This window comes from Triplophysa dalaica, chromosome 14, assembly GCF_015846415.1.
Source record: "Triplophysa dalaica isolate WHDGS20190420 chromosome 14, ASM1584641v1, whole genome shotgun sequence".
Lineage (NCBI taxonomy): Eukaryota > Metazoa > Chordata > Actinopteri > Cypriniformes > Nemacheilidae > Triplophysa > Triplophysa dalaica.
This window is the reverse complement of record NC_079555.1, coordinates 6,528,300-6,652,240: the sequence shown is the minus strand read 5'-3', so window position 1 is coordinate 6,652,240 and position 123,941 is coordinate 6,528,300. Positions and strand designations below refer to the sequence as shown.

General features: G+C 38.3%; 1 protein-coding gene across 5 annotated transcripts; it reads left to right on the top strand.

Moving 5' to 3' along the window:
- The first annotated feature begins 39,583 nt into the window (after window positions 1-39,583).
- mgat4c (mgat4 family member C) lies at window positions 39,584-122,850 on the top strand. Of its 5 annotated transcripts, XM_056765526.1 has the most exons (7): window positions 39,884-39,897; window positions 59,327-59,403; window positions 77,921-78,011; window positions 101,643-101,792; window positions 119,172-119,323; window positions 120,104-120,251; window positions 120,326-122,850. In XM_056765526.1, exons 5-7 carry the CDS (start codon window positions 119,195-119,197, stop codon window positions 121,477-121,479), a joined length of 1,431 nt encoding a protein of 476 aa, XP_056621504.1. In that variant the 5' UTR covers window positions 39,884-39,897; window positions 59,327-59,403; window positions 77,921-78,011; window positions 101,643-101,792; window positions 119,172-119,194; the 3' UTR covers window positions 121,480-122,850. The 5 variants fall into 5 exon arrangements, with proteins under 5 accessions (XP_056621502.1, XP_056621501.1, XP_056621500.1 ...); XM_056765524.1 differs by lacking the exon at window positions 59,327-59,403 and having other exon boundaries at window positions 39,584-39,897; XM_056765523.1 differs by lacking the exon at window positions 101,643-101,792 and having other exon boundaries at window positions 39,584-39,897; window positions 59,327-59,408.
- The last annotated feature ends 1,091 nt before the right edge of the window (window positions 122,851-123,941 follow it).

The following is a 123,941-nucleotide window of genomic DNA, read 5'->3' as shown; positions in this document are numbered from 1 at the left end:
ATGTAGTATTCCATTAACGAGTAAAAAATATTCCAACATAACCCATATATTGTAAAATGATAAGGAGGTGCATTTCTGATTTGGTCCACTAAATGGCAGTAGAGACTTTAGATTTTCGAATGATGTAGGTACAAATACTGTTGCCCCCAAAAGCTGCATGAGCAACTGGTTAGCTTTAGTAATACTTTATACATTTTCAGACTAATGTCTTATTGCAGGCTATATTGATACAAACTGCACAAACTTTTCTTTTCACTTTTTCCTCTAATACTGCAGTTTCTGAACTTTACATTATCTATCGTAAACCTTAAATAATAAGAAGAACTGTTCACTGTAGAATTACTTTGGCCTGATATGTGAACGCAGTGTTCTAAATGTATCCATGCCCTGATTTGTATGCAAAATTCGAGTATGCTCTTTGCTGCACATACATTTTTATCTTGTAATTTAAATATCTTCAAGACCTAATGTTGCAAGTCATTTCATCTTTCTCTGACCCCAGGGTGTGACTGTTGCAATCCAATTCATTAAAATATTGTATTTCAAAACACAGTCTTGCAGAGAGTTGGTGGCGCTTTTTAATTTATCTGATGTAATTCTGCTCCTGGACATTCATTCATGTGTCACATGTTTTTAGCCTAGTGTTTGAAATTAAACGCAGCCCTTGTATTTCCAGTCTATGAATCTCATCAGACAAAAGACTGCATCTCAAGATACAGCCTGTCGAGGATCAGATAAATATCCTCGCCAGTTTTACAGGTTAACCAATAATGCAAAGCAATGTCATCTATTTATTCCTTCTACTGGATGATAAAATTTTCCATTAGCATTATAAGCATTGAAATGACATATATCTAGGAAGCAGGCTCAGGGAACTGTCTTTATCTCGGTTTTTAACGGCACATCTATGACCCCCCTAAAGAGATAAAGGGCAATGCAGTGCCATCAAATCCATAATATAAAAAAAGGCTTGTAGCATACAGATCAGCTTAGCCTCTTCCGGTTGCCTGTAAACTACAATACAGTTACTATTGTACATGATGTCTTGAACCAACTGTGCAAGCGTGAACTTTAATACAGTGCGGAAATGTTAAGCTGCCCTGTAGATTATACTTAACTAACTCTCACGGTGCGGCTTATTTACTTGTTGTTCTTTTGTATTGTGCACTGTTCTGTTTCTGGAAAGTGCAAATTCTTTAATCAGTATTTCAAAAGCCTAGAGCATAAGCCAGGACTTCCAAGTATAAAACAAGTTGAAGGAAATTGGGAGTAGGCATCCTCTGAAGAGACTGTTTCTGTACAATCAAAGAACGCATCCTCGTCATGGGAACATGGAGATAGTAATATTTGCACACATTCAAGCATATTACCTCTAGTTTAAAACAATATGTTTATAAGGTCCCTAATGTAATAACATTCAAAGTCACACTCTGTCTCTTGGGTGTCCCTCACAGCATGACTTGTGTAGTGTTTGCACTGTAGGCTCATTGAACTAAAAAAGGATATGCACGTGGAAAAGAAAATAAATTTGTTTTGCTTTCAGTCACTTGATTGTTTGTTTGCTCCACTGCTTTGTTTTGTCCTTCAGCTGTACCAAGTGTTTAAGGAGAAGTATAAAGATTCATTTAATTAGTTTTTAGATGTGATAACTCAAGCTCTTGTTCTATACAGAAATGTGCTTTGGGCTTAAAGGGACAGTTCACCCAAAAATAAAAACTCTTGTCAACATTTACTCACCCTTGAGTTGTTCCAAATCTGTATACATTTCTTTGTTACGATGAACACAGAAAAAGATATTTAGAATGACGCTTGTAAGCAAACAGTTCTTGGCCAACATTGACTACCATAGTAGGAAAAATTACAACGGTAGTCAAAACTGTCCCAGAACTGTTGGCTTTCCTACATTCTTCCAAATATCTTCTTTTGTGTTAAACCGAACTAGTACATTTATAAAGCAATTTACATGGCAGTCAATGGTGGCCAAAAACTGTTACAAGCATTTTTCCAAATATATTTCTCTGTGTTCCTCAGATCAAATACTTTTATACAGATTTGGAAGAGCTTAAGGGTGAGTAAATGAAGACAGAATTTTCATTTTTGGGTGATCTATTCTTGTAATACAACTAGTCTCTGTATTTTTATTTTACGTGTGGTTAAATTAATCTGAAACAAAAAGGGCAAAAAGTTTTCTCATTGTGGATTTTTCAGATATAATTGAATAATTATTTAATATATATAATGAGTAATTTTAATTAATTAAAATTTCTTGCATGCTTCATAAATGTAAAAGAATATAACATTTATATATTTATGTGGTTGTTGTAATGCCTGGAGGATGAAACTCGAGTTTCTACTGTTGTGGTTTAAGGATTAGACAAAGAGTCATGTTAAAGTCAATTTGTGTGTGTGAACCTTCAAGTCAGAAGCCTTGTTGAAAACAGACCTTTACAGAGCATGCATTTCTTTGTTGATATCCACATATGTTTGCACAAATCTTTATTCTCCTGTCTTCATTGACTGTCATAAAGAATGAATGAAACATTGCTGGCTAGGGCTGTATATTATGCACTTTTGACCCCAAATCCAATTTCATTTTTCAAAATCACAGGCACAGAATAAAAGGCTAAACCTCAGAGTATTTCTCCAGGTCTGCCCATAGCAGTTCCAAAAACCTCAGCAAGATTTGATGCATCCAATCATGTCGACTTCTGAAGATGAGCGAAGTGGTTCTTGTGATAATTAAAAAGCCATCGCTAACGGGAATCTTCTGCCTCATTAAAACCCTTCAAGCTCATAGATTTTATCTGCTGGAGGGATCGAGCACCAGCGATGGCAACTAGAGGGCCGTTTTTCAAAGATGTGTTTCAGACGATAGCATCATCTCTAAAACAGGAGATGAATGTTGCTTCAAGGTTTCTGAAAGTGTAGGTCGGAATTTAGACTGTTTATATCACGGTCATACATTTATTATGCGATCTTATGCGATTTATTTCTGCTAAATTAACTTTTTTTTAGCTGGCAATGTTTAGCTAACAGTATAGAACTACAAAAATCATAAGTTGAGATAATGTGTCAGGGGGCGATGTATAAATATAATATAGAAATATAAGCCTGTATTAGCAAGATATTTATGAGTCTGAATTTATGCGAAAAGGCCCGCTTGCTAATGATCTCTGTTTTAGAAACAGACAGACCATGTTAACATTACATCTAGATTTTTGTAAGGGTAACAGCTGAGCTTGTCAAGTACAAATGCTTATTAGAAGTGATAGTTACCTTGAAAAAACATCTTTACAGTATTGTTGCCACACAACATAATTTCATTAAGCCCTATTAAACATTTACATTGTAAGCTGAAAATTATGGTAGATGGCGCATTTGTTGTCTGTTTATGGTGCACTCATTTTTATGTAAGGCAAGGGCATTGTTTTGATGTGATTTGTTAAATACTGATCTCATGGTGGAAATCTGTCAAAAGTACAACAATATATTACCCACTAATTTGTGTTGAAATAAAGGGCACACAAGGAAATGGAATTGAATTTGATCTCCCCTCAGTATTTTTATGCGATTGGCATTTATTGGTACACTGCAGTGTTAATATGTGGTTCAAGGGAGATGATGTATTTTATTGCACAGGAACACCATACATGAAAGATGGGATAAAACACAAAATCAGTTTTATCAATGAAGAGGTTTTTTTGCTTTTTATTGTATTGGAAGAATACTTCTTTCAGATTTGCACATCAAAGACCCGGACTTTCTTTTTAACAAAAAGGGGACATGTTTTAACTTCAAAGAAGCACAAATAATGAAGCAAACTTTGTGATAGCACATGAAAAACACTGTTGGTGCATTGTGATTCACACTCAGAGTAATATCATTTAGATTATGCAGACGTCTGATGTTAAAGGACAAGTTTAAGATTTCACACTGCATTGCATTTCAAGATGAAACCTTTGCACATGTGACTGTCTTTCACACCTTAATCTTAATCCTTCAAACCTTTACATTTAAGATGTTATACATTACACACATTTTAACACCACCTATCACTTCATCCTAATTCATGATTTATGAATCCATTTATCAATGCATCTGCAATCACGCCACCAGTGTCATGTTCATAAAGGTTTGTACTTTTCAGGAGCACACATAGGTATAATTTTAATCAACCAAATGTATAATATGCAATGAAAACTGATATGCTGCACTCATGTGGGGTCATTTTGTCTTGACCTTTATTATTTCCTAATAAATGCTTCGTTTGAAGTAAAAACTTGTTGCGAAAACTCTAGAACGTGTTGTATGTAACCAGCTATCATCCTTTCTCGCCCAGAACAACCTCCTAGGCAGCGACCAGTCTGGTTTCAAGAGCGGTCATTCCACTGAAACTGCGCTGCTCTCTGTCATTGAAGCCCTGAGACGGGAAAGAGCTTCCTCTAACTCATCTGTTCTCATCCTACTGGACCTATCTTCCGCCTTTGACACCGTTAACCATCACATCCTCCTGTCCACCCTCAAGACTATGGGGGTCTCCGGAATGGTGCTACAATGGTTCAGGTCTTACCTCTCGGGTAGGTCCTTTAGAGTATCTTGGAGAGGTGAGGTGTCTGAGTCCCAACATCTCGACACAGGTGTCCCTCAGGGCTCAGTGCTTGGTCCGTTGCTATTCTCTGTATACATGTCATCCTTAGGCTCTGTCATCCGGACACATGGCTTTTCCTATCACTGCTATGCGGATGATACACAACTCTACCTTTCTTATCGCCCAGACGATCCGACGGTTTCTGCACGCATCTAAGCTTGCCTAGCCGACATCTCGCTCTGGATGAATGACCATCACCTGCAGCTGAACCTTTCAAAAACAGAACTGCTTGCAATCCCGGCCGATACAAAGACTCATCACAGCCTCTCCATTCAACTGGGCTCATCAACCATCACATCTTCCAGAATGGCAAGAAACCTGGGAGTGGTGATCGATGATCAGCTCAACTTCACAGATCAAGTTGCCAGCACCGCCCGGTCCTGTAGATTCATTCTCTACAATATTAGGAAAATTAGACCCTTCCTATCAGAGCATGCTACGCAAGTCCTAGTACAGGCTCTGGTCCTGTCCAGACTGGACTACTGCAATGCGCTACTGGGTGGACTTCCAGCTTGCACAACCAAACCTCTACAGATGATCCAGAATGCTGCGGCAAGAGTTATCTTTAATGAACCGAAGAGAGCACATGTCACTCCTCTATTCATTAAGCTACATTGGCTCCCTATAGTTGCTCGCATCAAATTCAAGACTCTGCTCCTGGCCTACAAGACCACCACTGGTTCGGCACCACCTTATCTTCACTCGCTACTCCAGACATATGTACCCGCAAGATGCCTACGCTCTGCAAACGAACGGCGTCTTGTGGTGCCATCCCAAAAAGGTAAAAAATCTCTCTCGCGCACCTTCTCCGGATCTGTTCTGTCTATGTGGAATGATCTACCTGCTGCTACAAGATCTGCAGATTCTGTAGCCATCTTTAAGAAACACCTGAAAACACATCTCTTCCGCCAACATCTTACTGATCTGTTCTGACTCTATTTTCATCTATACTCTTTAAAAGAAAAAAAAAATGAAAGAATGAATGAATGGTTCTGTATACTGTGTTAGGTTATATGAGGCCAGTCTTCTTTTTTTGATTGCACTTATGCTTTTGTTGTACTTATGCTGCCCCAATTGCTTCCGTTGCCTACCCCACATGTAAGTCGCTTTGGATAAAAGCGTCTTCTAAATGTAAATGTAAGTTACTTGTATTGCTTTTTGAGATCGAGAAGATGGAGACATTTAACAGGGATTTGATTTCCTTTTAGCCAAAATGTCACATAAACTCAATTTGCAAACCCCCAATACAGCGGCAAATACTTAATATCTACTGTGAAATCTAGTTCCTTTACTTCTCTTCTGCCGTTTATGAATCAGGTGCACCTAACCAGCAGAAAGTGAAATACAAACAGTTGCTAAATTTAACAGTAAGCTGGGGTTGAAAAGTCGTTTCAACTCGACACCCACAACCTTGACAGAAGAAAGTAAGCAGAAATAATGGATTCCAGGGGGAAATGATTGGAGGTTTTTCCATAAATCTACAGCAGGAGAGCCACTGAGGGCCAGCCATGCACTTCATTCTGATATTGTGCTACTTGAGTATTGCATATTACTGAAATGTTTGTGGGTGCAGGGGTGTTGAGGGAGTTTTCAACTGCTACCCTTGATTTCAATCACCTGAACATGCTCATCTACTCCGTCAATTCTTTTCTGATGTACTTGTAAAGTTTCATTTTAGCGTATTGCAACTAAATAAATTCTTTACATCCACACAATAAAATAGTGACTAAAATAGGTATTAAAAAGCATTTGTTTTATACAGTCTTCCTAAAGCTAATGTGTTTTTATTTATAAGGTCATCCAGCAAATTAGTATATCCTTAAAGGGATAACATGGATAATCCCATTCCCAACCATAAAAATCAGTGATTAGTTATTTTGCGTATACCTGCTTCCTGGCACAAGTTTGTCTTTTCAATATTTATTACAGTGAACTCATTGTCATGTTCAAGAAAACAATTTGAAATGATTCGAGCTTTGTGACATGGTGCATTATCCTGCTGGAAGTAGCCATCAGAGGATGGGTACATGGTGGTCATAAAGGGATGGACATGGTCAGAAACAATGCTCAGGTAGGCCGTGGCATTTAAACGATGCCCAATTGGCACTAAGGGGCCTAAAGTGTGCCAAGAAAACATCCCCCACACCATTACACCACCACCATAATTGCGTTAATGAGAAATTCAACAGGTGTTCCTAATAATCCTTTAGGTGAGTGTAAAGAGTGACATCAAAAACCTAAGCGAGAGGAAATGAACAAAAAGGCTGAAGTGACAAAAGTTTGCACTCATGTTGGAACAATCTATGGCAATATGAGGGCAGTAAATCGCTTTCCCACTCATTCTCATTCACAACTCCTTCATGGTGGAACATTCTTTCTAACACGGTCCGTTCAACCACATCTCTCACAACATTCAAAAAACTTCTTAAAACCCATTTCTTCTGTGAATACTTGTCAAAAAAAAAACACTAACCCTTTCTCTCAACAGGTAGTGGTCTAGCTTTTGTTGAAACCAGTAACTTTGTATTGGCACCTACTGTATTATTGCTCCCTAAACTCTTTTTACGTAAGTCGCTTTGGATAGAGTCTAAATATATAGATATAGTCTGCTAAATGACTATATGTAAATGACTAAATGTAAATATTGTTGATGCATAAAACTAGGCAGAGAGTCAACACAAACTATGAGTCTTACTTTCTTTACACACATTGCTTATTCTCATCGGGATTGACTCATCAGTCCACATTATTCCAATGGTAAGGTTTTTTTTGTAATCTTTTATCATTATGTAATACCTCTGAAACAATTGTAAATCCCTCTTATTTTTACCCCTCCTCCTCAACCACCTGGCTACATTCTAGTATGCAACACTCACTTTTAAAACAGTCCAATAAATTCTCGACAGAATAAAATCCCTACATGCCATTCTCATTGAAAGTAAAGCGGGTTGTGACGCCGTTTCTTGTTGATTTTAAATTAGAACATGGAAACATCATCCTCTTAACATCAGCTTGTCCTGTAATGAGTGTATAAAGGGAACATAACACGTGAGCCACGTGCCGTTTTGTCCAATTAGGTGAATCAGGTGAATCATAATCCCGTATTTTTGTTAAATCTCGCTCCGCTTCTCTTCTGCATAACAATCATTACAGCATTTCTCTCTGAAGATTGGACATTGTTATTCATTTATCCCACTGTATTGAAATAAAGTCATCTGCTTGATAAAGCTTGGAGGGCATTATGAAAGGGAATGATGGGTTTGTAAATGAGAATGTATGTATGCGAGGAGAAGGGGCCCTGAGGGATCTCACGGAAGGCTCTAGTCTGGCAGTTCATGGATACTAAAAGAAATCCATCTACTCTAGTTTGCTGAGAAGACATAGTGGCAAAATTCTGAAGCAGACCACTTTTTTAGTACAGAAAATTTAAGAACATATGCACTAAGGGTGAAAATATGAAGACAAAAATGCTATAAAATATGCATGTGGGAAAAGATTGTGAGTTTGATAGTTAGACATTGACTTCCAAGGGTCACTTCCAAACAGTTTTCTCTGTGAAATTCTCCATATTACAAACACAAAGTATTCAAATCAATAAGGCTAGGTACAACTAATAAAGGAGCCGCTCGGTGCAAGAGGGCAAATCACATGACCCCAATCAATAGTCTTGAAATGCTAATTCACTAAACCACCCACCATGTTTTACAATGATGTGAGTGAAACCTGAAATGTTTAGAATCAATGGAACCAGAGGAAATGAGAGAAAATAAAACATTTTAATAATTAACATTCATTAATTGATACAAATTACAGCAGTTAGTGAAAAATGAATGCACACTGCAAACAGGCACATCTTCAAAAGCCCCAGTTTTACACCGGTACGCACTGAATCACAAAGATGTCAGACAGAGGCTGAATTCCTGTGAATTTAGGCTAAAATTTGCATTTCCACAAGGCCCTCTGTGAACCTGAAAAATAAAACTAAATTATTCGTGTGTTGATTTTCCAGATTCATTGTTTTTCTGTTGCATAATGAAAATACATTATATGAGACACATTACATTATGAGTAGAATTATGAGTAGGCCTAGCGTGCTTGTGTTTGTACAAGACTTTGAGGTAAACAAACAAACATACAAAAAAAGAGTACAATTCTGCTTAAATATTTATTCATTTTAGTGAGTTAAATGCATTCAAAGTTTTCCACTCCAGAACTAAAAACTGGTTTGTACATTAAATAACGCAGTCCACAAGTTCTCTAAAGCACCTTGACAAAAAACATGAATGATTTAAAGTTTCATAATGAATGTTTCGCACAAGTTTATGAATTACGCTGCAGTGTAACTTTAACCAGAAGAGTGTCAAACGACACTTCAAAAAGAAACAGTGTTATAAATGTCAAAACTTGTACTTACCCCTAAGGCTCAGCGGTGAAGAAAAATCTCATCAGTGACACTTCATGTGGTTCAATGTTGATGAGACTAACATCTGGAATGAAAGCAGAGGTAGCATCGCCCTATAGAACCAATAAAAATGTGGCTGGTTGTTTTTGTTGTTTTGAATAATTTATGAGTTTTATTTCAATCCCGTCTTTTGAAGGTAATCAGAGCAGTCCGTAATTATTTCCTAGAGAGGACCTTTCAACATAGATTCAGGGCTCATACTGGGAATTTGCATTTATAATACTTTTACTCATGCATTAGTTGGCCTGAAGATTGGTGATTAGGTCTTACCTGCCAGGTGTCCTGGAGCGTAAGAATACTGAAAGAAATTATAATCAACTCATCAACAAATCATCTAGACGATATCTTTACTGGAATTTGGTTGTGATCATCAATGAGCAAAATCAGATTTCATGCATAATCTCAAATGCAAAAGTAGAAACAGAAGGAAAGCTCAAGATAAAACAAAATGTACGGAAAATAAATTGGGACGCAACAGTATATCTGCCGATAATCGGTATCGGGCGATGGAAACAATTTTTCACCCATCGATAGTTTTAAAACACCCAATGATCAAGGCCGATGTATCCTGTAAATCTAAAGAGGACAGAAAAATGCAATGAATTTATGCTCTGTATATAATTTTTCTATAGAATCATCACCAGTTTGATGTTCAATATTAATAGCCATTGTATGAATTAATAATTTGTGTAATCTTCAGAATCTGTATTGGCATCAGCATTCGCTGATATCTCTCTGAATATTTGGCCCTATAGGTGGAGAAATGTAGTATCGTTGCATCTCTAGATAGAATTGTTTAAAATTTCTGTTTATTCAGTTCAATTTATTTTAACTTTATTTCTTGTAATGCTTTTAAATGTGCGAAGAAAACATTGCAAAAATTATTTGAAAAATTTGCAAAAATGTTATTCAAAATTATCACCCATTGAGCAATCAGAAGACGACTGTAGCAAAACGAAAAAACAAATCTCTGTAAGGTACTTGTAGAAAACCATGACTGCCACTTTGATGTTAATAATGCAACAATGTAAAAACTACTTGGATGTGCTAAGGGTGTGATTCAGAAACTTTTCCAAGAGATAAATAATACTCACAAGCACAAGAGTAATGTCTAATGTCTATTTCCCCCCACGAGAGCAGTCAACGGTCTTTCTGAGGGTGTTAAATAGAGATTGCACCTCATTGGTGCTAAACAACAAAACAAGGGTACAATGGGAAATAACATGATCGCGGAGAGACTTCTGGAGCCTCTGAGATAATCCACCTCCACAACAACAGATGCCATCCAATTGTCCTTAAGTTATTACACAGAGCCTTGGAGCTCATTACTGTAAAGCTCCAAACTGCCTGTCCCAAATGGCATTATATAGAATTCTGCCTTCCTTCACTCAGAAGTAAAATTATAGATTATTTTTTACATATAAGATACACTTATATGGTAAAGTACTTATTCACAAAAATGTGTCAAAACATAAAGCTGTATCCTCCTTTAAGTCTATGTGCTCTGTATTTTGATATCAGCAGTTTGAGTGCCAATTTAGGCTATATTTGTATTAGTTCCAGTACATAAAAACATCTAATTAGATTATCATTACCTAAACTTTTCTCTTTAACAAGGTTATCCATCAAATGCAGTTTAATTACCTCAAAAGTAAACACTAAGGGGGCTGACTTGCAGCAACGTGATCGGAATTGTTAGCGCGGGCTAGCTGTGTAAGAGATGTGAATGACACAACTGGCTTCAATGTTTTATGGATGAGTTCCTCGCAGCTCCTGGGGAATATCTGTCTAAGCATAGCTCCTCAAGGACTGAATCAGTCTTTTGATCTACTAATTGATTTGGAAAGCGAAGAAAACGAAACACAGGAGTTTCCAACCGGCATACATAAGAAATAAATCACTTTTGGCTGCCGGTTGTAAGGAGCCGGTGGGGAAAATGCAATTCCTTTCACCTGTTTTTCAAACCGGCTACTTTGCAACATTATTCATATTGATGAATATTCAGAGTTTGTCATAATGATGTATGAATGTAATTTTCAGCATTCACTTGGAAAACGTTGTATTGTTATGTACTGTTTGCATACAAAGTTTGGCATAACAAAAGTCATTTTGACTTGTTTGTGTGACCATACTTTTAAAATACTGTTTCACGGTCATAAAGCGTCTTCTCTCCATTCAGAAAGTTCTGAGCAATATTAGTCACATCACAGGGCAGACTTTAGCAATTTGCATGCAAGTAATGGCATATTGAAATGTGGATGGATGGAGCAGGTGAATGTGTAATGATGACACAAAGCCCTGAGAGGAGCAGAAGTGATTAATGAGGTTTGAACACAACTCGCACCAACCTCACACGCCACGCAGGCCAGGAAACTGGGTCAAACTCAAATGTTCATATAATGGGCTACTTGTTTGGAAAAAACAGCCTAGTTCAATATTTAAAGAAAGGAACTTGAACATTCAATTATACAGCTTTTCATGATATGCTTATATGTTTTCTTTAGGTCATAGTTATGTTTCTCTTTTTATCTCTGTACAGCGGCTTTCAGCCTTTAGGACATAATAAATATTAATATTCTAATATTGAAGAAATTTTCTACATGGACACCTTCAAGTAAATGACTCGGCTCTTTACCATGCAGAAAGTACACTTGACTACACTTAGCGCATCTGAAATTATGCCGGTGGTTCCGTTCCGTTCTATCTATTAATTATTATTTTATATATTAATGCTCACATAATTCAGTGAAAATACATCTCTAAAACAAAACTCCTGCCTTGAGTTGAATAAATTAGGCACACCTATCACATAACTATCTTAGAGCAACTCTGGACCACATAACCAGTCATAAGGGTACATTTTTTAAATTGAGATGTTTACAGCATCCAAATAAATATGCTTTCCATTGATGTATGGCTTGTTTGGATTGGATAATATTTGGCAGAGATGCAACTATTTGAAAATCTGAAGGTGAAAAAAATCTAAATGTTTAAAAAAAAGGCCTTTAATGTTGTCCATCATAGGCTCTGTAGCAGGATGTTGCTTAGAAGAAACAGGTTTGTTAAAACAATCTCTATTGGCTTACTGCTGTAATGACATTGTGGAGAGTAGATTAACCCCATAGCTGAAATTCTAATCTTAAAAAAGATACCAAATATGAGAGGGTAATTCACAAAGAGAGGGCAGAAGCGAATGATTTTTGTAGATGTGTTTTTGACCATTTCTGTTGGTGATTTTTCTGCATCGACTTAAATAAAGTTTTGATATATTTATGGTAGGAAATGTACAAAATATCTTTATGGAACATGATCTTTACTAAATATCTTAATGATTTTTTAAATAAAAGGATTAGGATAATTTTGACCCATTCAATGTATTTGGCTATTGCTACAAATATACCCGTGATCCTCATGACTGGTTTTGTGGTCGTATAGGGATGTAACAATATCAAAATCTCACTGTACGATTATATTTCGGTATAACGTCCACGGTGTGGTATTTATTGCGATATTTAAAATGACAAATGATGACTTGGAAACGTGCCATAAGCATCCTATTTTCTTTATCCTCTAATCATAACTGTTGCTGGTTATAGTATGAGATGGGTCAAATAACCTAAAAATCCCTTTTATAAAATAAAATAATTTGCATCAGATAGATCTTGACAAAGATAACATCTATTATTTTTTCTAACATTCTCTATGCTAGAGAATGCTCTTTTAATATCTTTTAATCTTTTAATACAGTCATGTGACAATAAGATTGAGACAATTTTGCTATTACGATCACACGATATCGATAATATTGTTACATCCCTACCATTTTATGTTAGTCAAAAGACGAAAGTCAACGCAACTGTTCAGTTAATATGCCCCATGCATCTGGAATTGAAAGGACGTCCTGTTAGAAAAAACAGAGCTGCGAGGAGGAGAGTGACCTGATGGGCCAGAAGCTGTTCCGCACGCTGCATATTTTATGCATTAAGCACAAATTGCTAATTTTGGATGTCTCAGCTGAGTGAGTTCATGGTTTTGAAACTGTATTTAAATTCTTATCACATCAGAGATGCAATTAATCACTGCATGGTTTTAGGGTCAAACTGATGAATATTTAGTTATCTATATAAAATTGCCTTGACCTCTCTTGCCATAACTTTCATTTCATTAATCTAACCAGAGCAGAGGCTTACCTGATATCCCAGTCCGTCATGTTAAAAGGCGTCTGGGTCTTCACGGATTTGAACATTATTCACTGCGCATAAAACTTTATCAAGGTTCTGCCAGATCACTCGAAATTAATTTAATTTATTCTGCTTCTATTCTAAACCTTAAACGGGTATTTTTTCTATTTTTTGGACACAGTGGAATAAAAATGGATTCTGTTGAAACGTGAAATAAATGACAAGGTTTTATTCATGTGAAGCAAAAGGGTTCACCATAAACAAACAGACAAACAAAACGATTACGGCATTACCCACGAGAAAAGGTGTTTATACATTTTTTATACATTCTAACAAAATCTATTAACATTACAGTATGTTACTTACAACTCTTAAATGTTCCTAAGCTGTTTAGATTGCAAATTTATAGTGACTTGTCATAGAAACCAACTGTGTACATGCATTCTGTTATCCCATAATATCATGCAAACAAGTAAGATATGTTTTCAGAGATACCCATGCTGAGATACTAATAGACAATAATGTTATGTCTTTAACAATGCACTTATTTCTAAACTCTAAACCAAGGTCCATAACAAGGAAAATTTATAATATTTCATTAGTAATAGTTTACTAATTCAGCCGTTTACTAAAACAACTTTTACAAATATTCAAGTTATATGTATAACATGTTCTTAAAATATGCAAAAGGAATGTATCATTTAGATTTAACCACAGTTAAACATTTAAGTGAGCGTTCTAAATCCCTGTGGAATTTTGTTTATCTTTCATCTCATTTTCTGATAACCTGATAAAGCATTTTGCCTATTTTTTGCTTTTCCATAATTGATGCCTGCATGCATCTTTCTGTTTCACGTTCATATCAAAGATAGATGAAGCTCAAACCGTCTTCCTTGGCACTCGGCAAACCTATTTAAGTGTCTGAAGCCTTATTGTTCTGCAATGTTAAGAGTGCAACTTTTTGCACAACAGTGAAGCACCATAGCCACCAACATGTGACTGAGCACATACCTGTAAATGAATATATATATATATATATATGCATAGTAAGAGGGATTTGGCTTATAGCTGGTTATTGATTGAAGACTGGCAATGTAGAGCAATTACTTGCCACTGGACAAGCTGAAGCTTGATCTATAGCTCTGGTTTAACAGTGCCCGATCAATGCCTGTGCACAGCAGACACATACATCATAATATTCTGACATTCAAAAGGCACAGGGCAAGAATGGGGTGCCAATCTCAAAGACTGATGATAAAGCAAATATTCACAGCCAAATATGTTGTGACTGCAGTTTGACAAGCACTTTTCAAGAATTGATCTTGCACATCTGTCTGTTTCTCCGGGGGTATACATTACATGTGACAAGAAATGAGACCTGAATATATGATATGTAGTCACCGTGTGGTTTATTACACTAAGAAAATATAAACATGGCCAGTTTTTACATGTTTTTGACATATCTTATTCGCAGCAGAAATTAATCAGTAATGTCACAAATCAGCAATCTGACAAACGTGCTTAACATATTTGAATGCAGGGAAGTTCTCCAAATCCCTTTTTTGCTCTCCAAATCCCTTTTTTGTTTTCAACTTCACGAAATTAGCCAAATGTTTAATATTTACTTTTGGCCTCTGGGAACTTTCGTTAGTTTGAGGAGATAGAAGCTCCTCCAAACCCCCACAGCTTGTTATTTAGATGCTCAAACACTGAAAACCCACTGATATGGAACGGTGAGACATTGAGCTTCCTCCAGCAAACAGCTATCCTGCTGTCTCTATACCCCTCTCTTTGTCTTAATTGACAAACTCTTCCCCAAACATCATTATTCAGCCCATCAGCAGAAGAGAAGACACAGACAACAACACACGTTCTCTCACTCACACTGTCAGCCGCCATTCTACGTCATCACTTCCTGTGTACGCCCTGTTCTCATTAGAGCGTGAGCTTGTCTCCTGCTGTTGATTCACCACATTGCTCATCAGCTTCACACAGTCAAATCAATAAAATTCCTGGAAGAGCTTGATGTTTTCATTCTATATCCAACCCTTATTAGTACAGCTACTGGTCATGACATTTACCATATAAGACCTGTGTTCATGTCAACGACCCTCCAACCCTTTCTCCGCCCTCCCACAGTACAGCTCCAGTACTGTCACTGTTGCCATGGAAATGCCAGTTTCAAGATAATTGTGTTGTGGAAACCAAAAACACCCAAACAGTGTACATAGCAAATGATACAACACTTGAGTGCAGAGGCCACATGGGCTTGAAAACATGAGCTGATTAAATTTCAGGTTGTGTTTTGGTTTTATAATTACTTTTCAAACTAAAATTCCAACTATAACGGTATAACAAAAATGACGATTCACACAAAATATTAGCCAAAAACATCTTTAAAAAAGTGTGTGAATTTTGCACGCATAAAAACATTCGATCAAATGTTGACAGGTATTAAAAAGAAAAATTCTGATTATTAAAAATAAAAGCCAAGAACGATATAGCCCATCAAATTGTAAGAAACTGACTAAAACACAGCCTCATTTGTAACTACGAAAAGCTGAAAAAACTATTTGAAAAAATATTTTTGGAAGAATTAAACTCTGTTATAAATGGATTCGACAAGCCATTGGGATTCAAGCCCTGCGTCAGCATGATCTAATCACATTGCAGTTTCAGGTCCTGAAAACTGAGATTATTCTTCGAATCCTGGATAGCCTCTATGGTCTCTGATTATCTGAAAGGCAGGACATGGCACCCTTATGGTTTTGACCTTTCCAATTTTTGATTGCTGTGATATTTTTGAATCGGTGCCCATGTCACTTTGTTAGATGCAATTTAAAAAAGAATCTGCACCACATTCACTAGGGTCACTTCTGTTATGATGTCTGAGTGTACTTTAAAAATGTTTCCCTTTATTTACAGTGGTATTAAATAGAAAATCACACATTAATAAAACTATTCATTTTTTTACATTTTTTTTATCTTAAATCATACTATATAATCCTATGAGAGTACGTCGATCGCGGGCTTACCTCCCTAGGGATACTTTACCCAAAAATGTACTCACCTACAAGGTTAAGAGGTTCAATTCTATCACATAAACTATACTTATGTGGACAAATAAATGATAATATAGTCAATATAGGCATGGGTTGTTTTGAAAAGAAATGAACATATTAAATCATTTTTGGTTAACGCCCATGCTCTTTATAATCTGTCGCACAATATAAATAATTGAAAATATTGTTTTTTTCAACCAAATAACTGTCTTATTTCATAAAAAGGCTATATATTATACTGTACATTTTTTGCGGCTCAGAGGGCAGATATTTTATAATTTATTTTTCTCTATCAATTCAGTGTTTTATTTGGGATAAGGTTAAGAATAATTGTGTGGATATTGTAAATAAATGTAATGGTTATCAACCATTTTTTAACAAAAAAATATTAAATGAATCCTCAAGGGCTGTGTCTAATAGAATCGTTAGATTTAAAATTTGCATAAAAATAATCAAACATTGAAAATAGTCGATTGTATTGGGGGAACTTCCGGTTAGTATAAACTGTTTAGTATTCCATTTGGAACGACATTACTCTTCTAATATTCATATACTAGATGGTTGAGTGCATATGGTATGTCATTTTGAAACTTTTACATAAAATATTTTTTATGGCCAGACTAGCTGAACATTTATTTATCTTGTAGAATCGAATGTTTTACAGTTTACGAATACCACAAACTTTTTTTTCTAAATGATTAAATACATTGTTGTTTAGCATGTTGTTTTCAGGAAAAACAATGGCACTTTATGAAGGATAATGTGATTGGGAACTGCCTTTTGCCTTTCTACTTATTGTGAATATAAAAAATATATAAACTTAACATTTTTACTAAGGTAAGCCAACTTTTTCTCATTCTTATGAAAACTTCATGACACAGACTTGATGTGAATTGTGGGACTGATAGGCTACCAGTGTATCAATGTGAAAACTAATGTGAGTTGAATATTTTATTGTATAGGCAAAATACATATATTTTTATTGACATATAGCTTATCTTAAGAAATATTGAAGAATATTGGCTCATGTTATATTTGAAGAGGACATTGCTGGTTAGATCTATCCTGCCATAGGGTCAGTAATCATGTTTTAAAATAAAGTTTTACTATAATTTCAAACTCATTGTGTTTATGTGTAAGCCTAATATCACAATGTATTAATGGATATGAACTTCATGTTTTGGGTTTCCCTCTAAGAACTTTGTTCTAGAGTATGCAATGAGGTCTCTCAACTTGCCAGAAGCAGTTGAATCTAGGTTTCAATTCAAGCATATCAGAATATCTGGGGCCCTGCCAATATCTGCCATTGTCTAACACACAAGGGAAGGACCGAGTCTAACCAATGCAGTGATATTAGATTGCAGACTGTCTCATCAAGACTGTTTAACACTGGCTGTTGAACTAGACAGGCTGCATTTAATAAAAGATTTAGTATGAGGAATCTGGGTTAGACATACACACCTGAAAAGCCCAGTTACATTATTATTAATGATTTCATTGCACTATCAAAGATTAAGTGCCATGATTTGTATGACATAGTGATTAAGCTGTTGTGTAGTGTGTCTGCCCAAGCGACTTTGAATTAGCTAAAGACGGTATCCGCTTCTTTGTGTGATGCGGCACATGCTGGCAAATCTTCCCCGTAAGATTCATAATCTTATTGTGTAGTCTCTGGATGGAGTTACTCGTATGTGCTGTGATAGTGAAATTGGGAGGGAAATAAAAGAGATGTAAACGCCAAGTTGTTCATTTCTGTCAGTTTTGTGGCTCTCTCATCTGTACACTGTTTGTGAGCAAAACCCATTGTGCAGAATTCATAAAACAACGGCTCTGTTTTTTTCCCAAGGTGTTGATGATCGATCTGCTCAAACGCATTGCAGTTTTTACCCTTAAATTGCTTTTTATTTGACTTGGTTCAGAACAGGTCCCCCGTTGCTAAAAAACAGTGGCTTAAAAAAATGCAACTTAATAGGTGAAGGTGTCGAGATGGCTCTGTGCATTTACATGAAAAGACATTTTTAATGGATTTATTTCCAAGTTCAAGACAGCATCCAAAAAGTCTGCTGACAGTTTTAAAACTTTAAAACCTTCATTTTAAGAGACACCTTTTATGAACCGCATAAACATTCTTTTCAAATGACATACTGTGTTAGAAGGAAAACATATTGGTGACTATAAAACATGGACTTTCAATGATAAAAGATCTACTCATCAAACCCCAAAAGCAGACGTGATTTTTAAACTCTGTCCTGCATGTTTTCAGGTCTTTGTGGAAGTTGGAATTGTCCCTCTGAAAGCTGTCCTTTGAAGACTGTTTAGAAGAAGAACATCATTGATTGACCGAAAGCTTTCAGAGTCTGTGAAGTAGAGCATGCAATGAGGCCTATAATGTTACGTTCATAGGGCATTCAAGCACATTTCAAAGCCAGATTTGGAATCTGTGGCCAGCTTTTATTGAGAGAGCTATCAGCTTTATGCAGGCGGTTGGATGTAAACACTCACATAATGTATCAAAATTCATAAATGCAATCATAGTATAAAATGTTTAGGCAACTGTTAGGAAGAAAAACATTTAAATATAAGCTTGTGTTGCACTAAGTTTTAGCCTCTGTTTTTTATTATTTATGCCTTCAAGTCTTTGTAAACAATCATAGAGCTTTAATTGCTTATTTGCAGCATTTCTAGACCGTTTTGGAATGTTTTATTGCAGAGCTTTGTGTGTTATTGTCGCCCTAGGATAAATGCCTTTGGTCTGGCCTTCCTTATTTGTAATGCAAGAGTTTAGAGTTATTTTTCCATATATTTCATTTTGCAAGAATCCATTTTAATATAATTGTAAATCATTGATTCAAGCGACGGCAGTGGGCTATTTCATGAGAACATACATTCCCCTGCCATAACTGACCTTAATTGCTCAATTTTCTTTATTGATCAAATCTACTGTATGCATAAAGGAAAGTAAACGATTGAAAATAATCAACCTTGTCTCACAATTACCAATGTCGCATTTTGTACGTAATGTTATAGCTGAGATGATTACAATAAAATAAAATGTTATCGGTTCCTCTTTGCTTTGCTATTTTTGGCTTGATTGCAGGTCCACTTTAAAACAACATTTTTAACAAAAATCTCTCTAGATTTGACTGTCTGAATCATCTGCTGTGTCGTTTGCAGTTGTAAAACCAACCTGCATCTTACTATGGCACAGTTTCACCTCCGAAGAGTTGTACTTGAAAATAAACAAAACTATTATTAAATAGACAGCCTGTTAATAACAGTCTACCATGGATGGGTTACCCACACGTGTTCTTACCGTAAACAAATGCAAAAGTGCAGGACTTGATTTATCACCCTAACGCTTGTCACTCTTTTTATCACTCAGAACATATTGAGTGGTTCCTTTTAAATGGTGTTTAGTTTATCCCACATCTGAGAAGAAGTTGATGTGCAAAATGATACAAATAATTTATCTGAATTCCGAATTGTCTGGAGAGAAATTTCAAATGCTTTATCTTTTTAATGCAGAGTGTGTCAATGTTTTATATAGCTATTTTTAAAGTCTCAAATTCAAGTTTTTTGGCTACTAATAAGAATAGTTGAGAAAGTAGAAACAAATAGGAAAATTAATAAGCAAAATTAAGAGAAACAAAGCTGTTATTTTAATGATGAAAACATTTGTGCAGCGCGGCTAAAATTTATGATCTGTATTGTGTTGAAACGTGTAAACGCACACACACCCTCGAGCCTGTTTGCTTGGGAAAAAATGAAATATGATGCCCCGCGTGAGTCATGCCGGTTCAGTTGGTGTGAGCTGTGGCTGTGAGGTATTTACAAGAGGGGCCACTGCGGTGACACAGAAAGCTGTGACCTTTCTGTTAAGACCAGCTACTAAATCATTGTCTCTACTGCAGAGTTTCTTAGCTGGATAATGCAGAGTGTGGGATGGCTATATCAAGGGATCTACCTCAATGCCCCTCGAAATATTTTCGATTAATTGCAGGGGTGGTTGATGTAAGGGCAGTCACCTTTGGTTAAATAATCCCGAGTAATGGAAATGCCCTGACAAAATCAGTAGCAGTTGATGATCCAGTGCCCAGACTCCAAGTTCACAGCTAGAAATGCATTAAAAGCAGGTTCAATTAAATTTTCTTTTAATTTATACTGTAGCCAATTCAATAGGGAATGAATACGCCTAAGTAGTACCATTTCTCTTCGTACATACAAAAAATGGCTCACTTATGCAAATTAGAAGTTGTCTCAGTTGAATGTATGTTTTAAGGACTACAAATGAAATCTGAAATGTGTACTTTTAGGCACTTTAGTGTGCAAACATGGTAGAGGAGTTGACCAACAGCGAACAACAGGAGACAGGTTGATCTGTTATCATAACCTGTTTGAAAACGTATTTTTTTATTAATAGTTCCTAATTTTATAAGACCACCTGTCAAGAAAATACAAATATTTAAGGATATTCTCAAAACTTGTTTTTTGTTTGTTTTTAACACTTATTGTACTTTTCAGGCAAATACAAAACTGAAACAACCATTTAGATTTTTCACACTTTCAAAAAATCCAGTAAGAAAACAGAAATTTTCCGGCAGGGGCGTCTTTTTCTGCAATTTAAAAATGTTTTGATCGTACAATTTAAAATACATGAATAATCTGTGAGAAAAAAATTGGTTAATTTTTTTTTGACATTATAAATGTAAAATCTGTTAATAAAAATAACAGAAAAAATCTCTAAAATTACAATCTAAATGCCTATTGCCTAGTGCATGTTTTTATACCCAAATTTGAGATGGCACATTTCTCCCAGAAGTCAGCAAATCATTCAACCATAAATGTTTTTATTCGCGCTGAAGTAAATTTAAAATAAAACATCTGACCAATCACAGGCCCCTTAACAGGTGGGGCCCCTAGGCTGCAGCCTGGGCAAGCCTGTCTGTTAATCCGCGCCTGTGACCATAAAAGAGTAACATAGCAAAATACATACTGTTAGTCTATTCTATTTTTGTAATTGTAGTCCTATGCCGTTTTATATTCGGTTATATTTAAGGGGAACCGAAAAGAAATGATGATAGAAAAAGCTAATTTCTCTGAAATCCGTGACCCTTGTAAATACCTGCTGCTTTATAGTAAGCTGTTTTGCTTTAAAAAAGGTGAAGCTTGCGTGCAAGGCTCCTTAGCGAGTATTTCTCATCAGACTTACATTCTCAGCTCACAGGGCTGTGGGAAAGTCTCTATGACACACCTTCTCCAGTCATGCCCTGTTAGTTCCTCTCTGAGGTGAAATAGAGGGAGACACATTGCGTCGTCCAGGGGCCCGGCATCCTCCCTGGCAGCTGTTTTTTCTTCTCCTGGAACTGTCAGGTTGGTTGAGCCGGAGAGCCATACCTGTCTCCCCCACACACGTGTCCCTCTCCAGGCTCATTGAGAATTCAGGTGCTCACCTGACAAGGCCTCAGCAGGGGCCTCCTGCCATCTGGCCTCATCTGCTTGCTAGCACACCGGCAGCCAATGAGACGCTGTGGAAGAGTTGCGCTTTAATGCTGGTGTCTCCAGCGACCGACTCCAGTTATATCGCAGACAGAGGGCTATAAGAGCTAAAGCGCTAAATTGCTGCCTGGAGAATCTCGACAGTTTTAAAAAAGCCAAGTTGCTCTGGTGAGACCTTCCGTCCTGCTAAAAATTAATTCCTGTCTAATCAAGCCAGTCAATAAACAATATAGGCAGCTTAGTCAGGCCCTTTTCCCCACTTTTTTCTTACTGACGTTCTTTTTTTTGTAGCATGCAAAGGCAAATTAAAAAAAAAAAACCTGGTTAGTTTCTGTACTTCAAGGTCTTTAGATGTTCTGTCTGATTGACAATCAGAGACCATTATGTACTTCTATTATGTACTTTTTAATGTAATTTAAAAAGTTTTATTCTAACTCAATGACTCAGAAAATCGATTCTGGATAATAACATATAAAGTATATAAATAGTTCCTCTTGACTTTGCAAATGACACATTCAGACCGCAGAAGTGTAGTGAACGGTGCAAAAACCAGACTTATGTAGTCTAAAACATTGTGCAGTCAATTTTTTCCCCTTTATCATAACCTTGATGATCTTACAGCTTTTTGATTTAGAAAGTTTGCCGGCTTACAAAGAAATGAAGGGTCTATAATGTTTATTGTGGATTTATTTTAACTGATAGAGACAGAATATTTCAATGTTATATAACTATCAATTGATTTGCATTTCAGTCAGTGAAATAAGTATTTGATCCTCTACCAACTAGCAAGAATTCTGGCTCCACAGATCGGTTACGTGCCTATATGGAGCACAGATTAGTCCTGTCACTTTAAGAAAGTACTCATAAATCAGTTGTTATGTATATAAAAGATGCCTGCCAACAGAATCTGTATCTTTCATTTCAACCTCTCCGACAGCATGGTCCAGACCAAATATGTTTAAAAGGATGTCAGGGACAAGATTGTAGACCTGCACAAACCTTTTATAGGCTACAGACAGAAGCTTGGTAAGAAGGAGACAACTGTTGGTGCGATTATTATTTTGAAATTGTTCTGGAGCTGCCTGCAAGATTTCCCCAATGGAGTAAAGATGATCATGAGAAAGGTTAAAGATCAGCCCTGAAGTACACGGAAGAAGCCTTTTAATGATTTCAAGATAGTTGGGAACACAGTTAGCAAGCAAATGCCACTATAGATTGAAATTCTGAAGCAGCCGCAAGGTCCTCCTGCCCACCAAGGCCCGCATGGCTCATCTGAAGTTTGAAAATGAACATCAAAATGATTTAGAAAAGGCTTTGGTGAAAGTGCTGGCACTGCTGTGAGACCAAAATTGACTCCTGTGTTTGAATGGAGAAAAATGTTGACTATGACCCCAAGAACACCATCCCTACAGAGAAGCACAGTATTGGAAACATTATGCTTTAGGGCTTCTTATCTCTGCTAAGGTCACAGGATGACTTCACCGCATTGAGGGGCTGAGGGACGGGCCAGTGTATCGCCAAATCTTGGACGAGAACCTCCTCCCCTTAGCTAGATCACTGAAGATGGGTCGTGGATGTTCCTTTAACATGACAAAGACCCAAAACTTATTGCCAAGAAAACCAAAGAGTGGCTTAAGGCGAAGCATACTAAATGTCCTAGCCAGTCTCTAGACCCTAGTCCTATAGAAAATCTAATAATGAATGAGAGTCAACCCCAAAATAAAAATCTCAAAATGTTCCAAATCTCTATTAAATTTATTTGTTCTGATGAACACAGATAAAGATATTTGGAAGGATGCTTGTAAACAAACAGATATGGGGCACCATTGACTACCATAGTAGGAACAAATGTGTTTTAAGGGTTAACTGATATTTTTACAGTGTAGTTTAGATGGTCCCTCTGAATTTGGCTCAAAGCAGAATTTCAAATAGAGAAATAGAGCATCTAACATCGTGCAAGAAAATAGGCTTCTCTGTTCCAGCACAGAAAATGGTTCTCTCTTGATCTTTGGCTGTCCATTATTTTTCTCTTCTCTTTATATATTTTTCTCTTTCTTGGTGCGCTCTGTAGACATCGATTGATGCCATTATCGTCGCTCACTTGTGAAACTCGAAGACGGCAGAAGTCTCTGCTCCGCTGTTCGACTGAGTGTTAACCTGTGAGTTTGACCCAGTTTCCTGGCCTGTGTGGTGTGTAAGGTTGGTGTGGGTTGTGTTCAAACCTCATTAATCACTTCTGTTCCTCTCAGGGCCTTGTGTCATCATTACACGCTCACCTGCCCCATCTACAAGTGCGCTGGCACATTTGAATATTCCATTACCTATATGCAAATGATCTTACTCTGCCCTGAGTTATGATTTATATGGGTTTGCAACAGATGTACGTACGTAAACACATATATCGAATTGTGAATAAATCGAGACATAATCTGCCATAATAAAATCTCCTGAAATTATTAATTATTAATCTTGTGATTTTATTTTGTTGCTTCAATCTAAAGCATAGATGTGCGTCAGATGAACTTTGAAGAAAATTAATGTTCTTGACATCCAGTTGGGCCTACAGCCAAAGTGATTTATTTCCCTATTATCAAAGTCAAATTCTGTTACTATTTCTGCACTTTCAAAATTGATCAAAAAGGATCAAAAAGACTAATTCAATCCTTGAGGAGCTGTACTTCTCATATTAGTCAAGGGAAACCCACACAAGACCTGCCTGACGTTGCATATGTGACGCTGACTGTTTTAAAAAATATTGTAAACCTTCTTGAATAATTTAGAACTTTAGAGAATGAAACTGAGCTTGATCAATAATTTGGATGGCAGGACACAATGAGGATAGTTTAGGCCATAGTTTTTAATCCAATTAAGTGATTTAAACCAAAGGAAGTAACAGGGAGGGGAAGTGGGCACAGTCCTTTGAACACAGTAAAACATTGCTCTCATTATACATTCCGGCCTTTTATCTTCTTAACAGAGAAAGTGGAGAAGTCAATATGGAATTAGAGTCTTGAATTTTTGAGGATTTTAAGCTCTGGTTGCTCAGATTAATAGTCTTCATTATTGCAAATTAACATTCACTTCTCACATCTTTTCACCTTGTCGCTGTTCTTGCTTCTGTATTTTAATAGAAAAGAACATTTTCTCAAAGAATTGTAATAGGAATCAAATGCAGATAAAAGCAAATACAGTAGATGCAGTGGAGGAATTAAACTTTTTTTGGATATCTAAGTGCTGGATGACACTAAACTGTTCAGTTACTTTGCAGTATTTTACATTGTAAAAAATGATACATAAGGGAGAGAAAGAATCATGTGTTTTTTCAATGTCAGGTCCATGTGCTATAGGTTAATTTCGCTGTATTTAGTTGGGTGATGCCCTTGTTTGTCTTGTCATAGTACGCTGAAAACAGATGCTTCAAATAAAGTCTTGTTTTACTGAAAATAGAACAATTAGAACATCTCCTGCCAAGAAGAAACTAAGAAGAAGGGGAAAAAATAATTTCTTGTCTAGTAAATGCTTTGATGACCCTGTTCTTTCCAGATAGCATTCTTTTGAATACATTACACAACATAACATACAAAACATTTCTAGAGAAAGGCTGATCTTGCTTGTGGTTGACACTTACATTTAGTATTTTTTTACCTTGCATATAAATCTTACAGAGAGCTGTGCCAGGAAATTCAAGATTTCCAGGCAAAGAAGAGTTTTTATTTATTCTACTTAATCTTTAATTAAAATGCTTTTATGCCTGTTTGAAATAATCGTCTGTGCAATACTCACATATGCGCAGCTTAAAAACAGATGTTTGCTAGAATCTTGGAGTGGTTCCAAAATTTCAATCAAAATATGTTGTAAATTGGTAGTTTCTGACGTTTTATAATTCAAAGGTTGTAGCTGAATTCACCAATGACTTTTTGCAACAATATCAGTCTTATGCTCAAACTAAACCAGCAATCATGTTTTTTTCTGTTTTATTGTCATTTTTTATTTAAGTCATCTCTTGTTCACTTCATGATATCAGGCTGTTAATATTGGCATACTGATTTTTCAGCAGCATAACCAAATTTTTGACAGGATAACCAGGAAAAGGTTTATCAGATTACTTTGAATCAACATTTGCACATTCATGCCTTTTATGCGCACACATTCTTCATGTAAGCTTTGCGATTGTTAAAATAGCAATGCCCCTATGGAAATATTTATGGTCGGTATCCTCATGCACTTATTTATATTTTAGTCTTAATAATAGAAATGGTGAAAAGTCCTTTCTGCCCTCAAGGGAATCCATTACTGCTACAAGCGAAAGGATGCTTTCAGCTGTCAGTAAAACGTAGACTAGGAGAGACAGAAAGAAAGCAAGAGATGCTTTTAATATGTTCACTTTTGTAGCCCTGCACAAAGGAAGTCACTATGGTTGACAACAAAGTAGAGAGATTATTCTCTACGATTGAGTGACCTACCAGAGTGGCGTGTCAGTCTGGTGAAATCTATCTGACCTTTGCATTATCATGGATGTTCAGATAATAATTCTCTCCGGGGGAATCTGAATTGTGCATTATGTGCGCCTCTTACTCAGTTAAGGAATATAATCAGGGCCTCGGCGCTCCAACATGTGATGGGTAACAGATGGATGAGGGGCTGAACTGTGAAGGACATTGGGACGGAGGTAAATGTCTTTGACAGACATTAACTGACACGACTGTGCGCATTCAGACAAAACCGCATGCACAATCTGCATCCTAATACGCAGTTTAAAGTTCTTTATTGCAATTTTGGGAAGAGCGGACTCCACTAATTGTTGAGTTTGCTTCATGGCTGGATGCTTGTGCCCTTTGGTGGGGCTTATCACAACCCTTTATGACGATGATGAAATGTAGAACAGCAGGCTGTTGACCCGGAGCCACGTGTAATGTGACACACTGGTGTCTCGCGCTTTGTGTCAGAGAAACGCCGTTCTTAGAATTTCAGCATCAGCGCCTGGTAACATATTTTGGCTTTTGTGGCTTTTGGCAGTGTGCAGACACCCAGAACAATATTCTTTATCGGCTACCTTGGCATTCTTAGACATTTATTAGCATTTGTCTCTTGCTTTTTTTGTTTTTCACTTTATTTATGTGCAAAGCATACAATGTCAGCCATCACAGAAATATGCAATGCTGTAATATTTTTTTTTGTACAGTATATCTTTGATGTCCCAGCACAAACTGCTACAGTTAAATTGGTTATATACCCAGTAATAAGTAAGTATTTTCTGGCAATGAGGAAGATTTCAATCTTTAGATTTGATTTAAGAAGCAAAGGAATATGAAAACGATAATAGAAAGAAGAAATTACGACAGAATGTTTGACATTTTTATTCTTCTGTAGATGACATGATGTTTTTAATCCACAATGCCACAATGACAAAAAACAACAGGAAAGCATCATAACAATGTTTTAGATGTGGGCTATATTTTAAATCTTCTGAAGTCAGAGCAGGCGCTGTGTGAGGGAGGAAGAAAGTAATGGAATGACATGAAGAAAAATAAATAATAATGGCAGATTTTCACTTTTGTGTGAATTATTCCTTTAAGTATTCCTTTGAGTATTTGTCTCAGTTAAACTATTCTGAATTAGTTCCCTAACCGTTTTATAAAATACCTGATTTAATGTGATTGATTCTAAACTACTGTATATTATGCGTAAGGATAATTTAAAGGGAAAGTGCACCCAAAAATAAAATTCTGTCATGATTTACCCACCCTCTTGTCATCTTTTTTTCACTCCTATTAAAGGCATTGATAGGCTCAACTTTCATTGCAAGTAACCCTTATACTACAAACAATATTTTATTATGGCATCCACAATTACATTACACTGATTACACTAACTGTTCTTTGATAAATGTACAGTAGTACATTATAATGCTGGTGCTGTAGGCCTCCGGTGAACAGAACTGACTCATACATTGCAGACCACTACCCGACATACTGCCAAGATTCCTTTCAGCAAATATTCATCCTGTCGTACCTCATACTGTAATGTCAGCCAATAGCGCGCTGAGAATCGTGCAGCGATTTGCATTCAACCATTTAACTACACACAAGCATTCGTCCTCTTTTAAATTGCTTTTCCTCATTATCATAGGAAGGAGAGAGATAATGTAAACACATTGGCTCCTTTAATTAAATGCCAGTTTAATTAAGATGCTGATTTGTAGATAATACTTTTTGAGTCCAAATCAGAGTACAGGGCAAAGCAAATTAACCGTCAGGAGGTTTAGACCTCGACATACTTCAAGTAGGAAAACATGGCCTGCATAGCAATGATACCGTATTATAGACTGTAGTTATTCATTAGTTAGCGTCTCATTGTACCAAAAAGACCCAACATTTAAAGGAATATCTCACCCAAAAATGAAAATTCTGTCATCGTTTACTCAGCCTCTTGTTATTTCAAACCTGAATGACTTTTACTTAGAACACAAAAAATATATTTTAAAGAATGTTGCAATGGCGATACCCATTGACTTCTGTTGTTTGGACACAAAACGGATGCATATGGTAACAATGCAAGTTGGTAACTGCCGTTTTTCGGTTACCAACATTCTTTAAAATGTATTCTTTTGTGTTCTAAATAAGAAAGTGAAACAGGTTTTAATTAACAAGACGTCAAGTAAATGATGACATAATTTTCCCTTTAAAGGGACAGTTTCACCCAGAAATTCCTTGCAATTAAAGTGAACTGTGATGATTTAGCCATGGATAAAGTAATGTGGGTTTAAAACAGGATAATGTTAAAAAACAATTAATTTGATATTGATTTTTACTGGCTCACAAATATCTTCACAAAGATTTTTTCCCTCATTTCATATACTTGCAGTAATTGCTACAATAACTGAAACCTTAACACAGCTTCAGATTATTAGTTAAAACTTTACAAATTTGTGATTCGACAGAGCCATTACAGTACTGGGCTACCATGACAACTCATCTCCTTTTATCTTTCATTGGCACACATATGGCCTCCACTTCTTTGATTAGGCCTGGTGGGCTTGTTTTGGCCTGGTGGCAGGGTGCAGCGTTGCTGATTCTGAGATAAGTCCAGTAAATGATAGATGATGGGTGCAATGGTGCCAGCGCCGGAAGTCAGCATGTAGCGCTCCGTGATTGGCTGTGTCATGCCTGGAACAGCGCCCTGCAGAGAGATGTGTTAACTGATGTGTCAGGTATTTGCGTCCTGTCTGCGAGCTCGCATTAGTTCAGACCCATCGCCCCCCCGGAGCCATCCTGAGTCCAGAAGACGGCCCCCTCTGCTGTGCTTTTATCACATTAGCTATTGTGCCAGCATCCTGTTGGACCTTTGTGGAGCTGCTGCTAGCATTTCGTGCGGAGACTTCAATAAATATAAAAATGAAAACTGTGACAGGATGCCGCCAGGAGCGAGCAAATAATGAGAGAGACTTTTTCTGCCGGGTTGATGGTGAAGTGTGTTTTTACTGGAAGATTAGACTGTCTGCTGTGATCTTCTGCCGTGTATCTTCACATCACACTTCATTGCTTGAAATGCTCTGAATGGCAACACACAGAACGAATACTAAGATTTATATACTATTATAGCACTTAGATTTGAAGTTACTTCATTTTTGGCTAAAACTTTTATTGAGAAAATACATTAAGAGAATTCGCCCTGCAAATTCCTCTACGGTTAAAACGCCTTGGTTATTTCACTCAATTTCGCTCTCAAGTGCAGTTTTCCATTGATGGAGACGTACTGCTAAATGAATCTGGAGGAAATGGCCCTAAGCCTTATCGCAATAAGGAGAGAGAGGTAATCACTGTGCAAAGCCAGGATAAAATAGGTATCTCGCAGAAAGCCCTAACATAAACACACACATACAAAGGGTTTTGTGTGCTTGTCGGTGTTCATAGACTGTCGAGCTGAAAGACTTACTTCCAGTGATTTTATGAGAACAACCCTAAACGGCACCTATATATTGCGACAATAGGTTTTTAGCTGGAAGCTAAAATGCTGTAGGTTTGGGGAAGAGCTTAAAGGGACAGTTCACCCAAAATGAAAAATTCTGAATTCAGTTACTCACCCTCGAGGTGTTCCAAATCTTTAGCATTTTTTTTGCTCTGATGAACAGAGAAAGATATTTAGAAGAATGCTTGAACCAAACAGTTCTTGGCCACTATTGACTACCATTGTTGGAAAAATTACAATGGTAGTTAAAAGTGCTCCAGAACTGTTTTCATTCAGCCTTCAAAATATCTTTTTTTGTGTCCAACAAAACAAAGAAAATGAGCAAACGTGTTTGATGGTGGGAAGGTGACTTAAAACTGTTTCACATCAATCTGAAACAATCCTGGCAGCTGACAATGCAGTAAAACTCCTACTCAAAAGTGCACAGGGTTTCGTAATCTAATCTTGTGCTTTGTTATTATATGGTCACAGACAGGGAAAATCATGTTAAACCAAATCAACCAAATATGTCATTTCTGATTTCTGATTTTGTCATCCTATCATCACCCATGGGGGGTCCTGAAGGTGAATCCACCTATTGAAGTGACACCAGTTGAGAGAACTATCTATGCGATCTGATATTGATCTTCCACACAAATGTGTTCCGCTTGTAAACAAACAGCTGGAGTGTTTGGTTATTATTCATTTAGCAGTAAAAGCAATTTACAGTAAATTAATTTCAGGCACAGTCCCCCTGGAGCAACCTGAGAATTTGCGACTCAAGGGCACATTGGTGACGGAGGATCTTTGAATTGCCCTTTCCTATGGTTTGAAGCTGTGCTGAAAACACATATCAGTTTCCGCCATAACCACACTATTTAATAGTGGTCAAGTGGTATGGTTTGTTGACCGAGTTTGAGGATAATACATGTCACCATAGGCCAGTCGAGCTCAATGCCAGAAAGCATTCCAAAATGAAAAGTGTTGTGCAAATCGGGCGTTAAAAAGCAAGAATAAGTGACAAAAAAGAGGGTTGCAAACCTACCAATACAATCGTTAGGAACCTGTATCTGTAGCAAACCAAATAAATATTTCTTCCTGGTGTTGTTCTGGCTCCCAGACAAGAATTATTTAAAGCAAAGCATGTTAGAACGACAACGATGGACAGACAGGGGCGAGGACATCTACTGACACCAAGCACACACCTTGCGGTGAGACCACAAGCGTCAGATGGGTAATGCACAACATGAGTAAAAGGGGTGAGGGGGAGGCCACTGAAAGTTAATAATAATCTGACAGATCGCCAGCCATTATCGTCACTCTTCCGTCCAGCAGAAATCATCCTCCCCTTTACACGCCAAATGCCGGCTGGTTTTCGTATGTTTACAGAAAACAATGATTTTGCATCTAAGGACCCCTTCTTCATACTGCAGATATGTTGCTCCTTTCTGAGAATCTATTCACAGTATCTCCCTGTTCAGAAAATGAGTCTGGGTAAACAAGTTAAGTTAAGGTTTGGAGAAGAAAAACACTCTTGCCTCCAGTAAAACAGCCCCCGTTACTTTGTAACCTAATATTTACAGCGGTGACAGAAAAACTACACACTGGGTGGGTAAGTGAAGGCCTTGATGCCTCCTATAAAGTGTTTAATATGGCTTCCTACCATAGCTAATGCTCATTTGACCGCCACAGGCATACCACAATGCAATACCACATTCATCATGTTGACATTTCATGCCAAGTTATACTGTTATAAAATACTAGACATACTTATCCTTTCTTATATAATCATTTAAGTATGGCGGCAGGTGGGAGGGGCTGTGGCACAGTGGGTAGTGTATGTGCTCACATGGATTCGGATTCAAATTTGGCTTGCATCTAAATGGATTCCTCTCTCTCCCTTCAGTCACATTACTCTTTATTTATTACTATTACAGTAATGAAGCCCCAGAACCCCATTATTAAGTTGTATAACTATAAAGCTGATGAGTTGGTGTCATATGGACCTTAAGGGACTCAAAAATAAAAATGCGTCATCATTTATTCAACCTCATGTCATTCAAACACAAAAAAGAAGATGTTTTAAGAAATGGGAGTAAATGATGAAAGAATTGTCATTTTGGGGTGAACTGTCATTTTAATTGTGACGTATTGTATCCACAAGTTTCCTACACCTCATGACACTTGGGAGAAACTTTCGGTTTAATGTTAACAAACGCATTTCTTCCGTTTTTCAACCTCAATCATTTATAGCAAAATGTAACTTACACACTGACAGCACTTATAAACTACATCAGCATTCTGTCCACTCCTTTATAGAGGAATGTGATGATGATTTTAATTCTTGACAGCGGATATTTAGCGACTTTATTGATTTAGTTGTTGTGACAGTAAACCGATGAGCAATTTGAAAATTATGGAGGGTTTTCAATTTCTTTACATGATGTCGATTGTGTGCTATTTAAAGATGTGGTATATATTTGTTGTATTTGAAAGCGAACTGCAAGTGTAAATGGGCTGCTTGCACATATCATAAATCTGTTGTATCGTCAACTGGCCATCAATCTGATAAACATTATACTTAAGATCATGTGCAAAAGCTGCCTTTATACATTTTCAAACATTCCTCTACGTTTTTTTGAGGTTAGACGATAAGTTAAAGAAATACTGTATATACTTTACATCAAGCATATCAGATGAGAAATCCCTTTTTAAAAAAAAACAGCATATGCTGGTTAGGTACATTTTGAAGCATGGTATCTGGTCTGTGCTGTTTTAAGCTGGTTTAGGACCAACCCGCTCAGGACCAGCTTAAACCAGCACATGACCACCAGGGCCAGCACATGACCAGCTTAAACCACCACAAACCAGCTACCATTCTTTTAAACCTACCTAACCAGCAAATGCTGTTGTTTTTACCAATTTATGGACCATACATTTAATGATTACATGAATTTGTTGAACTCCCTTCTAAAACTGAACTCTTTTTAAACTATGAGCACATTCAGTATAAGTTTTGTTTAATGTTTGTTATCTATTTGTTTGAGATAAGCGGTCCAAATTTGAAAGTTTGTCTTTTACAACTGTACAGTTATTTGAGGTGCAATAAACAACTTCTGTCGCTTCACTGGAAGTTGTACCCACGTTCATTTTTACAGTAAAACTTTCCTCCGGAAACTTGAGGATAGATCAGACATATCCCTAAAGTTTGGTGAAAGTGGTTTGTATAGCCACCAATTTTGTTTTTCATCAAATACATAAAGTAATGCAAAGATTCAATCAGGCTTTATACATTAAACAGCTTTGTGTGGGTCATGTTTCACAAAGCTCTCAAATCTGTCCACAGCTGATAGAGGGATTGAAATTGCTTTCCATGTGTTTAATTAGGTCTGTTTGTTTAGATTCAGCTTTGAAATGGCTAAACAAAAGATAGTGTTGGAATTCATCAGAAAAAAATGCCTTTTTGTGTGTGGGAGGGTTAAGAGTGTAATATAACAGGAAAGGAAATTTGTCAGATTCTGTCTACTGCCATCAACCTTTCAAGGGCAAAACTCCCATTGTCAGAACTCACATGGGCTTCTGTGTTTTCTTGCTATCCCACTCTGCATGGAGAGAAACAATTGAGTTCAAAGTCAGGCATCATTCTAGATGAGTCCCATCCATCATGCAAGAGTACATAGGACGTCTACTTTGCTCCACTTCCTCTTGACTGAGCCCTGCATCTCTACTGCCTCATATTACACCAACATCATACTGTAGCACACCACAATTCCAATGCAAAACTGTAAGATTTAAATAGTTCCTTAAGGTTGCACTTCAGTCGAGGGAAATATTGTTTGCAAAATTATTATAATTTACGATTAAGGGTTTGAGAGTCCCTTTGTAAAAGGGTGTCATTTTTATTTAATGATAGGAATGTAAAACGACAGAAACTCAACTGGAATGACACAATTATAATACAAATTTCTTCACCGACACCCTTGTCTTTCTGTTGAATGTGAGGGAAAAGTAATAATTTGCATGTGCAGAAACGATCTCATATTGTTCTGAAAGGGCATGTTCTATTGTTTTACAAAACTCTCATTGTCCCTTTTGTCAGCTATATACGCTGTGGGCAGATCCTACACTGCCGCTGCATCCAAAATTGCCTACTTCCATTCTATAGAGTCACGAAAATGGTCTTTTGCTTCTGCAAAGATTTGAGAGTGTGCATTGGATGGACACTCCTCTATCCCATGACGCCACAGGAACTGAGCAACGGTCAAATTGTATAATTTAATCAAATAAAAATATCGGAAACCTTCAAAGCGAGTGTCCGTTTTTTAAACGTGTTGATTTAGAATTTCTCATTAATAAATGATGTTTGCACAGACTCCTAGGAACAGGTTGATGTTAATACGTCATAAGTCAAAGATAATGACAATTTGACCGAAATCTATTCATCCTACCCCCACACATGCTATAGAGAAGGTTTGTTCATTTAAATCAGTACGTACTGTTTTGCTATGCGATTTCAGACACAGCGTACCCCTTTCTTCAAGTCCAAAACCTCCTTAAGAAAGAGAAATAGTGGGTAAAAAGAGAAATATTTCTCCAAAGATGCCGACACACATCTATCTTCTGAATCTGTCGTGTGAAAAATGAAAAGAAGCAGGAGAGGCTCTGCTTTGATATCTGTAACGTTAGAAATTCGAGGAAGTTCAGTGACAAACTGAACATTACAATGTCAACATCTCATATTTAAAATAAAAACATTACTTTTGAAACGACAAAACAGGGGTTGTATGTCAGGAAAGAAAGTTTAGTGCAAACGATTTGACAGATATAATAGAGCATCATTTATCCAAGAGAGTAGAAATTTAATGACAACAGAGAGTTCTGGCAATTAAAACAATTAGTTGCTTTGATTTACATTGCCGTAGATTGTGGATGACTGCAGTGCACAGATGGGCATGGTTGAATTGGCTGGAGCAACATAGAGTTGAGTCAAAGAATTCTGGCAAACAAATATCTGGCAAGAAACTCTCCCTATTGGCTACACAGAAATGAAGTGAGGCAAAATAATTTTTATAGTTAACTTGTTTTAAATGGGAAGGTCTCTTGTTATGTGAACTAACTCTAATGGATAACACCTTCTTGTTGGAGAATAGATTGTGTGAACTGAGAAGGTTTTTGTTTTGCGTAATATTAAATCATGAAGTAGAGAAGCTGTCAAAGCTTTTATTTCTCATTTTGAGCACATTTGTATGCAGCTCTCACTGTAGAGCATCCCTGTATAATTAATGCTAAAGATTAAAACCCATAGGGTGCTTCTTTTGCACCAGGCGCACATTTGAACTCAGAGGTTGAGATTGATCCATATAATGACAAGCAAATGATGGTTCTAACTCCTTCAACCACGATTCAATGCAAATGCATTCAGGGAGCACATCAACCTGAAAGGACAAGCGCGAACACTTTAAATGCGTATTGATCTCCATGTGTCGCTGAATTTAATGGGCTTAGTGTTTCTGACCAAATCCTGAAAATTTCTGCCTTCATCTTCGAAGCAGCTGAGAGCTGGGTCTGATGAACCCCTGAATCAATGTAACTTGGATTTTTGAATGTGAATAGCGGGAATGCCTGTTTTCGTAATGATTCTGCAAAGTCCATAGAGCGGGGTTGATAAACAGGAAAAAACTCTTTAAAGCAGTTAAGTGCCTATAAATGTAGTGCAGTTGTTCACAAGCTAAAACATCAAATAGGAGCTTGTTACAGCTCCCCCAATTAAATCCGGCCTGAGATCTGTTTCACACGTTGTGACGTTTTTTTACGAACACTGACCAGAAGTTTCCTCATTGAGGTTGGTTACTGTATAGATGTGATTAGACAACAAGATTTTTCTTGTAAAGTTGTTACCACTCTTTTTTCAAATGTAGAGTGTGTTGTTGCTCCAATCCTAATTTATACCTCATATCTGCTCTTTAAAAATAATTACGGTGAATTATATAATATAAAACTTTTCCTCTCTCCAGCTGTGGTTTTGGCTGTGAATCTGCATAAAAGCATAAAAACAAATAAAATTATACACTCTAATCGGACTTATTCTGCACTTTAATGATCGGGTAATCTCATATTCATCTTGAGTACCTACACAGTAGTATTGCATATGTTGTATCTTCGAAGAGTATTAAGTTTGATCAAATTTATAAAAGTGAGATTCAGCTGTATTATTTCCAGAAAAAACAAGCTGCTAGAGGTGGGACTGGTGGAGAGAGTGGGACAGAACTACAGCACGAGCAAGCAACACATCCCTTCGTGTTTTGTACATTATGCACGCACATGCCGATTGCCAACAAAACACAGACGTATGACTTAGTTTGACTTACTGCGCAGTTCATGTCTGGCATGTTTAGCACTGGGACCGTGCCATCTATTAGTTTCAATGGACCAAAAAAGGAATAGAATAAGAAAAAAAATTCTCCAGCAAATTTAACTTTTTAACAAGTTAACCATGTTAGGCATGAGAAGCCAGCACAATTTACAGTGTAAAGAAGTCAGAATGCATGAAATAGCATGATACGTTCTTCTGTTTAAGAGTTTACTTTATGAACCATGTAGTTCATTTGTATTATTTGGTATAAATATATAATTACACTGTAACACCGGCATTATAAATAAAGTCTTACCAAATTAATTTATTAGCTTTCTAAATATGGTGGAAAATTAGTCAGGTATAGTGTAGACTTGAACACACACACAGAAAAATATTATTGATCAGAGGCTGTTCTTTTATTAAAGTTGAAGTTATCAGTTACAGTTGTGTAAGTATCAGCTTTAACTCCTACAATGTTTCTCCTTCAATTCTTTAGAAGAAATAATAACGTGGTGTTGGCACGCAGGCACACACACACTTTTTGACAGCTGACTTTGGGATCTGACAAAACTCAGCACAGTTTGAAATATCGTTGACATGCGCTAAGAGTCTCAGACAAATGAAATATCTAAGGTTTTATCCTAAGAAAAAGCAGCATTTTTTTATTCATAGGCACACATACACACAAACACACGCACGCACACATCCTTGATGCTCATTGTGTTGAACTGGAGTGGACTACAGAGCTCCAATGACAAATTCACAGACAGTAGGGTGCTAAAACTTCTTGGATGTTACCATTATAAATTTATAACACTTATTCACACTCCTTTCAACGGTTTCCCTCTGGGATCAATTTTTCCTCTGTCAAGGTTTGCGGGTGTTGAAAGGACTTTTCAACCTCTGCGCCTTGTTAATTTTAGAAGTGGCTTGTATTTTCCTTGAAGCTGCAGAGTTTTTTACATGAACTTCACAGATACACCGTCTTACAGACGTTTCTGGAATGCTGGATACAAACTCGGTGTGTGGAGTTTTAAAATAATTTAGTTTCATGTGCTGACAAATGAAGCAATGTACACCCTTAAAGGAGAGACTTTATTTCTAGGTGTATTACAGAACAAAAGTACTGAAATTACATAGGCTATTTGATCTGAATATATTGACAGCAAGTAATGTCTACAACTTACTAAAGCATCTGTGACATTCGTCTGCGTCTTTACTGTCACAGTAAAGTTATTCTGGAAAAAATTAAGATAAACATATTGCATCTTCTAAACATAGCATCAAACTCAGCTAACAATATTCAACTTTATACTTTTTCAATATAACATCAGTCTCAAGTGAAATTTCTTGAGTTTTTTCCACAGGTTGGGCTGTGTTTCTGTTGACAGCAGCATGATTATGAGATGTCAAAGGCTTTGTCCTTTGCTTCCCACACACTCTGCAATTTGTAGGCTTTGCGCAAATAGACCAATTATCCTCATACCCATGATTCCAGCACAGCCTTTGACCCCAACTCTCCTAACACCCATTTCCTGCTGTGAATGATGCTCACGAGATTATGGCGTGGTGGGGCAGAATGTCCTGCAAGCACAGTGTTTATAATCATTAAAAATGCTATCTTCATCAACATTAGGCTAATTGGGAGTGCATACAATAATTAAGGGATATGTTGTAATATGGTCCATGTAAATAAGATGCTTTGTTTCTGTGGGCATGATGGATATGCTTTTCTACACTGAACTTAATGGAGATCTCTTAACTAATTGTGATGTGTTCGGTTTATATGCCCTTACGAACATAATAGTGCTATGCCATTCGGTAGTCAGAAGGGAATGTGCGTTTTTGAACCATGACATTCTATAGGAATTTCTTCTGGGTGTTAAGAATCGCATTTTTGGTCTGTGGTTAAAAAATATTGCAGTATTTGACAGCAAAAATTTCACAGTTACGCACTCAAATATGAACTTTGAAACCATTTTTAAAATGTATGTTGCTAACCAGTTGTTATATAAGGATTACACAGAAGCTTCAAATTTGACCGTATTGTACTATAGGTATGTGTCTATATTTTAAGTTTAACAAATGTGATTTTTTTTATTTTAGGTAATGTTAAGCACAGATCTCTCGTACTTTACAAAAATGCTTTTCTACAATCCAATGGGAAAGGAAAAGACAAGTAAGAAGAAACAATTACTGTACAGTATTGACAGCACAGTTCTATAAATCTGTTAACAACTACTTGCTTGTTAAAGCACCCTTTTTAATGTCCACTTTAATATGAATTGGGTTTATACTGTACACACAGAGACCCATGGGATGAAGATGCTTTGAACATGGCCCCATAGGAGATCACATACCCATTTTTACTTCACTCACTGTCTGATAAAGTAGACGTTCAAACAGTTTCCTCATTTAGCTTTCTGGACAAATATAACATAAAAAGGTTAAAAAACACATTATGCAGTAAAACATGGAGAAGATCAACTGTAACTGCTGCTTGTAAAAACCTAGCATAGGAATACATTAATTTCAGAGATTTTTTAGGCTATTTTTTACCAATATTAATCTGCTTTATGACCTCTGGATTGCTCAGAGGGCTGGCTACTATTGTCCAACGTCTTTTTAAAATCATAAGCCGTGTAAAGTATATAAGTGAGATTTTTACTGAAAGCATGTGTTTGATGCCGGGTGTACATTCATTTCAACCAAACTATTGTCTCCAAGGTATGTGTATGATTTTGATATTCAGACCAGTCTTTCATTCATGTTGATGATAATGTGATAGCCAAAAGCAATGAATAGCTCTGGACAAGAATAAAACTGTTGATTAGAAATTTTGTTGGATGCATTCCAAATGGGACTTTGGAAAAGAAGATGTGACAAGATTTTTGCCATACAGGCACTGGCAGCAATGCTCCTGCAAATATTGAGGACGCTTCATAATTCACTTTAACAATTTGGTCAAATATCTTGTCAGAGAATTACAATGACAGCTTTACAGTGTAAAATGACAAAAATAAATGTATTAAAATACATACAAGATGATAGGCTAAATGAAATATCCAGTCATAATGTCTCTTAGGAAAATTAACCATGATTTTATTAGGATTTAATACCATTTTCTTTAAAAAAAAAAATACAAATACCATGGTTAAATCATGGTTTATTTTTGCAAGGGGTAAAGGCAGAATTAAAATGCTGTATTTTTAAAGTAGTTTAAAGATATACGAAACCAAGTCATAAAAACTCTGATATGCCAACATGCTACCATGCTACAGCAACCCGTTCTCAGCATCTTCACCCCTTGGCATCATCTTTCCAGTGAGCTTGGCATAGTTGGTGACGGCTGAAAGCTGCCTCGGGTCGCAGCATCTTCTTCGGCTGCGCTCACACCCACAGTCGGCATGAGAGTAAGGACGCGAGAACACACTGCGCCTCGACCATCTTAACCCGTACCGATGAAGGCTACAACACCGATCCAAGCTGTTTGTTTCAATTAACGGAAGACTACGTGACTGCAAAGGGAGGCAGTGAGACGTCAGACCATCGCGGCGAGATATAGGCAGTGTCTTGACATCTAGTGAGCTGCCTACCTAGACAGCTTCATCGGGCATCATTCCGTCTTTGTGCGCGGTCCGGGCTGCCTTCAAAAACTGTCGCTGTCCGCACACACATGTACAGTATGCGGAGAAGTTAAGGATGTCGCTCTGAATCGCCCCTGACATCTCGAACGAGGTTTGACGGTAAGAACGTGCATTTGTTATGGGGGAATTTAAACACTGTGAGAGATTTTGCTATCTCAAGAAGGAGCGTAAAGAGGCGACGAGACTCGCACCTGTGTAACATCGTCTTATCAAAACAATTCACCAGATTTTACAGTAGTAGCTGTGCATGCGTTTGAGGTTTGTTTAATGCAAAGATACCTTAAAGTTGAGGGATTTGTGCTATGCATGCGCTTGTTTTCAGCGCAGGATATCTTGAGAAATAAGTGACATAACTCCGCGAGTGTAAGTTACACAAACTAAGGAGAATTATAACCTGAATGTGTCATATTGCTCTCAAAAGAGTAAAAGATTTGTGTAGCTCTTTGAATAACAAGGAAGATTTATTACAAAAACACGAAATCTATAGCACAGTCTCTTACGATGTATGGAGTCGATATCTCCTATAGCAGGTCGTAGTATCTTATCTTTTTTTTTTAAGAAGTCTTGCTGCAATCATTAATATTTCGTTATATTCAAGACAAAAAACGGCAGATGTGCAAGTTTAATATGTGTCTTAACAGGAATTCAACTTACACGTAAGTAGTTTGAGACTACATTAAATGAATCATCAGATAAGGTTAAAACTACTTTATGTATGAAGTTTTAACATCATTTTAAGCCGTAAACCCATTAGAAATGATGACAGCCGGAGTGTTTTACATGTAGCCTAGGCTAGGCAATGTCCTGTCACAAACTCAGAGCAGCATCTGCAATCATTTAAGCCCTTTGGACCAATAGTTCCTCCCCTAGTGGGGTAAATCATTCATTACAACAGATACAATCATGCTGAATGCACTCAATACTTAATGCCATTCAAGAGATTTCACACAAGGCAACAAAACATCCAGGTTTTATTTAACAACTTCACATTCAATACTTTTTTGTTAAATTGTTTTATTCAAGGAAATCTTTGTATAATATGTTTTCAGTACCTCATAGGTTACCTGTGATCTTTATCGTTGGAAAGATGAAATGCTTATTAAGATATTACGATAAGTCAGTGAACAGCGGCATCATGATGAATGGATATCATTACAGAAACAGATGGGTGGCTCGTGAGGTATTTCTTTTGCAGTCTTCCTATTGTGTCTTCAATACTTTTGACCTGTTGGCGGTGTTACCAATTCATACATAAAGCAGGACTTTACATTTGAAACCCATGTTTAATGCATCTCAGCCCTCCTAGACTGTTGAACGTGAAGAGGTAGCTCAGAGTGAACATCTCTAATGAGAATAGTATTTTACATGCAGTAAAGCCCTTTTGTGAGAGAAAAAGTCTCAGAGAGATTGAGATTAAATAAAAGAAGGGCTTACGACTTTACTTTCATTTCACACAGAACTATAGCTCCCTTTTGTCCAGGATTCGCAGAAGACTATAACATCTACTAAGCCTTCATTAGTAGTATAGGGATGTTCTGTACTCACACGTTATCTTGGCCTTTTTTTCCAGATGGGTAAAATTGAGAAATAATAGTACAGACAATAGCAATTTTGGCAAACGACTGCAAGAGTGGATGTGGAGCTGTAAATTAGTTGCATTTATCCGTCCTGTATACTTAAAAGGAAATGCAGTTATTTGTAGCACGGCACCAACAAAAAGCTTCTTGAGAGAAAATGTTCCATATATATTTTAAGTGCACTTAAGTGTTATATTCGACGCCTGTAAAGTGCTATTTAAACACAAACTTCAGTCAATCCGTATACTAATCCTATTTTTCCTCTAAGAAAAAATGTCCTGTCTTGAATGGCACATGATGTGTACTCGCAAGAGCTGTTGTGTGCATATGTCTTTGAAATTCACAAAACCACAGGGTGTCCGATTTGTCATTTTAGGTGTCAGCCTCTTTACGGCTGCTATGTGCCCTCGAAAAGAACATTGTCTCCACAGCAGACCAATACTAACAGTCAAAGCAACATTAGATCACGGACCCTCAGAGGGATTGTAAGGGTGGCGTTGAGACAGGACCAAACAATTGTCTGTGCACTAATGTATATGTTTACCATAGACAAAGTTCAACAGTTTAATTGTACCGGTGGGAGTTTAATAAACTGCCTTTCACCCAATAAAGGGGGACCCACATCAGCACTTAGCGTTCCTCGGAAGGCTTAAACCGCAGCATCCAGCGAGTGTCTTTTCATGACTGAGTGAGCCGAGTCAGACATAAAGAGCGTGGGCTGGCATTATTCAACAGACAATTACACGCATTACGTAAGCCAGAATCCCCACATCCAGCCGTGTTCCTGCAGAGGTAAATGGTAATTAGCTCTCCTATTTTAATCCACTAGATATGCTCTGACATGGGAATGTCAAGCTCTGACCACAGCCGAGTATTAAGGTCCCCGTGAATAAGTGTAGAGGGTTGGAACGGTGTGTCAACATTAGCTCGCCCCACAATCACGTGTATTCACCGCTCGAGTGTTTCCTCTGATTGGTCAGATCACAGACACAGGTTATTACTGTAACCTCATCTGGGATTTCTCCTGTTTTCTGTTTAAGGGTGTGATTTAACAAGGTTAAGGTGTTGCCTGGGTGTGCCAGGTTCAGCCGTAACGCTGCCGATTTGATGCATGTGCGGGCACTAATTGTGTCTGTCTTCAACACTGTGAAAGGTGAAATTACTCTCAGGACAGGTGAATTAAATTTTCTTTGCATGAGGAAGAAGAGGCAGGGTTTTGGCTCGGTGGTTTTGATGAATGCAGCCTGAGAGAGGCTGAGGAAGAGTCAGAATCACAGAAGAGTGTCGAGAGAGGAAAGTGGGCGGAATACGTGCCATCTGTCAGAGTTAGCAAGCGATATTTTGTGGGCAACAATGACGTCGTTTAACGGCACAAACAGGCTTTGTTGTGAAATTTGAAGCCAAAGCCTGATTTGTTAGTGTCTGTGAAATGTTTTGTTTTTTTGCTGGTTTTACAATCTGTCTCTGCTTTAGATTTAAAGCTGAAATATTTATTTTTAGTTGGGCGTAAATGCATTTTGAGGCATTTGTTACTTCCAGTTTGACGCTATTGAATTAACTTGAGTTTACGAGCTCATGACTGTTTTCGGTCCGTTGGCTGTAGATTTAAGGGGATAGTTCACCCCAAAATGAAAATTCTGTCACCATTTACTCGCCCTCAAGTTGTTCCAGACCTGTATACATTTCTTCGTTGCATTTTATTTACAGTAGATGTACCTATAGTGTACTTGCCTAAGAAAGTACTGGGTATTTAATGTAACTACATGGGATAGGGTTAGGTTTAGGGGTAGGGTCAGGTTTAGTTCCTAGTCATTACCCAGTTATAATAGATAGTATAACAACTACACAGTATGTACATGGGTAACAGGACTGTAAAATAAAGTGCTACCCATTTCTTTGTTCTGTTGAACACAAAGGAAGATATTTGGAAGAATGTTAGCAATTTTCATTTCGGGGACATCATTCACTACCATTGTAGAAAACATATTGTATATGTTTTTTTTCTCATTCAGTTGAACAGATGAACAAAGAATTTAGGAAAGCAAACAATTCTGGGACACGTAGAACTACTATTTTAAATGTTCCTAGTATGGTGGTCAGTGATTTATCAGAACTAAAAATTGCTATCATTCTTCCAAATATCTTTGTTTGTTGGTCAGCTGAACAAAGTAATACAGCAACTTGAGGGTGATTTTTTTGTTGAACTATCCCTTTAAGTTCATATTTAATTTAAGTAATTCACTTTCTAATGCTTGATTTAAAATAAAGTGATAAAGCCATGGTTCTATAATCTTCACTTGTGCTTTTTGGTCTAGATTAAATGTGCTGTTTCTTGCGATGTCATCCAGCACATTGTTCTTGCTTCTTGTGCATGGATAATAAAATAAGGCTGTGATAATTATGTTATTCATGATTGTGTTGTTTTCAGTGCTGAATGCCAACACGAAGGGCAACAATTAAATGATGATCATGTTTATTGTAATTGTGTAAAGGAAATTAATTGATTTGCGTATTAAGGACAATTATGATTATATAAAATGTGATTACGCCAGTTAGATTAGAAATCATAGATTCTCTTAGCTGCCTTGAAATTAGACAAGGAGTTAAGATGCTGAATGATAAGCTGTGTGTATTTTTCCCTTTTAAAGGTGGTTTGCATTCTGTGCGGCAGAGACAGACAGTTGTTTCGGTCAAACACAGTAGTGTTGTGATTTGGTGACTCATTGTATCTGACTCATCAGCGTGACTTATTTAGTGCTGGTCATTTGACTGACAGGTTGTGATGTCTCACTGTGATTATTTACTGGTTTAGCTGCAGTATCAAAATACAAACTTTCGGCTAGTTGGCTTATGTATACCTGGCTTACATGCAATTATTCCCTGGTATTTATTTCTGTTTTGTTTTACTCTTGTGCCAGTGTTTTTTTTTGGCTTTATTTTGCATAAGCAGTGCCAACATCGGCTTCATGCCGCAATCAGAATTTCTTAAAAATCTAACATTGCTCGGCTTGACAGGTTTAAAGTGTTGTTTTCATTTATCTTGTTCTGCAAACAGATCCCCCCCCTTACTTTCGAAGTAAACAATGTGCTTCAGAGGCATCAGCCATTTATCTCGCTGGAAGATGGACCGTTTTGTCATGAAATGTTACTGATTTTCATTTCACATCTATGTTTATTTATGCAGTTTCAGTTCCAAGGTTATATTGTTTTCAATGCAGCCTGCATCATGTGTTTGCATGAACAGTAAAATATATTCAGTCTATAAAAGATGGTCCATTACGGAGCACATTATTTCCATGCATTAGACTTTCCAGCCTTGAGGGGGTTTGAGTACTGGCACACATGAAAGGAGTATGGAGAGCATGCTCAGAGGAGCTCTTGCTTTTCAAACTTTCTTCATTCTGACATGTGTGCCTTTAGGTGATAGTCAACAGGAGAGATGGATCGCCAAAATGTCCTTGCTTTCTCAGTGAAGGGATTTTTAGATTGTAAGTTCACTTATATACTACTTTAGTGTCCGTATTATTATGGCTGAATGTAATAAAACGCCACTCTAACATTTCTCGCACAGAGACGTTTCATTACTTCTCTTTTCCGTTTCATTACCTCAACAAAAACAAGTAGATATTCAGGAGATCTGGGGGAGAGAGATGTTCAGACAGTGGAGATTGTAATGTCTGGTAATAGGCAGTCTGTCGGCACTGAGCAGTCATCTCGACTCAGAAAAAAAAAACTCTAAAGTTCTGTTTGAAACATGGCGCAAAAGAGAGAACAAAGGCAAAACAGTGTGTTTGTCATGGGGGTGGGATATCGAAATCTGTTATTTATTGAAGAGCCAGCTCCGGTGACAGTTCTTTAGATTGCGGAGCCCCACATGCCTGTTCAAAAATAAACTTGTTGTCGTTTGTGTGTCCCCGGGACAAATTAGCGTACCTGAAACGATACGAACGAGGACTGTGAGGGTTTGAAGACTGGCGGGTTGATTGGGTCAGCTTGAACCCACCTAACTGACCCCTGCCTCCCTGTGTCTGATCTTCTAGACACACATTTGCATTTGCCGGTGCTTAAATAGATTGAATTATTGATACCAATTATGCAACGGCAAGGTGTAATTCTCGGCTCCTGTCAGAGTTGATGCTAAAATCCACAGGGGCCAGATGAGCACTGTGTCTTTAAGCCCAAATCTGGTGGAATAGGAGGAAAGAGAATGAAGAACAGGGCATACAGACAGAGACACAAAAAGAGTGCATATTAGAGAGGAAGACTGTAGGAGACGGATTGAGAGTGTCTGCTCGCTACTATATGCCATTGCCATTATGATGAATGTTTGCTGCACTTTTTGTGAGCCAATTATCTGCTCCTGTGTGAGTCATGGAGATCATTTAGGCAGGTGGGGAGCTACGCACACACACACATACATGGAACTTTCACTATATTAGTGAGGACATCTCATATACTTCCATGCTTTTTATACCAGGCTAATGATATCTATCCCCTGCCCCTACCCGTAAGCCTGACCCTTACACAAACCATGGTTTGGCCAATTTAAGGCTCCCTTTCGCTAGTGAGGACCACCTACAGCTGACTGTTTTGAGAAATTGGGTTATATGTTGAACTGTCAAACCTATCCCTGCAGATCTTGAGTGAATATCCCGGTTGGTTAAGGCAGGTTTATAATGCTAGGGCGGGACTTGATTTTCACCCACAAACAACTGATTGCATCATTAAAATGTGAAAGATTTGCAATCTGTCATTGCAGCCCCGCCCTCACCCATACCTCATGACCAGAAGTGAAGAAAGGTCGTTGCGAGAGGGGGAGGAGGTTAACGTTTTTGATTGAAAGATTACAAGTGCAAATTCATTTTTTTAAATAATGATGCGCACGAATAAATTATTTCTAATAAAAACTGGACCGTTGTGTAAAACAATTAGAATTTTTAATTTCATGCTGACTTTAAAATGTATTTTCCCTCATTTTAAATAGAAAACATGTATATACTGATGCCTGGACTCTATCATTATTGTTTAGGAAAATATAAAGAGATGGTTCAATATGTTGGTAACAAATACATTCTTTAAGAGCTTATATGGTTTTGATTGTAATGTTGGAATTGCTTGGTGGAGAAGCTGGTGACTGCTCATGCTATAGTTAGTTATTGCACATGGGTAGTTGACAAATAAACCACGTCCTATGGTGTGACAGCAAAAATTGAGAAAACAATGGATTATTATTTTATATGATATAAAAGAGCATAAGAGAGATTTATAGCTTTATGGTTAGCTTTTTCCCTAGATTTTTCTCGTCACACCATATGACTGGCATTTGGCTAAGTATTTCTCACATCACTCCCTCCTCCCCTTTCTTTCTCATGAATACACCAAATCTATTGTAAGCACGTCTTTGTGTACACAAACCTTCAGTGTTTACACTGTTACACTGCTAAATTCTGAATAGGAAATCCCTCCTCTCTCAAGTTTACACTCTTTTCTCTCCTGCCCCGCCTTTGATGTTTGTTAAACCCCCAATGCATTGACAGAGTTCACATCTAGCAAATAAACAGATGTGAAATTCTCATGGTTCAAACCGGTTATGATGTTTTTCAGGGGGAAAAAAACATTAAACTAATGATAAAATAAAAAACAGAAGAAAAGAAAAAGTTCTAATTTCCTCTAATTTTCTTTTTTTTACTGTGACACCACCAAAGATTTAGATTTTTCAGGCCTTTACCTCCATCCAGATGTGCTGCCTGTTATTAAATGTCTACTTCTCATGATGCAGTCTTTAGCCAGTGGAAAAAGTCCTGCCCTACATTTTTTTCTTCATTAAGTATCCAGGTTCGCTTACTGTATGTCACATTACATGAGTTAATGGAAATGGAATCACAAGGTCATTGTGATTTGAAGCTTAGCTGAGGTTTGGGTGAATGTTCAAGAGTGTGCAGCGGTCTGGTGCTGGATCAGGGTGTAGCTGATTGCTCTTATCGGAGATCTGGAAAGATTGATGACGTCCAGGGCAAAGCAGCGTCTACAGGGCAGGCCACCACCATAAATCAGGGAGAAGTGGGTTACGCCAGGTCAGCTTTTCTCCACCTGCCACAAAATTTTACACATCTCTTTTTTAAAGCTTACATTCAGTTTCACCATTGAAAACAAATTGTTAGTATTGAAAAATGATTTTGCTGTTTCCCATAATATTTGATGTAGATCTTGACATTTATGAAACTTAAAGGGATAGTTCACCCTCATGTTGTATGACTGATTGACCTTCTTCTGGGGAACACAAAAGGAGATATTTTGAGAAATGTCTCATTGCTTTTGTATCGATTGTCATGATTCCACTATCATGTCATGGTTATTCTTGTCTTGCAATGGAGTCATGGCATAAGTCCTTGGGTTTTGTGTGAGTAGGACATGTCTTTGCTTACATATTGGCTGACATGCGCCTTCTCATGTCTTGTCTGTGTTTTCCCTCCATCTCGTTTCCTTGTTACCTTACCATTAGTGTTTCATTACCCACACCTGTCCCTTGCCAATTATCCTATGTTCGTTTCCCTTTAAAACACCCTCTTGTCTATTGTCTTGTGCTCTTGGATTGTTTGATGTTACGGTACTATACCTCGTTCCCTGTACTCTGTCCTTGTAAGCAAACTTCTGCCTTGTTGCTGGAATTCTGTCGTGTGAGTTACCCCCTGTCTTTTGTTCTGTAATATCTATATCCCTTGTTAATATTACCTCGCGTTCTATAAGTTTAGTTTAGTGTCATCCTAAGTGTTTGTAGTCTAGTGAGTCCTTGTCTTTGATTTCTGTTAAAGTTATCCTGTCCTGTTTTCCCCCTCGTGGGTTTTTGTTTTGCCTCTTCAGTCTTGTTTGTATAAATAAAGTCCCTGTTATTCCCCTAACCTCTGAGTCTGCCTGCACTTGGGTTCTACCTTTCCCAATCCCTGACAGAATCCAAGAGCCAAATTATGAACCCAGCAGGCAGCTTCTCAGCCTCTACCCAACGGGAGCTGGCCGATTGGTGGCAGACTACCACTACCAGGATCCAAGGGGGAAATGGCCCATTTCCTCCACAGGGCGATCGGACTGTCGCAGAGTACGCCCAGACGTCTATAAGAAGGAGGGGTTTTCTTCCAGAGGCCATCATGAACGCCTTCTTTCTAGCGGGTCTGGTCAACCCGCCATCACTGGAGGATCGAGAGAGGATGGTCCGAGGTTCCTTCAAGGAGCTGGTCGTTGACCTCACCTCCAAGGACCTTCCAGACCCGCCAAGCTCCACTTTAATCTCCATCCCAGAGGACCAGACCCTGCAAATAGGGGTCATGGGCCTCTCCCCACTGTCCGCATCCTCTCCACCACCCACTAGTCTCCGTGGACGACGTCAACGAAGGGAGTCGTGGGACTCCCCGTCCGACTCCTCCAGCACGGAGCAAACCATCTCTTCCACCACATCTCAGCCGTCGGCTGCACATCCTGTGGGCCGCTCAAGGAAGAAGAAGCCGAGGAGGGGAGGGCAGCCGAGTCCGGTGGTCCCGAGTCCGGTGGTCCCGAGTCCGGTGGTCCCGAGTCCGGTGGTCCCGAGTCCGGTGGTCCCGAGTCCGGTGGTCCCGAGTCCGGTGGTCCCGAGTCCGGTGGTCCCGAGTCCGGTGGTCCCGAGTCCGGTGGTCCCGAGTCCGGTGGTCCCGAGTCCGGTGGTCCCGAGTCCGGTGGTCCCGAGTCCGGTGGTCCCGAGTCCGGTGGTCCCGAGTCCGGTGGTCCCGAGTCCGGTGGTCCCGAGTCCGGTGGTCCCGAGTCCGGTGGTCCCGAGTCCGGTGGTCCCGAGTCCGGTGGTCCCGAGTCCGGTGGTCCCGAGTCCGGTGGTCCCGAGTCCGGTGGTCCCGAGTCCGGTGGTCCCGAGTCCGGTGGTCCCGAGTCCGGTGGTCCCGAGTCCGGTTGTGTCAAACCCCAAATATTTTTTGGGGGGGCACCGTGGGGAGGGGACGGTCCGAGCGTCCAGCCCGGCCGCAGATTCCTCCCAGGAGCCGGAACCAAGCCCGGTCCAGGAGCCGGAAACAAGTCCGGCTGCCCAGCCGCCGCCGTCAAGTCCGGCTGCCCAGCCGCCGCCGTCAAGTCCGGCTGCCCAGCCGCCGCCGTCAAGTCCGGCTGCCCAGCCGCCGCCGTCAAGTCCGGCTGCCCAGCCGCCGCCGTCAAGTCCGGCTGCCCAGCCGCCGCCGTCAAGTCCGGCTGCCCAGCCGCCGCCGTCAAGTCCGGCTGCCCAGCCGCCGCCGTCAAGTCCGGCTGCCCAGCCGCCGCCGTCAAGTCCGGCTGCCCAGCCGCCGCCGTCAAGTCCGGCTGCCCAGCCGCCGCCGTCAAGTCCGGCTGCCCAGCCGCCGCCGTCAAGTCCGGCTGCCCAGCCGCCGCCGTCAAGTCCGGCTGCCCAGCCGCCGCCGTCAAGTCCGGCTGCCCAGCCGCCGCCGTCAAGTCCGGCTGCCCAGCCGCCGCCGTCAAGTCCGGCTGCCCAGCCGCCGCCGTCAAGTCCGGCTGCCCAGCCGCCGCCGTCAAGTCCGGCTGCCCAGCCGCCGCCGTCAAGTCCGGCTGCCCAGCCGCCGCCGTCAAGTCCGGCTGCCCAGCCGCCGCCGTCAAGTCCGGCTGCCCAGCCGCCGCCGTCAAGTCCGGCTGCCCAGCCGCCGCCGTCAAGTCCGGCTGCCCAGCCGCCGCCGTCAAGTCCGGCTGCCCAGCCGCCGCCGTCAAGTCCGGCTGCCCAGCCGCCGCCGTCAAGTCCGGCTGCCCAGCCGCCGCCGTCAAGTCCGGCTGCCCAGCCGCCGCCGTCAAGTCCGGCTGCCCAGCCGCCGCCGTCAAGTCCGGCTGCCCAGCCGCCGCCGTCAAGTCCGGCTGCCCAGCCGCCGCCGTCAAGTCCGGCTGCCCAGCCGCCGCCGTCAAGTCCGGCTGCCCAGCCGCCGCCGTCAAGTCCGGCTGCCCAGCCGCCGCCGTCAAGTCCGGCTGCCCAGCCGCCGCCGTCAAGTCCGGCTGCCCAGCCGCCGCCGTCAAGTCCGGCTGCCCAGCCGCCGCCGTCAAGTCCGGCTGCCCAGCCGCCGCCGTCAAGTCCGGCTGCCCAGCCATGGTCCAGCCCAGCAGTCCTGCAGGGGACAAGAACAGTTCCCCCCAGGACTACCCCTGTCAAGCCCCCTGGGGCTCCGCGCCCTGGCGCGTCCCCAAGGGCTGGAACTTCCCCACCCAGCCCTCCCCCTTCTGGACTTCCTATGTTATCTTGTTTGCCCCCACCCCCCCTCCCATGTTTGTTATTTTTATTGGCCCACCCCAACCCGTGGGTCATTTTGTCTTGTATGCCTTTGATCTTGTTTACCATGTTTTGTCTGGTCTTGTCTGTATCCCAGTCTGTCTTGTCCTGTTAGTCTGCCCCTTGATGAACACCTGGTGGTGTCCATTTGGGGGGGGGCTTATGTCATGATTCCACTATCATGTCATGGTTATTCTTGTCTTGCAATGGAGTCATGGCATAAGTCCTTGGGTTTTGTGTGAGTAGGACATGTCTTTGCTTACATATTGGCTGACATGCGCCTTCTCATGTCTTGTCTGTGTTTTCCCTCCATCTCGTTTCCTTGTTACCTTACCATTAGTGTTTCATTACCCACACCTGTCCCTTGCCAATTATCCTATGTTCGTTTCCCTTTAAAACACCCTCTTGTCTATTGTCTTGTGCTCTTGGATTGTTTGATGTTACGGTACTATACCTCGTTCCCTGTACTCTGTCCTTGTAAGCAAACTTCTGCCTTGTTGCTGGAATTCTGTCGTGTGAGTTACCCCCTGTCTTTTGTTCTGTAATATCTATATCCCTTGTTAATATTACCTCGCGTTCTATAAGTTTAGTTTAGTGTCATCCTAAGTGTTTGTAGTCTAGTGAGTCCTTGTCTTTGATTTCTGTTAAAGTTATCCTGTCCTGTTTTCCCCCTCGTGGGTTTTTGTTTTGCCTCTTCAGTCTTGTTTGTATAAATAAAGTCCCTGTTATTCCCCTAACCTCTGAGTCTGCCTGCACTTGGGTTCTACCTTTCCCAATCCCTGACAATCGATACAATAGAAAACAATGGGTTTTGGTTAAAATGGTTTTATATATATACTGGCATGTATAACAAACAAACAAAAGTGGAAAAGTATTGTGGGATGTGAGTCGTTACTTAATTGCAATTTTTTTCATGTTTAAAATGTTTGATGACTAGAAGTTGCGATTGTTTTTTACTTCCAAGTGAATTTCAAATTCTAATGAAAAAACGATTGGGTGTGGCTTTCGTCTTTTTCTGCAATTTAATTGGATGTATTAAAACAGTTTAATGGAAGGAGCTAATGGATACTCCGCACAAGCCATCTAGGATGTACATTTTCAGATTTTAATTTAAGATTACACAAATTTTTAGAAGAGAATGACCCACATTGATAAACTATTTAAAATAAACGCTGCAATATTTCACGACAAAATATGCATTGTAATTTTTTATTTCACTGGGACTTTAAGGATTGTGTTTAGATTGCAAACCATTTTGTACGTGTGGACATGACTTGGTTCCAAAATAAAATAACTCAAAAGTCATGTTTTTTTATTGTGCATTCCAATTAATATCAATCAAACTCCAGTTTGTTTGTTTTGATTAAAGCCATAATAACAAGATACAGCTAACTAACACATAAAACACTATAAACATGATAACATAATAAAAACATGATTTTAGATTTTATTCTTAACGGAGTTATCTCATTTTGGAACCAAACTCTACATATATATTTTAAGCCTTCAACATTGAGTGCTTTCCGAACATCACCAGACTTTTTGCGAATAGCTTGCAATTTTCTCACATATTGCTATATACTGTTCAAAAACATGTTTGTGGAACTGTTTTCTCTTAATTGGACAGCAGGCAGAAAGTCTTCGTTGGATGTGTGAGGAATATTGCTGATCCCAGGGGTTTGTAAGGTTCAGCATATAGTTTATCTGGTGCTGCTAGTTAAGCAACACAGGACTTCACATTCATTATATGTAAAAGCCGCAGGAGCCCTCTGTTGGTCTGTTTTGCTGAAATTGCCTTAAAATAGCTGCTTTTGATGGTTGTCTGAGGAATTGTGTGTGTCATGACAGCTCTTAAAATATGCAGTATGAGATGGACAGCGTTATTCTTTATTAATGTGAATAATAATTCAAATAACTTGTTTGTTATTGAACTTTATAGATTGGGAAATCTTAATCCGAACAGTCTACTGCCTTGAGGAAAAGTACTAAACCGCTTTCACGCATCATTGACCATCCATCAAGTCTAATTTTAATGGACACACTTTTCTACATGGTCCTTGAAAATGGCATCTTTTCAGAGTTGAGCACTAACTAATGTGTATTGTCCAGGCTGTATCGATCTGCTGTAAAATACAAATGTTGCACATGTGCGTGCGCGTGTGGATGGCAATGGGGGGTTTAGGACGTCTCATAGACAGGTTGACATTTGTCTTTCTGTATAACTGAAAACAGCACAGTGAGAGAAAAGAGCAATGACCTTTCAGAGCAAAATGCAAATTTATCTGCCGTATAAAATGCTTGTACGGTTGCTGAATGCTGAACGTGTAAATGTTAGTGGTTCCCACTGACTGGGGCTGTTTACATGTGGATTAGACGCAGTTCAGTGGCCGCTAAGCGCATATTTGCCTCAGCCTCTGGTGTTATTTTTCATTTATTGGTGGGTACGGAATACAAATGGCACATAAACTCCTTGAGTCAAGATAGATGCTTTTAAAAATGTCTTGCACACATTTTCCATATACAATGTACGAGGACAGTGTTTGTTCGGTATACCTAATTCGATTGCATGTGTTGCTTTGTGTTCCCTTAGCATTGCATTATAACTCACAATTGTATTCCAAGGAAACCTTTTGTGTTCCAAGGCAAAATCATGAAATTGAATGACGTGAGAACGAGTAGACAGTGACAGAATGTTCATTTTCAGGTTTTAACTTTGATGACATTGTTTTGAATAGGTGTGCAGTTCTGCGCTTTTGGGGCTGTTTTCATTCTGTTTATTGTTAGAGATCAAACTGTTTTGCTTTATCCACTCATTTTAATTTAGGCATGTGGTAAATAACTAGATTGGAAACATGCACTGATTAAAATCAAAGGCAAACATGAATATATTGAAAGTCATCACAGTATGAATTTAATCATTGTATCAACAGCCGTTCTACAGATTTATTTTACGCATGAATAAGGCTTTGTTCCTTTCATCCAAGTCTTGTTAGGTAGTTCTTCTGGGGCAGGTACATGTTAGCTGTGTGACTCACTGCTGCATTAGCTCGGTTCACCCTAACTACACAAGCTGATAGAGACAATGTGTTTGTTTGTGTGTAAACGTCTATTGAATTGCGTATTTGAGTTTCTAAGTGGTAGGAAATTGTATATTGTGTTTTGAAAGTTTTTGCATTCTCAAAGCTTGCCGATCAATAGACCTAGATTTTCATCAGGTCGTACGATGCTCTTGCAGATGTGTAATTTATCAAGGAAAGCGACTGGCCGGTTTCGATCTCTGCAAACACAGTCTTCAGGACTGGAATATTATGTTTGTGAGAAATTGATCCTGGGTTCTTGGCAATTTGCAAAAAGAAAGTTTTTATCTATAGATCTGCTCGGTGGCTGGTGGACGTTCAATATTCGCACCTGGTGTCCAATCTAGTAACACAAAATCTTTGATGTGATTGTATTCTGTTCGTTCTTCAACTAACTTTTTGGAGTGTTTTGCGGGGAATGGGCACATACAACTTCACTAGCTGATACTATTGTGTATAATTCTGATCATATTCTGTGTACTATGGGGCTTTTTATTTACCCCGATTATAAAGAAGTATTCATAGGAATGTTTGTAACAAAGACGTGTTAGTAGATCAGAAATCACATTAACTTAGAGATGAGTATTGGAACGATAAGATTGTTTGAATGATATAATCAATACGTTTATGCATGATTCTTGATTTTATGAACTATTTTAATCATTTTCAGTAATACAAAATCCAGGGATGGTGTGAAGGCCAGACCCAAATAAATTATAACACAGCTCATTTTTGAAAAGCCAGATGGCACAACTTATTTTTTAAAAATTAAGTCAAGGTTGAGATTCCACTATTAGACATGAAACCTTGTTGCCTAAAGATAATGGTGGCAGACAAGGACAGTTAGGATGATAAAAAATAAGAGATAACGGGTAATTACCTGATTGGTTCACCTTTGAAAAGTTTCACTATAAGTAGAGGCTGGAAAACACCAAGTTTTCAGATGTTTTGGGGACTTGGAACATCTCACTTTGTTTGACTTGTACAAATAAAGTTGAAACTTTGACACCTGGACCTTCCTTGTCTGAGCAATTTTTTGAGCTTGAATATCAACATTTTCCACAACAATACCCAACAAACCTTTCACAGGTGTCTACAGAGAGAGCACAGACATCTCTCTCTCTCTTCTCTCCGCTATCTGGTGTACAAGGCTACAGAATTAATGGGCGGGGAAGGGGAGGGCCTAGGTGGACCAGAAAGATTAGCTGTAAAATTGACACTGACAAATCTCATACATTACAGCTTCATGGGAGGCAGCCATCGCCAGAGGAAGTGGAGGAGGGAAAGGCGAAAGGGAATGCACTCTATGAAAAGGCCTAAAGGGTTCTCTATTAACTGCCAACTTTGTGCTAAAGCGCTCCAAACACACGTATTCCGCAATTTCAAAAAGCCAATTTTCTCAATTACCCATGACACCATCATAACACAATAGAACACAATTAAAAGTAATTGAGAACATATTTGCAACATGCATACGCATCCTCATAAAAACAAGGAAAGAATCATTCAAAGCAAATACTAAAAAAGTGTTTTATTTCTCTGTGGATTTAGCTTCTGTTTCTCTTGTCTGTGCTTATTACTTTCAGCCTGTTTGGGATTTCAAATCTTATTGCTTTCTCCAAATTAATCTTTGGTGTTTGATGTTTAGAGAGTGTGTTTTAAAGCTCAAATTATACAATTATTGAAATTAATAGAGAAAATAGGGTGGATTACGAGACTGCGTGGCAGAAGGCTCATTTTATTATTCACGGTTCTTTCAAGCTCTTGAAATGAAAACACAGATGTCCTGGTAATTCTAGTCCTGGTTAAGTTTTGAAAGGTTATTTTTGGTCATTCATTGACTCAAAAGGTTATTCACACTAGTACAAGTCACCTTGAGGTTTATACTGTACGTACTGTTTTGTATCAAGTCAGGGATGTCAGCTGTAAGCGTTGCCCCGCAAGGTACATCTGAACTTTTTGCTGGTGGAACTCCAAGAGAAATCCATTCGTAATGAAAGGATATACAGTATATTGCATTCGCTATTGATTTTTGAAGTCCTTGCTTCAGGGTTTTTACAGTATCTCCCAGCATCTTCAGTGATGCTCGCTTAAAAATGCTTATAATTATCCGCTTATTGATTCGAACGCCATTGCCAATGCTTTGATAGATACGGCGCGCAGCCTATACGATACGTAATTGATGCGCCGCATAATTATTGCCATTTCATAAGCAGGAGATGGATTAGGTGCTGCAGGATCTTGAATTTACCCAATGAAAAAAACTCTATTAATGGGTGCTGCTCTCATCGCCGTGTGTGTTTTTGTGCCTGGAGCTCCTTATGCTCAGCTGATGAGAAAAAGATGTATGATTGTCCCATCTGATGAGAATTCTACATAATTGCGGTTCAGATGTGTTCCTGCCCAGCCCCCATATTCATCTACATTGCTAATTTGATTGAAAGCTTCTGTTTTCTTGTGATGCGCCCAATTACAAAGTGCTTGTGTATTCCGTTTTGTGTGGTGTGGTAAATGATGTCACATTCCTGTTCTGAAATCTTAATAACACCCTTTTTCCATGCACCATTAATAAGATAGAAGCCCTTGATGGTTCATCAACAACATGTGCTGTTAAATATTCTTGACAAATGTAATGTTCTTAAAATATAACTCATTATCACTTCTGGCATCTCCAGAGCTTTCTCGGCTCAGTTTCACCCCCTTAAGAAGTTCAAGAAAGTTGGAACTTTGCCATGTTAACTATTTGCAGTCACAGTGCACTGTATCGATGTTCCCTTGTTATTTCTTCATATCATTTCATATCAATGTTATTCCGCTTCATTGAATTTTATTTCATTGAGCTTTTCCAAGATTTCTCTGACTGTCAAACACATTACATGATATGCCGATAATCAATTTAACTACAGTGAATTGCACTGATCAATATTTGAAAAGCATCATGAACTGAATTTGTGCATTATGCACTTAGCAGACTTATTGAATTCATATTTTAAAAAGTGACAATCCATTATGCGATTGAGTTTGAATGTAGGCGTTTACACATGACACATTTACTGTTTTTTAATTGTCTGTCTATATGTGCATGAGTCGGATAGACCTTTTAGGCAGTTGTACGGAATATTAAGGTTTTTAGCTTTTAAAAATGCATCTGGATACTTAATGGCTTTTTCTTGAAAACTAATCTTTTTTGATTTAAATTTAATTTGGCACTTAAATAGAATTTTAGGTTTGTGTAGTACTTAATGTAACTAAATTAGGCACTAGATTAATGATGTGCTGTAATAGTCATTTGAGATACACCAAGTATCTTGTTTTTCACTTTATTGCATTTATTTTTGAAGTTGTTAGGGATCAGGTTCTAACAGGACATTAATTGGATTTCCAAGACACATTTAAACAATAAACGACTTCATATGCTGAGAGTGATTATTCTAAAACCCTTCACTTCAGAGTGGGTGGACATATTGAAGCCATCATTAAGTATTGATGATACAGATTATGAAGGATATTTTAAAGTGGATGTTAATGGTTTGGGGACAACAAATGACCAGGATTCTAAAATGAATGAAGCTTTAGACCCTGATAAAAATAAAAGACATAATGGGCGATGTGACACGTCTTAAAACTCATAATAATCCTTACAATGGAATAGAGAGGGATCATGTGTGTGAAGATGTGAGCACGAAGTGGCTCTGTTACAGTGTGGTGAATGTAGAGTCTGACAGTAGCCTGGCAGGCTGTATGAGGTCTGATATGAGGAGATGGCAGCCTGGAGTCTTGCTAAAAGTCTGGCAGTGGATAAAAAAAGAGAGAGAGAGACAGACAGAAAGAGAGTTCATTAGGGAGCCTCCTATCTTTGCTGAAATATCGCATTTAAAGGAGGTCTTATATAATAATACGTGTTACGGATAAATATAGCATACACGCCAATCCAAAACTCTGATTAAAAAAATTCCAATAAAACATTAGGTTTTAGGATTTTGAAATTCTAAATCTTAAAAAGATTATAAAGCACAGCCTGTCCCATATGCATGCATGTGCTTAATGCATTAGGACCCTAAATCTGAAACAAAACACTTTTATGCATAAATTGGGCAGAATACATGCAGAGAAAAGCGAATCCCCCGGGGAACTCTTAAGAATGGCTGTTAAATGATCTTGCCTCTTTTTAGACAAACGGCCGCTCAATCATCCAGGACAGTGGACCCGCTGGGGAATAAAGAAATGTGATGCATATTACAACAGCATGGGAATGCAGCGTCTACGCCGCTGCTGCCTGCTTATACACCTCACCCAGATCGGAGACCTCCGTTGATGGATATACCCTCAGCCCAGCCGGAGAGCGGCCCGGAGAATATGCACACGCTCTAAAGCACCAGGAGGGCTCACATGGCTCTCCGTCTCTCCGCACGCAAGACAGTCTGTTCAATCGTGGCGGCAACAGCAGTTCCTGACTGGTGACATAAAAACATTGTCCCCAGGCAATGCCTGAGACGGAATACATTAACAGGGTCTGTTATTGCCACAGTAATATGGCAGCTATCACAAACCTTCTGTAGCTCGCGCTGAATAAATTATCGCCGCAGCGCTTTTTGTCGTCAGTCAGTTTTCTTGACATAACAACCTTTTTCCTTTGTCTTCCTGACAGTCTTCCTGTGCTTCCGTGCTGTTGTTGTAATCTATCAGCCCACCGGGGCTTCCTGTAAATCATTTGCGGTGGTTATCAGCTCCCTTTCTAAAAGAGGTTTACTGAGTGCTTAGATGAGCAACGCAACAGCGCGATTGGTAATTACACACAGGGCTGCATTCAAATACTTTTTACGAGGAAGGTCAGGAACTGTTGGGCCATGTAAACTCCTCTTTAACTCAAATAGAAATGAAAATAGAGCCGCTGAATGACTTTCATATTTCCTTGCATTTTAAATCGGCTGTCTGCGCTTTTCAAAGGAAAGCACAGATGTCGAGGGTAGAAAGTGTATTTAATTTGATATGCAGGATTCTGGTATGTTGCTCCCGTCGCAAAGCTAAGCATGAATTGACCTGGCAAGATTAATTGAAACTGAGTATTTGCAATATTTAGAATGATACTGTCAAGAGACAAGATCTGAATGCTATAGGATAAATTTCAATTTCGACCCTTCCAGTCACAGTCATGTGATACGGATGGAGATGCAATTGGAAACGCCAGAAGAACAAACAAGAGTATAGATTGTTTCATTGGTTGCACGTGCCTGGCCCGAAGTTAACTTCCGATCTGTGTTTCTTGATCGCTATGGCAATTGGTTAATAATATAATTATTTATATTTTAATCAGTTGATATTTATTGTAATTTATTTTCATATTTTATTGTATAATAATTGTATTAGATAAACATTTTGTTGAAATTTGTAGTATGTTTATTTGATAAAATTTGATTTATTTTATTGTTGTATGTTTATTTGATTATTTTATTGTAAAATGGGTTGTGTAACTTATGTCGCATATAAGTTTAGCCGAGTAACGATTCTTCTTCTGGTTACCCAAAAAAAATACTGGCTGAACATACTTTTAACTTGCTAGATAATGTAATTTACTTGTTTTTTCTTTTGCTTGTTTTCAGAAATAATCTACAGGGACTCTATTCTTAGCGAATGTGTACCGGACGCTAAGTTTGGGCCACAAAAGGATGCATGCACTGTAAGGTTTGTTTATGTTGTTACTTTTAAACCGTCTATAAAGTTTAGAATGTTATGCAAACATAGTGCCCAGCACTCGGAACTTTGCGTTTCCTTTCCGAAGACACAAGGGCTGGAAATGAGAGGATGATGTTTATTTTTAACATTGTCCCTGGTCATTTCAGCCTGACAGTAACAGCCACATTTCTCTCTGGATTGTTTTGTCACAGTGTATTGCAGGCACTGCAGAGTGGCTGTTATTGTAGGACGGGGCAGTTAAATGCAATATTGGAGTTTACAGCAAACTCACAGCCCACAGCAAATCAATGTTACTCATTTCACATATCAAGAGTGTGTTATTAAAGGCACAGCAGTGTTAAAAAAATATTTTTAACTTGGGATGAAATATGAAATAATGAGAAGTGTATGATATGAACCTTTAAAAAATGTTTTAAAAGGATATACCAAACCTACCTATTCCTGTGTTGTTTACAAATTTCACAAACTTGTGGCACGCGTTATAATCGTAGTCATCTCCTCCTCCATCCGACAGACAACCGCTGTATCCTAGTTGTGGGCAGACAGTCGATCAGCTCCCTAACACACGCTGTAACTGTAACCTCATCCACAAATTGTGATTGTCGTGTAGTTGAGTTTCCATACAGCTCTCCCACACAAAAATCTAGTCATTTTTCAGTTTGGATTTAACATCACGCTTCACATACAAAATGTCTTTGTTTATTAAAATTACAGCTTCATCACGGTACATTTTTAAAATGTTTTGGTGTATTCTTTTTTTAGTGGGATGATAACGGTGGAACCAAATTTGACAAAATTTTGTTGCCTAAAAACAACTTTTAACATCCGCAAAACCTTTCTGTTGGTAAAAGGTTTTTATCATCAGACTAAAGGTTTAAAAAAGAAGATTATTAAAGGAAAGAAATGGTCTTTTTAAAGGAACAGTTCAAACAGAAATGAAAATTCTGTCTTCATTCACTACTCCAAATCTGATTCAATTTCCTTGTTCTGATGAACACAGAGAAAGATATTTGGAAGACTGTTTGTAACTAAACAATTCTTGGCCACCATTGACAGGAAAAATTGCTTTATAGTTCCTGTTTGTTCTATTGAACACAAAAGAAGATATTTTGAAGAACGTAGGAAAGCAAAACGTTCTGGCTGCGCTTTTGACTACCATTTAAATTTTTCCTACTATTGTAGTCAATAGTGACATTTGTGTATTTGGTTAATAGCATTCTTCCAAATATCTTTACGTGTTCATCCGAAGAAAGACATTCATCAGATTCGGAACAACTCAAGGGTGAGTAATGTTGACAGAATTTTCATTTTTGGTGAACTGTCCCTTTATGAACCTTGTGGTTTCTTTGACACAAACACAAACGGTTTTTCTATGGCATTGCTGCAAAGAATGTTTTAAGAATGCTTTCAGAACCTTTATATTTATTAGCACATTTCATTTTTTAAAAAACATTCTTTCCAAAAGCATACGATTCCTGGATAATAACCAATAAGTAAGAATTATCTCATTCCAGTGTCCCTGGGTCCAATCTCATCACTTGTGTCCCAAATTCTGGTACAAAGCAACAAGGATCAGTACCTCTACAGCCTGCGGTCCCAGTGGGCCTGTTGGTGTCAGTGCACGGCTCATTGGCTGTTCCCTGCACACGCACACACACATCGGTAACACAACATCCCCTGCACCTTTTTATACCCGACTTTGGGTGATTGAAATAGAAGCGGGCCGTGTCAAGGCCCCAGTCACCATGTAATTGAATTCTTCCGTGTTTCTGGAAGCTGACCAAAGTGGTAGAAGGAAGGTAAATAGACAAAGCTCGGTCTTTCGTGCACACAACAAATGGAGAACCAGGACTGTTTGTGCAAAGCTAAGCAAAGATTTGCGGAAAGCACTTGTCGGGACAGATGTGTCTGTGTTGAAGCGTTTCTCAGCACGGATTCTGCGGAGATTACAGAAGTTCTTTCTTCCTAAAGCTGCGAGACTACAGGGTGTGTACACAACTGTAACTGTGGGTGTGATTTCAGAGGGTGACGGAGCTTACCATTCACATAAGGAGAAAGAGAGGAACATAAGTGAAGGCTCCTTTTGGATGGAACTCTGGCTGTCTTCTTCTGACGGCACGCTGCGTTCCCACTTCCTCCCACCCATTGCATCTCTATGTGTTCAATTTGGCGACCGTTGCTTAGTGACAGTGTGCCACGGCCCCCTGCTATGTGGTTTTTGTCTCTCCGCTGAGGTGAGCCTACAGATCTTCAAACTGGAGATAGGGAACTGTAAAAAGTAGCCGCCTGTAATTTATCTAAAGTTATTTTGTGATTCAGATATACTGCTCTGGAAGCGGCAGAGCGTTAAATTGCTTTCCTCTGGGAGCAGGTCGCATTGAGGGGTCGACAAAGCAGAGAGATTTCTCTCTCTATCGCTTCTCCTTTCTCGATTAGCCTTTCTCTAGTTCTCTTCCTCTCTGTCTTTCCGTCGCACTCATTCTCCGCAGTCGGGAGTGAGAGAGCGCTTCTTTGAGAATTCTTTGCAATGGCAGCTATACTGTAATTAGGACTGATAATTGCAGGCGTGGTATAGTGGGTCACGGGGGACATGGTGTGCTCTCAAAGGTCATAAAAGGGGGGGTCATCACATGGAGATGGGAACTGATCAAAATGAGACTCGTGGAGGAGTAATAGCGTGCGAGCACGAGGAGAGAAATCATATATATTCAGACGGCTAGCCGCAGTCGGAAAAATAACATGCAAGATATCATCTTGTTAAGAGGTAATAGAAATGTGATGGAGCAGAAGTGATATTACATTGCCTCCGCTATCAGAGTGCGTCCCATCAGTAAAATATACACTTGTGTTTCTAATTTGGAGATATAAACAGAAAGAGAAATAAGATCGTTTCTTTTTAACTGCGTTGAGGACACAGTTTACCAAGATAAGGACTTCTCGTAATTTGAAGTGGTTAAGCTAAAATGGAACGGCTCTTTTAAAAATGTAGTTAGCTACACAACCAAATAACTTAATGTAGCTAAATACATCGAAGCTAAGGAGGGAATAGCCTTTTAATGTGTAATGCAAATACAATCAGCCACTGTGGCAACATCGAATAGAGCAATACACACTAAAAACAGCTACAAAAATGTAGTCTTTGGGGTGTTGTAAGTTGCCCATGCATGTTTTAGATACGTAAAATTGCAAAAATTAAAGTGTCGGAACAAAAGATACATTCTATCTAAAAGCGAATGCTCACCCAGAACTGCTTGAAACGCCTCGTGTTACCACACCCCCACAAATCTACGTCAGTTCGTGGTATGATTTGACTAAGACCTCCCAAAAGTAAGGTGTCGTACCTTTCAGTACATTTGCTTTTGAACCTGATGTTCCAAATATGGTAAGAGGCGTTACATTTCAGTCACACGCTTGCAGTATTCGACTAACCACTACGCACTGGTTAACCGGCCAATCATAGCACACCTCGATTTTAAGAGCGATGAGCTTTGTAAAGAATCCGCACGTTTATGAGAGGCGGGGCGAAGAGGAGATACAATCATGCATGGTATGTGGAAATACCTCGTTTTTTGACCTTAGAATCGTGTATACACAATGCATTACATCTAAAACGATATGTATTTACGATAATATTCGATTTAGCCGTGTCATATGACCCCTTTAAGATCTTTTCTAAAACTCTGAGACATTTGTGAGATGTCTGGATCATTTTCTCAGGAGAAATATCTGAGAAGCAGGATGCTTGAGCACGTTTCCATTTGCTCTCCAATAAATCTTATTGATGTCTTTGAGCAGTAATTGGGATATGAAAGAGATTTCATCTTTGGGTTTTGTTTCTTGTGGGATACATTTCTTTCTTTTGATGCTACAGAGATAATAAACAACAGTACACCCACATTCCAATTCAAGGTCATTGTTTATTCATAAAATATTAACGTAAATAATTGATATGCTTGTATAGTGATTAAAAACATCAACAGTGAGGAAGGGAATGTAAAGAGAAGCAAGGAAAGAAGAAAGTCTGCTATAAATGTCTCTCGACTATGGAGGCCGACTGTGGTTGGTGCCTCCGGGGTTTTTAGGCTAAGCTGCTCCCGCTCTCCCCTACATAGCCTGTAGTGTTTTCCCATGTGTTCTACCCTTCAAAACTCTCCAAACTCTCCAAGAAAAGCAGTTCCGAGTGCAGAGAACCGTAAATTTCGAGCTTACTAGGCATCAGAGTTCCCACTGTTTCACCATCAGTGTGCGGACGGAATATCAGAGACGCAGTAGGAGAAACAGAGAGAGTGAAGTTACTGTCTTTGCACTGCAGTTTCTCTCTTTCACAATGATACGATGAAATGAAAAAAGTCTTGTGTAATTGAATACTTTATTTAGGTCCGGAGAACGATCGACTGTATTTCAGACCGTGAGCTTAATGGAAAGTTTAATTGTCTTGGCATTAGGGTTAAAGCCAAACCATTAGAGTGTATCATATGTCGGCTTGTTAAAGAGCCAATGTTCATTCTCCAGTGACCTTCAACTGGCCTAAATGATGGCAGGCGGATAAAAGAATATTATACTGGTGATGTGAACAGCATCAAAGATAGTACATCTGTGTACTACAGCAAACTGTAGTAGGAAATGAAAAAGTGATAGAATTTATGTACTGAATGTAGAAAATAGAAAGAAAATATTAAGATTTGGTTTACCCCACTTTTGTTTGATGGACATTCCTAATAGTTCCTGTATATTTCAAGTTTCAGATAGATTTCGAATCACATTTTTTATTGCAGAGGTGGTCAGTAGTTTTTGTATCAATTATATTTTTTATGTCTGTATTTCATCAGTGTTTCTTTCATTTGACTTAATAAAGTAAAGCGTATTTCCTGATAAATACATGTCAATTGTTTTACATTTAATACTAAAATGTTATTGTAAAAAATGATGTACTGAAGTATTATAGGTAAAAAACCAAAACACATAAAAACTTATTTATGAAATGTAGTGGAGAAAAAAGTATAATATATGCATTGAAAAAAAGTGTAACTTATTTTCAAGTACTTTCCAGTTCCCACCCCTGTAAGTAGTTGGAATATTATTTTAAATATTTTGGAAATTTATTTTCAATTTATTTAGTGTATTTAGAACTTTAATAAATGAAGTTTTGCAACATCAATACATAGAATAGTAAACCTGCAAAGATTATTTTTGTACATTTGCATTGAGCCAAAAAAATAGTATATTTTGATTAATGGCTTAATAATTATATCCCATTGGAAATGTTCAATATAACCAGAACATTTTCTGTATAAGGTAACATCTGAACTAAAGGTGGAAAATCCCATGCCCTTATGATTTAAACATCTGATTCAGATCCTAACAGTATTTTTTTACTGCATTGCCAAATTATAAGAATTCCTCATCCTTTATTGTTTAAATATCAAATGTTTTGTTTCTCTAAATGCATAATTTTGAAGATTCTCTAAGATAATTGTGAATGTAAATTTTAACTTACATTACATCATAGTGCACATCAATGTCTGTTCTATAGTTCTGGCAGTCAGATAGCAGTGATATGAACATGCTTTATTTTGCTCTCTACTCAACACAATTTATCAGCTTCTCCTGCTGTGAATGAGCACCTGATGGATTAGGTACTGGAGTAAGGCCAGGCTGGACTCCCTTGGCTTTTCTCTTACCCAGCATGACCAGTCCGAAGCAGGTTCATCTGAAAAACAGTAAGACATTTTTATTTATCTCCTCCCTTTTAATGAGGAGCCCCTTAAGAAACAGATGGTGCATTAGTGGAGACAAACTCTAGCTGACATCGGTTGGATTTCAAATAAACAAAACATTGGCCGGATCAGTGCGGTGCATTCTCTTCAGATTATATATACTCCACATTGTTTCATGGGCAACACTGGAATTTCCCCCTTTTTTATTAAATGGAGACAGTCTTTTGTGGCCCCTAAGGAGGAGTGGAATGTGAATGTGAAGAGGAGAATTTACAGCTGGCTCTGACTCTTCGGTTTGTGGTGCCAGCAGTAAAATTGCTGACTGGTTTGCTTTGAGTTCCACTTTATGATAACCCTCAAAGGTGCCTCCAATATGTGTACATGCACTGTTGCTTTCACACAACAAATTTCAATTGCAGAAGTTCAGTTTTATGTTATTAATGGGGGGACAGTTAAAGGATCAAGTGGAGTTTGAGATTTTGTCATAAGCTCTTTTTAAAAAGAAAATATGTGCAAAACGCACATAAATATGTGAAGGGTGACAAATAGTAATGATTTATAAAAAAAAAATAGGTCAAATATGGAGATGACAGGCTTCTTCCCAATAGCTATGATTTTTTTCTCAAGCTTTGTGTTGTTGTTGAATCATTCATGAAAGACAATATCTGTTAGCAAATCAGTGGTACAGTTTGTTTGTATGTTACCTGCTTTATGAATTATTTTGTACTGCATTCACTGTGACAACACGCCCCACAAAGGGTCACCGAAGGTTTTCCAGGCGGTAACGGTAAAAATCTTAAAGCTTATTTTATAATGCTTTAAAGATTATGTCTTTAGAAATTGAATCTGTATGCATATGCACTTGCTCTTTTTCGTCTGTGTTAGCAAGTTTTCAATAGGATTCATAGTTTGAGCATTTTCCACTTCTTACACACAACTGTAACAGGATCTCCAAATTGTTTGCCTCTTTGTTACAAAATGCATGATAATACCCTTTGGGTTAGACCTGCATTGTTTTTTTCTCCACACACTGTAATGGAGGTTGACAGCTGTGTGCAGTTAGTCAGGCAGGAGCGCAGCACGTGTTGGTGTGTAATGACGGTAATTAGCAAGATGAGCAGTGACATGTTTAGGGGATGCTCTGTGGTAGGTGTGCGAACACTTAAATGTGGAGAACAGTGAGCTGCCCTTACCTGCGGCAGGGGAACGCAGTCGTCTGAATCGCTCTCGGACCTATCGTATGGTTTCATTTTCAACCAAGTCAGCCACATTTACTAATACCATCCTAAATATAAATCTACCACCTGCTTACACAAGGCCCACAATATGGCCTCATAATGTCAATCGAACGCAAGCGAGAGAACGTTACCCACCTGAAATTGAATTACTGTTCATACTTGACAGTTGGAGTCATGTAGTCATCAAGGACAGGATTGAAAATATCGATGTCGCTGACTTTGGTTGTACACGTGTGCTCACATAACAAATGGGCTGAAAGAATTGTGCTGAACTGTGACAAACCGAACCGTAATTGTTATTCTACGCAGCATCTGTTACGTGCTCTACTGATCGTAGTAATATGGGATGGAGTCACTGGGCGCTTCGGTCGTAAACGAACCGCGCGCAGGTGCACATCCCGCATCCGATTGACCGTGGGCCGGCACAGCTGTGACGGCGTCTATTTTCTGGTTTAGTCAAGAACAAGTTTGTTTGGGAGCAGCGTGAGAAAAACTTGTTCTGAGGAGAGGGATTCTGGGTTTTTTCATAACAAAGAAGTTGCTTCGGGGCTCAATGGCAAATTTAAGCGCATTAGGTCACTGGAAAAGCCACATAAAGCACCAAACTAAACTTTTGAGGTTATAGAGTGGCAGATTTTTTATGCTCTGCTGAGACCCTATTGATTTTCAAAAGGCATTTTATGCACCTCTCGCTGGCGGTCACGCTACAACCTGTGCGTATGCATAGAAACATTATTCAGAAGATTGACATTTGTTCATTTTAGATGCAAACAGCCAGAGATTAGACGATTGTGAGCATGAAGATTCATCTATGATTCATGACTTTGGTATTAAAAGATATTTACACATCAGCCATTATCTCATACCTTCGTACCAAAATCCGGGGGGGTTGTGCATAAATCATTTTAAATCTTTTAATTACTTTATTTATAACGGTTTAAAAAGGCACAAGCAGTTTGTCCCTTCACGCGTCCCGTAGTTCGTTGTTCTTAGCAGAATGTTTTTATGTTGTATTTTCTTGGATGGATGGATTTAACAATGTTTGCATATTGCAGTTATTATTTACAAGAACCGCTTCACAGTACCTCTCACAGTACGGGAAATATTAGAAATGAACTCTTTATTACTGGTTTTTATTCAGAGCTGTCTGCAGAACACAACACTCTTTTCGTAACACGTTTTTCTAAAAGCAAAGAAAGTGTAGCAACGACAGTGAGTGGATGTAACGGAGGACAGCGAATGAGAGCTGTGCAAGGTAAACCTCACTCCCGGACCAACAGAGACGCTCTTGCGAGTGACGTGAGGTTTACACACTGCATAGTGTGTAAACCTCACCTCACTATGCACACTGCATAGAGAGAGCTGTGCAAGGTAAACCTCGCTCACCGACCAACAGAGATGCTTTAGCGACAAACCCTAGAGGCTGCGGTCTTAAGCCTCCTTGTTAGAGTGCCCGCCTCCCATCCTGACCGACGTTGGTTGGAGGAGGTGAACCGGTTACACGGACACAGACTGTGAGGAGCGAGTGTCAAATGGAAAACCCAGAGTGGAATATGCAGACATTTACCAGTGTAATAAGAAAACATTTTTAGCGCTAATCCACTTCAGCTACCGTTCAATTTCGCCTTCCAAAGGGCGCCTCAGCCTGTAAGGGGATATGGACAGTGGCTCAAGCCACGGAGCCAACCCCCGTTCATGCGAATGCGGTTGAAAAAATGAAAATACGGGTGTTTTACGGGAGAAATAACAAAACGGGAGACTCCCGACCAAAACATTAGTGTAGACAGGTATGCATTATCTGGAGCTCCAATGCTCAAGGACCCACATACTAGTTGGCTTTAATGGGGTCTGCTCCTCTGTAGCCGCACGGTTTGCGTACAGATCCAACCCTCATGCCAGTAATGTTGTGTCCTGATATGAGAGGGACTTGGACGGTGGCTGATGATAAGGTAGAGACATAGGCACTCTCCTCATAGGACCTCTACCAGAGCACATGAGAGATGTGAGGGCGGGTTGGCTAGTACAGGATTAAAGATCACATCACCGTCAGAGGGAAAGCATGAGAAATCATTGGCCAGATAGCTGATGATTCGTTTTTCCACTAAAGATTCTGAGTCTGAGACAGTCTTTAATGGAGTGAAGAAAGACATGAGCATGGAAACAAGATGCTTAACTGATGTACCCTGCAATCGGATGTGCCATTCATGATGCACCTGCTGCTCCAAATGGATTTAGAAACACTGATCTTTATAAATTACTGGATTGCTCATGACGTCAGAACATATGCCAAATGTGCTTATTCTGAAATCTAAATACAGATAATTACAAACTGTATATGTTCTTTAAGTCATGAAGTGATTTTAGATCGTCATTTTGACTAAGTCAATGGCGCTCTCTGTCAGTTAGGCATACCAAGATGGCGGCGCAATCGCTTTGGTGGCTTCACCTCCTGCCGTTGGTTTAGCATTCTAGGCGCAATCCAGTTATTCATGTAGACCAGTGTTTAGAACACATCTTCTGCAAAAGAATTGAAAAGTATGATTACTATTTAAAGAAATTTTAAATCTGTTATTACATTTTAAAATTAACTCTTTCTCGTTGTGTGTTATTGTTGAAATATAGAACTGTAAGTTATACATATTTTATCATGGTTTGAAAGAGCATGAATTTCATGCCTGCATTCTAGAACACTAGCTTTTCTTTATTATTAAATGTCTACTTTAAATCATTTCTGCCTGAAATTATGCAGATTCATTCTAATGGAACCGATTTTGTGCCATTTCACATCCATGTGAAAGTACAGTACTAATTGATTTTGCCATCTCCTGTTTGACACAGTAAGAAAAGTTCATTATCACTCACTCTCACAAAAGGCACAGATGAGATGTGAGAGTGGAAATAAGGGTTGAAACAGCATGTCTGCGTGAAGACAGCCCGCCAGAACCTTTTAGCCTGGCTCTCGTCCCTCTTCCAGAAAGCTGATGTAGTTGTCACCAGACAAGAGTGTGTTGTGCATGTGTGTGTGTTTGCTTCGAGCAGTTTTGAGTGGGTGGCTGTGTGAATTGGTCGTTCAATGAAGTGTCATTTCCCTGTAGTTTCCTATATCCATTGTTATTGTCAATTAAGCATTGATCTGTCTTTCACTCCTCAAAAAAAATCTAAACTATTTCAGGAAAAGGCTCATCCGCTGTAATAGTTAGCTTTATGATTAGCCATTTTATCACCCTGCAATTTTCTGTCACATTCTCTTGCGCAATTTGAGTGGAAACTGGCCTTTAAAAGGAGTGGCAGTCATTACAGTTTGGGGATTTTAGGAATAACGCTGCACATTAATCCACAAGTCTCTCCAATCATGTAATCCACTCGCTGTGTTAATTACTGATTATTTTCCTTGGATAGGGGGGTTTATGGGAGAAATCATTAAACGCTTGAGAGCGATTGGACAATATTAGCTGGTGTGTTTGTGAGCCATTACTGACACTGGCAGGTTTCCTTTAGTGAGTTTATATCTATAATACAATTTTCCATATATGTTGTGTAAAGTTAGCCTCTTTTATTTTGTAGTAGCTGTATCAGCAGAAATGTTCAAATTAAGCTTTTTGTTTGTAGCACCTAATAATATATCTAATAATATATATATTACGCGCATATCTGCATAATTTTTCATATCGGGTCGATGCCGATATTTAATTTAAATGCCAATATCGGCTGATAATATCTGCATCATGCATTCCTAATTCCTATTCAATGTATTTACTCAATAAAGCTCTAAAACGCAGTAATTTACAGTATATTTTACACATGCGCTACATTACTTCTCACAAATAAAACGTTTTTTTTCACAATGCCAGTCTCTATGGAATCGTCTGTGTGTGCTGCTAATGTATTTCAAGGTCAAGCAGTTGGTAATATTACAGTCAGATGTCGCTTTCTACATACAGTAGGGGATTACCCAAGCTTTTCTGGGAAGGAATAAAACATGATGGATGTAAACATGTTTCTCTGTGCTTCACACTTCATACAATCTTTTTAAAACAAGCATTTGGGCTACACAGGCCCTCCAACAGGTGGTCTCTCGTGATTGGGGGATTTCATGCCCGTCTAGATGTTAGCAACACGCAGAGGGAATTGGGGAAGGCAGACGACGCGCACTTGGGCATGCAGGCATGAGTCCCGTCGGTAAATGGAGCTCATAATAGCCAGAGCATGTTTGGAATGGCATCTAATGAGGAAGCCCATTAGATATTAATAGTATTTTAAAGCCCTGTAGAGAGTGATTCAGAAGGGGTGGACAAGCGTTCCCTGTTGGATACCAGACAGGAACAGAGCCACATAAAGGTTGGTTTAAAATTATGAAAGGGTGAAAGTGTGCAGCAATTACTGTAAAGGTAAATAATAAATGATAACTTTGTGCATTTCGAAATAAGTGTTTTGACTTTGGACAAATTGATTTTTTGTTAATACCACAGTACACTGAAAATTCAATTTAATTCTGAGATAAAGCCTTTTTATGTAGGTTTATCTAAATCTAGATTATCAGACAGCGGTAGGCTTGTTTATCTCAGACATACTAACTATAACCGCCAACTGTCTGTCTTCTATACCTTCCACATCCTTTGAAGCTGCATTAGCTTTTACCCAAGATAACCGGAGGTTTTTTATAGCAGCGGTGGAGGTCATAGGTTCAGAGGGCTTGTGGATACATCCCCCACTTTTACTTTCCACCAGGCTTAAAGGATGCTGGAAAATGATTAAAGAGAAGATTCAGATGAAAGTGCCCACTGAATGTAATAAAATGTTCACTCTCTGCAGTTGGGATGTGCTTTGGAGCATGTATGTTCCTCAAGGTTTTTTGGCTCGCATGTTGTTAATACAACTTTGTGGTTTTAGTATGCTTCCTTTCATGCGGAAGCAAAACTATGCATTTTGGTTACAGAGTTCCAAAATTGAAAATTTGGGTAATGTTTAATCTCTGTTGTTGATCCAAGCATGTGTGCTTCTGTTCTTTTTCCCATTGAACACTACGATTATGATTATACACTATGATTGATTCAGTCTAGTGTGGAACAACTTGACAGGTCTGTATTGAGGCATCCCAATACCTTTGTCTATGAATATTCTGACATCCTAAATAATGACATTGTCTGCATATTTAGACGAAGCAGTCCTTCAGATGTGTTTAACAGCTCTGTCTGATTTGGACAGACCCGTTCCCCATCCATCCCTGTCCCTTAATGTGGACATTTCTCAACTTTTGAGATGTGTGGCAAGGGGTGGGATTTATCTCGACGACCAGCTTTGAAGTAACAATATCACAAACAAACGAATGAAAGGATCGATCGCAAGTGTCTCCCAGAATGATGAAATGGCACTTCTGTTTAAAAAAAATCAATGGAGTCTCTCTCCACAGGCCCAACATTGAGTGTGACTTAGTTCAAGTGTATTCTGGCCGTTATTTCAACTCCCCTGCCCGCGCATTCCCCCCCTTTATGATTTCTTTAAATTATTATTTTAACCACAGCTTTTCATTTTGTTTTTGTGTTTTTTTCTGTTGCAGACTTTAAAATGCATGCCAATTTGATTTGTGCCGAAAGCCCCAGCCAATGATAGCCCATAGGATCAGCTATATAAGTGAGTGCTGCTGGATGTATTTACAGTCTTATTGACTTTTGCCTGCCTTTATCTGTCTTGCTTTGTGTGGCACTTGCTTATTGGCTGCCTGTCTTAGAGTTCTATTGATCTGCTATATGTTGCGTCTCTGTGGGCTCGCCTTTATTAACAGATCTATAAAAAAGACACAAGGCATTCCCAGAGTGTGTGCATGCCTGAATGTTCAGGATGTCTTTTCATATCATTCATAATTCATGTGTGCCCTCTAAACCAAACCTCAATGAACAGAATTGGATTATTGCTTTTGGGTTGTCATAATAGATGAACATGTTTGCTAATTCAGTGTTCACACATTTTCAATTTCCCACACCTGAAATGAGAGTCACATGATGAAAATCCAAGTTATCTTTTCTCAAAGTAGTGCATGGCCGGTAGACAGTGTAAAACATCTTGTCAGCATGTGTTGAGTTTATTTTGGGGGTGTATTTTGAAGAGTTTTTTGTGAGAGCTGTTCAAAACGGTTTGAAACCGAAAAATAAATTGTGAGACGCTAGCAGTAAAACACTTTTTCATCCCACACTGCGTTTTTAGAAAGGTTCAGCGTTCAGCGAACGCATTCTTTTTCTTTCTTCCGATAGAGATCAGCCTTAGTCCCAATTTGACAGCAGACCCATCTCTGATTTTCTATTTTGTGTGTGCGCAAGAAGCAGAAAGAGCACGAGAGTCTGTAATGATGCTTTGCCTGTCGGTGATATGAGGTAGAAGGAAATCTTTGACGGCTTGAGAAAGTTCCTCTCAGTTTCATCAGGGTTGTGAGAGCCTCCTGTCATACGGGAATCTACAGGCTAAAACAGGTATCCATCAGAGAGAGAGAGAGAGAGAGAGCGAGAGAGAAAAACATATTGAAAAATCTAAAACAATAACAGAGGACGCAAGGAAGGATTCTCAACCATTCATTTGTAATCTTCCAGAACATTCTTCCATTACGATGTTCATAGTCTGAAAGAAGCAAAGTGGGAAACAAAGCTCTTGGAAGACATAATGTACTGTTTTGTCTTTGTGTTATATTAAAAAAATAATCCATGAGAGGCTTTATGTTACATTGAAAACATATTGGAGCACTTTTTGTAGAATTTATGTCAGACATGTTGGATTTTGAGATTTCAATAATATAGGCGTTATAAGAGATGTTTGAACTCACTGCAGCACTTGAACAAGCACAATTTAAATTCTCTGTCTTAGATCTACCGGAAATAAAAGAAATGATGTCAATAAAAGCCAGCAGTGCCTGAGGACACACTACCTATCTTTCATCTTGAACGACTGTCAAATTGCAATTATGTGCATTCGGAATTACACAATTATCAGAAGACCTACAAGGAATAAGTAGTAAATTTATTGGTTGTGGATAAAAGGAAGATGTTTTTTCCAAGGTTGCAGTCAGCTGAATATAATAAAACCATATCCCTCTAGGCCAATGTAAACAGAAAGCTCATAAAAAACTGCAAAATGATTTAAACTGTCCAGCACCTTAATAAGAATGGATATGAAGATATTGTCCTCTCTACACACTGGGCAAATATTAATATGGATGCACAAATCTTTCTGAAGCAAGGTCCAAAGCTAATTAAAGCCATACAGTATAAAAATAAATCAGGGACCGATGACTGTGCAAACAGAGGTCAATGCTGTTTTTTTACACAATGCGAGTTATTTGGGTTAGAACAATTCTATCCTGAAAAAGTTGCAGGACGTTTTGCTCCTCCTAAGCTCATTGTGTGATGTGACAGTACATCTTTAAAATGCTGTAGTGCGATTTAGAAATTGTCTACACTCTGCTTGAACCTGCTGTGGAAATATCCTGGGGCCATTGAGTTTCAAGAACAGCTTGTGTTCCGGTTGCAGGTTCTCTTTTTTGAGGTTAAGAATAAAATGAAAAGCTCTTCACATCCACTTGCATTCAAATTAGACCATATTTTGTTCACTTTGAGGTTTTTATGTCATTTATGCAAAAGAATAATTCAGAAAGCGAGATGTAAATTCAGTCATCAGCACCATGGACAGCTCCCAGATCAGCCCAAATCTCTGTTACTGTTTTAAACCATTTAAAAACAATTCTGATGTACAATATATAGGTATGTTTAGGTAAATTGATCATTTTAGTGTCAATCGGTTAATCACTAACAATATTTCTTCAAAATTTCAGATAAAAACATTGTTTCTATTTCCATTTATTTGCAGAAAATAAAATTTTGAGAAACAGGTCAAAATAACAGAATAGATGCTCTGTATTTTTTCAGTCTTTCATATTGTTGTTGGATGACTTTGTCACTCCTGAGGTTTGATTCTATTGAAATTCAACAGACACAGGACTGGAATTTTTCAAACTACATTATAGTAGCTTTTAGGTATGTAATATGTCATCTTTTAAATGTAATATTTTGCATTTATGTTGGTTTTACTGAAGCCTTTACATTATCCAACAACGTCTTTAAGGGAACAACTGAAGCAAGTTCAAAAGTATTTTTCTCAAGTGTTACTTTCCCCACATCATTAGCACATTCTCAGGTTCAGCTGTACCGTCAGGTTCATCCTTAGCTGGTGGGTGGTTGCCGTACATTTACCTGGACGAACTCTCATTGTTTAAAATACACAGCTCGTGCTCTTATTCACAGTTTGTCTTTTCTGCAGAGGCGACAGTAACAGCGCAGCACTTAAATGAGGAACTCTGACCGTGGAGCTCAGGGTTATCTGTGACTCTCAGGAGTCATCTTCGCGCCCTTATTTCCCACAACACTTGAAACACATTTACCTCGTCGTCACTATCGCATTGGCTTCCTATTATAATGCAATGTATGTTGTGCATTTATAATATTTTTGGCTGTGTTGAGCACGTTGATTTACAGATTGGCATGTATGAATCCATTGTATAAGTTTGCAACATGTTATATACTAGAAATATTATATTTTATACTGTATGTATAATTTTTTTGTTTTGTGTGTAAAAAATATATATAAACCAAGCACAGTTGCTACCGAACAACAGCTAATCGATCACTCCTCATTTTTGATGTGTGGAAAACACCAGATGTGTTTTTGCTCCTTGGATAAAAATATGTAATGACGTGTTATGACGTCTTTGGAGAATCATGAGATTGGATAGATGACAGAAATATTATTAGTTTGTGACACCTCAGTTTGAATGGTTATTTGGTTTTTATGTAGAGATCTGTATAGAGATCAAAAGGCCATAGGCTTCCTTTCTCCCCATAGAAATGAAGAACATATGGATGCTTAATTTGTGGAGAGACTGTCAGACAGACATACACATGCTGTGAGATTGCTTTTACTAACATGTGCCTAAAAACCCTGGTTTCTGTCGTGGCTGTCCTGCATTCATTCAAGGAAGATAGATGACTCGATTTGCAGCCATTCTGATTAAACCGATTGTGTCATGTATTTTTGCTGTGAGAAAGCACTTTGCTTATAATCTCTCCATATGGAAGCTATTATCTGTAATCCATTATAGATGTAATCCCACTGTGTTTTCTCCAATAAAGACGCATAATCCATGAATTCTCAGTAGAATTTGCCATTGCATGTTTTTCCATGCATGCAAATGGACAAGATCCTGTCACCAGTGAAATATGTGTGTTATATGGCCGGTCCACTCTCGGCTCATGGAACCCAACAGCGGAGTCACAGCTGCTCGTCTTATTAGCTCATTGAATTAGTCCAATCCGGAGCCAAATGGAGGATCGGACACAGTACCAAGCGACGGTTATAAGTCACTCTCGCTGTTTAATGGAAAGTGGCTATTTCAGCTCTGCTTATAGGCCAGCTGATCCTCGCAGCGACTACAATTAAGTGCCCAAGTCATATGAGCTATTTTTGTGTGTTTTACACAATTTCTTGAGAAATTGTCACTAGTGTGAGCTGTCATTGTAAATTGAAAACCTGCAGCATACAAGTTTTCAAATACATGATGGTGAGTAAATAATGGCACAATTTCATATTGGGTGAACCGTTCTTTTATGGTGTTTTATCTATGATGTAAGCTTTCATAAGCGGTGACAACCAACATAAAGGGTTGAAGTGCTTATCCTGACTATCTGCATGTGTTGTGCTGGCTAAAACCACCCCTTTGTCTCACCACTGACTGAGAACACACCATTAACAGAGCCACAGCTTGACAAGAAAAATGAAGAGAGCTATTTTCTGTGGCCTCGAGTGCCAGGCTGAATAATGAGCAGACATTCTTTCTCTCTTCCCTCTCCATGGATTCACTCCTCCCTGTGAAAATTCAGTCTCTCTCTTTCCTTCTTACGCTCTGTGCCCTGATCTGTGACTTCTTTTCCTACAAAACCAGGGCAGACTTTGTGTACATCTCAGTCAGGATTTCTGAGAGATGAATTAGATAAAATGTAGTCTAATTTTGTCTAACTTGTCTGATTGAAGGCTCTAAGTGTGTGGGTTTGAGGATCACATTTTGTGGATACAGAATATGTTAACGTAGGTGTCTTTAAAAGCTGACATTTGTTTTTAATGCCTTTACACAGTACTTTCCCCTGTATGAAAAACTAATCACAATAGTTATTTCTTCTAAAAAGCAAAGAAATTTTATTAAGGCCATTTATAGATGTTTGCCTAAGTCTATGCTTCACGGAGACTACACTCAAGTAAGCTTACGTGTGTTTCCTATTCAGAAGACATCTTAACAGTGTCAAAAGTTTTTTTTAATAGTGTAGGTATTTCAATACGAATATTTTTTATCAAATTCTGAAAAAAATATTTTAGACTATCCATATGCAGTAGGCCTACATTCATTTAAATATGTATACTCTTAAAGGGATAGTTCACACACAAAAACAAATTCTGTAATCATATATTCGCCCTCATGTCATTCATAACCTGTATATTTCTCTTTATTCAGTGGAACACAAAATAAAATATTTTGTGAAATGTTTGTTTTTTGTCCTTAAAATATAAGTCGATGGGGTTCAGTGTTGTTTAGTAACATTCTTCAAAATATCTTCCTTTGTGTTCTGCTGAGGAAAAAAAGTCTTTTGTAATAACATGAGAGGTTTGTAATAACATGAGAATGATACATTTCCTTTAATATACAGTTCATTTGCTATGAACTAAAAGTTCTGAGAGAACTACAACTAGAACCTATGAGCTAAAAGTTATATTTTCTCTTTCCTTTGAGTGTTTGTATGGAGTGTGCCGAGTGTATGACTAATACAAAGGTTACATCTCACAAACACACTCAAAAAGAAATGCTGACAGAATGAAGAGGGCATTAGTCATATCCTCTAGTCTCGAAGTGACTGTGTTCCCCGCAGACCCCAGTTCTCTTGCCCTCGAGTGCTAATAAAATGACGAGAGGAGCCGTCTGCTGTGCGGCCAGCGTGAATTCACAGCCGTAGCGCGACCGACGAGGCGCCCAGGGTGTTGTTTTTCACCCCGTTTTTATATTGACTCGTGTGGACAGATGTCTTGGTGCGTTCAAATGCGAATTCACTCGGTGTCTATGAACAGGACTGCAGCTGTTTATCTCTCTCCCCTGTATAAACATGTCATTCCTGTTAATATTTGTGTCCAGGTCTCTGAATGATTTGGGATACTAACGGCGACAGTAATACTCCGAGCTTAGGCACAGGGTATGTGATATATGGTTATGGCCCTTCATTGAGAGCCAATTAGGCCTCCTCTGTGTGTGAGCACTGTGGTATCCCATAATGCACTTCTGTGCAGGGTAGAGAGAGTTCTTTGACGTTTCATATGAACCATAGTCCCTAGAGCACCCACGGCTTCCCCTTGAATGTGGAAAAATTGGAAATGGTATTCTCAACAGGAAGATCTCCCTATCGCACGCTCCACACGCACACAACCTTGTCTCCAAATGAGCAACGTTCTCATCTTTGTTTTGCAGAGATAAAACGCTCCTCTTATGGATTCATTGATCGTCATTTTCTCAAACCACAAGGCGCCTCCCTGCGAATCCATCTGAATCTCACAAACAGGTAAGTGTCATTTAGCGTCTTTTATTTGTCCTTGCTATTTATGTCTGTAATTCCAAGCAGTGCACAGTCGTACGTCTATCATCATCAGAGTTATTTGCAAAAAGTGGGTTGAGGAAAGTCCAGAGGATCTGCTGCTTTGTACAACCAAAGGCAGGCTTTTATTCATACAATCTCTGGCAGCAACCGCAAGAAATGTTGACCCCTTTTCTGATGCTGATTATTGAGGTATTTAAGTTGACATTAAACATGCAGCTGTAATTATGATAAAGGGTAACAGACAGGTAATGCATTTTGAGATGCTCTCGTATACTCTATACTGGCTAAACTGGCAGGCTAAGTGTTCGACTTCTACAGATATACAGTTTGGAAATGTAGCATTAGAGGCAGGGTAGGTAGTATCTATTTGTGGAAGCCATTATCTTTTTTAAAGTACTTTTGTTCGCTCTTCCATTAGATATAATATTAGTGGTACAGTAGAAAGTCTGTATTTACTGTAGCCATTAACTTTAAAGAGAATTAGTTTTGTAAGCTCTTGCATTAGATAAAGTTTTATCAGCAAGCTAAAAAAATGTTGTCTACAGCATTATATCAGAATATTGGACTGTGCAATGCGCTACTGGCTGGAATCCCAGCTTGCACAACCAAACCTCTAAAGATGATCCAGAATGCTGCGCCAAGAGTGGTCTTCAATGAACCGAAGAGAGCACGTCAATCCTCTCTTCATTAAGTTAAATTTGCTCCCTATAGGCGCTCGCATCAAATTCAAACCTCTGCTTTTGGCCTACAAGACCACCACTAGTTCGGCAGCACCCCCATATCTTCGCTCGCTAATAAAGACTTATATACCCGCCAGATCCCTACGCTCTGAAAATGAACAATGTTTTGTAGTGCCATCCCAAAAATGGAAAATAATCACTCTCACGTACCTTCTCTGGATCTGTTCCACATTCTTGGAATGAACTGCCCGCTGCTACAAGATCGGCAGATTCTGTAGCCATCTTTCGAATCGGCTGAAATTTTTTTTTTTACTCTTTCTATAATAACTTAACTTTGTAGGCTACTTGGGACCAGTTTTACTGCACTTATGCTTTTTATTGTCCTTATGTTATTCCAATTGCTTCTATTGTTTACTTCATTTGTAAGTCGCTTTGGATAAAAGCATCTGCTTAATGACTAAATGTAAATGTAAATCTTACATATTTCAGAATATCAAGGACCATGATGCAGTACATTAGCAATAAAAGAAAACTTCTAGTTTGCCATTTTTAAGGAAGTTGCTAAATAAGTGTAGTTTATGCTTTGAATGGGTAACCTGTTAGTCTTGCTTGTAATTTGTAAGCTTATTTCTATAGCTACTGTTGGACATACGTGAAAGTCGTGCACATTTTTCATCATTCTTTTCCAAGGGGGTTCCAGCTCAGACCTGGACATGAAATGCATTTATAATAAATATAAACCAATCAATATTATCCATAAAGTCTTCTATTAAAATTATTCATACACGTATACGCAGTAAACAGATTCAGAAAAATTAAGAAGCCATTCAAAATTTCCATTTTATCAGCATTTCTAGGTGTATTGTGGCCATTCCAATCCAGTGTCTGTTGAATGTGAACAAAATATACAAACATAAAGTCACCGAACATCTTTAGATTAACAAAATATTTTTTCTTAATACTACATATTACTGTTGTATTACTTAAAAGTGAATATGAACTTGTTTTCTTTGCAGTATTGTGACATGTTTCTCTAGTTTTCATTTGCTGTAAATAAAAACAAACAGAAACAATATTTGTATTTAATATTTGGTAAAAATATTGTTAGTAGTATACAGAATGACACAAAAAGGATAATTTTACCTAAACGCAGACAGGTACCTCTCAATCGCAATTTTGGGGAAAAAAATATTTTAAACGATCCCTAAAAAAAATTAAGTTGCCCCTGAATGGGATAGCCGCTAACTGCCTATTGTCTTGACATGCAAAATTCCACTGTATTTTTACAAGAGACACATTTACAGTAAATTTGAACAGATGAACTGAACATATAGCAGGCCGACAGAAGAGTGAACGTCAAGGGCTAATGAGTCTAAGGCACTTAAAATTGTGAAGAATGCCAGTACAGATGTGCAGCTGGCACAGGAAAACACGGATGTGAGTGAACATTAAAGATTCATTCAAACAGCTGTTCCTGATCCAGGACAGCACGATCCTGTGCCATGTGCTCTGATTCTAAAGCAGAGAGAGTGCACAGCTCAGGGTTTTACACCTGCAGCGGAGTCAGCCAACATATCTGTCTGTCTACTGTCTGCAGTGATTGAAGGGTTTACCTCATACTGCAATGTTAAATCCATGGATTGAGAGTTAAAGACTAGGGCGGTGCAATTTTTTGAAATTTCAAGATTTTGTGCTGCAGTGGTATAAGATGCATTTCATACGGTAAAATACATGTATATTTTAAATATTTTAATAATTTGATCATTTTTTACTACATGTGCATACAGTAAACTGTATACTTTTTATTTGTATATATTGTGTTTATAGAGTTTAGATCATGACACGCTTTAAAGGGATAGTTCATCCCAAAAAATTATTTCTGCCATCATTCGTCATTTCATTTTTGCAGAACACAAAAGAAGATATGTTACTGAACAATGGCAGTACCCATTGACATTGGTTTTGTGTCTGTACAATAGAAGTGAAAGGTTATCTCCGTGGTTTGTTACCAACATATCTTCTTTTGTGTTCCGCAGAGGTCATACAGATTTGAAATGACAAGAGGATGAGTAAATGACAGAATTTACATTTTTGGGCAACCATTTCTTTAACATAAAGGTTTGTAAATAAATGTCACATACTCTGAAAATGTGTTTTATTTAGAAAGGAAGATCTTTTCGCTGTTTAGTTTATAATGTTTCAAATGGCAATAAAATGTTTACTTTGGCCTAGACATGTATATTTATTTTGCCATATGAGACAGTAATGTTTAGGCTAAAAGTTAATTGTGAGATGACCAGACAGAATACTTGTCTCTATTCTGTCTCTGTTTACATATATTTACCAGCAGATTCTATCCTCTCTACCTTAGTTGATGCTAATAGATTCAGTGCTTGCAGTAAAATACAACATCTTAATTATCGCTGTGTAATGCTGACAACTTCAGAGTTACTCTTAGGACGTATTCTCGCATGACTCTTGTTGTAAAAGCTGTATGTATTATTAGATTAGATATCTCCCAGGGCTGTTCTTTTATCCGTGATGCGTGAAGCCGTCTCCCCTAAATGTCACCTGCATTAGGTTAATGGTCTTGACCTCACTGATCTAAGTGGTAGTCTTGCAAAGAAACAAAATTACAAAATGTCAAATTGAGCAGATGCATTTCGGACCTGAAACCGTATGGCCATTCTTGGCTACATAAAATTCACTCATGGCTGTTTCCAGACTCTACAAATTCCAACAATTTCCCACCAAGGTGCAAAGTATTTTGTCCTTTGTCTTTAGACCTTGGACCTCTGTCAGAGACACAAAACACGTACCTCCCCTGCAGAAGCTCAGCCACGCAAAATAATCAGCCGAACAGGAGAGCTACTCCCGCTGGAAATCACAGTAATAAGCCCACCATCCCCTTTCCAAATAACAGCTGGTTATGTTTTTCTAATGGAGAAGTGCCATCACAAGCCGTCGCTTCTCGTTCATCAGCAGCTGTTAGCTGTGACTCGGAGTGTGGAGAGAAATCGGCATAATGTTTGTGTGCTCTGGGCAGAGGCAGATCTTTCAAAGATGACAGCTGTGTTGTTAAAAGACAAGTTCACCTAAAAATCAGAAATTTTGGAAAAAACTTCCATGACCACATCTTATTTCCTTATAAAAATCATGAAAATGGCCCATATGACAACATATTCACAGTCTAATATGATAACCGATATGTTAATAAAAGTTATTATTCGTCTATAATCTCTCCAGTTTTGCTTTGAAATGTTGTGGTATAGCAAGATACAGCATTTCGAAAAATGTCTTTCATACTAAATATAACGTTATACATGAGGATTATATATTCTATGAAAGGCAAAAGTTACACTTCTGTCCTTTCACACTCGCACCTGGAGATTGAGACAGGGGCGAGTAGTTCAGGTCTGCTTAATAGTGACAACTCTCATGCTGATAATTCTGAGGTGAGACATGTGATACGCACCATCTGCCAGGGGTCAGTCTGCCCTGACAGGGCCTGTTTCAAACATGAACGTGTGCCTGCATGTGTCAGATGGACCGTTTGCAATCCTTCGGGCTAATCTGGTGACGGAAGACAAACAGACAGATTTTTTTCTTGCCTTTTCTCCTCTGCGCAGCTTAGACAATATCACGTAATGTGATGTTGTTTCACTTCGGTCCTCAGGGGAGGATTTTTCAAGGTTAGAGCAAACATTTCACTGAATGTGTTAATATTGCAATTGACATTTCAGAAAATCATAGGTGAAATTTTCTTCACTATTCCCACGTATGACTTAACCATTATTTTGCTTGTTGAAAGCCAAGTTTTATATGTTTGGCTGAAAGTACAGATAACGGTTAACATTTACGTTTGGCCTTTTATATTTTTTATTATTTAGGAAACTTCAGCGAAAAGTCGAAATCAATCCGTGCTGCTAAAGTTTTCTAAGTTTTATGGAATAAAGTGCACAGATCAAAACAGAGATCGTTCACATTACTAAGAACTATGTAGGCCAGTGTCCCGTCCCACTATTGTCTATTTCCAGCTCAAACAAACTAACAAGAGCCTTGTCTGACCCTATTGCCCTGTTCTTTTTCAGCAACTTTGACTCAGCCTTGCTGATGTAATCCAGTTTTCCTAAAAACAATGCCATACAATGACAGAATAAGATCTCGAAATGAAAAGACACAAAGAAATCCCACGCACCGTCTTTCACTCTTCAAATTGATGAGCCTCGCTCGCTGCCCTATGCTCCGAAGGAGTCAGAGCTAGAGATGAAGAGAACGAGAGAGATTAATGCAGATCGTCTGTCATCACCTGGCAGCTGATCAAAAGATCTCATTGGCAGACAGAATTTACTCGAAAATCCACTAGAGCTGCTTTTCAGCGCAGCAAAAGAGGCAGTTTCTCAAAAACACACACACACTGGGTTTTGGCTTTAGGCATATATCTGTATGGAAAACGGTTTGGTCCATGATCGTCTCGAGGCAGTCAGCATCAGCATTCCTTAGAAAATTAAAAGAAAGGTGATATTGAAACAGACTTATGTTTTGAGACATATGAGATAGATGCTCAGATCCCAGAGCAGGGGTTTGGGCTGAATGTGAGTAGGGTACATGAGTAGGGATGGGAAGGAGAAAGAATTGCATTCTTCAGAAACTCTTGTTCTTTGTTGTGAGAGCTACGCCCCTGGGTTTGTTGGGGAGGGAGCAGGTCCCTGTTTTGTGCTGCAACACTCTCACTCATTTTTTTGGTTTTGTTATAAATTATTTTTAATTTCTTTCTTCTTCTTCTTCTTCTTGTGATGACATTTAAAACTGCCTAAGTGTTCTCCAGGTCACAATTAAAAGTGTGTTTCACAGTTCGGTGCGTCTATTCACACACAGGTATTTAACATAATTGCCAATTCAGAGATCAGCTCCGGTGTCAATGAATGGTTGAGATTTTAAAATAATGCTTTGGTGCAGATTTAAATTTAGTAGCAATATGTATGCAACAGCTATGCTTCCATTTGCATATGTCAAGTAAATCCCAAAACACATATAACTTTTTTAAATAAAGTGTGCATTTTATCTGCACATCCTCTGTGTTGTTTTAGAATTATGGAAACACGGAAGTCTTGGCTTAATGTAATTTATATGCCGCATTTTTCCATCCAGCCGGTCAGTTCTGAATGGTAGATGAATATGAATGAAGCAGACAACCGTAATCTCACATAGCCTATACTTAAAAAGATAGTTCACCCAAAAAATCTGTCATTATTTACTCACCCTTATGTAAGTTCATACCTGTATAATTACTTTGTTCCGATGAACACAAATAAATATTTTTGGAAGAATTTTAGTATTTATTAGTTATGGGACATCATTCACTACTATAGTTGGAAGAATTAAATGGAATTAAATAAACAATTTTTCCTAAATTCTCCAAAATTTCTTATTAGGTGTTCATTAGAACAACAAGATACAATTTTATTTCCTACTATGATAGTGGATGATGTCCCAGAACTGAAAATTGCTAACATTCTTCCAAATATCTTTCTCTGTGTTCTTTGGAATAAATACATTTATACAGGTTTAAAATGACCTTTTTGAATGAACTATCCATTTAAAAATGTTCTCTAACATGAAATAGACTGGCTGGCTATATTGCTTTTCTTTAATAAATAATTGCTGTGATTACCAATATAACATGCTCACAATCATCACTTCTGAATGAAATTTCTGCTCTAATAACCCAACATTATCGCAGCAGTTAAATAACCCCCGACTTTTGTTAAACAAAAAAGCTTCATCCTATCATAAGTGTAATTTACATAGAAAGTAGGCGTGTAAAAAATGACAGTGGTCACAGCCCTATTTTAAGACATTTTGCAAGGTAAATTGTATAGCCAGTGATTTATCTCAATTTGGCATGGTTAAAATACATTCCCTTCCATTGTTCATCCCTCAAATTCAAACCATTTGAAGTCACTTGTCTAACCTCATAGCAGCACTCCAATCTGTATGCTGGAAAATGCAGACAGCGTATGAGTGCCTCATATGATGCCAGCGCACTGCCTCACCTCTATCTGCAAAAGTAATTATGGCAAACCAGCGAGTGACTGCGCAGTGGATTGAAGCGAAAACAGCCAATAAAGGTCATGAAAATAAGAACATCTCTCTTGTTATTGAGAAGATGGCTTCGCAAGGAATTCTTCAGCAAAAACCTGAAATTCCCAAGAGATAAGACATGACAAGAAGAGAGAGACAGAGATTCAGAGTGGATCACGGGGTGAGAGGAAAGTTGTGGAAAGAGCATGGAAGAGTTAGAAGGACAGAGGTAAGAAATGGAGAGAAAAACATGTGTTTGAGAATGAGAGAGAGAGCAAAGATTTGGCAAAACAGTTACAGTTACGGGAATAGAATGCAGAGATAAAATAGGCTTTGTAATTGTAATCAAATTCATTCTTATTACAAGAGCCAATGTGTAAATGATGTAATGTATTAATTTTATCACTTTTGTGAAATACTCTAACGGTGTATGATGATTTGTTTGTAGCATACCGTATGGACAAATACTTGAGTAATTGTATTTTAAATATTATTTAAATATATTATTTTTCATAATGTTAAAAACTATAAAACAAAAATGAAAAAACAGTTTTTTTTGTAATTAAATATTATTATTTAAGGGTTTAATATTGAAACTGTAATATTAAATAGTTATACTTTAACGTAATTCCATTTCCAGAAGAAAAATATTATTTTTACTCCTTACAATTCCATTTAAAAACCTTGAACGTACAACACACTGTACATGCATAAATCTTCTAATAAAAATAAATACATAAATAATGAAAGTGCATTTTAAGATTACAAATCAGAGAGAATGTTAATGAATATTTTACTTTTACAATATAAAAATGTTAGATTTTTCTACTTAAAGCATTGTGTTTTTATAAGAAAATATACAATAACTATTGCTTAAGATAAATTTGATTTTAGTTACCGATCATTACAAACGACTGTACTTCAGTGTTACAAAAACTACCAAATAACATTCAGCTGGATTATCATTTAACAATTTCACCCATCATGATTTTTCACGTCTTTGAGAAGATTTACACATTTGCAACAGCTGCATACAATTTTGTAAACAAGAAAATCTTTACTGTTTCCTTGATTTTATCATTGGATTTCATAAGTTATGGGAACTTTTTACTTTTAAATACTTTAGGTCAAATAAATGTTAAATGAGTATGTTCTTGTAGTTATGTTTAGTTTAATTTCTCACTACTTTGTATACCCCAGACAAAAACTTTACATTTAATTTTGAACACCATGCAGAATCTCTCGTCTTGTTGAAAGCCTTCTCATCACAGTATTAAAACAGCGTTTACATAATTTGTTGTAGATTCAGGTATCACTGGGCTCAACCCATAGTTACAGTGAATCCCTCTCTGCTCTGACCTCTGGCATCAACTAGATGTTGACCTCCAGAGTGTGGGGATTGACCGGGCTGACTGCCCAAAACCATCTGGCGGCTGGCTGGCCCTTGCCCAAGGAGACTCGATCCAAAGGATTATCCCCCCAAGCTCCAATGCTGGCCACCCTTCAGACTCAGGCTGTAAAAACAGCATTTTCTTGCCGTGGGACAGTCTTTGGAGATTGCTTGTGTAAATGTGGTGGTCCCAAGGTTGAGCGTTAGATAAGTAGGGCCTGTGGCCCGGTAGAAGATATGAATTTAGCCATATGCTTAAGAGTGGTTATTAACAAGTGGAGTTTCCAGAATATGTCAATCAAACAGTATTCCACAAACTATTTAAGATTATTGTATTTGATAGTACATATTAAACATGACATTTCAATTTGATTATTTTGATTTATTTACAATAATTTTGCAAAGGGATAAAATATCTTTCTAGTTAGTATTAGCTTGAGACTTCTTTGGAGATTTCTAATGAGCAAACAATATCACACTTGTACACTAAAGTCTATCAATCTATAAATTATATCAATTAGAGCCTCAACATTTGCATTTCAAAATCTGTTTTCGATAGCACATTTACAATCATCCTTAGAAGTGCAAAACAGCTGAGGCTAATAGATTCTGAAGTATATCTAATTAAGATAATGAGAGCTTTGATGTCTCATGACAGAAAATACAACTCTGCAGCTAGGCAAATATGAAAAATAATGCAAAAAAACAACGTTGTGCTCATGTTCCTCAGTAAACCAAGCCCTCATGTTGCCTAGTATGTTCTTCATTTACAATAAAAAAGGTTTGTTTCTGTTCCAAAAAAAAGAGGTCACGACTACATCTCTCCATATTCATTTGACCTCTCTGTTTTAATATCCGACAGAGAGAGCACAGCTACTTGTAGTACTGTACGATGAATATGCAACAGCCCCCTCACTCCCTGCACTGTCCTTCATGGATGATAAACAGACAGCAGATATTTATTTAAATGCGTATTGACAAGTGATCTCTCCAATTTAATCACCTTATTTTCTAATTTGTAGCTCTCCTCAAAGTCAACCTACTCTCCACTGTTTTCTTTACTCCCGGACTGCTCCATTTCCATTTAAATTGAATAAGACACACGTCGTAATGGTGACAGATATTTTTTTAAATGACCGTGATGGCTTGAACAAATCTCGGCATCACAGGGAGCTCAGAGGAAATGTAGACGCCACACTTTCCATATTTGCTTTGTAATCCATGCGGGTTAATGTGCTTTCAATGAGCTTTATTGGAATTTCTTGCCCATGTAATGAGATATTTGCTTGACATTGTCTTAGAACTGAGGCGTGGAATTATTTTGGCTGTCCCCTGCCTTATTATAAACAGTTCAATCTGTCGAGCTTGTAGAGATGCTGTAGTTTTTGCCAGTGGGGAACTGGTCCCCATGGTTGGGCCTGGGTTCTCCTGGTGTTTTTTTTCCCATTGGAGTTATGTGTTCCTCGCCACCATTTGCTTACTGCTTTGCACTGTATGCCTGACCGGAGGGGCTACTGATATCAGTTTATGGAATTTGAAGTTTTCACATTCATTAATATCACTTTAAAATGTAACATTCTGCTCAATTTATTTATAATTACATATAGGAATTTATAGTCTGTATAATATTTGACCTGTCTTTCTCTCTTTTATCTTAAATGTGTGCTTCTCTGAGATAACCACGTTGTGTGTGTGTGTGTCTGCATTCTGTGTTTGTTCACTTTTTTTGATTTAACTTATAGTCAATATGTTTCATGTACAGCCTCTTTTTCTACAATGAAAATTGTAAAAAGCGCTATGTGACTTGACTTTTAACATCTATGACTACAGATCAAATACCTAGTTGTTTAAAGGTCCAGTGTGTAATATTTTGGAGGATCTACAGAAATGCAATATAATATACACAACTATGTCTTCAGAGGTGTATAAAGTCCTTACATAATGAACCGTTATCTTTTATTTTATTAGAATGAGCTATTCCATGTACATACACAGCAAGTCCCCTTACATGGAATGCCATGTTGTTTCTACAGTAGCTCTAAACGAAAAAAACTGCTCTAGAGCATTTCATAAAAACTTTATGTCCTTTAGCAAAGAAGTGAAAACATGATGACATCTTAGTGCTGTGTCAGCCACTGTAGTGCTTCCAAAGGGAGGGGTGAACGACCTCACCACTAGATGCTGCTAAATTTCATACACTGGACCTTTAAGGATTCCTATTAATATATTATTATGAAACTGACATGCACAAGCCATCAATCAAATAACGTTTTTAATAACATAAACAATATCGAGGAAGATATACAGTATTTCTGGACACAATACAAACCTCTAAACTGTAAATCTATAAATCTGATTTCACATCTGCTCCAGGTATAAATGCAGAAATGCACAGCATTCTGGAGTGGGCCTCCGAGCGTTCCGGCGTCCATCCGTGTGGGTTTTTGAGGGTGACAGTTTTCATTGTTCCTAAATGTGCCAAAATTAGTCAATAGGGAGAAAGGAAGGCTGCCGAGCTTTTGAAGAATTAATAAGGCCATCTCATTTAAATGTGCAGAGCGTCCGCGACATCTTCTGAAAGTCCCAGTTTTACATTTTCTTGACAGTGCTTTTGATGAGCGCTGATAACGTACAGCAGCTCCCAGGGAACCCACATCTTATAATAAAGAGTTTGGCGCTAGAGAAGAACTCGTCTGATTCGAGCAATGCATTATTATGTTTCTAACTAGCAGAAAAGCAGCTCCATTTTTGCCCCCCACTATTTTTTTACATTTCGTTAATGTGGCTTAACGTCATCCGATTGTTCAGATGCAAGGCTGTACACATGCTTGCTGTGAAAGATGGTATTTAATGTCTGTTAGTTATCTGATTAACAATAAATGTGAGATGAAATCCATTTCCTGCGTAGCCTTAAAAAACGCCTTTTACTTAAAAGTGCCCTGTGGTGTTCTTATTTTAATAGAGATGAGCGATAGCCACTGTTTAAGCCTTTCTGAGCAGGAAGTCGATAAAGATCGAGTTTTAAAGGGTTTCCGTGATTGGCTTATCCGGGAGTCTCCCCCTCAACTCTCCAATCCCAGACCTGTTTGCGTATCAGATACATGGACAAGGCAAGTGGAGATAACCTGTGACCTCTTTTTAAAACACAGCCTCAGGCCACCCTGCAAGCGGTGCATAGATAGCATGCATGTCCTCACCCGGGGCTATTACAGGGTTGACAGTGATGAGGAGGGAGCGAGAACTCCCCATGACCGGTCAGTCACAGCGTGTGCAAAAGAGGCTACGGTTGAGCCAGGAGGGCAGAGAAGCACTTCCAGATCAGTCAGCAAAAAGCAATCAAGTGTATCACAGAAAGCACCATTTTAATAGAAAGACATGCCCATAGAGATCTATGTTAAATGACCTTGCACATCTCTACAATTACCGATGACGTATTTTGCACGTCTGGATTACTGGGACAGGATGTTTGTCTTCAACAACACTGTCTGGGGTAAGTGGAGGTAGATGATAAAAGTATCTATATCAGGGTTGTACGGGTGTAAACTCAGTCTGAGAAATAGGTTTCAACAGTACTGGGGCTTGGAATGAATTCTCATTGAACGTTAATACGCTTCACAGGCAAAGAGCTAAAAATAAATTTGAGACTTTGTACAGAGGGGGAGTCAAAATGAATTTCAAATGCACCAGTGGTGGGAAAGTGTCTCTGTGTGTGTGTGTGTGTGTGTGTGTGTTACTGGATCTAACATATCTCTTTTTCACTAGACTCCGAGCTTTGGATCCATCCATGGAGTGTTCATCCACAAAGACATATAGCATTTCATCCAGTCTGCAATTTCTGTCTTGCTAAGGTTGCGTTTGGCAACCTGCATCTGAACATTCTGCTTATTTTTTACATTCCTTATCTTTAGTGTTCAGGGGTTTTGCTTTCATGTTGGGTTAAATTACACTAATGTTGTTTTCCTGAAGTCTTTGGCAAACATGGTTTATTTCCCAACGGATGCTGTAGACTGCAATTCATTTCCCATTCCTTGGCCAGAGTATTATGCATTTAGTTGAAATTAGGAGTTTCAGAGTCGTGATTTTGAAATGGCATGTTCAACTGGTAGCAAAAATTGTCAAATTGGCCAAATTATATTGATTTCTCTTCACTTATATTGACAAATGCTAGATCCTTTTTTATTTTTTTTTCATAATTCTTTAACTCACACGCTCCAAACTCTAAAGATATATATTTTTGAAAGCATTTAAATAAATCATTTCCTGGAATGCTCATTTTGTGCTGTACAGATGGCCGTTACCCCAGTTAGTCTGTTAAAAGCTTGCACAAACTTACAGCTTCTCTTAAGACTGCCCAGTGTGACATTCGATCTCCCAATGCAATCGTCACAACCGCTATTTAATGTAGCTCAAGGCATCAAACTTTTTCTTGTAGGTTATGAGGCTGTGGTGAAATCTAAACCATAGTGACACTAAGGCAGGGCCAAATGGAGAGATGGGGAAGAATAAAACTCTCCGAGGGAGTGAGAGAGGAACCTTTGAATAGGCAGATTGACAGGCAAGGCGCTCAGATGAGATGGAAAGTGCATGTAGTTCTTTTGTGGCAGTGAGGGTCAGAAGCGTCGCAGCGTCGGCAGAACGGCAGCGGATGGATGCGTCTGTCAAGCATTGCGTGGCACCTCTCTAGCGACAACAAACACAGCTGGCACATCGCACGAGATGCTAATTTCTGAAAGCTGAACCTTTGTTCCCAGTGTTTGTTTTTTATTTTCATGGCATGTTTGACTTAAACACTAAATGGCAGGGAGGAATTGCAACCACTTTTGTAAATACACTTTGCGGCAGCATTCACAAACATGCACGGCTTCCTAAATTGATTTTAGAGGGTGTGGTTTTGTTTTACATTAAGTCATTTGTGTTATGCAATACCTTTGAAAATGGAATATGAAGGCCTGTCATGTAGTGTGAGAAATCTATGAAAGGGATAGCAAACTTTCAGAAATATTCTCTGGTCGAGTGCAGAGACTCAAACTTTTAATTAAAACTGGATGACAATATGAGAAGCTTTAGCATTCAGTGCGGGACTGAAAGATTGCTTAACAAGATACTAATTGGAAAGTTACCAAATGAAATTATTTTTCAGTGCAGACAAGAAACAAAAAATAAAAATGAAGAACTCGATCATGTTAATGTTCATGTGTAGCACATTGGCAAACATGACCTGATGTTTGAATCAGTTTTATGTGATATATCTTTATCCATGGTTTATTTTACACATAAAATTAAATATGCTGCATAACGTAAATTAACCTCATAGATAACAATTTTGTCTAAGGAAATGACCACTTGCATATAAAAATATCATGCAGCTATTCATTTATCCAGAAAGCCTTACTTTCCTTGGACAGCAGCCAAAGCCATTAAGAATCAGCAAAGGGTTGTTTTTCACTTTTCCACTCATTTAACATTTGGTTATTGATGCCCACAGAGCAGTGTAATACAAACCCATTGCTTTATGCCACATAATCAGTTTTCCCGTGAGATTAATTACTGTGGATGTCCTAATTAATTAAGCGTGGAAGGGAAGAATGGTTGTTTGGAAGCGACGATTCAAGGTCAATTGTTTGAAATAAGTGTGCTGAGGATGACCCAGAGATCATTTAAAAAAGCACTCTTGGTACTACAATGAGTTTTGTAGGTTTGAAACTTCATTAGGACACACGATTCACAAGATATTAAACTAGAATTTGAGTTGGAATGTGAAAAATTGCAATTCAAGTCCTTAAAGACAGTTCACCCAAAATGTTTAATTCTGTCATTATTTACTCCAAATATTTCCAAATTTCTTTGTTCTGCGGAACACAAAGTTTGACATTTTGAAGAATGATAGCAATTTTCAGGTCAGGGACATCATACCATACCACAGTATGGTACTTTCCTACCATAGTAGGAAAAATGTAAATGGTAGTCAAAGGTGCCACAGAACTGTTTGCTTTCCTAAATTCTTCAAAATATCCCATTTGGCATTCAACAGAACAAAATGCAATATTTATTCTACTATGGTAGTGAATGATGTCCCAGAACTAAAAATCTTTACATTTTTCCAAATATCTTTCTTTGTGTTTAACAGAACAAAGAAATGTATACAGGTTCAGAACAACTTGAGGGGGGGTAAATGATGACAGATTTGTTTGTGTGATCTATCCCTTTATTGTTGTTAAATAGCTTGTGCTGTTCCTCATTTGCTGATTTTATAAAAACGTTAGATAAATGATTACATTGAAATGTAATCTACAATGAAATGGAAAAGTCAAAATATGTTATTTGCTAATGTTGTTCTAAGGTTTTTTTCATCTACGGACCAATAAAATAAAAGTTAATGCATTCAATTGAATTAACTTTGCTTGTGAATGACAAATACACATTTCTAAAAGTGACATTTAACTATTGTTCCAATTGCATAAAATCTAGCGGTTCTTTGTTTTCTAGTTAATGCTTTCTGTAACCGTAAAATGACATTCTAACTCATCTGTATGGTTCTGCACAGATAACCTTTTATTCTGGTTTTTATTTTTGGTCTTTTTACATCAGTGCTCATCCTACTTTCTCATGCCGTTGTTGATGCGTCACAGTCTCACAACAGAAACAGATGCAAAATGAGCATGCCACAATAAAGAGTGCGTCATGTAGATTTACAAGCCATAGCTTAATATGATCACTGTTTGAACAAGCATGTGTTCTCAAGTGCTTCTGTGTCAATGCTCAACGCTCTTATCAGTCCAGCCACCACCAAATAATATTTTCATTCAAATGACAAAATCCATTACCTGAACCCGGGGCTCTAGTGAGAGTATTTAATGGCACGATTAAACTCCAACAGCCTAGTATCTATCGAGCAATCAACCTTTGATAAACCAATTAATGTTTAGTGTTTGATGACAGAAGTTGTGCCCTGAAGCAGTCATATTTGAGTTTAATGGAACGCCTCTTACCCGTAGAGTAGCATAGAACTGCTATTAAATTGTCAGCATTCCTTGTTCTCTAGTATATTGATTCCTTTGTGCTGAGCCATCATCCAGTTTAAAAAAGGTGAAATTACTGTAAAACATGTGAGATTAGAGAAATTACTGGTTATTTCAACACACTTTGATGAATTATTAATAATAGCATGACTATATTTACAGTCTCAACTTGATTGTTTCATGACGTGCGAACGCCACTTCATTTTCTGTTGCAACTTCCTTTAAAGATCCTACCTTTCAGGTCGCTATGGCGACCGCCACTGCACAAATATAGCCCGGCTGAAATACAGGCTCTCCTGCTGTCATCCTTTAATGTGTTTGTTGTGGCTATAAAATAAGTATAAACATGTCAAGAGGATTTACCACCTGTCTGGAGGGGTGGTTAATGTGCGCTCCTGAAATCCCAGATCTCAACGCAGAAAATAGTTTGATATCTGTTCCAGATATCTGTATCCCACTATCATGCTATCGTCGAATGTTGTCACGTTGTCATCTGAAGCGACACGCGTTGCGCCGCCGGTCATTGTCGACCTGTCATTCATTATCAGTAGTGTCACTCATGTAGACTGGACAGTGTCTGGTACCGTTTGCTATTACCGAAAGCGCCACGCGTGAATTTATCTTCTCTTAGTCTCCGGCAATATCATTTTCCCCAGTCTGACAGCCCTCAAGCCTCCCGAATGCAATAATAAAGAATTGATTATATTCTTTATGGTGTGCAGAGGGCCCAAATGTGTTTTGTGTTCCTTCTCCTATCAGCTGTAATGAAAAAGAAAAAACTGTTGAGTTGATGAATGTGTGAAAGTGATTGTGCCCCCCCACGCCACACGAAAAATAGAATGGATGGCGGTTCATACCTTTAGATTATGTCTGAATAGCGTCAGTCTGCAGATGAAAATATCCTCACTGACAGACTCCGAGTCAATAGGCTGAACTCGAGCATGTTGTCTTTTGCAAGTTCATCAATAAAGAACAGAGAAAACATATGGCCATCCGCAGCTCGCATTGTAGCATAAAATGAATCGAGAGTGTGGCTGAAAATGTGACTTTTATTTTGCGGCTCACGTATCAATGTAGGTTTTAATTTCCTGTTCTCCCCATGTTCACCATTAGCATCCGAGACGATACAAGCGTTTGATGAAAAACACCCCCCTCCCTCCTCCAGACTAAACTGTCATGGCAGAATAATGAAGCACAAAGCACCAGGAAACTAATAAGCCCCATATTTCTTTAGACATCAACATGAAATCAGATTAAAAAAAATATGTGCCAAAAATGACTCTCGCCGCCTCCGTAACACATTTCAGATGCCAAAAATTTAAACGGCAGTATAGTGAGGCAATGATGGGCTTGTGTTATGCTTTAAATGTGGGCTATTTTTGTCAGACCTGCTGAGTCCCTGTCACGTGCGTCATCCACCTCAATAGTTTAAGATGTCGTGTCATCGCTTAAATCATTAGGAGTGAGACTCGAGTAGGTGGTGTGATCTATGATATTATGCCAGTTTGTCATAATCGTCACACACAGAAGAAACTAGAACATTTGTCATCAAAGCCCGACCCTTGAAAATCCACCATCCAACCGTTTTTATAATTTATGCCTGTTCAATTTTAATAATCCATCAGTCCTTGAGAACAAATTGAAGATGGTTTGGATTTAGTGAGGTGCGATAAATTCAAATAGAATGGAGTGTGATGTATGTTTAGAGATGAAATATTGGATATACAGGAGTACTTTATTTCTGCGCTGACTCCGTGTCGAATCAATAATCTGTGTATATCAACTTATTTTTGATCACTTCAATTATGGTGTGAAAATAGCTCAAATTAAAGATCCAGTGTATGAAATTAGCGCCATCTTGTTGTGAGGTTGGGAATTGCAACAAACTCCTCACTCCACCCCTCCTTTTTGACGTACTAGGGCGGCTGACACAGCACTAAGATGTCATCATGTTTTTCGTTCTTTGCTGAAGGAGAAAATGTATTTAAGAAACGTGCTCTTTAAGGCAAGTTTATCCATTTATAGTTACTATAGAAACAAGATGGCCAGTTCCATGTAAAGGGGACCCTTGGTGTATGTAGATAGAAATAGCTCATTCTAACATAACGCTTCATAATGTAAGGCCTTTAGGGTATGTTTGTATTTGTAGTTTGTTTCTTTTGGTTATTTTGGTCTAGACTAAAAAATTCACGAGACTCATCTCGGTCCGCTTGTTTGGTTTGGGTGGCAGTGTTCACACTTTCACATATAAACTGCACCAACAGAGCAATCGCACCAGAGCTGGTTTTAATCAAACCAAACATGGCATATGTGAACACACCTGTAATGAGGACGACAAACCAGGCTGAGAAGCAGATCCAAGTGCAGTGTGATTTAATTAAGACCAAACAAAGAAACCATGAATAAATAAAGAACCAGAGAAAAGCACTGACAAAGGACAACTGAAACACTGGGGTTTAAATACATTGGGAAAATGAAGTAACAAGAAACACCTGGAGAGATAATTAACAGGGAACCAATGACCAAAAGGACTACAAATGACCACAAACAAGACGGAAACAGGAACTCAAAAGAAACAAACTAAAAGTAACGCGGAAAACACAGACAGAATCGTGACAACATAAACCGGTATAAGTTGGCAATACTCAGTTGCTTCAAAATTTTTGAGTTTAGGAGGTCCTTGATTTAAGTAAGAATAACTCACAAATTTTGATTACTGTTAAGTTAAAGTTCTTAACATACTTAGCAAGTGCGACGTAAATGTTTAATTGATCCTTTCTATAAAATGAAGTAGACAGAACATAAATAACTACACCAAAATTGCATTTTTAAACTAAATTCTTTCACTGTTTTTTTACATATTTTTTAGTCTTAATATGCATAATTAAACACTTCGACTGATGTAACCCTAAATGAGCAAGAAGAGACTGATCTCAGACCTGGCATTAGCACAGTTTCTGCTCACTGCACATAACACATGTTACAGGTCAAATGTAGCTTTGCAGGCCCTTAGCACATGCACCACTCTTCTAAACAATGAAGTGAAGTGAAAGTAACCTATTTGTCAGATATGGTGAGACGTACCCGAAATGTGACCTCTGCATTTAACCCATCCAGAGAGTAGTGAACACGCGTACAGCAAGTCATGAACACACGTACACCCGGAGCAGTGGGCAGCTACTGCAGCGCCCGGGGAGCAAGTGGGGGTAAGAAACATTAAGCCACGACTGCCCCTAAACTGAAAAGTATGTCAAACTCTTCTAAATATCTAAGAGAAGTGAACATTAAACACTAACAAGTCTTTAACTTTACTAAAAACATGTAAATAAATTTACTCTCCTAATGCAGTCTGACGCAAATCATGCTAGGAATTGGAAATCCTTCTTGACCAATTGTTTAATTAAAAACTTCAAGTTAATCAAAAATAACCATTATACTTTACTCAAAGTAAAAAAGTGTTTCAGGAACTTAAAATAATTAAGTAAGTATAACGTTTTTTCATAAAATACAGTTTACATTACTTAATCAGTTTGATTATTTAGAACATTTGGGTTTACAGTGCACCCTTCACCGCTGAAGACAGATTATATTGCATTTCTGTCAAAAGATCCTTCAAAAAATGACACATTCGACCTTTAACGCCTGATCTTTCATAAGTTGTGTACATAAATACAGTGTCAGTTGCAAATTCAATGACTTATATGCATTAGAGGTGAAAATAAATCTAACAAAATAACATTAGCATAAGATAGATCTTGCTGTCAGCGATATCTGTCAGCGATATCTGATATTTACACAATTAGATTATGTTTTTGTGACAAAATGCAAGATCCTGTTATGCCAAGATGCAACAGCTAAGAGCTCCCACTCAACATCTTTGCAATCTGGCAGGCTGTCCTGCCCAGGGAACGTTTTTCGGAGACGTTTAAATCTACCATGTACTGTTTGGCCAGAAACTCATTATGGACCACCATCTGCAAGTGATGAACAAAATCCAGATCTCATCTCCTGGCACCCTCCACTAATCCTCTGAGACAGGAGACTTTAGTCTGACCAACGCTGACTGTATGCCTGTTTTTCTTGTCGCTGTGGTCTGAGATTGTTTGTGCCCAAGACATGGCATGTTTACATTTTGAAACCTGACATTTTCCTTACAAATTCTGTTTGTGCAAGGATTTTACAGAGCTCTTGTGATCCTTATGTTGGTCCTCATGCGTTATTTTATGACTTTTTGAATAAAAAGTCAAATTCAAAGGTAACTGTCAATGTAGAATCGGCCGAGATCCCAGACATGTATTTTTATTGGTGAGCTTTTCTGTGTTTACCTACTGTGTGACAGAATTCTCTGCTTTCTCTAGCCCTCGGTTGGTTGGGTTTAGCTGGTGGAACTCGTGGGATTGGAGGGCTGGATTCCCAGCTGCAGATAAGCAGGATTTGTGTCCGGGAAACTGGAGATTGCAGGCCTGTCTGTCTGAGAATTACAACAGCCACTCAATGCAGCTCTTTACTTCCACCTTTGTATGGCTCTGTAGGATTCTGAGCACTAACACACCCCAGTGCTGTTATCAAAGGAATTCGCTCTGGTCGACCAGGTTTCCCAAATTTTAGAAAGGAAACAACAACTATTTTGCTTTGAAATTCATAAAGTTGATTGTAGTGTTACTTTTAAAAAGAATACAATACAATATTACAATCTTGGTAAACATATAGTTGTTACTGTACGTTATCATTTTACTGTAGGCCTTACATGTTGTTACTTTTGCATCATCTTCAATTCACTGAGATTCCCTGGGAACATTGTTATTTGTAAGTTAAAAATACAGGTGAAAGAAGAAAGACACAGTAAAAGGACATTCCCAGAATCCCCAGATGTTATGTTTTATCCGTCCATTTATTCTCCAAACCTGCTTTTCTTTTGCGACTTATATGAAGGCTGGAACCCTTAATAACGTTTTTATATATCCTTGTGGTTTTGTTATCAGATATAAGGGTGTTTTGAAACATTTTATGTTGTTTAATGTGTCATATTGTACTTGTTTTGTATTTGTACTTGTCTTTAGTATTGGCATGGCTACAGTACATGTGATGTATCAGTATAATGATGGTTATCTGTATAATATAAGGAACAAAACAGATTTTAAAAATTCATTAGTAATTAAAAATGTATTAAATAAACAAGTATATCATTACTTGACCTGTTACATGAACAGGTATATAGTTACATACAGTACAGAACCTTGTGTACACTTTGTGTTACCCCGGGTCTGGTCAGAACTGATGCTTTTTATTTGAAAGCATGCTCAGATTGCCCACCGCTGCATTAGAGGTCAGACGGTCTTTTAATATCTTTTAAAGCAGTTGAACAGAGTTTGCTGGGGGCTTTTGTACGCTGAGTTTTCTGGAGGCAGAAAGGATGTGACAGGGTGCATTAACTTGATCTGTCTCTGTTCTGAAGGATTAAATGGCCATCCTTATACATTAGCCTTGAGCTAAATGGCCATCAAGTCCTCACATATTGTTTAGTCCTAACTGTCTGTGTGTCACGCAGGCATGGACTATATGCCCATTAACCACTCATGGTTTGTTTCTCTGCGGATTAAAAAAGGAACGGCTTTCAACACTGTAAATCGATTGTGCCATGTGAGCAGTAAGACCCTCTCGAATACAGAGGGGGCAGCTGGATCGATTCCTCTCCTCGTGTCTGATGAAAACAGCCAGACACAAATCTAAATTGAAGTTCGGGGGTGATTTACAAAAGGGGGAAAGAAAATGAATCGCCGCAGATGTCAGGCGGAACACAGAGATATAATTCAATTACCTAAGTGTGGAATGACATTTGATTTAATCTGAACTATAAATGCTAGTGAGGTCAGGCCAAAAGAAAGGGCACTTGTCTAGTTAGTCGCAATTAGAGTGTAAATCTCAGATGTCTGTACGCGGGAGGGAAATGTCATTTTAGGAATAAATAGCTAATAACGTGATTCCCCTCACCTTCGAGTCACCAGCACCGGGGAATGAATCTAAATCATGCAAGCCTAACAGTGGAGTCATTTCAGAAATTTGTTCGCTTTTTGTCATGGTTGGATGAGAATTAGAGCGAGCACTTGATCAGTTGGTGCCGAGCATGGAACATCCACTAATCCTCGCTAACAAACACAGGGAATTAGGAATCTTGGCACGGGCTTATAGAAAATGCCATACGCACATTGTCATGTCGTTCCCTTTTCCTTTAATCATCCCTGTCACTTCAGTCATCTTGAAGTGGCACATCGCTCATAACATCTCAGGTTGGATTATGATTTATGCTGCGGATGATGTGCTGCATTTCCATAGCACCAAGATGTTCAGATAGGAACACATTACATATGCGACTCAATATATTATTGATTACGCTGCCATATTTTAGTGGGTCTCATATGCTGTGAGAACCAGCACCCACATTAAAAGGCTGAGAAAGGAGTTTTTTTTCTGCAGGCATCAGATGCCATCAGACAAGATTTTACTGCCATCTCAAAAGGGCTCCCATGCATGTTATTGTCTTCTGTTTTAAGTGACTGCCCACCGGGTGGTGAAGCGAGCGAAACAAGATGAAGTTCAGAATCGTCGTCTCCCGCCGTGCAGACAGCGAGGGTGTGAGTGATACAGCGCATTTAGTCGTCTGTCCGGAAAAAAACTTTACTACCCCCTGCACAAACACACACGCATTATGCCAGATCCGTCACAAGTTATTCCAGTTCACTGCACTGGAGTGAAATGCCAGATTAATGACAATTTCTTTCATGTTTTCCAGTTACTTATTACCGGCTATAAACAAACAAACAAACAGATGTCAAAGTCAGGGCTGTTTTTTATGGGACAGTGACGAGATTTGTGGCAGCCAAGCATCTGGGTTAGTCTATGAAAATATATTGTTGTATAAAATATATGTTGTTAATATGGTTTCTTATCATAAAACATTAAGGTAGGTTTGAACCTTATGATCTGTGGTTTTGATGCCCATCAAAGCACAGTCGAATCCTCTAGTTTGTGTCTTTCCAGTATATTGCTTAATCTTTGATTTAAGATGCAAATGATTTGTTTTAGTTTCACATCTACCATATTTACGAATTGGTTTCTATTAAAATCTTCAATGACCCAATTTCTCTATAAACACAGATATAGTCAATTCTGTTCATGATAGAAAATCCTCTGGATAGGAAGGACAACTGCTCAACCTCACTGCGAATCTCCGGCATCTTTCCTTTGACGTTCCTCTCCGTAAATTCCATCATTAGGGATTGATTCATGCCATGAATCATAGTGACAGTACACAGCCTCATCCACTCTCTCTTAGGGCTGGAAGGCGTTCTGACAGCGCATACAAAAGGAGAGATGGGGGTCATTCCCACTCATCCTGAACGCAGCACAATACTCGCTGATGCGTTCACAATCTATTCCAGAAAAAGGAAACAAGACAAACTGAAAGCCCCCCTTATGTGCCCCCTGTGTGGGTAAGTAGCAAAGCTGTCAGTCAGCGAGCCAGTTAGAGATTCAGCCGTATGGCTTTCAGTGAGTTGAAAGGGGCTTTATGGGTTAAAAGGAGCTGAAGGAATCTTTAAAGCAATCGTTCGATGACGTCTGACTGCTGTGGCATTTTGAATCATCACAGTTAATGTTTAATATACAAATGCAATTTCAATAAGCACATTTTGACTCAGTTACACACTGTAAGTATAGACAATAACTCATAAACCCCAATATTTACACACACAAACACATTTTTTTATGATCTGCCTTGTAATCAGGAAAATATGAACAAGTTTCTTTGGAGAATCATAAATATTGATATGTTCTTAAAATCAAATGCTGATGCTTTTGTTTGGTCTTGCAGCTTTTCTATTTTTCACATTGTGGCAAAACAAAAAGCTTTCATAATATAACTGTTAGTGCCCATGTTACCATGTTCTATCACTTTATATATTCATTCATGATGAAGAGAGAAAAATGATCAACTGATCATGCATGTTCTGGTTTGCAATATTGAAGTGTGTCACAAATGAGACAGAATTTTTAAAATGAATATTAATGTAGATATTTAGCTGAATTATGTATTCGATAAACCATTACGCATAAGCACTATCCAGAATATTATAAAGTACCGTTATACAGAAAATCGCCACGTTTTTAAACAGTGACATATATAGTAACTTTAGTTATAAATGTTGAATATCAGGTTTTATCACAAGCCAAAGCACATTTTCTCAGTATAAATGGAGGTTAAAGACAGCAATCCCCATGCTTTCATGTTCATTATTTTAAAGCACTAGTGTTAAGCACTACATTGTACAGGTCATAAAGGAAATGGGCTGGACCCGACTACAGTAATGACTGGAGCTGTTTAGTCCATCTGTTCTGAATTCCTCTGGGTGCCTGTTGATTGCAGGGTGAACAAGAGTATTGAAGAAAATGCGATGAAATTATTGCCATGAGTGAAGCCTGATTGATTGTAATCAGTCCCAGTTCGAGCCCTCCATTTCCTGTTGCCGTCGTCTCATGATCTCCTGCAGCTCTGTGTCACCGTGACTCCTCTGAGGTAAAGAACAAAACCCCTTTTTTATAATTATGCATATACAGATGTACATTTAGCATAAGTGTTGTTTGACTGACCTCTATTTGGGCCTTCTGCACGCTGATCTGACTGAAGACACGTGACCCCTCGTCCCCACACACGGCCCTCATCTCATCCTTGCTGAGAGAAAAGAGCTGAGCCCCATTCAGAATACCCAGACAATCCACCACCCTGTAACATAAAAGAGCAGTCTATCAAATTCCTGATATCATAAGTGATATATATAGTTTTCATTGTGGTACAAAAACATTTGAAGACCTAATCGTACTGTTAGGGTTACGGTAAATCGTCTGGCTGCTTTGGAGAGTAATACTTCCTAAATTAATTCTAATATTCCTTTTTAACTCCCCCTGAGTTGCCGTTTTAGTCTAAATGAAGAGTTTATTCTGTTTTTTAATTTTTTGAAAAATTATGTTTTTATTGTGCTTTCCAAATAATTGTAATCAAACTGTACAGTAGTTGGGTTGTTTTGATGAAGTAACAACTGAAAAAAACCACTAACTAACACAATAAAACACAATTTAACCATGACATTTTAATCTTAGTTATCAGTTTTTGCAATTAAACTCTTCAAATTCAGTTAAATAACATAATTGTGGAATGTGTTGTGATCTCATAATTTTGATGAATGTGTTGCCTCAATGTAATGTTAATGACCTCTGAGCAATAGCCATTCCTGGAAGAGGTTGGAAAATAGTCCGGAAATACTGACAGATTTGGTGCCAAAAAAACTCAGGTAAAAAAGCAAACAATGCAAAATGTACGATATGTTTTAACCAGATTTAACTTTCTGAAAAATAAATAAAAACGCACATTGTTGCATTATTATTTCACGGCTCATTGGAATGCTTGATTCTGATTGGCCAGTAGCGACATTCCAAGGGTTGTTATTATCAAATACAACTAATGACACTCTGTAACCCGGATGCTGCGATTCATTTTGAGGGGGCAGTTTTATATTACACAAAAATGTATTATAAATATGTCTTTTAATAAAATATATGACATTATAGTTACAAATGATTAAAACAATTTGACTGTTCGTGACGTTTGAACGTCGTTTCTTCCTTTAAAACTGAAAGTAAATGGCTTTTCCTCGCGGAAGGTCTGCATTCGGTAAAAATGAGCTAATAAAATTTCAAACTCACAATTTATGTGGTAAGGAGCCTTGTAATAAGTGGGATAATGTACAAGCAGCCGGCAGTTATCCATGTCGGGTCCTGATCACACTGTCTGGGCTTATTTCTGCGATAACAACCGGCTGCCTGTACATTATCCCTTACTTAAAAATAGATTAAAAAACTGGGTATAAAATACATGGTATCATGGTATACCATGAGTCATTTGTCATTTGGACAGGCACAATGGAAGTATAGTACCACTGTACTTTTAAAAGTGCTTATGATTTCAACATGGCATCTTTTTGGTACTCTAAAGTACTACCAAAAATACCATGCTCCATGGCCAAATACTATGACAAAAAAGTACCATGGTTGTATACCATTTGGTACCATCATTAGTATTTTTGCTGACGGGTAAATGTTGGAAGTTACAGTATACAAAAGATGTTTTTGTGGGATTTACTGTTTTCTACATATAAAATGAACATTCTGTGAAAAATAACCTTTATATCTTGAATATCGACTGAGTAAGGCTATGTCAAAAAATTTAATCATTGTGTAATTAATGGTTGAACTCAAACTTTGATGCTTGATATCTCAGTAATAGCTTTGGAGACTTTAGCCTGGTTTTCTCTGGTCACATAACATCCCAGAAGAGGCTTGAACGCACAACCTCACATTTACCAGCTCAGATGTTTATCTAGTTAATACCTTATATGATATGAATCATCACATTACTTGTTGCAGTTCACACTACTCACAGCCTTGAGAAACCTTTGGCATTGAGCCAAGCGTGGACCTCAAAGGGTTGAGATGCTTGCGTGATGGGCACGGTCGTGCACGAGCGCTCTACCCGAAAGTTACGAGCCAGGGGCTGAGCCTTACTGTCCGTTATTCTCTTCAACAGCTCATCGTTTACCTCCTTCTGTTGGCTGCGGTCTATAGAGACAGAAAGAAAGAGAGAGAGATTGGAAAACAGCTAAAGGGACAGAGAGATAGCGAGTCCGATTGCCCAAGACAGAAGCAATGAGCTCTGGTTGAAATCTGCAATCTACGTACATAAGAGCACTCTCACACCAAATTCATTTCCCACTTCCCTGCATTTTTATCCGGCAGACTCCCCGCTCTCCTTCTCACAGCGAATACACAGAGCAGATAAAAGGTACATACTGTCTTTGTCCCTTGAGGATTTATTCATCTCCAAAACCTCGGCATGATTTACAGGGGCAGCTGAGGTACCTTTGTAAGGATTCACAGCCTATAGAGATAGAACAAAAGCCAAGGAAAGTGAGAGAGACAGAAAAATGAATCAGTTTATGTCAGTCACATAGGGATGGAAAATATTTGTTGAATGCAAATAATAAAGCTGACTGGTGCAGGGTGAACGGTGTGACGGCGGGGTGGTTTGCGGCTTACCGGGCTGTTAAATAGAGCTGCTCGGTTGTACTGCTGCTCTCCTGGTTTGACCTCTTCTAGCACATTACAAGGCACGTACCCTGAATGACCACTGCGGTTCCTCAGAAGCCACCACTGTTTATTGTTTTCCAAGACCTAGGCCATACACACATATGCGGTCTGTTGCAAAAGATAACTACATTTTGCGGCATTACATTTTGTAGGTGCTTAATGAAGATGGCAAATCTCACAATGAATTGCAAAAAGCTCATAAAGATGGCGGGCAAACTAAAATACTATTGATATGCACTTATAATGCATCCAATCCATAAATATACACATTTTATTTGTTTACTCGCCTGGCACGATGGTTCCATAAAGAACCCTTACAAAGGGTTCTTTGTGGTGAATAAAGGTTCTTCGGATTAATAAAAGGCAATAAATAGATTGACTGAATGGTTCTTTGTAGAACCAAAAATGGCTATTCTATGGCATCGCTGTTAAGAAACTTTTAAGCACTTTTATTTTTAGTAGTGTAATATTGGCTATAAATACAGTAAATTAATTATTTAAAAGGATCCATATAATGTACATAATTGTATATAAAATAATCTAATATTAAAGAAAACATTGAAATTTGTGGAATTTTGAGATTCATGTCTAACATTATTGAGTAAGGATTCACACTATGAACCTTTTGTCCTGTTAATCCTGACATGTTCATGTGACACTTCCTGATTCAACATCTTGTCTCATTTTAACTGATATTCTAACAGATTTTGCCGCTGTGTTTGTAAAATACTCCATCCTAATGATACTTCTTTCCATCGAGATACTAGAGTTAATTCCCAGTGATACCAGGCTCAGGCCAGGCATGTCTAGAAACACGATTATCCATGTTTCCAGATGGATTAGCCAATCGGGGGTAATCCCTCTTGATCACTTCAGTAGTTCTCATGTAAATGGAATGCCTGGGGGGTTGGAGTCTGTTCTGAGGGAAACGGCAGACTTCTGGAAGTGACAGGTTGAAAGAACAGCTTTCTAAACACTAGACTTAAACTTCCTGGATTCTTGAGGTTACTGTGCAATTGCAGTAGACTAGCATACTAATGTTTACGTAATATGTGGTTTGAAAAGAATAGAGAAAATGATTAGCAATGAAACAGCACTAATTTGTTTTGAATTCTGTATTGAGAAGTAGGAAGACTAGATGCGTGCAGTTCCAGAACCATACAACAGAAAAAAACATAGAACATTAAAACTTTATCTCTTAACAGCCTTAAACTGTTATTGCATTACGGATTAAAGAAGTGGATATTAGCACTTGTAAAAGGATAAGTCAAAAATGAAAATCCTGTCATCGTTTACTCACCCTCATGTTATTCCAAACCTGTATGACTTTCTTTCTTCTACAGAACACGAAAGAAGAATGCTGGTAAACGAATAACGGTGATACCTAATGACTTGCACTGGTTTGTATGCATTAAAAATGAATGGGTACCGCTATCTAAATATCTTCTATTGTGTTCTGCGGAGGTCATACAGTTTTGAAATGACAAGAGTAAATGATGACAGAATTTTCATCACTTTAAGCGTTAATTTATGGGGTTTTCTTGCTTCTATTGCTTCTGTGCAGCCTTTACAATAAAAATGACAAAAAGAATAAAAAGAATCTCTTGAAACTCATTTACACATCTAAAACCTTTAACCCAAGCTTACCTTAAAGGAAAAGTTCACCCAAAATTGAAAATTCTTTCTTTATTTACTTGTGCTCGATTTGTTCCAAAGCCTTATAAATGTATTTGTATAAAAAATATTTGGAAGAATATAAGCAATATTCAGTTCTGGGACATCATCTATTACCATAGTAGAAAAAAAATTGTGTTCTGTTTTACACCAAATAAGATATGTTGAAAAATTTGGGAACGCAAACAGTTCTGGGGCACCTCTGACTACCATTTGTTCTTCCTACTATGGTAGTCAATGATGTCCCCGGAAGTGAAAATTGCTAACATTCTTCTAAATATCTTTCTCTGTGTTCATCAGAACAAAGTAATTTATACAAGTATGAAATAACATGAGGGTGAGTTAAGGATGACAGAATTAAAATTTTTGGCTGAACTATCCCTTTAAACTAACACTCTATTCCTTTGCTGCTTTACAAGCACTGATATTTCAAACCCAATTATGCAATACTGTATGTTTTTTTCAGTAGTTTCTCTCAAAGTTTCTGCAAACTTTTGACCATTAGAATGTTTTTTGAACCTATTTATATTGCAAGCAGCAGCTCGAGTGTTCAAGACCGTGAGCTCTGCATGAGTGCGTGCAGTCTTGTTTTGTTCTCCTTCTACCTCCCACACTGTGAACCTCAGACCTGCTCTGCCCTTCGCTCCCCATCCTCCTCCACCTCCTCCCAGAGGGTCATCCTTACCTCTAGCATCTCTCCCTGCTGCACGGTGAGCTCATTGGCATTGCGCGCCACAAAGTGATAACGGATTCTGACATGTCTGAGGTCGCTGTTAGACCTGTGTGGCAGAAATAGCAACATGGCAAAACGCTTTGAAGGTCATTCAAATATTTGTGCCAAGTAATGAAAAAGTCTGTCTGTTTGCCTGAGAATTCGTGGTGGGGTACTGCTGACTGCAGTTACACAGTCAACACATGGCGGTATTTTTGGATGATTGCCTTGAGTTAAGTTGCCTTGAGATAAATTTGTTGAAGAGCTGGCTTGTACTATTTTTGTTGTTGTAGCAAAATTTTTAAGGAAAGCCAACAGACCAAACAACTCTGTCTAGAAGCCAGTCCGCAAATAAACAACTCATTATATCTAATAAGCCAGCATGAAAAACACTCTGGAAAGATGTTAGAAAAAGTCATTTTGTAAAGTCATTTTTATATTATTTTCTATTTAAGCAGCCGGGTGTGAAACCAAACTAATGAAAATGATTTAATGTATAAAATACTGATAAAACTTTTAAAAGTATGTGTTTTAAAACTTGTAAAAGTTTAAAAGTGTAAAATCACATTTATAAGACTAGACAAGGCTAATTTAGTTATATATCATAATTCAATGCAATTGTGTGTATTGCACCTTGCCTATTGATTTAACAACAAAAACAAGCCGTAAAACTCTATACGATGAACACACACATGCAGAGCTGGTTTATTATAACAAACAACTTACGACTCGAGCATGCTTTATCAGTAGAGCCTGCGGGTGCTCCGCTGCAAGCTCGCCGTCAAACGCTTCACCCTTCGGCCGTACGGAAAGTAACGCGGCAGGCTGCAGCCTGCACATGCAGCGTACCTCATGCATATTTCAGTGGGCCTGCACAGAGCATGGAGAACTTTAAACTGAACGTCCTGGTCCCCATGCATCATTAATGTGCTCGCCTACCTCCATCCTCCTCAGTCAGGGTGCGGTGAAGATAACCGCAGTGGCCTGGTGTCCAGCCCATGCCTACACCTTCTTTCTTGAAGGCCATAAATAAATCAACATGTTGAACGCCTGGAAACTGGAACTCGGCTACAGCAGGCAGATTTGTTTTCGTGCAGTTTGTTTTACACGCTCCAGATAACTGACTATATATTTTAACAGTCTCGTAATTGTATCCATTCAAAACAAATTGATGAGGTGAAAATGTGTTTGAAAAGAATACTTGCAACAAACGGTGTCTTTTGGCATAGCATGTTGATTGACAGCCAAAGCCCTTATCATATCAGAAATGTCTGTTGCTTTCTGTACAGAAAGTCTTAGAATGGTTCACCTAACAACCTGAAGAGAAAATAACCTTTCCCATTCCTCGGTTGTGGACCCAGTCTCTGACCTGTGAGGGAATAATAACATTTATAGATGTTATCATACAGAAGCCGATCATGGGGGGACCCATTTTTGTATGATGACAGCCTGCTTCTAGAACATAGTGTTTTCTTTAATGTTGTGTTTGTTTGATTCTGCAGGCTGGGTTTAAACCTTTTGCCAAAAGCGTCTACTCCCACAATGTCATGTTCATCTTGCTTTTATGCCTAGCTTGAATGGCGAACAAAAGAATCCAATTTCACGTTTTAAATGCATTTGTTTATATTAACATTTGCTTTTGTTTCACATATGAATCGAGTGTGGGGTGTAGACTGTCGCCATACTTTTCTTTTAAAAAAGAGCGACCGGTTGAATTTCGCTAAACTGAATTTATACACCTTAAACAAATGAACAATGTTGTTCTATAAACTGCTTTACTTGTACAACATACACAGTTATTAAAATGACATCTAATTAGAAGCATTGAGCAGGTGTTTTACAAAAGATTAATCGCTTTTTTGAAAGCACTTTTTCTTCATTATTATTCTGCCGTGCAAATGGATTCATTCCAACTGTAATGCATATTCATTTTAGGAAGCTCGGAAATTGAGGGAAATTAGCTAAAGGTGGATCTGGGATGGGTGAGGGTACCAGCAGAATTCATAATACAGGAGCTCTGTTTTTGCTCTTTGATGTGTAGGTGTATTTAACTTACATTATAAACTCTTAAACATTGTGCTTATGTCCACTTGGGTCTATGCAGAGAAATTTGTGAAGTCTAAGCTACAAATGAAGGTTACTGACAAGTTAAAAAGGGAACTAATGCAAAGCTACAAGATATAGAGTATTGATTTATGAATTAATTTATTTTAAGAGAGATTGTGCGATTGTTGAAGTGTCTGTATACAAAAACGGGGTTGTCTTCAACCTCAAATCCTTTCTGTTATCATGAATAATGAAGAAACCTCAGCTTTTACAGCTATCTGATTCAATATTCTGTTATGCTCAGAATAGCAGAAGTCATTGTTCTTCTCCACCTTCAGTGTTGGAGAACGGTTTTGAAAGGCTGGAAGACGGCACAGCAAATTAATTCTTAGAGGAGCCGGAGAACATGTGCAGCGTGTGCTAAACATCAGAAAGACGCCAAGCGTGAGCTTTTCCTGTGGTTTGAAACTCCGCTAAAAGTTTACCTTTGTTGAGTACGAAAAAAGTTTTGTTTCATTTCACCTCAGGCTTGCTGAGAAACTTCAAAGGCAACAGACTGGCAGCCGAAAGAGCAGGTAGCAGCAGCAGCCTTTTTATGCTTAAGTGTTTATTTATTCGTTTAGAAATTTGCTGTGTGGAGAGATTAAATGGAGAATTGCTGACAGCATGTCTTCTTGACCTCATTTAGCAATCGGTGATCCGTCATGAAGTCTTTCCTTTGCGCACCAGGATTATAGCATCTTGAAACTGGAATTTAATGGAATTAATCTACATGTGAATGTGATTATGATATATGTCCTTAACGCTACAGTAGATATATGTGACCCTGTATCACAAAACCAGTCTTTAGTAGCAAAAATACATTGTTTAGGTCAAAATTATAGATTTTTCTTTTATGCCAAAAATTATTAGGATATTAAGTAAAGATCATGTTCCATGAAGATATTTTGTAAATTTCCTACCTTAAATATATAAAAACTTAATTTTTGTGAGAGGATGACCTGCCACAGTGCCCCTGATTAACAACTTCAAAGGCGATTTTCTCAATATTTAGATTTTTTTGCACATTCAGATTCGTGAGTTTTAAACGGTTGTATCTCAGCCAGATATTGTCCAATTCTAACAACTCATACATACATATAAATCTTATTTAATCAGCTTTCAGATTATGTAAACATCTCAATTTTGACCCATAAGACTGGTTTTGTTGTCCAGGTCCACATATTTATGCATTTGGCAGACTCTTATGTCTAAAGTAAATTATACTGCATTTTAGGTATACATTGTTTTATCAGCATGCATGTTGCATGGATATCGAACCGTTAAGGCAGTGTGCAACCAACTGAGCCACAAACATAAACAGCATGCAAACATAGACCGAAAATACATAATACATGAATATAATTTCATTGAGGTCATTGGCTCAACGCTGGAATAACAGATCAGTTGAAATATAAGATGGGATATTGTTCTGGCCCTCAGTTAGGCTGCAGCTCCTGCAGCTTTGAGTCATAATCTCCATGACTCTTCTTGTAAGGTTGTGATGTTCATTTTGAAAGTGTGATTGGGGAATTTAATGGTACAGTAAATGGCTGAACTCTGTGTGGAAGTCAGAAAGTTATTCCACACAGCTACAAGCATAAATGTCAGTGAGCAGAGTTGTGCTCATTAATTAAGAACTGATTGCCTTACAAATGGCTCACAGCCTCATTTGACTCCATATGAACATCTCTAAAACAGGCATTACTGAAGATGATGAAACTTATATTTCTACAGCAGTGCAAAATTATATTGCTAAAGATCAGAGTTTATTTCCCCAAATCTTGACAGTTTCCATTTATTTTAATGACATAAATCAACTGTTTATAAGTCAACAATTCACATTTTCATCATTCTTGCAATTTAACAGAAACTGTAATTTATCAAAATATATTTTTTTGTTTATAAATAACAAAACATAATAGAATGGTATTCATAATTATGTATCATAAAGCTGGATCATAATTCAGATTTGTAAAGAATAAACACAGTCAAATGATTTGGATGTAGTAAAAGAGTGAATACTTTTATTCAAGTTCTGCTGTCTTGAAAATAACAAATTAAATAATAAAAAATTTGGATCTGTTCCAATTTTTGCTCATTCTATTTTAATTATTCCCTTCATGCTGATTACTTCCAAAACACTAACAGACTTTACTTGCTAGCAATATTATACGTAATGTTATTTATGTAATACAGAGGGAATGGACATTAGATGAGTGCTAAAACTAAACCTAAATGCTCATTAAAATTTAAATAATGTGTTCGACTGACATTTAAACGGAGTGCGATTGACATTTGCTTGTAAACAATGTTTTGAGTAACTGACTGTAGTCTACAGACGTCTCTGCAGGTTTGCTAGTATACAAACACTTAGCTCAATGTTTGTCCAGAGAACACAAAGGTTTGATATCATTTCTCAGCAAACAAAGTATTTCAGTCCATGGAATATTATTGTGATGCTGGAAGAAACCGCCATATTTTTTAACGCGCCTATTTATTGCGTCTGTGAACGTTAGAAACACATTTTAAATTCGCTTTCACATTAATGTTTTTGTATGCGTATGTTTACTACGAACATTTATAGTTGATTTTTATTGGACGCTTGTAAAAAGTGAATGAATCGCCGTAAAAAGCAGATATTACATCGTTAAAGTGAATATTTTGACTTTGATACATAATATCTATTGTACTCTGATAAACAATGAACTGCCCATCATTTACAGAGAGAGAAAAAAGAGTCAGGCAGAGAGCAAGAAGGTCTCTCTGGATGCTATAGCATTTGATTTTTCTTACACAGAAATGTGCTGAGAGGAGATAGTGCTTTCTCATGTTATCTGTTACTGGACGCACGCACCACAGCCATTTTCCTATTTCTCACTTGTGACCCAGCGGTCACCTTGGCTTTTTACAGAGCTTTTAGGAAAGAGAGCTGTCCTTCCATTCCTCTCTCGTAAATGGATGGGGAGGGAAGTTTTGCTCAATGGTGCGTCTTTCACAGTCTGTCTCCCGCTAGAGCCAAGAGATCGAGTGTGTTGTCAAGATGCAAATGCACCAGCAAAAAATATAGAAATCAACATATAAGACTATTCATTTAGTGCATTTATTTAATGCAATTACATAACATTAAAAATGAATGTATTTCATCATGCAAAAAGATCAGTTTATTGCATGTAGACCATGATATGGATTTAAAGACCCCAAAAATGAAAACTCTTCCAGCATTTATTCACTCTCATCTAATTCCAAACTGGAATGAGTTGTTTTTCTTCTGAATAACACCAAAACGATATTTTGAAGAATGCCGCTAACAAAACGACTTTGGCCCTCATTGACTTCCATTGTACGTAAACCACCGAGACATTTCTCAAAATATCTTCTTTTGTGTTCTTCTGAAGTCTGTGTCTGATTTTGAACAACATGGGGTTAAATAAATGACAAAATGTTTATTTTTGGGCGAACTATCCCTTGTAATACTTCAAACACCCCATTATTTCCATTGTCCATTAAACGATTTTATGCACCAAAGGAACGAGAAGGACTGTGTGTGCCATATATTTGTGTTCTTTGTAGCAGAAAAAGGGTGATAATATCGTCAAGATTCATCCCCAGCGCTCCCCTTTGAGGTTTGGGTTAGTGCTATAATCTGGGTCAAAGTACTAACTGCTGAGAGGGGCCTGAGAGAGACTCACTCACACATAAATCATTTCTCACGCCTCTCTTCCTCATTACACTCTCTGCTGATAGAATTTCAAAGGCTTCTGCATCTCCGACTGACCTTAAAGGTAAAACTCTGGCTTACGGCAATGACAGAAGCTCACTCAACAGGCTAACCTTGGAAGATGTGCCACGTAACTGAGGGCACAGCGAGATTTGAGTACTGTAAGTATTAGTCACTCGTATTTGGCAAGAAGTCAAGACTTATAAAATGTGAGAACATCAGGCAACATAAACCAAAACGATAGACTGCACATTGTCAATGCATTTTTGGAATTAAGATCTTTCATTTTAATTTATAGTCAAAGCACTAGTGCGGACATAAAACAGAGATATGTTAATTATCATTATAATTAAAGCTAAAAAGATATTTTAGGATCAAACCGCTTCCATTCTGGCATGGAAACCTAACAATGAATCATTCGATCTCTCCCTTTCTCTCAGTAATGCACTTCAATTCTGGATTGTTTGTTTCTTTTATTGTTACTGTTTTAGAAGCTGGCATTGGTAAACCATGACAGAATTTGCTTTGTATTCACATCATTCCAGCTCTTCACACAGCTTCCAACCTGAAGCTAAGCCACCTGTACAGCTGGTGCCTGCAGCAGCCTGGACGTCGCCCAAATCCGAGCAGGGTGCTGGATTTATTCATACATCAAAACACAGAGACATTCGACAGATCCGCACAGAGAAGGGCCACCGTGGTTTTGGTGCAGGGAAGCCACTAAAAATAGGCTGCCACCAAGATTCAGGATGGCAGCATAAACAAATGTCTTCTTTAATCTGTAATCTCTCAGAAAGCCTTAAGCGAGAGAACTTCATAAGATTAGAGGAAATGTCACCTGCTTTGGAGGAAAGAGATCCTTCTGTGTTGTCTTCAAGTTGTAGAAAAAAAGTGTCCACACTGTGCTCCTGAATTGTAACTTGCACAATATTATAATGGAAGCAGAAATTCAACCTCAGCCTCGCCAGTGTGGTGTAAAGGAACAGGAATCATTTTGACTACGCAGGTTTTCCTGAAATCCTAGACTTGATGCTTCTCGTCTAGCAGAAGAGGAGGGGGGTGTATGTGTAGGTCTGTGTATTTTGGGTTTGACATTGTCAGCAATAGTTGAACAATGTTTTTCATGTATTTAGTGAAGATTCTGCAGTTACAAGCTTGCAATCTCTCCAGAGACTTCAGAGAGCCGTTTTATGCTTTTTAGAATGTGATGAGCATAAGCGATGTCAGAAGGTGCCGTTTCAGCAGGTGCATACAAACACTCACATATACATCTTAAGATCTGGCAGTCAGTGTATTGAGGAATGAAGATTTGCTGTGCTGGTGCTAGATAATAAAAGCATCCTGACATTCTATTGAATCGGTTAGTAGTTAATTGCTTATTGTTTTTTTTTACTTAACTAAATGCAAGCCATTTTAATCTAGCTAAATATAAGCAAATTATAGTGTTTGTAGTTCCTTGTAAAAGTAGAAGGAACATTTTCTCATCATTTACTGACGCTCATACCATTGAGTTTTATCATATCGAGTAAATATCATAAAATTAATCCACGCCGAATCAAAATGATATAAACATCTGCTTTCAAATGCAACATTAGTGCCACTGTCCTGGTGGCATTGCTTGCAATGTCCTGCCTGGACACTACTTTATATCTTTGGATTTATTTTCTACAAAAATCTTGTGGATTTCTTTGAGTTTACCAGATTGGTGTTTACGGGTTCAAATAACAAATTGTGTCTTCATTTTTTAACGCAATACTATAAATGTCAGTGTGGCCAGCAGAGGCCGCTCACCCTGCTATCAGCATCAATGCTTATGGACCATACAGTGATGCTATTATACATTATAGACAGTTCCACTCAAATACTTACACATGAGAGAAATTGTAATGACTAAATTCTTTAATCCTTTTAACTGCCAATACGCTGAAATGCAACTTGTGGTGAGCTTTCATAAACCTCTTCCATGTGAATGCACATCTTGAAAATGTATTTGTAAATTTCACTGCAGATCCATTTAAATCTTTATAAGTCAGTTTTCAGAACTTGACGATCTGCATTAATTCGTATATTTATTGTTTGCTTAAGTCACACATTTATAGTTTATGGTCCTAGGAAGTTAGCACCAAGCTGCAAGCAATCCTAGTTATTGTTCCATTTGATAATTGGGAACTAATAATAATTAATAGCATTATTTATTCTGTACCCTGAGCATTCAAATGATTAATCAATGCTTTCATATAAGCATAATCATTTACACAAATCAAAAATTATAATCTTTTGTTCTTCACCACTACAAACACGATGAAGCACACATTGTGCCAATTTCTTATACATGTTGTGATTGCAGATTTCCAAGAAAGACCCTTTATAATTATATTTTTGTGCCTAATGGCAAATTTTGATAAACAGGGCTGCACAGTGCAAATTGATTAGTACAAAGAAATTCATTTAATTAACAAAATGGAGCTCATCCCCCCACAGTGTCCATCTATAGGCAGTGCGTCTTATCATCAGAAGCCTGTACTCTTTTCCTGTATTTGGCTCCTTTTGTTGAAGAGAAAAATCTATTTAAGTGGCTGAAGCTCTGACACAAAGCAAGAGCAGAAGGCTGTAGAATCTGCTGGCTTAATTGATTATTTGTGCAGAGCTGTATATCAGCTAGGTGCAGCATACCCTTGGGAAATAATGTAAAACAGATAACAAGATCAAATGTGGAAGAATTGCTTTCTACTGCCAGCTTTATTAATCTGTTTCTCTCTTAGTCAAAATGGCTTTTTTCTCCCCTCTATGCAGGTTTTCACATTAAGGAAAGGTACGCCTCTGCGTCCCGAGCACCATAAAGCTGTAGCTGACAGAGGTATTATAAAGCTGTTGATCTGAAAGAAAACGTGTGAAGATTAGCTTACGGTTCAAAGCATCCTTTTGTGGCAGAAAATCAGCAATGAAAGTTCTATTTGCTTTTTATAGATTTACTTTTGCAAAAACGCATTTTGGTGTTATGTTTTGGAATTACATTGCTTATTAGGAAATTTGCAGACTCATGTTTGTATTTCAGGCTTAAAGGATCAGGCTGCTAGGAATAAAAAAATGGCTCGCCGGCCACAGTGACTCTTTGCGCCAATGAAACGCACCCAGACGTTTTCGAGTACTTGGAGTGTTTGTGTTCAAATCAAACCGAGTGTTCTCTAATTCCACATTCTCTCGTAGTGCATTTACATAATAAAAATTGCATCGCAGTTTCACGATCTAGCAGATATCCTTGCTCAAACATTTCTCCAAGCAGTTTCCAACTCTGTAAACTGATTTGTTTTTCTTATTCATGGGGTCTTGCTGCACATCAGACGTGACTGTAATTGCCTTCCTCTCGCCAGGGAGCTTCTCGTTTCTCATTCTGAAGTTTATTCTCTATTTCATGTCTCCAAAGCCAAGAGAGATGCACCCTGGGAGAAATGACACTCCTACCGCCATGAGTGAATTAAAAGAAGAAGAACGTTGGATAAAAGCTCCAAATGATACTGACACAACATTGTTGCTTTGTAATGAAAAGGTGTTTATAAGTAGGCAGACTATGAGTTTGCCGAAATCGTGACAGCTCACATTAGCAGACGTGTCATGGCTGATGTTACACACAGCGACCATCTGGGCGCAAAATCAACTCTTTAGATTAATTCTTTCATTCGAATGGAGCCAGTTCGGTTGGCATGGAGGTATGGCTTTAAATGGCCAGTTTATATTGACTGCTAAAAGGACCACTCGCCCCAGGAGGTGATGATCTATACGGCAGCAGGATGCCTCAGGTTATTTACGTCAGCGCTGGCTCAGATGAGACCTCTGCAAAAGCAAAGATCCCTGGCAGCTCTGCAGACCGCCTCTTCCAGAATCAGGGGCAATTACGCAATAGATGAAGGCACTAGGTTGGTGGTTTTCCACTTTTACGAACTAAATGCGGGTTTTGTCTGGGAAGAGATGCATTCATTATTAAATCTTTGTTTTTCTACCATTTCCTTGATTTTAGAGCTCAAGATTGATTTGTGAGTGTCAACAAGCGGTGCTCTCATCATCTATGAAAAGAGGAGGAATAATGTCAGCTCAGCTTAATAGACTTCTAATGGATGTTTTATTTTCACCCCGAGGGAACATCTGAAGTGTTTGGACTCTTCACAGGCAGATTTGAGGGGGTGGAAAAAATACCTGGGAATTGAAGTAGCAACTGGTTTGGCAAGATATTTATATATTGAAAACGTTTAAAAATCCATTTTAAGTTTCTCCCTGCTTTGTTCAGGAGAACGTTTATATTGAATTTTCACTCTATTCTAGCCTCTAAAATTAGTTTGCCTCAAACTATCCTCCATAGTCCATACATTAACTTTGTTTTTCTTTAAGACATTTTTCATTTACTTCCTTTAAACAGTTCCCCAACACACATCAGTCATTTTGCATTTTGTAACATAACACATTTTCATGTTACTTTTCTGAAGTTAAAAGTAACACATTGCTTTAAAAATTTGCAATGGAATCTAAAATCGAATCTAAATATTCTTATGATTTGAAGTAAACATCACATAAAGGTAAAATATCATTTCCTTCCATTAACTACACAACTACACTATCTGCTACGGGTACAAATGAAGAACCATTTTTTGGCTCAGTAAATGGTTCTTTGGGAAACCAAAAACTGGTTCTTCTATGGCATTGCTGTGAAGAACGTTTTGTAAAGCGTGTAGTTTTAAATTAAAATGATGGTAGTGTAGTTAGTTTTTAGGGAGTGACACAATGTTGTAACGCAGGTAACTTTCCCCAACACTGGAGGTCAGCTTAAAGAATTGCATGATCCAATGGAAACCTTCAGTAAACCTTAAGGTCCATCACACTTCACTGCTAATAAAGTATAAAGCCGGTTTCCAGGCTGTGTCCTTCAACACTGTCTGAATCAATCCAGCTTGCTATTACTCTACATTAACATTACATGAATCTACCTGCATGCATCAAAATGCAAAATGATTTAAAATTAAAAATGTAGAAGCCAGCCACTTGTGTAATTAAATTTACTAGACAATTAATTGAATAGTGCGAGACGTCTGACAACATGCTGTTGATCTTAAAATATACACAGGCGAACCTATTATTAAAATGTAGAACATGTAGCAACCGACATTCTTTGCGATTGATTATAGTCCAAAGACGTATTGGTACAATAAGTACCAGAAATGCTGTTTATCATAGTGAGGGCACAGCACTCTCTCAGGTCTTGATTAAAAGCACCTTTGACAAGAAAGACATTAGCCTTTGATATGTGATTAAAGTGAAAAAGTACTTGTTGTATAAAACCCCATATGCTTGCTCTAAATGTGCTGCTATATTTAAGAACAGTCGAGAGCTCATAGAATATTGGCTTGACAATCCCCCGGTGAAACGGGCCGGTGGTGGGCAAGATCAATACACATTTGGTCGTGGAATCTGATGTGAAGTTATTTTGTATTCCATTAGTGGTCTGCGGTGCTTAGCAGTCGCCACCAAAGAGGTTCTACTGATACTTGCATTGAAAGACTTTCAAAATGCTGGCGTACCTTTTTCTCTATACTCAGGTTACTTTGAGTAATTTGAGGTCAGAAATGAAAGAACGCTTGGGGCCTGTTTCATGCGCACATCTTTTTCTAAAAAATGATGAAGATAGTTGAGATTGAAATAGCTTTTTTGACACAAAGGTCTGAAACGGGGCAGAACAACGTAGGATTCGGAGACAGAGTGGAGACTTGGCGAGTGGGGACAGGATATTAACCTCACAACGTGTTCTTGAGTTAAAGCTGCAATATACCTACATTGTTGTCAGGTTAATGTGCACAGAAGAGGGACATCTTATTTTTAGGGTGACCTTACACTAAATATCCTGTCCTATAAACAAAAATAAGAGCTTCACTGATTTTCACGTGAATTGGTGGTTGGTTCTCCTGAATAGTAATGATGTGATCAGCGTTCAGAACTTAAGTCTAACTATAGTGCATTGCATTCATCCATTTGGCAGAATGGCTTGTAATGCAATCAGGATATGTTTTTAATAAGTTCTTGCGTTTCTTTAAAATCAAAACCGTGACCTTGGCATTGCATGCACCATGTTTTACCAATTGCTCTAAAAGAACAAATATCGACGTTTATCAGCATTTTAAATATTTGTGGATTTTGCATAAAGGAACTTGGATTTAGCCACGATTTTTAAAATGAAATCAGTTTTTTTTAATGCTTACTTTTAGTAAAAAATAATAAAATCCAGTCATCTAATTTAACATATCGTTGCTGTCCTTTGGGTGTTTTTTGAGGAAATGGAAAAAACACTGTAGTTACTTTTTCAATGATTAAATACTGTGTTGTCAAAGTTGAAAAGCAGCTTTAATAATTTTTATTGAGATGTTTGCAATATAAAGGGTCACAAGTAATGATTTAGGGCAAAATAATTAAAATCATGAATAATGGAGATACAAGGTTTCAGAAGGACTGCAGCGATATAAGGCAGCTTCTTGTCTTGTTTATTCCAGTGCAGTATAATTTCTTTTTTTTCTTTTTTTCAGATTAGACTGATAGAGTTGTCATCATGAGACTGGCGTTAAAATATCTGGACAAGATGAGATGTTTCCGGAAACGTTCCACCATTCCTTTCCTGGTGGCTCTCATTACCTTCCTGCTCTTCGTAAACCTCTACATCGAGGATGGTTACGTGCTGGTGAGTTCTCTGTTGAAATACAGCAGGTAAATTACATAGGTCAATTCATTTACAACACCACTGAAGGAGATAACAAGACAATCGTGGACTTCACAACAACTCCACTACAGCTGTTGCACGTGATTTAGCATTAATTATCACTGTACTGTAAACTTATTTTGTTTATGTGCTTTAATTACTAAATGTTGCGTGTACGTCTGCCGGTGTTGTGCTGTGCATGTTTAATTACGAGAGCTCGGGATGTTAAAAATTTCATGATGTAGAGGCAGGCCAAATGCATGAGACGCATTTATAATTCATGAGGCAAACTTTACGATCAAAACTTTGTGATCATAACATGTTGCGTGTGTTTGTCTGTTGCATTATGCAAAAGGTGTGCCCCTTTTTGACGAAGCCATTTCCTAAATAGCCTCCATTTAATTGAAATACAAACACCATTACTCCCGGCGAAAATTTAGCATAGCTTCATGCGTGCTAAAAACGCAGTGAAGTATGATTGAATTTAATAAGCTATAATTTTATTCTAGACGAGTCTTGGGAAGGTAATATTGTATACAATTAATAATTCAAAGGACATTATTTACCTCTGATGATCTTACACAAGAGTGTGCAACAATATTTACGACCTGCAGTATTTACTCACGGATGCAAAACACATTCTTCTCGTGTCTTGGAGTCTCTTTGTAGCTTTACTGGGAGTCTTGCAGATATTTTATGAATCGTGAATATGCTTTGACTAATGGCTGTTTTTCTGTCTGTCTTGGCTATCATGTGTTGCAGCAGGAAGATAAACGTCAGTTGCGTGAGACTTCGATGCATCCGCTGAACTCGGAGCGATATGTTCATACCTTTAAAGACATCACCAATTTTTCCGGAACCATCAATGTGACTTATAGGTATCTTGCTGGAACGCCGTTACCTCGAAAGAGTAAGAGTGCATCCCTCTCATACACCGCTATAACACATTTTTCAGATCACTTCACTTACTCAATGTTTTTGCAGAATATCTCACAATCGGATTGTCATCTGTGAAGAGAAAACGAGGAAACTACCTGCTGGAGACCATCAAGTCTATTTTTGACCAGTCCAGCTATGAGGAGCTCAAAGAGATCGTTGTGGTCGTCCACTTGGCGGACTTTGACCTTGCGTGGTGCGAGAGTCTTGTTCAAGAAATCTCAAGAAAGTTTGGCCACCATATCATCGCAGGACGTTTGCTGGTCATCCACGCGCCCGAGGAGTATTACCCATCCCTGGATGGGCTGAAGAGAAACTATAATGATCCCGAGGACAGGGTACGCTTTCGCTCCAAGCAGAATGTAGATTATGCCTTTCTGCTCAACTTCTGCACCAACCTCTCTGATTTCTACATGATGTTGGAAGACGACGTCCGCTGCTCACGAAACTTTCTCACTGCCTTGAAGAAGGTAGTGGCCTCCAGGGAGGGATCTTATTGGGTGACGCTGGAATTCTCTAAACTGGGATACATAGGGAAGCTGTACCACTCGCGAGACCTTCCCAGACTCGCCCATTTCCTGCTCATGTTCTATCAGGAGATGCCTTGCGATTGGCTGCTCATCCATTTCAGAGGCCTGCTGGCCCAGAAGGATGCGATTCGCTTCAAGCCCTCTCTGTTTCAACACATGGGCTACTATTCCTCCTATAAGGGGGCCGAGAATAAACTCAAGGACGATGACTTTGAAGAAGACTCGTTTGATATTCCAGACAACCCACCTGCCAGTCTCTACACGAATATAAATGTATTTGAGAGCTATGATGCTGCCAAAGCGTACAGTAGTGTTGATGAGTACTTTTGGGGTAAATCTCCTTCCACTGGTGACTTTTACATCATAGTGTTCAACAAGGCAACAAAAATAAGCAAAATGAAGATCATCACAGGAACAGATGATCGTCAGAATGATATTTTGCATCATGGAGCTCTGGAGGTGGGGGAGAAATTAGTTGGAACCAAAAAGGGAAGGCAGTGCTCCTCCTATATAACGTTAGGAGAGTTTAAAAATGGAAACATTGAGGTTCACGATGTGGACCATAAAATAGCTTTTGATATTGAGTGTGTTCGTATTGTGGTAACGGCAGGTCAGAAAGAATGGCTTATCATTAGAAGCATAAGCCTCTGGACTACGCAAGGTGCAAATTAATGAGATTTTTTTATGAACCGTAGCTAAAGGCACAACTGTCCACTGTTTGTTTGTTTATTTATTTATACAATTTCTACAAATTATTTATTCATTTCACTTTATTTATTCACAAGAAACATTTTTAGGTCAGAAAATCACGTATTGCAGACTTTTCAGACAATTTACAGACGATGAAGAATTTGGGTCTCATTTACTAATTACTGTGAATATGTGCAGAGATGTTTTCAAAAACTTTTTCGAAATGTTTTCAAAGAAACTATCTGCTGGATTCATGACAGGAGCTTATTGTCATGCTAATGTTTAAATCTGGATTCTTTTTAAATGAGCGGTTTGCGTGAAGGGTTAGTACATTGCACAAAACATGCCCAAGTCATCTTGATCTGAGAATTTCTTCACAATCTCCACCCTACACCCATTCTTAAGTTTTTGTGCTCTAAGCATGCACTTTTGAATGAGTGCATGCACATCGAGTCACAACAAGGTGCTGTCAATTATTTAATTTTAGAAAAATTTGTAAGCCTGAATTTAAAACCATTTTCAACTACAAACCTATTGATAATGTCTGAAAACCTGTGTATGCTGGTTTCACGCACAAATACAGTATTTATGTAATGTGCACTGTTAGTAAATGAGGCCCATTTACAGTATTTTTTCTCATACACTACTTTCCCATTTTGCTTCATCAACTTTACACCTCAGCTACAATGATCTTAACTCATCTCCGGTCAAGGCACTAATACATTATGTTCCAATATTTGATAGAAATATCCTACAGTAGCGGAGAAATTGAAAATACAGCTACTTGGTTCAACAATTGCTTAAAGCTGAATTGTAAACATTTCATTTCAGTAGGGTTATTTTTCGGGTTTCTTTGTTTACTCAGTCTGTAATATTTGCTTATCCCCCTGTCCTTTCCACAAGCACAGGGTCAATATTGCCTTGAATATAAAATGTGTTGTGGCATGAATCCAGGCAACATTTCACACTGTCTCCCCAATGAATGAAAACAGAACTGTTATTCAATCAAACTTGGGCAAAAAGTCTTAGTGTGGTGTTATTTTGTTTGTGACTTCCAAAGGAAGGTGGGTATTCGGCCATCTTCTGAAGTGTTGTAATTGGCTCCTACAGTAACAAATCAGGTAAACCTTTTTCCCATTTACTTTGTTCCCCTAACTTTCGTGTAGCTCAATTTTATCAGGGTAAATTGGATTTTGTTTGGCTTGCGCCCCCTTAAAATGACACCAGCAACAATCACCCTAGTGCAGACAATTCATTTACTAAACTTTTGGCTGGAATTGTTAGACACTCTAACTTCAATTATATTTTATTGTGCATATTCAAAATATAATATCATTAAAGTCATGATCACTATTTGTTTATTCCTGGGTAGGTCACGCCAACCCACCATTCCTTCAACACAAGATGTTTTAAAACACTAACATTTTGATTCCAGATTTCTGTTTTTGAAAACTTTGTTAGATTTAAAGTGTCACATGGAAATGCAATAAGAAAACTGTTTACATGACAAAATATGTTTTCTGTACGTCCAGTTTTTTCATTTTGCGAGCAAAACATACAGTAGGCCTAGTTTCCTTTAAACTTTCTCATGCTCCTTTAACACCACATTTTACGTATAGTGTGTTCGGTAAGCTGCCTTCTGATCAAGTGTGACGTACAAACCCGATATCACACAGATACTTTACTTAGTACTTTGCATGATTTGCGCGATTGTCTTTGCCAACACGCGAGATACTGTATTGATTTTATGTTAAGTGCTCTGCGCCCACGTGTGTCAAAAGGTGAAAAGCAAGTTAACTTTGTCTCGATTGTCAAGAAGCCATTACAAGCATCATTTCTCAGGCTAGAGATGAGTTACATTGCCGTATACATTCATTTCCATTCCAGGTAAAAGTTGGGATGGTCAAATCTGCATCACTCAATTATGGGAAGTGAATACATCTTGCCCAATTGTGTTTGTGAAAGGTCTTTTGGATGCATTTCAGAATTCGATGGCTTTTTAAATGTCACAGTATGTTTTCAATAGTTTTGTAATGCCTTCTTGTGAGCAAAGCACAGGTCCTTTTTCAAACAGCCAGCTGCATTTTACGGCTGGGTGTGTAATAAAATGTTATTAATTAAAACATCGGAAGGTTTGTCTTCCTAATGAAACAACTGAAAACGTTATCGTTCCTGCATGAGCTAAGAAAGAATGCTGCAATGTTAGTGTGCCTCTCAGTTTTAGGTTTAATGACTTGTTTTCAAGCGTCTACTCTGAACTTGAATTACTCTGGCATTGTACTGTACTTAATTTGTAATTTTACTGTACTGATACTGCATTACGACAGATGACATCTCACGTATTATGGTGCATAGGTGAAACAAAATGTGTTATATGATGTAGAGTTATGTTGTGTTTCCCCCACACTGTTTGTCACATGGTACTGTAACTATATTGTAAAACG

Bases quoted from the DNA above. Each gene is read 5' to 3' on its own strand.
- mgat4c (XM_056765522.1), top strand. From the start codon at position 119,195: ATGAGACTGGCGTTAAAATATCTGGACAAGATGAGATGTTTCCGGAAA. The intron at 119,324-120,103 runs GTGAGTTCTCTG...CATGTGTTGCAG, and splicing joins TCGAGGATGGTTACGTGCTG to CAGGAAGATAAACGTCAGTT. The intron at 120,252-120,325 runs GTAAGAGTGCAT...ATGTTTTTGCAG, and splicing joins AACGCCGTTACCTCGAAAGA to AATATCTCACAATCGGATTG.